General features: G+C 60.3%; 6 protein-coding genes across 11 annotated transcripts; 4 read left to right on the top strand and 2 right to left on the bottom strand.

The window, feature by feature from the left end:
• Positions 1-8,740: 8,740 nt before the first annotated feature.
• Positions 8,741-11,707, top strand: MRPL22 (mitochondrial ribosomal protein L22; the record flags this gene model as incomplete). Its single annotated transcript, XM_084243116.1, has 4 exons — positions 8,741-8,761; positions 9,833-9,910; positions 10,973-11,042; positions 11,482-11,707. 4 exons carry the CDS (start codon positions 8,741-8,743, stop codon positions 11,691-11,693), a joined length of 381 nt encoding a protein of 126 aa, XP_084099242.1. The 3' UTR covers positions 11,694-11,707.
• Positions 11,708-26,776: 15,069 nt separating this feature from the next.
• On the top strand, positions 26,777-43,826 carry SELENBP1 (selenium binding protein 1; the record flags this gene model as incomplete). Its single annotated transcript, XM_084242493.1, has 12 exons — positions 26,777-26,863; positions 39,153-39,444; positions 39,593-39,705; positions 39,915-40,100; positions 40,676-40,796; positions 41,840-42,022; positions 42,232-42,410; positions 42,500-42,578; positions 42,663-42,784; positions 43,018-43,110; positions 43,195-43,313; positions 43,500-43,826. 12 exons carry the CDS (start codon positions 26,777-26,779, stop codon positions 43,660-43,662), a joined length of 1,737 nt encoding a protein of 578 aa, XP_084098619.1. The 3' UTR covers positions 43,663-43,826.
• An 8,300-nt stretch (positions 43,827-52,126) lies between these two features.
• Positions 52,127-55,538, top strand: RFX5 (regulatory factor X5; the record flags this gene model as incomplete). 2 transcript variants are annotated; one of them, XM_084243277.1, is made up of 9 exons in its annotated part: positions 52,127-52,248; positions 52,444-52,477; positions 52,840-52,922; positions 53,165-53,284; positions 53,429-53,548; positions 53,681-53,762; positions 53,962-54,163; positions 54,378-54,478; positions 54,552-55,538. In XM_084243277.1, 9 exons carry the CDS (start codon positions 52,133-52,135, stop codon positions 55,536-55,538), a joined length of 1,845 nt encoding a protein of 614 aa, XP_084099403.1. The 2 variants fall into 2 exon arrangements, with proteins under 2 accessions (XP_084099403.1, XP_084099402.1); XM_084243276.1 differs by lacking the exon at positions 53,165-53,284 and having other exon boundaries at positions 52,133-52,248.
• Positions 55,539-69,242: 13,704 nt separating this feature from the next.
• On the top strand, positions 69,243-86,225 carry PI4KB (phosphatidylinositol 4-kinase beta; the record flags this gene model as incomplete). 4 transcript variants are annotated; one of them, XM_084243689.1, is made up of 12 exons in its annotated part: positions 69,258-70,145; positions 74,271-74,315; positions 76,464-76,691; positions 78,142-78,369; positions 79,596-79,705; positions 80,522-80,626; positions 80,815-80,938; positions 81,919-82,184; positions 84,248-84,380; positions 84,582-84,702; positions 85,177-85,239; positions 85,535-86,225. In XM_084243689.1, 12 exons carry the CDS (start codon positions 69,258-69,260, stop codon positions 85,714-85,716), a joined length of 2,493 nt encoding a protein of 830 aa, XP_084099815.1. In that variant the 3' UTR covers positions 85,717-86,225. The 4 variants fall into 4 exon arrangements, with proteins under 4 accessions (XP_084099818.1, XP_084099815.1, XP_084099816.1 ...); XM_084243692.1 differs by lacking the exon at positions 74,271-74,315 and having other exon boundaries at positions 69,243-70,145; XM_084243690.1 differs by lacking the exon at positions 85,177-85,239.
• Positions 86,226-86,891: 666 nt separating this feature from the next.
• ZNF687 (zinc finger protein 687) lies at positions 86,892-91,498 on the bottom strand (the record flags this gene model as incomplete). Its single annotated transcript, XM_084243983.1, has 8 exons — positions 86,892-87,417; positions 87,537-87,678; positions 87,832-87,944; positions 88,029-88,367; positions 88,484-88,646; positions 88,727-88,903; positions 89,143-89,321; positions 89,435-91,498. The coding sequence occupies 8 exons, from the start codon at positions 91,496-91,498 to the stop codon at positions 86,926-86,928; spliced, it is 3,669 nt and encodes a 1,222-aa protein (XP_084100109.1). The 3' UTR covers positions 86,892-86,925.
• A 13,879-nt stretch (positions 91,499-105,377) lies between these two features.
• Positions 105,378-112,684, bottom strand: PSMD4 (proteasome 26S subunit ubiquitin receptor, non-ATPase 4). 2 transcript variants are annotated; one of them, XM_084242981.1, is made up of 10 exons: positions 112,643-112,684; positions 109,393-109,533; positions 108,180-108,294; positions 107,828-107,914; positions 107,552-107,620; positions 107,199-107,414; positions 106,432-106,549; positions 106,177-106,308; positions 106,035-106,102; positions 105,378-105,580 (listed from the first exon to the last, which is right to left on the bottom strand). In XM_084242981.1, exons 1-10 carry the CDS (start codon positions 112,666-112,668, stop codon positions 105,410-105,412), a joined length of 1,143 nt encoding a protein of 380 aa, XP_084099107.1. In that variant the 5' UTR covers positions 112,669-112,684; the 3' UTR covers positions 105,378-105,409. The 2 variants fall into 2 exon arrangements, with proteins under 2 accessions (XP_084099107.1, XP_084099108.1); XM_084242982.1 differs by having other exon boundaries at positions 106,441-106,549.
• Between the last annotated feature and the right edge of the window lie 4,514 nt (positions 112,685-117,198).

Here is a 117,198-nt window from a genome sequence, read left to right as displayed (position 1 = left end):
AACGCGCCGGGAGGGGAGGAGGGTCCTCTGGGCCCCGGGCTTCGCGAGGAGCGGCCTGACCGGCGCCCGCTCCGCAGGGACTGGCCTGGCGGGCGCGGGGAAGGGGCTCTTCTTCCTCCCCAACCTGCTGAGGCTCCCGGAGACGGCTTGCCTTGGGCCTCGGCACCCTGGCTGCGGCCGGCGGCCCCTGAAGACCCGCCCCGCCGCCCAGAGGCCCGCGGGGACGGGGTGGTGGAGCCCTGCCCCGCGGGCCTGACCCCCGCCCGCCCCCGGGCGTGCCCGTGGGAGCCTCTACCCCTCCAGAGGCTCCCCCATCTAGGAAGGAAGGTGACCTCCCTCCCACCCCGGCGGCGCGTCGGCAGGAGGACCTGAGGGTCGGGGATGGCGGCGGCCCTGGTGCTCGCCAGCCCGGGGCGGGGGCTGTCCCTTCTCGGGGCGCAGCCTGGAGAGCAGCCACGGCCGGGGCGCTGGCATTGTGCAGCCCCCGAAAGGGGCCCGATCGCCAGTCTCCTCTAGCACAAGCGGTGCTCTCGGGACACCAAGGAATCCGCGAAAATGCACTTGTTTTCGGCCTTTATTAAGTCACTCACTCGGGCATCCGCCTGAGCGCCCTTTCAGCGCGCGCGGCGCGTCGGCCGTCTCCATGACAACCGCGGCGGGCGGCGGCGGCCCGCGCATGCGTGCTGGGGAGCCGGCGGCGGCCCGCGCGGGCTTCCGTAGGGCCGAGGGAAGATGGCGGCGGCCGCGCGGGAGCGGGCAGGTGAGGTGCGGGGCCGCGCGGGGGCAGCTCCGGGGCGGGCGGGGCGCGGAGGTGCGAGTCGGCTCTGACGGCGGCTTTGGCGTTGCAGGTGCGCTGTGGAGGCTGACCCTGAGCGGGAGGCTGGCCTGGGGGTGAGTCTCGCCGGCGTCGGCCGGTCCCTGCGCGCCCGGTGCGGCGCGCGCCTGCGGGGTCGGCCTCGTCGCCCCGCCCCGCGCCCGGGGTCCCCGCGGCCCCCTCCGAGCCCGCCCCGACCGTCCGCGCGCGGGGCCTCCTGGCTTTCTGCTGCCTCTTCGGGTCTGGCTCTCGTGAGCGGGGCTGCGGCGGGGACCCCCGTCCGCGCCCCACCGGCTCCCGCGGCTCGAGGGCCCTGCGGTGCCGCGGCCCGACGGGGGCGGGAGCCCCGGCCAGGCGACTCCCGGTGCGGGGCGTGCCGGAGCGTCCCACGGTGCGCCCAGAGCCTTCTTGGCCGCACGACAGAAGCGCTCTGCAAGGTCGGGGAAGGCAGCCCAGGTCGGACTTGCAAGAAGGGGTCCCCGCGCTCTTCTCTGCAGCCTTCTGGGCCCTCCGCGGCCTTCAGCTGTTTCTGTTTAGCGACTGATAATCTGATCGTAAACGTTCTGGTTGGTGCATTTGCTGATCCCTGTTTTGCTTTAGTTCACAGGTTTGGGAGACAGATTAAGTTGGATGTGAATCCACCATTTAGTTATGTGATTTGGGGGAAAGTTTTTTAGCGTTTCTACGCTTCAGTTCCCTTATATGACATGAGCGTGATATTAGTAACTTCATGGACTTTTTGTGATCAAATTAGATTACCTGGCAATGTTCAGGACAGCGCGAGACATATTGTAATCCACCTTGGGTCCTAACTGCCATTACTGTTTTATTGCTACCTGCTATTGTTCAATTCCTGTTATCTTCAGCTCTGTCCTAGGTTCTAGATCGGGGTGGGGGGGATAAAGATGTGGGTTGTAGAAGAAAATGGAATCTGTCTACGCTTTGCTTTCTTACATTATCTTCCGTCACTCCATCCCAGCCATGCAGATTTTTTCTGAAATGCTGTGCACTTACTTCTTGACTTTTTCATGTCGTGTCCCTATGTCCTAAGACAGAATTTCTATTTATTATTCCAACCACTGAGCAGCTATTTCCCCTTCAGGAGGTTTTCTCAGCTATAGCACTAAAGTGAAAAATTGTTCTTTCCTCCTTTCAGCATGTCTGCCTTGGAACAGTGGCTTCCTGTCTTGTGCCCTTCACTACCCTGTTTCCCCCACAAGGTGGACACAGTTCTTGTTTCTCTTTGTAGCTCCAGCATGGGGTCTTGCACAAAGTGACTATTTTGCTAACATTTGCTTTTTTAAAATGTCTTGCACTACTGTGGGGGTGGGCTGCAGGTGCACTGGTGGTGGATGTAATAAAAGAGGGCTCAATGATGCTAGATAACCTAACATTCTTTCTCGTTCTGCAGTTATATAATTTTATGAATCCCTATTCTGGACTTTCTGATGGGGAAGTGATCAGTGGAAACTTTATAGGAAAGGTATAAATAATGCTCATGATAACCATGTAAAATCCTAGAGATCTTCTCATTCACTGATTAAAAATATAACTGCATGCAGGTGCTAGAAAAGCAGTAGAAATGAATGATCTGGGGTAAAAAGGGATCTGTTTGGATGGCAGGACCTGGACCTGGACCACGTTAACAGAGTGCATTCCTCCCAAAGCACCACACTGGGGAAAGGAAAAATGCTTCTTAACAAATACAGTTGTCCTGTCAGCTGTTTGGGGCCTACCGACAGCTTCCAGCTTTTTTTTTTTTTTTAATTTTTTTTTTTAATAGAGGCATGTTTTATTTATTTATTTATTTGTTTGTTTGTTTGTTTTGTTTATACATGCACTGGGTACAGTCAGAAGCGCGGGAGGGTGAGAGAATTCACCAGAGCCAGAGCGGGGAGCAGAGCAGGCAGAAGGACCGAAGTACACTGCTGAGGGGAGCAGCGGGCGGCAGGAGAGGTCTGCGCGCCATGTGGGACCCTCCTCCGGTGGCCGGGGAGCAGCCGGGGATCGAACCGGCGCCGCAGATGCCGCGGGCAGCTTCGCAACCCAGCGCTCAACCACTGCGCCACCGGGGAGGCCCCAGCTTCCAGCTTTTGAATTCCAAGTCTCCTACTTCACTGACAGGGATGCACTGGACAAGTTTTGTGTCTTACTGAAGGCTGCACACTTAGTATACATAGCAAATCTAGGATCTAAGCCCAAAAAAGCACTTTAAACAGTGCTCTGTGAGACTGCAGGGAGCAGGGAGGGGGACAGAGTTATGGTTCAGGGAGTTTTGGCAGTAGGGTGCTTTGAAAGGAGGTGGCTTTAAAGTTTCTGTGTAAAGAGTGAAGAGTACATTTAGGTGGTTTAGAAATTGAAGGACTAGCATAAAGGTCTGAAGGCACCAGTGACTAAGCTCTCCAGAGATAGAAATTCTCCACAAGAAAAACCAACTTGGCAATGTCACAAGTTAGCAGGTTGGTGGAAATCTGACAGCTGGATGGTGCATTTGCGCGAGTAAACCCTGGACTGCGGGAGTGGGGCTGGATGCCAGGCCTGATGCCGCGCTGAGAGCAGTGAGCCCCAGAGAAGTACATGTGCGCCTCGCTCACATGCAGGATGTGGGGAAACAAACTATGCCTCTTCACCCTCCTCCCATAAAAAAAAAAAAGTAAAAACTGAGCTGATAAATGTAGAGCACAGATTGGCAGGAGGCAGAGCATACAGACGGAGGAAAAGGATCAAAGGTACAAATTTCCAGTTATAAGGCACGGGCATGTGATGTCGAGAAGGGGAGCTATAGTTCATACTGAAAGTTGCTGAGAGGGTAATTTTAAAAGTTTTCATTGTGAGGAAAAGATTGTAACTGTGTGGTAATGGAGCATTTTGCAGTGTGTACAGACACCAGCTGTGTCTACACTTGAAGCTAGTGATGCCATCTAGACCTGCATCTTTAAAAGTCATCTTTTTGGGGCCTCCCCGGTGGCGCAGCGGTTGAGCGCTGGGTTGCGAAGCTGTTCGCGGCCTCTGCAGCGCCGGTTCGATCCCGGCCGCTCCCCGGCCACCAGAGGAGGGTCCCACATGGCGCGCAGACCTCTCCTGCCGCCCGCTGCTCCCCTCAGCAGTGTACTTCGGTCCTTCTGCCTGCTCTGCTCCCCGCTCTGGCTCTGGTGAATTCTCTCACCCTCCCGCGCTTCTGACTGTACCCAGTGCATGTATAAACAAAACAAACAAACAAATAAATAAATAAATAAATAAAACATGCCTCTATTTAAAAAAAAAAAAAATCTTTAAAAAAAAAAAAAAGTCATCTTTTTGGAGTCACTTATCCCCAGCCCTGCTGCCTTACCATGTTACCTGACTGCCCTGTATCCTGTAATGCGTCCCACAGGTCCATCTGCACGCCTGCTGTATGCCAGCTGCTATCCCAGCCCTTGGACCGGGGCGGGGGTAGGGAGGGTGGGGTGAGGGGGTGTGTATGTGTGGAAACCTCTGGTTTATAGTCTGTCTGTCAGCACAGGACCTCTCCAGGGCAGGGGAGCAGGGAGCGGGGACTTTCTGAGGCAGAAGGACCAAAAGTTTCTCTGTTGCCGAGACCTGGCCTTGTTTGTGTTTGGTTTGCTTGTTTGGGCCTGTCTTCTTACTGTCACTTTAGCTAGTGTGACTTCCCACTGGGGAGCTCCCCTGCCCCAGCCCCAGGAGACTTTGGGCAATGGCTGGAGATGGTCTTAGTTGTCACAACGCGGGCGTGGGGTGGGGGGCCTGGCAGCTCGGGGGACACGCTCTGAGCAGGGCGGGAGCTGCATGCAGGCGGCGGCTGCGGGCCACGGGTCCCGGAGGGCACTTTGTTGGCTAAACTCCCAGTTTCCTTATTTGATTGCCCTTGACTTTTGCCACGTGAAATTACATCCAGTTGTGAGAACACACATATCATTTCAGCCCTTTATTTTAGATTTTAATCGTGGCTAGAAGTAGGATGTTCTTTCATTCGGCCTCAAGTGTGGGGGGGACTTAATGTCCGACAGCACCTCCAGCTTAGCGCACGGCTGTCTGGGCCTGACGCGGCTCGTCTGGGTGGGGCCCAGGCCAGTCCTGCCACCTGGGACTCGGGTGCCATGTGATAACGTTCAACATGGACCATCGAACACTAAATGGGAAATATTCTCTTTCAGATTATGACTTGGGGGAGTTTCAGATCCTCACTCTGACCCGAATGAGCTCTTGGTCCCAGAGTGTGGCGCTGTCTGCTGTGGCCACGTTTAAGCCTGGCTTAGTCTGCAAGGGGTGTGGGGGCAGACACGGCGAGCTCCCAGAGGGGACCCCTGCCCCGTGGCCCAGGTGCCAGCACCACCTGACAAGCTCTGGGGGTGCCCACCTGGTCTGGAGAGTAGCTCACCCGCCTCACCCCACCCAGGACACAGACAGCAGAAGCCAGGGGTGTGGGTTCCCCGTGAAGGAGACGAGGGTGAGGATTCAGAATTTCCAAAGGATAAAAGTTGGTCCTGGGTGCCTTTTAGTGCCTTTTAAAAAAGAAAAAGATTTGACATATTTTGATTGTGTCCAGCACTGAGATGAACTGGCGCTCGAGGTCGACTCAACACACCATGTTTGTGGGAGGAAAATTTGCAGAAGGGGGTTGTGCTGGTGATGACCAGGCCACCTTTCCTAATCCCACCAACTCCACCTGCTTGAGATTACTCTCTCTAGAGACTCTTCAAAGGCTTTGTCTCTCTCGCTCGCTCTTGCTCTCTCTCTCACACATGCACACACGAGATACGTATGTACATAAAGGTCTCATAAAAGCCTCAAGTTGTGAGGGTTTTTTTTTTTTAAGATTTATTCATTTATTCACACAAGAACCGGGGTACAGGGCCTCCCCGGTGGCGCAGCAGTTGAGCACTGGGTTGCAAGGCTGCCCGCAGCCTCTGCAGTGCCAGTTCGATCCCCGGCCAGGGTCCCACAAAAAAAAAAAACTGGGGTACAGGCCAGATCCGCGGGAGGGTGAGAGAATTCACCAGAGACAGTGGGGAACAGAACAGGCAGACTGATGAAAAACACTGCTGAGGGGAGCAGCGGGCAAGACAGGAGAGGTCTGCTGTGCCATGTGGATCGGCTCCCTGGCTGGAATAGAACCCACGCTGCAGTGGCTGCTGATAGCTTGATAGCGCTGCGTCTTTGATCTCTGCGCCACCAGCGAGGCCCCAAGTTTTGAATTCCTTTTATGTACACTTTGACCCCTGGATGGCTTCCTTTATGCTTCAGGGTTCTTCCAACAAATGGCCGGTAGAGGGCGCACAAGAGCTTTGAATTTACTACACTTTCTGCATGAAGTGCCCCATTTGGAACGATAATTCAGTTTAATTTGATGATAGTAGTTTAGTGTTTGCTTGATAATTCATTTTATGAATCACTTAAGCCTTGAAAGTGTTGTAGGTGTAGGGCCTCCCCGGTGGCGCAGCGGTTGAGCGCTGGGTTGCGAAGCTATCCGAAGCTATCCGCAGCCTCTGCAGTTCCCCGGCCACTGGAGGAGGGTCCCACATGGCACACAGACCTCCCCTGCCGTGCCCACTGCTCCCCTCAGCAGTGTATTTTGTCAGTCTGCCTGTTCTGCTCCCCGCTCTGGCTCTGGTGAATTCTCTCACCCTCCCGCGCTTCTGACTGTACCCAGTGCTTGTATAAATAAATAAATAAATAAATAAATAAATCTTTTAAAAAGAAAAGAAAGTGTTGTAGGTGTAGATGCTGTAATAACAACTTTGTTGTGATTAGTTCATGGTGTGTTTAATTTTGCAAGCACTGTCATGTGACACCCCCCTCTCCCCGCCCCAGTGTGCATTGAGGGCTTCAGGGGTGCAGGGCACTCTGCTGGGTCTAGGGTGTGCAGAAAACGTGGACCTCGCCCCAGTCCTTGGACAGGTCAGAGGAGCAGCCCCCTGGCGAGGAGCCGCCTCACAGTTCTGTATCCTGGGAGCTGAGCTGTTGGAGGGCAGGAGGGCAAGTGCAGGTCTGCAGAGACCCCGGAAGGGCCTGTCCACTACCTCTTCTCCTGGGTAAGGCCCAGTAGTGGTAGAGGCACTCACGCCAGCTCCGTAGTGCGTAGACAGTCATGGCTGCAAATACGGAGAGGGTGGGCGAGGGGGCGGCGAGCTTACGACAACAGGCCTACGACGACAGGGTTTGTTTCTCGGGAGAACAAACTGCCCAGAGGGTCTGACTGACCTTCCTGCCAGCCATCGCGGGTGCCAGGTGCCGGGGGCAGCGCATTCGTTACTCCCCCACAGCCACTGAACGGAGTTGGCATTTCCCTGCGGGCCGGCAGTGTGGCCTCTCTGCGGGAAGCCCGCGCTGCCTCTTCACCCATTCATCTCTTGGGGCGACACATCGGTGCCCTTTGTCTAGCTGCTCCGCGGGGCTGGGGCCCTGGGGTCAGGTCAGGGACCCACTGAGTCTCCCGTGAGCCTGTTTCGGGCCTGGGCTGGCTGGGGGCGGTGAGGCGGGGTGCCGGCCGGTTCGGGCGAGGCCAGCAGTGCCCAGTCTGCTCATCGCCTGACTTACTCGAGGAACCGCCGGCCCTCTGGTCAACCGAGAGCTCACCCTCTGCGGCAGCTCCTGGAAAGCAGTCTCTGGCCGAAAACGCCCAGCGTGCTTTCTCTCACCTGCCTCCAGAGGCCCGGCAGGGTGGCACGGCGCCGCGCACACCCTCAGCGCGGCCAAGTGAGCCTGGTGTCTGTGTCTGCAGGCTCCTTCCGCCCCCCGGCACCGCGCCGCACCTGCTCTTCCACACCGGCTCCTCCCTTGACATTTCCCGAAGGTGGGAGAAGAAGAATAAAATCGTTTACCCTCCGCAGCTGCCCGGAGAACCTCGGAGGCCGGCGGTAAGTTGTGGGGGGCGGCTCTGACCCCGTCGTAAGAACAGGGAAGGGGCCTGGCGCAGACTGCGCGTTGGGCCTGTCTCCGCGCCAGCGCCAGGAGCCCCCTTGTTGAACGGCGCCTCTGCTTGGCCCCCTGGGCGGGGCCTCAGCCCTAAACTCAGCTCGAGGCGCCCCGCTTCCTGCTCCGGGAGGCTCGTGGGTGTTCCGGGTGTCCACGCGACAGATGGGGACCCCAGCCCGTGTGGAAGTCACACAGAGGTTTCTCCAGCGCTTTCTCTTTGAGCCGACACGTGGTGCTGCTCTGTGATGCGCGCACCTCCACCCTCCGTCTCGAGTGTGATCGTGAGAGTCCCCCGGGAGTATTTTGCCCTTCCTGGTGCTGCGTGGCCAGTGGGGCGGGGGGGAGGGGGGGGCAGACGTTGCCCCACCTGGTGAATGTTGGTCTTTCAGTGTCAGAGAGGACGGCTGGTCGCTTTCCCTTTTCTTGCCGACTCTTGCTTCCTTTCCCCGTGCCCTTGCCGGCGTGACAGGGTGTTTCTCAAAATTTGAAGATGATCCTGTGTGACTCAAGTGTGAAGATGGGCTGCTGCGGGGACCCGGCACTGAGCTTTCTGTGGGAGGGTTTTTTTGAGCTTGTTGATTTTTTTTTTTAAAGATTTATCTATGCGCACAGGAGCCGGGGTGCGGGCCCGAGGCGCGGCGCAAGCAGGGAGCCGCAGCCCGTGGTGCTTGGCGTGGGAGGACAGCGCCGTGCGGGTCCTTGCACTGCCCCCGCGTACAGATGCTGCAGACGCTGGCCCAGACGAGGCCTTGGTCGCTCCCCTCTCGCGCCCAGCGAGCGTCTGCTAGCGTGAGGCTCCGGAGAGACAGCCACGGCGGGACGAGCAACTCCGCACGGGCCTGCCGCGCGGGCCTGCTCTTACCTTCCATGGCCGCACTTTGATTAGGCGTGAAGAGAAAAACCCTGCATTTACTGTCATCACCTTCACGCGGATACAATGGCTAATGATTTTCCCCTGTCGATAAGGAAATCTACCACTGCCGGAGACAGATCAAGTACAGCAAGGACAAGATGTGGTATTTGGCAAAGCTGGTAAGTCCCGAGGACCAGCTCTGGGGCCAGGGCTTCCGGGCGAGGCTGGGCCCTTCCCCGGGCATGAAAAATCAAAATAACCTGTCCTGGTTATTTCCAAAGAGGGAGGGATGTGGCGCGTGTTTAGGGAGTTCCTTGGCAGCTACCAGTGGGTGCGTGTTTCAGTTTGACCTTTGTCCTGAGACGCTGGTCACACTGCCCGCGCGGGGCGCAGCAGGGAATCCGGCCGTGCCAGGCACGCCAGGTGGCTCGCTGCTCTGTAGACGAGGGTTCACCTGATCTAGAGCCATTGCCCCCCGCTCTGTCCCCCCAACACTTGCTTTTTAAGTTGTTTTCCCTGGAACACGAAACTCATGTCCGAGAGGAAGGCGGCAAAGGGACGCTCCCTCGGGTGGTGCGGGTGCCCGAGGAGGCCCCTTCTCCCGGGCGGCCCTGCCGACACCTGGGTGTGTGCTGTGTTCGCATTAGATTTTGACTTCAGGGCCCTGGTGGTGCAGGGGGTTGAGCACAGCGCTGTGAGGCTGTCCGTGGCCTTTGGGACGCGAGTTCAATCCCTGGCCGGGGAGCAACCCACATAGCGCAGCAGAGTCTCCCGCCTCGCCCGCTGCTCCCCTCAGCAGTGTGTTTCGGTCCATCTGCCTGTTCTGCTTCCCACTCTCTCTGGTGAATCCTCTCACTCCCCTCCGCCCCCCAACTCTGGTCTGTACCCCACTTTTTTTTTGTGGGATCCTTGCCGGCGGCCGGGGAACGAACCGGCGCTGCAGAGACTGCGGGCAGCCTCGCAGCCCAGCACTCAACCGCTGCGCCACCAGGGGAGGCCCTGTACCCCACTTCTTTAAAAAAAAAAAAAAAAGATTTTGACTTAAGAGGGGACTGTCCGTTTTCAGACTTGCTTGTCTTTTGCCCCTGTAGTTAGCTATTTTAATTTTTAATTGAAAATGTCCTCCAGCTTCATGAGGGATGGTTGACATATAACTAGTCAGCTGTTGTAACAGTCACTCGGATGATGTGAAAAAGGAACATCGTGTAAACTTTTTCCTCTCCCCTCTCATCCGCCGCCCTTCTCTGCAGATCCGAGGGATGTCCATTGACCAGGCCTTGGCGCAGCTGGAATTTAGTGACAAAAAAGGGGCCCAAATAATTAAAGAGGTAAACTGAGCTCTGGGGGCGGGTGCAGAGCTGCCTTCTAGAACGTGGGCTCGCCCCCGCGGTCCCCGAGTCCTGTGCCTCACGGGTGCGTGTGCCTTCGGCGGGGCTTCCCCAGATGCAGTTATTTGTGCCGGGTTTCTTGTTTACTGTCTGTCTGGAAAGTGATAAACCTGAGTTTCAGGGGGCGGGTGTGTGCCATGTGTTTGCTGTCAGCCTACACATGCGGACACGGGCTGCCGCGGGTTGAGTAGACAGCGCAGTGGGCTCAGCCTCGGGCCCGCGGCACCTAGTCCTTCCTGTGACACTTCTGTGTGACCTTGGACAGGGGCCCTCACCTGGCTGCTCCCGCTTTTCTCATCCGAGAGCCAGGTGGGGCTGGCAGAAAAGGCCTATGAGGACCCCGCAGCTCTGAGTGTCCTGATGGTGCCCGAGCTGGCAGGTCCCTGTCTCAGCGACCTCTGGGGACAGCAGCGTCGTCCGGTGTCTAGTCAGTCCCGCCGAGAGGCTGGGTCAGCTCAGGACGCTGCCCCCGCGAGCCGCCATGCTTCCCCCCCCATCCTCTCTCTGGAAGCAAGGGCTCTGGTGTCTGCTGGTCCCGATCTCCGGCGTCCTGTTCTGGAAAACGCGTTCTGGAGGAAGGGACTTCAAAGTATCTGCGGAGCTTAATAATTCTTAGAGGAAATTCTCAAGTGCAGTTTTTCTCCGTCTGATGTTTGGGTCCAGAGTTGAAGAATCCTCAGCCATCTCCCTCTTGAGTTTCCCGAGCTTTGGACAAGTCTCCGACTCGGGGACACGGTGTCCGGTCAAGGGCACTGCTGTCTCCCTGCACGTCACACTTCCGTGGGAATAGCCCCGCGCTGCACCCCCCGGCCACGCCGCCCCAGGGACAGCTCCCACGTCCTCCTCTTTCGTTTCTTGTCATAAATTTGACATTCGCTTTTTAAAACTGAGTAAAACAGGGGCGTGTGATTAGCCGGCTCGCGAGCAAGGTCACAGGGGTGAGAAACGTGGCCCGTTGCAGCGCAGGGCCGCATGTGAACGCCTTTCTTTTCCCCGTTTGAGATTCTCTTAGAGGCGCAGGACATGGCGGTGCGAGACCACAACGTGGAGTTCAGATCCAACTTGTACGTAGGTAAGAGCGCGTTTCCTCTCTGCGTCGGCGCGGGGTCCGTTATTCGTGGCCGAGCTAAGCAAGAACAGGACTGAGTTTGGAAAATTTGTACTTTGTGTGACTGACTGAAAGGTGGAGGGGCCCAGAGGTGCACTTAAAGACCCTCCGTCTGTGAGGGGCCGGGAGGGCCTGGTCCCGCGGGCCAGACATGGCAGGCAGCAGTGGGGGTCAGGCTATCCAAGAGGGACAGGGAACGTTTTGGGGGACAGGTTTATGGTTTTAAGACCATGAACTAAGTGTAAGGGTCTTAAAATCGTGCTGTGGGCCTCCCTGGGAGGCCTCTGTGCCGGCCCTGCATGGGCCCCGTGAGCGCCTGTGGCCTCAGTGTCTAGGGAGAAAGGGCAGCTCCCTGGGGGCCGCTGTCCTGAGACCTGTCCCCTGACTCGCTCTCTCCCTGCAGCGGAGTCCACCTCCGGGCGCGGCCAGTACCTGAAGCGCATCCGCTACCACGGCAGGGGCCGCTTCGGGATCATGGAGAAGGTTTACTGCCATTACTTCGTGAAGCTGGTGGAGGGCCCCCCGCCCCCGCCGGAGGCCCCCAAGACGGCGGCCGCCCGCGCCCAAGAGTACGTGCAGGAGCTCCGCCGGCGGACGGTCATCCACTCTCTGTGACGGCCAGGCCGGCTGCGGCGGCGCCCTGCTTCCTGAGGCCAACGCGAGTTAAGGATGGATGCCTTGTGTGACCCGTCGTGGCGTTTCTGAGCCGACGCACAAGTGCTGGCTTCGCGGAAATGACATCCAAGGCTCTGCCCGTGGTGCCAGCCTCTGGGTGTGGTCTGAGGCCTTGGCCCCTGGGAGGGGGCCGGCTCAAGTCCCTTCTGAAGGGACCGTGGCCTTCCAGCCAGTGACCTGCAGGGGAGCGGACAGTGCTGCCTGCGCAGGGATGGGCACTCACCTGTCCTGACCCACCTGCTTCCTCGTGGCCCTGGGAGGGTGGAGGTGAACCAGCTGCCCTGGGAGTGTTTCAGGGTCTGCGCTTCCAGCTCCCCTCAGTCCCCGCGGGCCCGGGGCGATGGCTGTCGTCCTGCTTTCGCTGTAACTTAGATTTTATTAGGGGCACTCACCTAAAAGTCCAGGACCGCTTTAACTTTGGAAGTTTTCTTCTATTCAATAAAGCCTGTTCTTGTCTGCTTCCAGCAGTGCTCTTGCTGCTTTGTTCTGAGCCAGTTCAGTTCCCTGGAGCCCATCTGGGCGCTGTGTCTGCGCCCCGGCAGCAGGGGGCACGCTTTCCCCCTGCAGCAGCCGTCTGGGGCCTTCTACCTGAGCAGGTGTGCTGGCAGGTGTGCTCCCGCTGCCGGAAGCAGCTGGCCATGCCCGCTGGTTCATGCTCACTTCGCCTGGCCTGTGGGTCTGACTCAGGCAGGCTTGTGGGGAGCTATTTCCTGACATCTGTTTGGGCAGCAGTTCAAGTGACCTGCAAGGAGGCCCCCTGGAAATCCCCCCAGGCCACGGAGTTCGGGGCATCTTCTGAGGTGGTTCCTACTGCAGAGCTGCGCACCGCCTGTGAAGTGGCTGCAGACACCCTGAGAGCACCTGCGTTGATTTGCCGCTTTTCAACAGGATGAGGCTCCTTCCCTAGGAACCTTCTGGGTGTCCAGGCAGCCTCACGCCTCTAGGTTAATGAGGCCTGAATCCCGTGACCAGGCCCCTGAGGTCAGCGTGGGGCAGCCCCTCTTGGTTCATTGTTCCGCAGCCCTGACACCCCCGGGCACACCTCCCAGTCAGGAGGCCCACCAGGCCCGCCCCAGCCCTGCCATCCAGACCACCTTGCCCGGGGCCGCCAGCCACTCTCAGAATCACCCCGGAATTTGTGCGTGGGAGTGGGGGTGCTCAGAAAGGGCAGAGCTGGGGAGGAGCAGACCTGCTAGCCCAGCCCAGCCCGAACCCCCAGGCAGCCCCCACGCTCCTCCCCCAAGGCCGTCTGCGGGCTTGGCCTGGTGATATTGAATTAAAATATTTTATTAAATCTTGACTAATGTCAATAAATTTTTTAATTCTTAAATTAAAAAAAAATATTTTCCCCATCAAAATTGTGTCTACTTGCCATTGGCTCGGAGAACTGGCAGTCTGGGGCAGACCTCCCGGGCGGCTCCCTCCCCTCCTCCCGGAGCACCCCCCACCCCTCCCCGCGAATCCCTGTGCCCTTTGTGACCTTGCCGCGGGCTCGCCGGGCTTTACCCCCAGCCATGGGGAGATGCCTTTCGCTTTCTGGGTGCCCAGCACATGACAGGTTTTCTAAAGTGGTTCTGTTTTCTTTTTTCCAACCTAACAAAAGTCACCTGGTAGGAGTGGGCCAGGTGCTGAGCAGCCGGCAGAGGAGGAGGAAGCAGCCCCTGGGAGCAGGGAGGGGGAAGTCCAGGGTGGAGCCCGGGGAACCCCCAGCGCCCTGTTTCCCCCCAAGCAAGTAATTGAATCTGAGGACGTGGAACCCTCAGGCACAGAGCACCCGCTGTAGCTGAAAACTGGGTGTCCAGCCTCCTCCCCAGGCCCAGCCCTGCCGGGGACCTCACTCCCCTTGCCAGAGCGCAGCTCCCTCTGGGACAGCCAGAAACACCCGCTGTTATTTTTTGAACCATTTCCCGTCGGCTGTGTCCCTCGGGGCCACCGTCCTCTCCAGAAGGAGGACACACCCTCGGGGTGGGGTAGCCCCTGCACCCCGCCCACCTCACCCTGTCCCTTCATCTGGCTGTTGCCGGGAGCTGCCTGGAATCTGAGGGGCGCCCTCAGCACCCTCCTTCCCGCCACTGCAACAAAGACGTGACTTAGTGAATGACAGAGTCACTGTCAAGGCCACCCCCTGATGAACCACTTCAGGAAACCTCCAGCTGCCCGGGCCCAACCTGCCACCTCCCTGACCTGCGACAGAACGCCCTGAGCTCACGCTCGCACCGCGTCCCGTCTGGTGAAGCGCACAGCCCCTTAGCCGGCCGCGGTCTCTCTGCTCCCCTTTCTTCCTGTTCTTTCCAGTCCACGGGCGGGGGGGGGGGGGGGCATATAAAATAGCCAGTGACTGTCGCACCCACATTCCCGGACAGCGCTCAGGATGACAACACGAGTCCCAGGAGTGCAGCTCCCGCGCAGCAGAGAGGACAGGTGGGCCTGCCGCCACCGGGCAGCCTGCAGGGAGGGCTGCTCCCGGTGCACAACGAGCTCACTGAGAGTTGACCCGGTCAGCCTGGTGGGCCCCCCTCCCCCCCACACACACACACACACTTCTCTGGAGAGTGCTCGGTGCCCTCCTCCTCTAGGGAAGGTGAGTCAGACCCAGGAGGCGCCCCAGCTACCAGATGACCTCGGGGAGGCAAAACCACATGGGGGAACGGCTGTGGGAGCCCCCTGACCCGGGCAGCCTGTGTGGGCAACTGCTCTTGGCTCCTTTAAAACCTAAAACTGGGGCCTCCCCTGGTGGCGCAGCGGTTGAGTGCTGGGCTGCGAAGCTGCCCGCAGCCTCTGCAGCGCTGGTTTGATCCCCGGCCCCCAGCAAGGGTCCCACACGGAGCACAGACCTCTCCTGCCGTGCCCGCAGCTCCCCTCAGCAGTGTATTTTGTCAGTCTGCCTGTTCTGTTCCCCCCTCTGGCTCTGACTGTACCCAGTGCTTGTATAAATAAATAATTTTTTTTATAGAGGCATTTTTTTTTATTTATTTGTTTTGTTTATACATGCACTGGGTACAGTCAGAAGCGCAGGAGGGTGAGAGAATTCGCCAGAGCAGGGAGCAGAGCAGGCAGAAGGACCGAAGGACACTGCTGAGGGGAGCAGCGGGCGGCAGGAGAGGTCTGCGCGCCATGTGGGACCCTCCTCCGGTGGCCGGGGAGCAGCCGGGGATTGAACCGGCGCCACAGAGGCTGCGGGCCGCTTCACAACCCAGCGCTCAACCACTGCGCCACTGGGGAGGCCCTAAATAAATATTTAAAAAATAAAATAAAACCTAAAACTGGAGGCTTGTGGGGGTCAGTGGGGTCACCAGACCCCCCAGAACACTTGTGCCACAGGATCCAGGCCCTGCTGTGATCACCATGGGCAAGAGGAGGCGCCAGCCCCAGTGCTCCCCGCCCAACCCCTCCACCCCCCCCCAACCCTCCCCCACCCCCTCCACGCACGTGGTGGGTTACCTAGACGAACATGCCTTGGGTGAGCCTTGAGGTGATGGTGCTAAGTGAAGTCAGAAGTGAGGTCTCATCCATTTGTGGAGTAGAAATAACCAGAGAACAATCTGGCAAAACACAATAAAAATAACTTAGACTTTGGGGAGGATGTGGTGGTGTGAGGAGGGAGGGGTGGGGTGAGAAGGCGGGGCCCGCAGGGATGAGATAACAGTACAGGGGGGATGGGGGGAGGGATAGGGGGGGTCCAGGCTGGGGGATCCTGCTGGGGATCTGGGCAGAGGCTCTGGGCTGGGGATCCTGGAGGGGTCCAGGGCTGGGGGGGTGGGGTCGGGTGGTCCAGGCTGGGTTCTGGACGGTGGTTGGAGGGGAGCAGGGCAGGGGCCCAAGGTGGGGTCCAGGTGAGCGCAGTCTGGTCTCCCAGGTCGGGTGTCACCAGGGAACTTATGGAGCAGAGTCCCAGGGGGTGACTGTGCATCCCCCACCTTCTTAAGGCACCCCTCTTGTCTTTCTTTAGTTTAATCTCTGTTTCTGGGGCGCTGTTTGCCAGCCCCTCAGGGTGTCCCCGCGGGCCCCTAGCTCCCCGCTCAGCACCACCCGCCCTCCACCCCAAGACGTGGCCACCTTGTGTCGGGTGAATCTTCTCACCCCACCCCACCCCACCAACCTCTGGCCTGCACCCCAGCTCCCATGTGCATAAATAAATAAATCTTTTTAAAAAATAATTCCCCAGAAACTTCCCTTAGCCCCAGCCAAACCAGTCACCTCCCCGCGGAGGCCACTACTCCGACTCTCAGTGACGCGGGCTGCCTGTCCGTCCCGGAACCCCTGACAAGCAAATGCCCCAGCCCTCTTGCACCAGCTGCTTCTGCTCCTGGGGTGTCTGAGGTTTATCCCCGCACTTGTGTTTAAGAGTAGAGTCTTTTTATTTCCTCCGTGGTGATCGATTGTATAAATTAGCGTGCACATTTACAAATTTTGTATATTTTTATAAATTTTTTTAAAGGTTGGGCCTCTCCGGTGGCGCAGCGGCTTCGCGCTGGGTTGCAAAGCTGCCCGCAGCCTCTGCAGCGCCGGTTCAATCCCTGGCTGCTCCCCGGCCACCAGAGCAGGGTCCCGCATGGCGCGCAGACCTCTCCTGCCGCCCGCTGCTCCCCTCAGCAGTGTACTTCGGTCCTTCTGCCTGCTCTGCTCCCCACTCTGGCTCTGGTGAATTCTCTCACCCTCCTGCGCTTCTGACTGTACCCAGTGCTTGTATAAACAAATAAATAAATCTTTAAAAAAAAAATTTTTTTTAAAGGTTGATTTACTTTTATACAAGAACTGGGGTACAGGTCAGAGATGCGGGGGGTGAGAGGATCCACCAGAGACAGAGCAGGGAACAGAACAGGCAGACTGACCGAAATACACTGCTGAGGGGAGCAGCGGGTGAGACAGGAGAGGTCTGCTGCGCCCTGTGGGTTGCTCCCTGGCTGGCCAGGAATCGAACCGGCGCTGCAGAGGCTGCAGACAGCTTCACAGCACTGCGCTCAACCCGCTGCGCCACTAGGGAGGCCCAATTTTGTATTTTTATTGTAATAAACTGTAACATGAAATTTACCATTTTAACCTCTTTTGAGCGTACAGATCAGTGGATTCTGCACTGATGCATTCACAGTGCTCCGAGCTGTCACCTCTGTCATTTCCAGACGCTTCCACCCTTCCCCACAGAAAGTCAGTGTCTGTTAGGCAAGCAGCTCCCCCCCACCCCTCCCCAGCCCTGGCAGCCTCTATTCCCATCTCTGTCTCCACGATCCACTGCCCGGGTGCCTCACACCAGTGGCATCACGCGTGGGTGGCTCTTTCACCAGCGTGTTTTCAGGATCATTCGCCAACACGTCACCCTTGCCCTGTGGACTCTGAGCGCCAGCCGCTGTGGGCGCTCGTATCTAGGTTATCCTCCGCCGCAGACCCTGGGCTGCTTCTGCCTGTGGGTCACTGAATAAGCACATTTTCAATTTCAGTAGGTGCTGGCAGGTGAGTTTCCAAAAGATTCTCTTATGGGCTAAATTGTACCCGCCCGCCCTCACCTCCACCCAACTCTTGAGTTTAGCTCTAACATGCAACAGGACAGTATTAGGAGACAGGACTTTACGGAGGTGATAAAGGTTAAATAAGGCCATGGAGCAGGGCGGGGGTGGGGCCCAACCCTGCAGAGATCTACCTACCAGAGATCTCTGCACACAGCGGGAGTGCTGGGTAAAGACAGAGCAAGAAGGCAGCGTCCAAGCCCCAAAGAAAGGGGTCACCAGACACCAACCTTGCTGGCCCCTCGCCTGGGGCTCTCAGCTGCCAGAACTGTGAGAAAAGAATGTCTATGGTTTGAGTCAATGAGTCAGTGGTATTTTGTTATGCAGCCACATAGGTGACTGCAGATTATATCAAACCTTTCCGCGTAAAACTGGTGTAGAGCTGTATAATTAGAATCTGTCTATTTTCCACGCACCCTAAAAGCCACTGGATATTATCATTCTTTTTTTTTTTAAGATTTATTTATGCATACAAGAGCTGGGGTACAAGCCAGAGATGCGGGGGGTGAGAGGACTCATCAGAGACAGAGTGGGGAACAGAACAGGCAGATTGATTGAAGTACACTGCTGAGGGGAGCAGCGGGCGAGACAGGAGAGGTCTTCTGCGCCCTGGCTGGCCAGGGATGTTGGTTGCTCCCTGGCCAGGCATCAAACTCCTGCTGCAGAGGCTGTGGATTGCGTCACAGTGCGTTGCTTACCCACTTATGCCACTAGAGAGGCCCTATCTTTTTTTGAGCCTTGCCAATCTGATGGTGAAAATATCTTTGTTCATTAAACTTCCATTGGGACGGTGAAGAGTGTCATATTTAAATCTCTTCTGTGAATTGCTTCTTCATAGTTTTTCCCTTTGTGTCAATTTGGATCTTTGTTCTCTGAGTTATGTTTTTGTATATGGTATGACATAGTGCATCTAACTTAATTTTCTTCTAGATCAATACACAATTATTCTAACATCATCAAGAATTAAACATCCTTTTCCTTTGTCTACTTTCAAATAATATGTCCTTAAATATACTTAAAATATTTCTAGCCTCTGTTCTATAGTTAATTTGTAATGTGTTTCAACATGAAGACAATAACCCCAAAAATAACCCCCAAGAAAGTTTTTAGAATTTTCTAGGTATTTCCATGCACTATTCTACCATGTGAACTTTAAAATGATTTCTTCCAATTCTTCAAATCCATTGAGATTCTTTTATTTTTTTAAGATTTATTTATTTATTTATACAAGAACTAGAGTACAGACCAGATGCGCGGGATTCACCAGAGACAGAGCGGGGAACAGAACAGGCAGACTGATGAAATACACTGCTGAGGGGAGCAGCGGGCACGACAGGAGAGGTCCGCAGCGCCGTGTGGGACACTCTCCAGCTGGCCGGGATCAAACCGGTGCTGCAGAGGCTGCAGACAGCTTCACAGCACCGTGCTCAACCGCCTGCGCCACCAGGGGAGGCCCCATTGAGATTCTTAGTGGAAAATAATTACTTATTAATTTGAGAAGAGGCATCTTTATATTAAATATTTCCATCTACAACATGGTTTCCCTTTCCCTAGAGACGGTTCTTCATCTTGAGGGCTCATCTTCCCCTCCTGGACTATAAATGAGTCTCCTCTTGATGTCTTTGTCAGCATAATTCCCGTTACAGCGAAGTAGAGGGGGGACCTCGATGGCCGTGTCAGCTGCTGTGTTATTCCAACTAAGGCCCCCAAAATGGGAGTATAAACAGAAGAGGGAACTGCAATGCTTTCCCCAAAACCCCGCAACAAACTTTTATCTGCTGAAGTACTCAAATCAGGAACTAGGTAGGAAAGGCCACTGTCACCACAAATAGCCACCTTTGTTTGGAAGATTATCTGATTTTTTTGGAATCTACAGCAGAAAAAATAAGACAGTAAGAAGAGTGGCGCAAATATTTGGGAAAAAATCATTTCTTCTTGCAGACATGTCTGGACACTCAGCCTGCGTGACCCCAGCCTGGGCTCCTCCTACACCCACGAGCTCAGAGCCCAGGTGCCCAGAAGAAAAACAAAGTGTTTACACACCCATTTCTGTTCCCTCTGCTCCTCATATGTTCCGCCTTGAAGTGTTTACTGAACTGCATGACCCCAAGTTCTAAAAGGGGTGGAAGAGATTTCATGCTCAACCCTACCTCCTCCTAGGTCCGTGACCCCTGTCTGGTCTCAGATGGTCGAATTTCCCCCTAAACCCTTCTATTTCAGACAGTTCAGAGATGAGAAGGGCAATTATAAAATGATTTCTGCTGAGTATGCTCTTAGCATACTCTTACACTGGCATTGCTGAGTGAGAAGGGCAGATTTGATAGCCCTGGGCAGGGAGAGTACCAGAAAGTTTACACAGTGACTGAGAATAAATAGATTAAAAAGACATCCCGCCGAGTGGGAGGGAATACGCACATATACACAGCTGACGACGAGTGATGAGAAGTTGACACTCAAGATACATAGAAACTTAATTAAACGATAAGAAAATGCCTAACAACCCAATTGGCAGGTTGGTAGCCAATCTGAGCAGACAGTTCGCGAGAGAGGGACTCCAGTAGGCCGACGGGTGAGTGGGAAATGGGCCCTGTCGTCGCTTTCAGTAAGGGAGAGGCAGGCCAAGCCCACCGAGACCCGGGTGCCCTCCGCAGCTGGGAGAAGGGCTGACCCGGGAGCTTGGCAGCGACTCAGCGCGCTGTTGTTGGGGAGGTAAACTGGTGTTGTCGCTGTGGAAAGTGATCTGGATTCACCTTAAGAAAACTGAAAATGGAAATTCCAGAGACCTAGCGACCCTGCTATTGTGAACACGAAACTGTCAACTCAAAATAGTGTGCTCCAGGCCTCCCTGGGGGGGCAGGGGTTAAGTCTCAGCAGCCACTACAGCACAAGTTCAGCCCTGGCCAGGGAGCTACCCACTGGCGCAGCAGACCTCTCCTGTCTCCCCGCTGCTCCCCTCAGCAGTGGATTTCAGTAGATCCGCCTGTTCTGCTCCCCACCCTGTCTCAGGCCTGCACCCCAGCTCTTGTATGCATAAATGAATAAAATGTTTGAAAACAATTTAAAAAGTATCAACAGTGAAACCAAGTAGCAGTATCAGCTGTGGAGAAGACATGGGTCACAGAGGCATAACAGAGCTGACAGGCCCTGATGGTGTGGAGCTGACGCAGGCCTGATAAGGCAACTTGATGGCACCTGATGACACTGAGGAACCCCTGTGCAAGGTGGCGGGGCTACGCCTGACTTAGACACGGGTGTGGGGAAGCAGGTGTCTGGCCAGAGCAGCCAGCCCTGGCCGTCCACCCGCAGGGAGGGGAGTCAGTGGAATACATTCTGTTACCACAAAGGAATCTGAGTAATGCAGAGTGACCAGCTTGCTCCCAGGCCTGGGCCGCTCCGAGGGGGGCACGGACATTCCACCCCGTTCAGTTTAAAGGCACCAAGGACACTGGCACGTGGGCTCAGGACCTTGAGATGGTGACCCCTGAGCTTTGTGAAGTGTCCCCTGTTCAGGCCTGCTTGGGCCCAAACAGGAGTTTCAGACAGTCTATAAACAGTAACTGTTGTTACAAAACACACGCACGGGGTTAAACGCGCGGATTTCACTCCTCTGCATAAGAGGTTCCCTTTCTATGCTGTGATCTTGCCGGCTGTTTTTATCCACTGGCACACAGACTTAGTTGCTTCCTTTCTTCGTGGAATCAAGGGGTGCACACAGGTCCCTTTTACACCCCAGGCTAGCGGCCCCTCCTCTTTCCTGGTCCTGATGACTCACTGGGCCTGCAGCAGCCTCGCCACCCCGCTCTTGTTCTGGGAATGGCAGCCCACAGGAATTTTAAAGACTGGGAAGGGGACCCAGTGAGAGGAGAGGCCGGCTGGGGCAGAAGGCGCTCCGGGAGCGGAGTGAGGGGTGCGCGAGGGGTGGGAGTACAGGACTGGCTCTGGACGCACAGGCCGCTGTCAGGGCTTCCACGGAGGCCACACAGCTGCCTGCGCCCCTCCTGCCTCATGGCCTTTCTCCTTCGGCTGCCAATCGAGTTCCTCCGCAGGGAAGTCGGGGCAGCAGAGCCACCTTCTAGGCGCTTCCTCATGGCAGTGGAGGGGATCCTGGTTGGACTCCGGGGCGCAGGCCCAGCCTCTCTCCTGGTGAGGGACTGACTGGCTACTGTCTTCACGCCACCAAATAACACTGCAGTGGGCATGTTGTTGTTGTTGTTGTTGTTTAACACCTTTATGCGCTTGTTCAGGTATTTCCAAAAAACCGAATTTGGGTCTAACTTCACGCTTTTGAGAGGCTGCTGCCCGCGATGGTCTCCGGAAAGTGGCCCTTCGTTGCGCACTTCCCTTGAGATAGCCCAGCGCCCTTCCCAGCCCAGCGCGCCTTGTAACTCGCACCTTGGACTAGGCCACAGAGGGCAGGCAGCGCAGGCTGTTGGCCAGTGAGCTGCATGAGAGGACCCGGGGAGCTGAAATCACAAGTATGCACACCACAAAATCGGCAAATGCTCACACTTACAAATGCACACGCAGCAAAGAAAGGAAGGAAATCTGAGTAGAAAGGACAGTCTTCGTCTTAACTTCTTTTTTTTTTTAAGATTTATTTATGCATACAAGAACTGGGGTACAGGCCAGAGGTTGGGGGGGTGAGAAGTTTCCCCAGAGACAGAGTGGGGAGCAGAACAGGCGGATCTACTGAAATAGAAGAGCCTCTTGAGGGTCTGCTGCACCATGTGGGTAGCTCCCTGGCCGGGGAATGAACTCGTGCTGCAGAGGCTGCGGACAGCTTCACCGCGCTGAGACTTAACCGCTTGTGCCACCAGGGAGGCCCGTGACTAGGCTTCTTACGCTGAGACAATGACATAGACTTGCACGAGACCCCGAGGCCCCTCTACCCAGTCTCTCCCAGTGGTAATCTGGCAAAACTGGCAAATACCACAACCAGGGCACAAACACCCTCAGTCCAGAGACGAGGGGTTTCCGTCCATCCCCGCCAGGGCCCCCTCTGTGCACCTACCCCCAAGCCACCCTCACCCCCCCACCCCCTCCGCTCTCCGTTTCTATAGTTTCATCATTTCAAAAATGTCACCTAAGTGACTCATCAAGCATGTAGCCTTTTGTATTGCATTTTTTTTTAAGATTTATTTTATTTATTTATGCATCCAAGAGCCGGGGTGTATGTAGGTCAGAGGTGCAGGGGTGAGAGGATCCACCAGAGAGAGTGGGGAGCAGAACAGGTGGATGCACTGAAATACACGGCTGCATTTTTTCCTTCACTTCGCGGGCTCTCTGGAGCTGCTGTGTGTAAGGGCAGGCGGCATCTGTGTTGACCTGTGATGGACGTGGGTCACCGCAGCTCCAGGCACAGGCCCAGTGACTCAGCATTTGGATAGATTGTGAAACGCTCACCCACAATAAGTCTAGTTAACATCCGTCACCACAGCTACAGCACTTTCTTGTGATGGGAACTTTCAATATTTGCTCTTAGCGACTCTCAAGCGTGCAGCCCCGCGCCAGCAGCGCCAGCCCTTCCCTGCGCCTCCCACTCCCGGGCGTCGATTCGTAGCTGGAAGTTCGTGCCCTGTGATCCGCTGCACCCATCTCGCTCACCCCCTGCCTAGGCAGCCACCAAGTAGTTTTTCTTACGAGTGTGGTTTGTTTATTTTTCTTTGCAGAATCCACACACGAGTAGGCTCGGCATGGGGCATCTGTCTTTCTCATTTCACTCCGCTCGACATCCTCAGGGGCCCTTCACGTCGTCACAACACAATTGTCACAACATGTTGTCACAACAGATGCTCTTCTTTTTATGGCTGAGTAATGCCCCACCCTGTGTGTGTGCATGTGTGTGCCTGCGTGTGCATGTGTGTGTGCGCACAGATGTAACATCTCTATCCACCCATCCGTGACCCTCGTTCCGGCTCTCAGGTGCTGTGCGTAGTGCTGCAGTGAGCGTGGGGTGCATGTTCCCCTTTGAGTTAGTGTCTCGCCTCCCTCAGAGAAAATACCTAGGCCCAGCTCACCTGCAAGTGCTATTTCTGATTTTTTGAGGGCCCAGCAGACTGTCTCCACAGTGGCCACCAATTCACCTTCCCACCAACAGTGCCCCCAGGCCCCCTGGCCGCCACCCCCTCCCCCACGCGCTTGTCTACTTGACAGCAGCCGCTGGAAACTTTCTGTGGAACAGAACACTTATCCTCGTCTTGATTTCCATTTCCCTGGTGATCGGGGCAGCTAAGCATCCTTCTGTCCCTTGCTCACCATCCGTCTGTCTTCTTTAGAAAAAATGTCTTTTCATCGCCTCTGCCCACTTTTAATTGGATCATTTGATTTCTTTTGGCTACTGGGCTGTATGTGCTCTTTATACACTTTAGAGATTAGCGTCAGCAGGTACGTGGCCCACCAGCACTGGCTCCCATGAGGTCGGTTCCTTTTCATCTGGGTGCTGGCTTCCTTCGCGGCACGAGAGTTCACGTCTTTTATTGCCGAGGAGACGATGCCAGAGTGTGCGTGCCGGCGGCTCGGCCATCCGCACGTTGAAGGACGTCGGGTTGGTTCTCCCCCGGTTGGGGTGATCATGCACAAAGCTGCTGGGAACCCCCCCTTTGCAGGTCCGTGTGTGCTGTTCTCATGTTTGCCACTGATCTGAGGTCGGCCCGGCGTTTACGGCCTTCTCTGTTACTTCTCATCCGCTCGCCTTAATAATAACCCACCTTCAGCGAGTGTTTACTACACGCTGGACCTGTTCTAGTGCTTTATGAGGATTACGTGATTCCCACAATAAACATTTGAGGTCTGAACTATTATTATCATCCTCTGCGGCAGATGTGGAAACCAACAGAGGGGGGCACAGCCACGTGTTCTGTTCTCGCTGGGACCCGCTGGTTCCCAAGCTCGGCCTCCAGACACCCTCAGCATAGCCAGCGCGTCCCATGCTTGGGCTTCTTTCCCTGGGGCTCTAAACTCCCCCCACACACACACACACAGGATCTGAGCTCTTGGGTGTGTTGTTCAGTCTTCTGTTAACCTTAACCCCTGATAGAAAACATCCCTGGGCCCCCTCCCCTGTGCCTGCTGTGTCAAGGACCCTGTTTTCTCTAAATCATCAGGCATCGTCACCCCGGGTAACACGGTACCCCTCTTTCCTGCCTATTCATTGGCTGGATTAAATTTAAAGCCCCAGAAGCCAGGGAGCTGGGTCAGGCTCCGGTTCCAATGACCAGCTAGGGTCTCTTCTTTTTTTTTTTAATTTTTATTTATTTATATAAGCACTGGGTACAGTCAGAAGCGCAGGAGGGTGAGAGAATTCACCAGAGCCAGAGCAGGGAGCAGAACAGGCAGAAGGACTGAAGTCCACTGCTGAGGGGAGCATCGGGCACAGCAGGAGAGGTCTGCGCGCTATGTGGGACCCTCACCCGGTGACTGGGGATCGAACCGGCATGGCAGAAGCTGCAGGCAGCTTTGCAGCCCAGCACTCAACCGCTGCACCACCAGGGGAGGCCCCATCTTCTTTGTGGGTGGAAGCAAGTCACCTCAGGGTGCTGAGTCTCCAAATCAGTGGAGCCCAGAGTGAGGAGACTGTGAGCGGGAGAACTCAGCAGCCTGCCCCACCGCTGCCTCTGCCGCATCAGGCTGAGAATGTGTGGTTGTGGGGAAAACGACTCAGACCAGCAGGCCAGCCTCAGGAGGCTTTGCCTTAGTGAATGTTCTGTCAGGTCGACTGCTTCTGAGGGATGGTCCCGTGACGAGGCCCACAGCCCCCGCCAGTGGTTAAGAGCATAGACTCTGGAGCCAAACTCCGGATCCAAGGCCAGGCCCCGCCAGTCACTTCTCTGCTCCTGACTTACATTTATTTATTTATTTGTTTGTTTGTTTGTTTGTTTATTTATTTATTTTAAAAGATTGATTTATTTATGCATACAAGAGCTGGGGTACAGGCCAGAGATGCGGGGGATGAGAGGATTCACCAGAGACAGAGTGGGGAGCAGAACAGGCAGATTGACCAAAGTACACTGCTGAGGGGTGCAGCAGGTGAGACAGGAGAGGTCTGCTGCGCCATGTGGGTTTCTCTCTGGCCAGCCGGGGATCGAACTCGTGCTGCAGAGGCTGGGGATTGCTTCATAGTGCAGTGCTTAACCCCTTGCGCCACCAGGGAGGCCCCATGACTTACGTTTATGACATTTCCTTGTCTCACAGAGGCCGGGAGCAGGGACGTGCTTGTCTGTAAGATGGAGACGATGGCTTCACGGAGCTCAGTGTGGTGGCCTGAAGGCCAGTGAGTTACTAGCTGCCGGCTTTCTGCCTGCCAGAGGTCACCATGGCGGCCGCAGTGGTTGCCGCAGAGGGACGCGATCAGGCAAAAGAAGTCCCAGCTTGAAAACATGTAAGTGGCTCCTAGAAAGAACAAATTCCTGCCCCTCCCTCTTGGAAGAGATCGGCCCTGAGCGCCTTTCGCTGGATGTGGGCCCATGGGCAACTCTTGCTGGCCAAGTGGACCTGCCAGGAGAGGGGCAGGCCACCCCGGAAGGCCGTGGGCAGCTGGCGCTCCTTCTGCCCCGGCCACCTTTTTCATGGGGTGTGTAGGGAGGAGCCCGGCCAGCACCCACAGGGCAAGTTCCCTCGCCTGCATGGTCATTGAGAGCAGCCTAAAGAGAGCCAGGACTCAGCACAGGCCGTCCGGTTCTGGGTTTCCAGTTGTAATATCTTAATAACAGGTGTCTTCTTCTGGATGTGGTGTGTGGTGGAGAGCCAGACACCTGTAATCCAAGCTAGAATTTTTTTCTTTCTTCTCAGAATGTTTCATGCATAGCTTCTCCCGGAGCCACTGGAATGGGCTGAGGAAGGAGAGGCTACTTGGCAAGACAGGGGAAGCTGGAGGCCACGCCAGGGCGTGTTGTGACTCCTTCTGCCTTTGAGATATTCTCAGGTTCCACCCAGTTGTACCTGACAATGAGGAGCTCTTGGGTCTGTGAGACCCTGGGCCAGCGAGGTGGACTGGATAAGCCTCCCCAGGATAGAGCTACGAGGGGGCTGGGGTCACCAAGCCTCCTGGGGTCCCAGGGCCCAGTGTTTGATTTCTGGTGGCCCCAAGAGGCTGTCTATTGAGACAAAAACTCTTCCTTGCTGAAGAGGGCGGAGCCTTAGCACTGAGGTCCACCTGGGAACACTTCTGGGTCCCACCTTCCTCACAGTCACCCCAGTCTGCCAAGCACCATGCGTCGGATCCTCTGAGTGGTCAAGCCCCGTGACAGTCATGTTTGAACAGTAACCAGGAGCAGCCAGAGTCTCTTTTGCCTGAGACCTCACTCCCAGAATGCTGTCCCTGCCCCCCAAATTCCCAGTGCAGCGCTGGCCTGGGAACTTCTGGAACATGGCTGCCTCCCCACGTGCTTGCCTGCCCCTGCACCCACCGGAGCCTTCTCCCGGGGCCCTGCCCCTTCATGTCAGGGTCCTCCTCAGGCACGCCCAGCTGTCCTGGCTGAATCTCACGCTTAATCCTGGCCTCACGCAACCAAGCACATAGCAGCCATGGCCAGGTGCCGTGTGGGCCGGGGCGAAGCCTGGATCCGAACCTGGGCTCTGCCGCTGCGGGACTGCGTGGGTTACATCCCTTTCGTAAGCTGTGACTGCCTTGTCCATAAGACAGGCCTAGGCTGACTGGCTCACAGGGCGGGAGCCAGGGCTGAGTAAGGCAGAGCGTGAGGGCCGAGCAGTCCCGGCTCGCAGTGAGCTACCCTGACAGCTTGCAGGGCTCCTTTTTCTTCATGCGCCTGGAACAGGAGGAAGGACAGAGCCGGCACTTCTGGAGTGATGGCTGCTGCTGCTGTTTCCAACATGGCCATTGTTTCTGGAACTGCAGCTCAGAGGTGAACTCCCAGGCAAGGCCACACACAGACTAACTTGCACGCAGGCCCAGGCCACACTCGCCAGCTCTGCATGGGTGTACCCCTCTCCCTCCTCGGCTCCCCAGTGCTGGGGTTTGAACTTCCACAGTTTTACCTATCCTAGGGCAACAGCTATTGTATTCCTATTTCCATGTGGCAATTATGCGTGTATGTCAAACCTCCAGAGTGATACTGTGAAAACTGAGAGTCACCCCAGAGCATCAAGGCCTCAAGCGGGAAGGGCTGCTCTCACACTGCGGCCTGATAAAGGGAGCTTTGCTGTGATAAACCCTACTTTACAAACATACAACCACAGATATAATTAAAAGTATTAGTGTATAAATTACTCTAATTAATTTAACTTATATGGCTTCACTAATTTTATTTGAGTTTTAATTAAATGGGGGCATACTGGGGCCTCCCCGGTGGTGCAGCGGTTGATCGCTGGGTTGAGAAGCTGCCCGCAGCCTCTTCAGTGCTGGTTCAATCCCCGGCCGCCAGGCGAGGGTCCCACATGGCGCGCAGACCTCTCCTGCCGTGCCTGCTGCTCCCCTCAGAATATATTTCGTCAGTCTGCCTGCTCTGCTCCCCGCTCTGGCTCTGGTGAATTCTCTCTCCCTCCCGCGCTTCTCACTGTACCCAGTGCTTGTATAAATAAATAAATAAATCTTAAAAAAAAAAATTATTTAAATAAATAAATAAATAAATGAACGGCGGCACACTGTTTCTGCCTTTCCTCCTCCAACTACAGTTCTTTGATGCCTTTCCGGGTCCGTGTCCCACGCTGCGTGCAGCACTGCAGCGCCCCGTGTTGCGGTCTGGGCTCAGCCCGTTGGTGCTGGCAGCTCTTCACCCCTGGAACCATGCCACGGGAGCCCCTGTTCCTACACGTGTGTCCTTGTCCAGCTCCACAGAGGCAGCTGTCTGCTTAGAATGTTGCAAGGTGTTGCTAACTTGCCTTCTTAAAATGCTTTACCATTTTATACTGTTTAATTTTTTTTAGATTTATTTATTTTTGAGTAGAAGAACTGGGGTGTAGGCCAGAGGTGCAGGGGTGAAAGGATTTACCAGAGACAGAGTGGGAAGCAGAACAGGCGGATCTGCTAAAATACACTGCTCAGGGGGGCAGCAGGGAGACAGGAGGGGTCTGCTGAGCCATGTGGGTTGCTCCCTGGCGGAGATCGAACTCGTGCTGCAGAGGCTGCTGGCAGCTTCACAGTGCTGTGTTTAACCCCTTGTGCCACCAGGGAGGTCCAGTTTAAGCCTTTTTAAATGTTGGTTTCTGAGTGGCCTTTTGACCAGCTGAGACTGGCCATCCCACAACATTCCCTCCCCAGACACCACTTTTCAGCCTTTCTGCACTTGGTTGCGGCCCTGGGGACGCCCGAGTGGGCCTGGCAGGCTGCACACAGTGCATGGGAGACAGGGCCAGGAGGGAGACTCTTTCCCAGCCTCCCTCTGATTCCCGAAGAACTGAGGACAAGTTCCCCAAAGCCTGGGACCGCAACACCGGGTGCCGCAGGCAGCGTGGGGCACGGACCCGGGAAGGCATCAAAGAACTGTAGTTGAAGGGAGGGGAAAGGCAGAAGCAGTGTGCCCCCATTTATTTATTTGTTTGTTTGTTTGTATGTTTGCTTGTTTATTTATTTTGGGGACACGGGGAAAGGGTCCCCTGCTCTCTTCCCAGACAGCACCTTGGTGCCGAGATGAGAAAGCCAGCCCCTGGGCTCCTGGGGGGCGGGATTTGTTCCTGCCAGTCCTGCGCTTTAGTAGAGAAACTGACTCAGGTGCCTGACGGCTGGGAGCAAAAGTTCCTTCGAGGGCCTCCCTGGTGTCGCAGGCAGTTGAGCACCGCACTGTGAAGCTGTCCACAGCCTGCAGTGCGGGTTCGATCCCGGCCAGCCAGCGAGAATCCCACATGGCGCGGCAGACCTCTCCTGTCTCACCTGCTGTTCCCCTTAGCAGTGTGTTTCGTCAGTCTGCCTGTTCTGTTCCCCGCTCTATTTCTAGTGAATCCTCTTACCCTCCCGCGCATCTGGCCTGTACCCGGTTCTTGTATTAAAAAAAAAAAAAAAAGTCAAATAAACATTTAAAAAAAAAAAGGTCCTTCGAACCTCAAATAGAAAAGCATTTATTTTCCTTTGGATATTCAATTTACAGAATTGTAACGCATCCAAAATGGAGACTTGATTAAGGGTTTTGATGGCTTAATTTGGGCCATTAACCAAGACTGATGTAATTCTTTCTTCCCAGGGCTCTTGACCGAGAGAGGAAAGCCTCTGAAAAGGCAGAGGCGATCACATAAAAGCCATTTTATGGCCTTTGTCTCAGCTCCTCTGGAGCCAGGCCTGGCCCAGGAGAAAGGTGGGGGCGTGGGTGTGGTCATCACAAACTTTCACTTGTGTCCCTGCAGCCAGCGCTGCTGTTTCCTCTTCTCCACCACATAATTGGTTTCCAAACCCACTTCACAATTTTTTCCTTGAAGATTGGATGTGTGGTGACAAGATATATATTTTCTGTTCCATCAAACCCTTCTTCATTAAAACATAAAACCAGACTTCAGGGCTCCTCCCTCTCTCACCTGTAGATTAAAGAGATTTAAGAGATTTCTTGAAAGAGACAATAGAAAAGCACAAGCCCTCTTTAGATCTCCATTCAGATAAATACTCCATAAAACAAAATGTGTAAGGGCAGGGACGGGAGCATCACTGAGCATTTGATCACAGCAAAGACTTTTGTGTGCCTACGTGTGACTGTGGTTTAAAATAAAAGATTCTCATCTTGAAGGGATGCACACTGAAATACTAACAAAAGAAATAGTATAACGTCTAGGGTTTGCCTTTTTAAAAATCCAGGATTGAGCAAGGCTGGGCCGGGAACTGGTTTTTATTGAAGGCGGCTGTGGTGCCTGCCAGTCTATGAAGCTTCTCTCTCTACTTTTGTATGTATTGAAACTTCCCACTGAGAGAAGGAGAAACTCTTTCACTTTCTATTATCTTCTTCTCTCTTAAAAGACAGATATGGGCCTCCCCTGGGGGCGCAGCGGTTGAGCGCTGGGCTGCAAAGCTGCCCGTAGCCTCTGTAGCACTGGTTCGATCCCGGGCCACTGGGTGAGGGTCCCACATGGCGCACAGACCTCTCCTGCTGTGCCCACTGCTCCCCTCAGCAGTGTATTTCATCAGTCTGCCTGTTCTGTTCCCCGCTCTGGCTCTGGTGAATTATCTCACCCTCCTGCACTTCTGACTGGACTGTACCCAGTGCTTGTATAAATAAATAAATAAATCTTAAAAAGAAAAAGACACATTAAAAAAAAAAAAAGACAGATACAGTCAAAAAATGGGCAGAGGGCCTCCCCGGTGGCGCAGCGGTTGAGCGCTGGGTTGCGAAGCTGCCTGCGGCCTCTGCGGCGCCGGTTCGATCCCCAGCTGCTCCCCGGCCACCAGAGGAGGGTCCCACATGGCGCGCAGACCTCTCCTGCCGCCCGCTGCTCCCCTCAGCAGTGTCCTTCGGTCCTTCTGCCTGCTCTGCTCCCCGCTCTGGCTCTGGTGAATTCTCTCGCCCTCCCGCGCTTCTGACTGTACCCAGTGCTTGTATAAACAAAAAACAAACAAACAAATAAATAAATAAAAACATGCAAAAAAATTAAAAAAAAAAATGGGCAGAAAGCTAAGAGACATTTCTCCAGGGAAGACATGCAGATGGGCCGCAGGCGCATGAGCAAATGTGTACCACCGCTCGTCAGGGAAAGGCGAATCATAACCGCAGTGAGACCCCACCTCGCCCCTGTGAGGACGGCCCTTGTGGAAAGACTAGAAACAGCAGATGCTGGTGAGGACATGGAGATAAAGGAGCCTCTTATACTGCCTCTTATACTTATACCCAGTGCAGAATGGCCCAGCCCCTAGGGGCAGCCTGTGGGGGTCCTCCATACACTGAAAATGGATCTACCATAGAACCCAGAGAGTCCACTCCTAGGTTTATTGCAGCACTATTCACAATAACCAAGGGATGGAAACAACCTAAACGCCTCCAAAACAGATGAGTGCATAAAGGAGGGGTCTGCATACACAGTGGAATACCACTCAGTGATCAAAAAAGATAAATTCAGGGCCTCCCCAGTGGCGCAGTGGTTGAGCGCTGGGTTGCGAAGCTGCTCGCAGCCTTTGCAGCGCTGGTTCAATCCCCAGTCACCAGCAAGGGTCCCACATGGCGCACAGACCTCTCCTGCCTCCCGCTGCTCCCCTCAGCAGTGTATTTCGTCAGTCTGCCTGTTCTGCTCCCTGCTCTGGCTCTGGTGAATCCTCTCACCCTCCCGCGCTTCTGACTGTACCCAGTGCTTGTGTAAATGAATAAATAAATCTTTAAAAAAAAAAAAAAAGATAAATTCAGACCTCCCTAGTGGCCTAGGGATTCAGTCTCAGGCTATTGCCGTGTGAACCGAGTTCAATCCCCAGCCAAAGAGCTGACCCACAGGGCGCAGCAGATCTCTCCTGTCTCCCCACTGCTCCCCCCACCAGTGTGTTTCAGTGGATCTGCCTGCTCTGCTCCCCACTCTGTCTCTGGTGACTCCTCTCACCCCCTCCCCCCCACCTCTGGCCAACATGCTAGTTCTTCTATGAATAAATAAATCTTTTTTTAAAAGATTTATTTATTTTATTATTTTTTAAAAAGATTTATTTATGCATATAAGAGCTGGGGTACAGGCCAGTGATGCAGGGGAGTGAGAGGATTCACCGGGGGCAGAGTGGGGAGCAGAATAGGCAGACTGACTGAAATCCACTGCTGAGGGGAGCAGCGGGCGAGACAGGAGAGGTCTGCTTCGCCATGCGGGTTTCTCTCTGGAGGGCCAGGGATCAAAATTGTGCTGCAGAGGCTGCGGATTGCTTCATAGTGCCCTGTTTAACCCCTTGTGCAACCAAGAAGTCCCCTTTATTATTATTTTTTTAAGATTTGGAGTCTCCCTGGTGGCCCAAGGGGTTGAGCACCGCACTATGAGGCGATCCACAGCCACTGCAACACAAGTTCGATCCCCCGCCAGCCAGGGAGCAGCCCACATGGCGCAGCAGACCTCTCCTGTCTCGCTCGCTGCTCCCCTCAGCAGTGTGTTTCATCGGTCTGCCTGTTCCATTCCCCGCTCTGCCTCTGGTGAATCCTCTCACCCTCCCGCGCATCTGGCTTATACTCTGGTTCTTGTATAAATAAATAAATAAATCTTTAAAATAAATAAATAAATACATCTTAAAATTAAAAAGATAAACTCATGCCTTTCGCGGCAGCAAGGACAGAGCTGAAGGGATGACACTCAGCGAAATAGTCAGAAGAGAAAGAAAAATCAACCATCTCACTGGCACGTAGAATGTGGAGAAACCAAACAAGGGGCTGCAGGAGGACAGCACTTGCAGGCTGACCGCAGCCCGGGCACCCAGCGGGGAGGGACGGGTGAGGGGACAGAACGGGGCGGGAGGAGCACGAGGGATGGGAGATGGGCCAGGTGGTGGGGGACAGCCACGGGGACCGCTCCTGAGGGGAGAAATCAAGTGCCGTCCAGAAATGAACAATGATGGATGAAAATTAATTAAAATTTTTTAAATAATAAAATAAAATAATAAGATCAATGCTGGGCCTCCCCAGTGGCGCAGCGCTTGAGCGCTGGGTTGTGAAGCTGCCCGCGGCCTCTGCAGCGCCAGTTCGATCCCCGGCTGATCCCCGGCCACTGGAGGAGGGTCCCACATGGCGCGCAGACCTCTCCTGCCGCCCGCTGCTCCCCTCAGCAGTGTCCTTCGGTCCTTCTGCCTGCTCTGCTCCCCGCTCTGGCTCTGGTGAATTCTCTCACCCTCCCGCGCTTCTGACTGTACCCAGTGCTTGTGTGAATAAATAAATAAATCTTTAAAAATAAAATAAAATAAAATAATAAGATCAATGCTATGCCTAACGGAGAAATACTCTGAGCCATTTTCTTCAAAACCAGGGACAAGGTGTCACGTTAATGCTGTTACCTTCCAGTTGTGTAAATAGTGAAAAGGGATAATTTTAATGTATTCTTCACTCTAGGGGGTTGTTGGGAGAATTAAGTGAATTAAGGAAGAACTTGCTCAGAAAAAAAAGGGGGTGGGTCCAGAGTAATTTCAAAGGCACCAGTTGCTTTCTAAACACTTTCTTCCCTTGTGCTGAGCCGTGGCCAGCGCATCCGAGTCAGAGGCCCCGCCTATGGCCGTGGCCCTGGTGCCTCAGCCTCTTCTTAAGTCATGGGAGGGTGACCCGGGCTGTGGCAAAACGGAAACACCTCCTCTCCTCTCTGTGGCGGCCATCGCAGGCAGCAGCCAGTCGTGCTGCCCACCGAGCTGTCTGACCGGAGAAGGCTGGGGTACCCCCGCAGCGGCGGCTGAGGGGGGCGGTCCCTGGTGTGGGGAAATCAGCCGCCAGCCCCAGACCCCACGGGAGGCTATTTCTCAGTCGCCCGGGGTGGAGAGGAAACCCCCAATGCCTCTGGCTCGTGCCCTCATCTGCTTCTCTTGCCCAAGCTCTGGAAGAGGCCCCTGGGCAGCAGGCCCCGAACTCGAACTCGGAGCAGGGAGCGGGTGGTGCCGGGAGAGCGCGGGGGATTAGCAAGGCCTGTCTGCTTGATTCGAGGTGGAGGGCATGGCGTGGGGCCAGCCACACCTGGCAACAGGTTCTGGGGGAACTCCCTCCCCGGAGGGGGTGTAGTTGGTCTCTTGAAAGGAGAGGCAGGAGCGGGACAGGGCTCAGAAACTCTGCTTAGCTGGTCAAAACTGCAACCTGTCCGGCCAGTCCACCTCAGGCCTCCACAGGCCGCCTCTGCCTCCGGCGTGTTCCTCACATTCTGTGTCGTGGGGTGTTCAGTGCGCACCTGCCTGTGTCCACGGCGGCCTCCCGGGGCCGCCCTCACGCGCCCACCCCCCGCAGTGCTCGGGGCTGGGTCATTCCTCATCACCGGTTCTGGGCCCCCCGTGGTCACCGGCCCCCGGGCCTCATGTCTGTGAGGGCTGCGACCCCCCTCTGCCCACCAGACTGCCGCCCGGGGCCGTGTTGGCGGAGGCAGGAGGCAGGCGCTCGGGAGCCTGTGAGCAGGGGGTGGCGGGCGAGGCTGGCGTGAGGGGCCCCGGGACGGCCGGGCCCTCCCGGGAGCAGCAGTGACCCCCCCCCCCCCCCCCCGCTCCTCCTTGTCCTTGATGTCCCCATCAGCGCCTGCAGGAGAGCAGCTTACGGAGGCCGAGGCCGCAGCCGTGGGAGGACCAGGGCAAAGGGCAGCGGGGCAGCGGGGCAGAGGTCAGGGCTCGTGTCGTGTCGGTGGGCCCGCCGGCGCGGCTCCGGGGCTTCCTGGTGCGGGCTTTGTTTTGTTTGGTTTTGTTTGGCTTTGCTGTGTTGGGAGGAAGAACATCATGTTCCTAATTTTCCTTTTTTTTTTTTTAAATACACGAAATCATGCGCGGGCCGCTGCAGCTCCCCTTCCCTGGCTTGGTCCTGGCCTCATGGTCTGCCTTTCTTGGATCCGGCTGGCTGCGGGGGAGAGAAAGGAGAAACCTGGTGCCCTGCCCCACCCTCACCCCCACCCCACCGCTGGGTCCCCGGCAGCTGCCCCGCCCCCAGACTCTGAGGATCCGCTTCTGGCGGGGCTGGAGTTCAGGGGCTGTTACATAACCCGGGGCGGGTGGCCCGGCCACCTCCCTGACGCTGGGCTGGGGTTTGCAGCCGTGGGAGGCACCCGAGCCGCACTCACCCTGCCAACTTGCCTTACCCCTCCTGCGGCTCTGCCTATGGGGGTGCTGGGCCTGGGGCCCGCGCTCCGCCCCCGCCCCCCCCCAGTGCTGGGGCCGCAGAGGCTGGACAGGCCCTTCACGTAGCCACCAGGCTCAGGGAGCCAGAGCCTGCGCCCCTGCCTGTGCACCCAGGAGTCCCTCCCCACCCCCACCCCACCCACCCACGCCCAGGCCCAAGCCCATCTGTGCTGTAAGAGGCAGACAGGGGTCCTGGGTGGGCCCCGCCAGCCTGACCCCCGCCCATACTGCTCCACCCTGTCTGCAGTGAGGCCTCCCCAGCCCCACAGGCTCTGCAGGGGGAGCTCCAGAGGAAGTGACAGGAGAGGCAGGCCGGGTGGCCCCAGCGCCTCGAGGCCCCCAGCCACAGGCAGACCCTCCCCAGTGCCAGACTCAGACCCAGCGAGGCTGCAGCTTGGGTGGAGTTCAGACTCAGAGCTGCCCTGGAGAGCGGGGTGGGGCTCCCTCTGTCCTAGATCTCCGTGGGGTTCCTCACCAGGCGGTGGAGACCCCTGGGGAAGAGCCCGGGGTGATGGGCAGAGTGAGTGGTGGAGGCAGGAGGCCGGCTCAGGTCGAACTGCAGCCCTGGGCCCCGTGTGGGCTCCAGCCAGGCTGAGGGCACAGCCGTGAGGCCAAGACACGAGCAGAGCCACGAGGGGCTGAGTGACGCGGGGGCAGAGAGGGGGGCCCAGAAGGATCTTCCCTCCCCCATCGGGACAGAGCTCAGCCAGCACCCGCAGCCCCCTTTGCTCTCCCTCCCCGCCTTGGCTGCAGACCCCATGCTGGAAGCCCAAGGCTGCGGCTGCCGCAAGGTCAGGCCTTGCCCCTCTCACCACCCAGCAAAAACTTCCTTGTGGGGGCCTCCCTGGTGGCGCAGGCAGTTGAGCGCCGAGCTGTGGAGCTGTCCGCAGCCTCCGCAGCCTCTGCAGTGCCGATTCCATCCCCGCCGGCCTCGGAGCAACCCACATGGCGAGCAGACCCCTCCTGTCTCGCCGCTGCTCCCCTCAGCAGTGGATTTCTGTCAGTCTGCCTGTTCTGCTCCCCGCTCTGTCTCCGGTGAATCCTCTCACCCTCCCGCACCTCTGGCCTGTACCCCGGCTCTTGTATGCATAAATAAATCTTAAAAAGAAAACAACTTCCCTGTGGAGACTCTCCCCGCACACGCGAAGGTGGTCCCCCAGGTGCAGCGGCAGCAGCTTCCTAGAAGGCGCTGGCTATGAGGGAGGAGGGGCCCCTCGGCTTCTAGGGAGCAGCCTGGGTGGGTTCCCAGCCTCTGTCTCGCCCTGAACTCTGCAGGAGAGCAGCGGCGGATCAGGCCCCAGCCCCCTGCAGCCCTCCCCCCAGCCGCTGCCATTCCTGCCCAGGCAGCCCGTGTGTCCTTGCCCCGCTGAGGGCACAGGCCAGCAGTCCTGGGAAGCCCCCCCTCCCCCCTACAGGACTCCCTCCCAGAGAGCTGGAGCCCCTGAGCTTCATGACTTGCCACAGGGCAGCCGGAACAGCGAGGCCGGCCTGGGCTGCCCCCAGTCCTGCCGTCCCTACCCCCAGGATCCGTTGAGGCACCAGGCCAGGATGAGGGGCAGGTGTTCCGGCCCCTCCTGTAGTCTGTGACAGGCGATGGGGCACTTGCCAGCTTTCAGTTCAAAGCTCACGGGGAGGCTCCGCCAGCAGCCCCAGGGAGCGGGGGGCAGTTCCTGCGTGGGCTGCATCTTGGAGCGGGGTGTCTGAAGCAAGAGCTCACTCTCAGCAGAGCTGGGCCTGCAAGTGGAGGCAGGAGTGACTGGGCCCGCGGCCCCAGGCACCCCAAATGCCAAGACACAGGTCCAAGTTCAGGAACGTGGACGCACAGGGCTCGCTCTCGCGCTCTCTCTCACACACACACACACACACACACTCACCCACAGGCATTCGTGGGCACACACTCACAGACAAGTCCAGGCACAGGCACACTCACAGCAGACTCCCCACGGACCCAGCCCGTGCTCGTGCAGGCTGCCCTGAAGGGAGCCTGTGCAGCCACGCAGGGCGCGGGAGCAGGTGCGTGCACAGCCATGCACGCGCACACTGGCGGGCACAGTACACGCCCGCACCGGGCACAAGCTCCGCCCTACATGCTCTGTAACTTGAACTCCAGCCTCCAGGCCACTTAGGAGCATCTTGGCCGGCAGCCCTGACACCCTGGGCTGCAGCCAGGCCCTCCCCCGGGCCCGCCCCACCACCCAATTGGCCCTATAAATTCCCTCCCTTTGCCCCTCCTGGACACAGCCTGCCCTGACACCACGCAGTTTTCCGCCTCTACTCACCCCTGGCGGCCTCGGGACCAGGCCCAGCAGCTACCGCGGCAGCATGGGTAAGGAGGGGCTGCGGGCAGCTGCACTGCCCACCCAGGCCACCCCACAGGGAGAGGCAGGAAGCCTGGGGGAGCCTGTGAGGGAGCTCTGGCCTTGGCTCCGTGGCCCCCCCTCCTGTCACCTGCACTGCCCAGCACAGTCAGCTTCTGGAGGTGCCTGGGAAGGAAGGTAGAGGGGCAGCTGGGGTGAGTGACCCCAGGCTCCCACCCAGCTGCCAGCTGGGACCTGGTGCCAGGGAGCCTTCCTGCAGCCAAGCCGGGCCTGGGAGAGCACTGGGGTGCTCTGCGTCCCTGCCTGGGGCTCCGGGAGACAGGCCCCCCTGACCCTAGCCCTGGGCTGAATCCTTACTCCAGTAGGAGCCTGGCCCTGGGGGGCCCTTGTCACCCCCTCGGTCCCCCATATCACCCTCCACAGTGGAGGGGAGCCAGGGAGCCTGCGCCTCTCACCAGGGCCTGCCCTAGTGCCCCCGCCCTCTTGGCCCTGAAACCCCCCCCACTGCTCCCTCCCGGAAATGATGGCCCCCCTGATGCGCGCCGGTCCAGTCAGGAGTCAGGCCCCTTGTCTCCGGCTCCTTCCCGCTGCAGGATGCCCAACTGCCAGATTCCACGTTCGCCTCAGCCCCAGGGCCACTGGGGGTCTGGCTTCAGATGCTTAAGAATGGTGGGGGAGGGCGGGGGGTTATCCCCAGAAAGAAGACACGAGCAGAAATGCTATGCCAGGGTGCCGGTGGCCCAGATGCCCAAGGGCAACACCTCCTCCCGCTTGGCTGCCCGTCTCCTTGGCTTCCCAGTTTCCCGGTGTGTCCTGATGGCTTGGAATTCCTTCCCCTTCTGGACCCAGCCACTTCCTTCTCCTCCCCCTCGCGCCAGTGCCAAACCCCAAACAGCACCTCCTGTGCCAGGGCCAGGCTCCTAATTCCTCGGGACCTGCCTCTCCACCCCCCCCAGCCCTGTCTCAGCGCTGAGCGCTGCCCCCCCCCCCTTCACGCGCCCTCCCCTGGCAAACACCCTCCTGAATACTTTGTCTCACTTGGCACGATGTCCCCTGGAGAAAGGGGCGGGTCTTATGTTACCCCCTGCTGGGCCTCCAGCAGGTTTCTGGGCTTGAAAGCACGTTCCCAGGTCTCACCCTCCGGAGTCCCTTGGCTGCTGCTGGGGGGCCGGCTCCCCGGGCCTGGGTCAAGCACCAGCGGAATCCCTGGCTGCTCCTGGCTCCCCGCTGGGGCCCCGTCTCTCTGGCCAGCGGCCAGCTGGCCCTGACCCGGCTCCGGCAGGGCCCAGTCCCGTGAGCCGCGCTCCGGGCTCTCGTCCAGCTGCAGCCCTGGCGCGGTCAGGCCCCGCCAGGGCCGCCTGGTCTGCAGCCACCTTGCCTCCCGGAGGCCCTAGCCCTGCGGACCAGGGGGAGCAGCCTCCCCTCCAGACCAGCGCTGATGGGTGGGCCCCGAGATCTCCAGACATGGGCCAAATACCTCACTCTCCAGATAAAGGAAGTGGGGTCCACCCAGCCACAGAATCCATCCTGAGGACACGCGGCTGGTATCAGCCCTGCCTCCTGGCCCTGCAGCCCCCCGCCCCTCCCCCGACCCTTGGTTATCACCGGCTCCGGCCAGTGGCCTGGGAGAGTGAGTGCTCCGCCCCGGGTCTGGGGCCTCTCAGCTAAGGGGGTCCAAGAGCCCAGCTCCCTGGGGCTTCGGACCAGGGCTCAGGGGCTCCCACCAGGCTCGCTCCCAGGCACAGCCGCGCTTTCTGCCTCTGGCAAAACCCCTCCGCCGGCCGTGTCTCCTCACAGATAACGGGGAAGCGGGCTGGAGGGGCCAGAGAGGATAATTTGCCCACGCTCCCCTGGCCTCTCCCGACTGGGGTTGGGACCCGGGCTGATGTCACACCCCGGCCCCCAGCCTCTGCTGCAGCCCCTCCCTCGCGACGCCCCCCTGCTGGAGCGCGTGCCGCCTCCAGGCCACGTCTCTGCAGCTGGCGCCTTTATCAGGACTTTCAGGGGCAGGAAAATGGGTGGTCCCGATGGGGCCACAGGAGACCGCCTTGCCCTGGAGCGGCGAGGGGCGGCCCAGCTTTTGCTGAGAGTAGGAAAGGTGCCGGGGTGCGGTCTGGCAGACAGCCCCACTGTTCCCACAGCTACAAAATGTGGCAAGTGTGGACCCGGCTACCCCACCCCGATGGACGCCATGAAAGGTAAGCGCCCCAGCGGCAGCACCCGGGAAGGAGCCCCGCGACCGACCACCCCACCGACCACATGGGGTAGGGTGGCTCGGTACCAGCCTCCAGCCTCCACCCACCGCCCCGTCCTGCCCCGGCTCCTTGGCTCGCGCTCCCCCTCCAGGGCCCCGGGAGGAGATCGTCTACCTGCCCTGCATTTACCGAAACACGGCCACTGAGGCCCCAGACTATCTGGCCACGGTGGATGTGGACCCCAAGTCTCCCCAGTATTGCCAGGTGAGGCGGGCCTCAGGCGACCCCCCCTCTGACCCCGGCTGTGTGCCCTTCCCAGCCCTGCTCTCCTTCCCCGCCCCCCCACCGGTGTGCCTGTGCGGACTGTTCCTTGCCCAGGGGTACCCCCAAGTGCGAGGGGAGTCCGGGCTGCGCTGCCCATCGAGGCGGCCCCAGGGGGCCTTGTGCCAGCGCGACCGCCCGCCCCGTCCTAGGTCATCCACCGGCTGCCCATGCCCAACGTCAAGGACGAGCTGCACCACTCAGGGTGGAACACCTGCAGCAGCTGCTTCGGGGACAGCTCCAAGACGCGCAACAAGCTGGTGCTGCCCAGCCTCATCTCCTCCCGCATCTACGTGGTGGACGTGGGCTCCGAGCCCCGGGCCCCCAAGCTGCACAAGGCAGGCTGCACAATTAGGGCGATGCCCCCCCCTCACCCCATCCTCTGGCTGGGGTCGGGGCTCAGGGCTAGAGGCGGTTAGGTGGGTGCTAGGGGAGAGCGAGAAGCAGCGCGGGCCGGCACCGCACTGAGCACTTGTGCGCCAGGGCTGGGTCCTTGCCAGGGCTGGGCCAAGGCTGCTCCGTGCACCTCTGAGCTGGGGAGAGCCAGCGCTCTCGCCACAAACCCAGGGCTTCCTGCCGGGCAGGGCAGGTGCCTAATCCTCTTAACACTTGGAGAGCCCTGCCTGCCGCTGGCACCCAGCCTGACAGCAGCCGGCTCTCTTGGGCTGGGAGTGCCTTCCAGACAGGTCCACCCAGGTCAGTCAGTGCTTCCTGCTGGGGAGCATGCGGCTCTCCACAGGCCCTTGCCACGCTGCAGAGGCTCCGAGGCTGAATCTCTGCCATATTCCCACAGGGAAACTGCCCACGTTTAGCAGGAAAGAAGACAGGCTCAGCGGCTAGAAGGAGGGAGTGGGGGGAAGAGCTCAGGGCCTGCGCTGAGGAGCATTCCCTCCCCTGCCCTGTGCCCCTCCAGGTCATCGAGGCCCAGGACGTGCACGCCAAGAGCGGCCTGGGCTATCTCCACACCAGCCACTGCCTGGCCAGCGGGGAGGTGATGATCAGCGCCCTGGGAGACCCCAAGGGCAACAGCAAAGGTATCCCGCTCCCAGCCACCGCTGTGGGGGCAGCTTCCATGCTGGGGGAAGCAATGGAACGACCTTCCAGAGAGAATGGGGGTGGAGTCTCCTCCCAGATGGAAACTATAGCCAAGGACCTAGATTGTTTCAATTATTTCCCTGAAGATGAGCCTTCAGGGTGAAGTCACTTGAAAGTGATCCCCAGAGCAGTCTGCGGGGGGGGGGTGCGAGCACAGGGCCCAGGAACACACGCGTTACACCGGCCTCGTGAGCGCACGCACACACCCCGTCTTTGCTTCTGCCCCCTCCTCTGTGGAGTGGTCGGCGCTGACACGTAGGTGTGCCACGGACAACCTCAGAGGAAGGTGCCACTTGATCCCTGTTTCACACATGAGAACAGGCCCAGGCTGGCTGAGCCTCTCACCCGAAGGTGCAGGCCTGGACTCAGACCAGCCACCTGGCTCCGCTTCTCTGTGGCCTTGGCTGCTTCCCCGCAGCGCCCACTCCGGGGCTTGGGTGGGGTCAGCTAAGACCCTCCGCTTATGGTAGCTGCCGGGCACCTCTGACCTGCTTTCCCAGGAGGCAGGGGGAGCTTGACGTTCTGAGGTTTAACCACACTTGGGAGTTGACCTCTTTGTGCTGGCAAAGACATACCAAGGTGTCCTCTCACACTTGGCAAGCGGAAAACACGCTGGGCACTCATGTTGAGTTGTACACACAGTTTCTCTGCGCTCTGAGGAGTCCTAGTGAGCAGGACAGCACTTGGACTCTGGGAGGAATCCTGCACCGAAAGGGCAGGTTGGCAAGAGAAGCTGTGGGCGCCCCGGGAGAGCTCTTGGCTCACGGGGAGACGTTTTGCCTGCAGAGGGCTGAGGTGATGGGTGGAGGCACCTGCCAGAGTAAGTCAGCACCTGGGTGTGACCTTTGAACACCTGAATTTAAGCACAGGGCGGGGAGGAGCACCAGGCAGCGGGCTCCAGCCTCCCGGACACGCCTGAGGGGGAGCTGGCAGGTCGCTCTGCACCACTGCTGCCTGCTACCTGGCTCCCCTCCCTGCCCAGGGGGTTTTGTGCTGCTGGATGGAGAGACCTTTGAGGTGAAGGGGACGTGGGAGCAGCCCGGGGGTGCCGCGCCCATGGGCTACGACTTCTGGTACCAGCCCCGCCACAACGTCATGATCAGCACGGAGTGGGCGGCCCCCAACGTCATAATAGACGGCTTCAACCCCGCCGACGTGGAAGCAGGTGAAAAGGCCACCGGGGCCACCCTGGCTTTGCTCCTTCTCACTCCCCTGACACAGACCCGCAGACACTTGGGGTGAGGAGGTCGGCTGAGCTGAGAGCGCTGACTTGCTCCGACCCACCTTTCAGCCTCCCACCCCGGGCCATGCCCCGCTCCTGCCCTCCCACCCCAACCCCTGAACCTGAGCCGCCTTCCCGCCCCACCCCTGCAGGGAAGTATGGGAGCCACCTGCACGTGTGGGACTGGCAGCGCCACGAGATCCTGCAGACGCTGCCCCTGCAGGATGGGCTCATCCCCCTGGAGATCCGTTTCCTCCACAACCCAGCCGCCTCCCAGGGCTTCGTGGGCTGCGCCCTAAGCTCCAACATTCAACGCTTCTACAAGAATGAGGTGACTGCTGGGCCTGCCGCCAGCCCCTCTCCCCAGCGTTTGACCAGGCTCCTTCCGCCTCCTAACCCCTGCTCCACCGCCTGGTGCAGGGAGGTACGTGGTCCGTGGAGAAGGTGATCCAGGTGCCCCCCAAGAAGGTGAAGGGCTGGATGCTGCCTGAAATGCCAAGTGAGTGCCCGGGAAGAGGTGAGAAGTCGAAGGGGTGAGTCCTGGCCCGGGAACAAGTGTCCTGAACTGCTCCGAACCCCACAGGCCTGATCACCGACATCCTGCTGTCCCTGGACGACCGCTTCCTCTACTTCAGCAACTGGCTGCACGGCGACCTGCGCCAATACGACATCTCCGACCCGCAGCGGCCTCGACTGGCCGGGCAGGTGCGCTGGGGCAGTGGGAAGGGGGAGGCCAGAGTCTGGGGAGGAGGGAGAAGTATGAAGTGACTGGGGGTAGAAGGGAGGTGCAGGAAAAACAAGGATGGGGGTGATGGGTGGTGCAGGGGGAGCATGAAGAGGGCTCCTGGCCAAGGCCAACCGCTCTTCCCGCAATGCCCTCACCTCCCACTGTGCTCCGCCCACCCGCCCCACTCCCCGCTCTGCACCGCCACATCCAGCTGTTTATCGGGGGCAGCATTACTAAGGGAGGCCCCGTGCAAGTGCTGGAGGACCAGGAGCTGAAGTGCCAGCCAGAACCCCTGGTGGTCAAGGTGAGGACCCCGGGATCCATGCGGGAGAGGTGGGGGGCCGAGCAGTCTGGACGCCTCCTGGCTCTGACCCCTGGCTTTCCCAAGGGAAAACGGGTGGCCGGAGGCCCCCAGATGATCCAGCTCAGCCTGGACGGCAAGCGGCTCTACGTCACCACGTCACTGTACAGCGCCTGGGACAAGCAGTTTTACCCGGATCTCATCAGGTGAGGAGCAAACTGCCCGGGCATCCTCCCAGAGGGACATTTGGCTTTCTGATGACTCCTTGGGCACCCCGCCTGCCCCCCCACCACACAGACCCTGCTCCCTGCCTAGAAACCCATCCTGCGCTCCCATCCTGAGGAGGAGCCACCACCAGGATGTCCCTCTCACCCCCTCCCTACCCCTACCAGGGAAGGTTCGGTGATGCTGCAGGTCGATGTGGATACTGTGAATGGAGGACTGAAGTTGAACCCCAACTTCCTGGTGGACTTCGGGAAGGAGCCCATGGGCCCAGCCCTGGCCCACGAGCTCCGCTACCCTGGGGGCGACTGCAGCTCGGACATCTGGCTCTGAAGGGCCCCCGTGGCCCCGCTCCAGGCCCGAGCCCCGACCCCAAGCCCTCACTCCTGCAGAGACCCGGTTTGTGCTTCCCGCTCAGCAGCTTGTCTAAAAAGCCCAGCTGAGGTAGTTGAAACGCATTTAGCAGTCTCCATCACCAGCCACTGTCGCGTGTCGCTCTGTGCCGTCTGTACGTGAGCTCTTGGAAATCACTTCACCAAAAAATAAACCAATGAACCTATCCCTCGGGCCAGCTTGTCCTGGGGGGGGCACCCCTGTACCCCTTCTGCTGACCCCAGTCTCCTGCACAGGAATGTCCTAAAGACATGCTAACCCTCCGAGGTGGGCTGGAGTGACTAGTTCACGCCTGTGGTCACAGCACGCTGCTGCTGTGACCCTGGACGCGGAGTCGGTGGTGCCGGCAGCGCAGAGGCTGGGCGGAGGGCGTGACATGTCCAGCCTTGTTTTAAAGCCCCACTGGTGAACCTAAGTTCTCGCCTGCCGGCCCCAGAATGCAGTGCCCTCTCACCCGGGAGACAGCTGGGCCCTGGCGCGGAAGTGTCCCCTGCAGGGGAGGCGCGGGGGGCGCCCCGCGTGCCCCCCCACCTGGCAGACAGACTCGTGACCGCACCCGAGGGCTGGGGACGTCCCAGTCCAGCCCAGACGGGTGCCGCCTGCCTCACGCTCAGAACGTGCCCAGATCAGAGACTCTCCTTCCTCTGCGCCAGCTCTGTAGTTCTCTATGAAAAGGATGAGATGGAACCAAAAAGACAGCAGCCAAGCAGTCACTCTATGAACTCCTTTATTCTCTGCCTAAGGTAACACTGAGCAACGTTCAGGTGTGACCCTTCCTTTTCCTCAGCCTTCTGCGAAGTTGTGTTTGTTGTGATCACTGGAGAGTCTCAGAGCCCCACTAGGACTCGGCCGCCCCAGAACGTGTCTCCTTCCCTTGGAGGTCTTTGCACACGAGGCCTGAGTCCCTCCTGCCGCCTCACTGCCCGGCGGCCACAGCCTCAGGGAGCCTCCTTCCCTGTCCTCCCCGGCCAGGCCTCTGCACTTAACCTCATCATGAAAACACAACCCATCGGCTTGCAGCTCCCTGTTGAGCCCAGCGCCCGCTGGACTACTAAAGCACGTAGGCTTTAATGCAGCCCTGAATATAAAGGAATGGGGTGAATTGGGAGCTATAGGGAGCCTTGGGATTTGCTGGGTCTTACCGGAAGTTTCTCTCCTAGGTTTCTTCCTTGTCCTTTTCAATAATCAAATTTCTTTGGAAAAAGAATGGATTTTATAGCGCTACATCGTTTCCATATATTTCTAAAAGCTTAAAATTCCATTTAACAAGATGAACCTCAAGCCCTGCTCATGTCAGGTAGCCAGGAATCTATTGGAGACTCGGAGGGTTTTGTATTCATGCCAAAGAACTAGTATTTGAGCACACCAGAAACTCAGCTGCAAACAGAAATACTCATTAGAAAATGGAGGAGAGACATCTCACCGAAGAAGATATACGGGTAGGAGACAGGACAAGAGCTGGTCAGCATCACCAGCCGGCAGGGAAGTGCACACTAAACCGTGTGGCCTCACCACACACCTACCAGAAAGGCCAAGCCAGAAACCACGGCAGCTCAGTCTCTTGGCAAGGCCGCGGAGGGGCCACCGTGCCGACGTCGCTGGTGGAAATTCAAAGTGGCGTGGCCGCTTCCGGAAAACAGGTTGGCAGTCCCTTTCAAAGACCAAACACACAATCATCGTAGGACCCTGTCACTGAACTCTTGGGCATTTATTTAACTCAGAGAATTGGAAGTGTACATTCACACACGGATCTGTACACAATCATTCATTGTAGCTTCACACGTAGTAGCCACCGATTGGAAACTACCCACATGTCTTTCAGCGACTAAGGGGTCATCAGTTGTGCTGCACCCACAGAATGGGCCACTGCTCAGCACTAGACAGGAGCCAGCTCGATTCTGCGGCCAACCAGGCCACCCACGCGGGGCCTGCAGACAGCAGCCTCCCTGCTTGCGAGTGCAGCCTGCCGCTTGCATGGGTTGGTCTAAGGCACCTCAGAGACAACCTTTCTCTGTCCTTCATGTCTGACATCATGCTCTCCCGATGTCAGGCTCTAGACAGGTATGTGGGGTGCCTCTGGGGAGCCCCAGGCACAGTGGCCAGGGTCCACACCGGCCAAGCCATCATGTCCTTCTGCACCACACTGCAGAGCCAGGAGCATATCCCTGAGGCACCAGGCAGGGCCGAGCTCAAGTTCTCTGCCCACCAGAAAAGCTGTATTTGTAAGAAGCGGCGCTTCACCAACTTTAACACTGATGAGTCAGAAGACATGGTAGCTGGGCAGCAGCTCATCCCAGCAGCAGCGGGGTCAAGCTCGCACCGAGCCGCGGGCTGTGGACAAGTGGTGGGCCCTGCACTGAAGAGAGCAAAGGAGCGGCCCCCTCGCTAGTCATGAAATAAAGCCACACTCGTTTTCCAAAGGAATGAAAAAGGAACGAGCTATCGACACAAGTAAGAGCCCGGGTAGCCCAAGAGAACCACACCGAGGGAAGAAGCCAGTCTCAGAGATCGCCGTCTCGCCCAGTTTCAGCCCGTCGGCAGCCCTTGCGATTCTCACAGTGACTCCAAGAGGCGCCTCAGCAATAACCATCTGGAGACTTTGACAACGGAGAAGTTTGTTACTTCCGAGACCCGGAGGTTGTGCACCACTGTGGGTACAGCAAGCGTGGGGTGGGAGCTCGGGTCGGGAGGCCTGTTGGGGCTGAGGGTCTCCAAGGTGCATCCTTTATTGGTGAATTTAAAACAAAAGAGTGGAAGGAAAAGACAACACAGATGGCGCAAATGGGTGGTGAGTTAAAGAGTGGAGGAGACGGAGCTGAGGCCAGATTGACCGGCTGTGGAGAATTCTTAAGTCAGGATAACAGGCGTGTGCGTGGGCCTCCTTCCCCTTTTGCATGGTTGAGATTTTCTCATAATAAAAACCTAGAAAATGCTCCTCACTTTTATTCTGATCCTGGCCTCCTCTCACTATGTCTGACCCCACATCACTGAAACAGGCACCGCAAAACCAGGAGAGGCCTCCCTCTCACGGACGGCCCGGCCCCAGCAGTGACACAGCCTTCCCTGACCCTGCAGTCCCCTCCCTGAGAAGGCCCCTCTGTCGTGTGTTCTCGAAGACCCGCTGCAGCGCCCAGGCGGATGCTGAGAACGTAAGGCCCAGGTGGCAGGTGCCAAGTCTGGCCCATAAATCTCTGGTCATTTCCTTGGTTTAATATGTGTTTTGATACAAGCACTCAGAGGATAAAAACCAGGCATTGTTGGGCCCGGAGCTGGCTGCACGCTTTCCTGGGTGTTCCCAGGGGTCGTCTGAGGAATCGTCATCCCGATGAGTGATTGCTGCAGACATGCAGCCCTGTTGCTTCTACAGTTCCCCACTTCCCAAAGCCCTGAATTCAATTTTGAATATTTTGGAAATTTTGAGCTCTTAAATCCCCAAAGGATGTACTGACAACTCCACGTGGATGCGCGGCTCTAAATCACAATGGTATTAAGGGAATTTGTCTGGAAGACCCTGACTGAGAAGCAGCGCGGCCCTGAGGTCCCATGTGAACAGGCCCCGGCGGCCACTGCTTTGCGCCAGCCAGTGCCTATAATTTGCCCGCGCTCTGCGGATGGGCCTGCTGTCAGTGTACCCTGGGCGGCCGAATGTTGACTTGGAGATTCTTCTCTTCGACCTCAGGAGCCCTGAGCAAAATGAGCAGTGAAAAGGGCACACTCGTGTGAATATGCTCTTGTTCTCATTCTGTGCATTAGTGATGCTTGGGTGCGTGCCACGCAGCATGGAAATCAGCCTTCACAGCTTCCACAGTGTTCCAGAAGACACTCACAAACCAATGAGTGTAACAGACAACATTCCAATGGACACATGTGAAGAAGCGGTGTGGAGATCGGGCTGTTAGGAACCGGGTCAGTCCCTCAAATTCAAGTGTGGGAAACAAACGGACGCAGTCAATATTCCTGACTTAAGCCTGAGCACCTGTCAAAACAATGCTTGGGAAACATTTTATTAAAATTGAGCTAAAGTGTAAGGAAAAAAGTTAACAAAACTAATTATAGAACTAAAAAAAATCTTAAAAGGACAGGTTTATTAGGAAAAAGAGAAAGGAAAACAGAGAGACGCCTGCATCGTCACAGGTGGGCAGGGAAGAGGCTGCAGAGTGCAAGTTACTGAGCATTAGACATCAAATATGCTGTATGATACTGCCAGCTAGAACAGTGTGATCAGTGTAGGACTAGACAACCAGAATCAACACAAGACAATAAGACCTAACTAGAAATAGACCTAACTATAAAAGGGAACTTGACATGTGAAACCATAAAAGGAAAAAAAAGGAAACAGCCATAAGAAGGAAATTATAAATATTTGGAAATGACTGGCCACCTGCAAAACATACTAATTAAATGATGGAAGACTTGACTGACCAAGCCTGCCAGAGGATCGTCTGCCCTTAAGCTAATGGGAATCATTCGATCACTTTTCATTAATTTTTTACCATGTACGTATAAGTGACTTATCACTCAGGATTGCCTGTCATGAAATACTTATAAATTGCGTCGCACTGTATGTTTTCCTCTGCGCTCTGGCCCTTCACTGTTTCTGAAGTGCACCCCCGGGGAGGCAGGCGCTGCGGCTGATGTTTCCCTTCCCTATGACCTTTCCCTGAATAAAGATCCACAACTCAGCCCACTGTCAAGAGCTTCTGCGTTGTGGCCAGCTTTGCTGATGCGAGTGATGACGCTATAAACCTCCTCCTGTGTCTCTGAGGTTTACAAGGCTGAGGTAGGCGCAAGATGGCAGAGTCAGAAGATAGTCACACACCCAATATTACCAAGTAAACCAAACTGTCTTCCAAAGTGGTTGTACCAGAGACACCCCCGGTATTGGGGGAGGGCGCCGGCGGGCCCACGACCACGTCGTCTCTCATTGTTGCAAGACTGAAATTCTTGCCAAACAGGTGGCTATGAAACTGTGATTTTCATTTGCATCTTCTTGGTTCCTTCAGAGCATGAACAATTTTTCATCTTCATGAGCCATTCCTGCTTCTTCTAGAAGTGCCTACTCACTTCCTCTACCCATTTTTCTATTACCTGTCACTTACCTGTTTATTTGTAAAAAGGTTCGGATAAATTCCAGGCAGTGGGCCTCCCTGGTGGCGCAGCGGTTTGAGCACAGCGCTGTGAAGCTGTCCACAGCCTCTGCAGCGCGGGTTCAATTCCTGGCCGGTCAGGGAGCTACCCACATGGTAGGAGTAGACCTTTCCTGCCTCTCCGACTGCTCCCCTCAGCAATGTCTTTGGTCAGTCTGCCTGTTCTGCTCCCCACTCTGTCTCTGGGGAATTCTCTCACCCTCCTGCACCTCTGGCCTTATACCCTAGTTCTTGTATTAATAAATAAATCTTAAAAAAAAAAATCCAGGTAATAATCCTTTGTCAGTTACACGTCTTGAAAATGCCTTCCCCCCAATTTGCAGTTTGACTTTGTATTCTTTTCATGGTGTTTTTTAAAAATATATTTAAGTTTTTAGAGCCTCCCTGGTGGCACAAGGGGTTAAGAACAGCACTGTGAAGTTGTCCACAGCCTCTGCAGCATGAGTTCGATCCCCAGCTGGCTAGGGAGCTGACCCACATGGCGAAGCAGACCTCTCCTATCTCCCTGCTGCTCCCCTCAGCAGTGTATTTCAGTCAGTCTGCCTGTTCTGTTCCCTGCTCTGTCTCTGGTGGATCCTCTCACCCCCTACATCTCTGTCCTATACCCCAGCTCTTGTATGCATAAATAAATAAAGCTTGAAAAAATATATAGTTTTTTTTTAAAGATTTATTTATTTACACAAGCATTGGGTACAGTCAGAAGCACGGGAGGGTGAGAGAATTCACCAGAGCCAGAGCAGGGAACAGGACGGGCAGACTGACGAAATACACTGCTGAGGGGAGCAGCGGGTGGCAGGAGAGGTCTGCGCACCATGTGGGACCCTCCTCCGGTGATGGAACCGGCGCTGCAGAGGCTGTGGGCAGCTTCACAACCCAGCACTCAACCGCTGCGCTACCGGGGAGGCCCTATATTTAAGTTTTTAATATTCATGTGTCTAAATACATCAGCATTTTTCTTCATGGTTTGCATCTTTGTGTTTAGGAAATTTACTTCTAAAATTGTAGGGTGTGTATATATGATGTTTACATCTTTGTCTAATAGCATCTAAGAGCACAGTGTGAATCCAGAGGCCTAGGTTCCTGGCTCCACTTAGTAACTGTAATGGTGCCGCTTATTAACCTCTCAGTGATTCTGACTCCCCACCTGTAAAATGGGGATGGTCACAGCACCTAGCGACAGAGTTGCTATGAGAGAGGCGAGGACCTTGGCACGTATCGAGGTCTCATCAATGTTTGCTGTGATGACAACTCTTCTCAGAGCAAGGACCATCATGCCCTATTCAGCTCTGCATCCCCAGCTGTTGGCACAACACCTGGCATAAATAAGGAACAGGTCCCCCCCAACTACTCAACTCCACCGCCTTCCGCAAGTGCTGCCAGCACCTCTCCCTTACAGAGCCGAGGTACCTTTTCTCCCTTTGCTAAAACTTCCAATTATTCCTGCCATCTGCAAAATCCTAAATCGCATCATTCATCACAAACTCTGTCCAGTCAAGAGCTCTCTGTCCCCTCCACGCGGACTGTCCGAGGCGTCTCCCCTCCAGTCCAAGGCACCCCTGCACCCGGCGTGCGCGCGCGGCCGGCCCTGGGGTCGAGGGCAGCTCAGGGGAATGGGCTTTGCCGGCCTTGGATTTTGATTCCAGAACTTTCTGTGCATGTTAAAAGCGGGCACGTCTGTTTCCCTGTCTGTAAAATGCCGACAGCGCCGCCGGGGGCAGCTGTGACGCCAGACAGGTGTGGGTGTGGGGCGGTGGGCGCCCGGGGCGGCAGGTGGGCTCCGGCCGCCCCCCTCTGCGGCCGCCCCCCTCTGCGGCCGCCCCCCTCGCCAGCGGGCACAGGGCCCAGCTCTGCCCGCGGCCGCAGCGCGCGCCGGGGCGCGGGGTGGGGGTTCGCGCCGGGGCGCCGCGGGCGGGGCGGGGGGCGCAGCAGCCCGGCTCCAGCCCGCGGGCTCTGGCGGGCGCTCCCCGCGGCTCGGGCTCCGTCGCTTCCCTCTGATCCGTAATTTTTACCTAACATCGCGAAGCTGCCTGGGGTTGGGGCTCCAGCAACGCTCACGAAGCTCTGCACCCGTAAAAAGTTGGGGTGGGCACCCAGCACCCCCGGGGAGGGCGCCCGGGCGGAGGGCGCGCCGGCCTGAGAGCGCGCGCGCGTCGTGGGGTGCGGGGGGCCCCGCGGCCTCGTCCTCGGGGGTCGCGCGAGCGCCCCCACCCCGCGCCCGCGCGCGGCCAGGCGGGCCCGGGGCCTCCCCGCAGCTCGGCGCCCCAGGCCAGCCGCGGCCCGCGGCCCCTTTAAGAGCAGCGCCCGCCCGGCCGCCGACCGGCCCCGCGCCGAGCCCGGCCCGGACTTCCCGGGCCCGCGCGGGCCAACTTTGGGGCGCCCTCCCGCCGGCCAATCAGGCGCTGTTGCCAGGCAGCTTTGGCGGCCGCCGGGGCGAGCCGGGCGCCTTCGGGCCGGGCGGCGGCGGCGGCCAATCAGCGCCCGGGCCGCGCGGGTATCCGGGCAGATCGCGGCCGCCGCAGCCAGTCAGAAAAAAGAAAATAGAGCAACGCACGCGCCGCGGGCCCGGGCCGCGGGCTGGGCCGGAGCGGAGGCGGCGCGAGGTAGTTTCTCTTCCTCCCGCACCTTTGTGGCGCCGGCGGCGGAGGGCGCCCGCGCGGAGGTGGGGGCGGCGGGGCGCGGGCCGGGCCGGGGGCTGCCGCCGGCCCTTCCGGGGCGCTCCGGCCGCCGGGCGCGGGCCGCGGGCCGGACCCCGCTCCCCGCCGCCCGGGGCCGCGCCGGCCGAGCCCCCGCGGGGCCGCGGCGGGGCCGGGGCGGCGGGGCCGGGCGCGGGCGGCGGGGCCGGCGCGGGGCCGGGGCGGCGGGCGGCGCGGCGGGGCCGCGGCCCGGGCCTGGCGGGCGGGGCGGGCCGGGCCGCGCGGGGAACCCGCCGCCCGGCCGGGAAGTTCGCGCGGCGCCGGGCCCGGGCGGGGCGGCCGGGGTCAGGGGTCAGGGGTCGCGGCCGGCGCGCTCCCCGCCCGGGTGCCGGCCCCGCGGCTCGGCGCGGTTAGGGGCCGCGGGGGGGGCGGGGGGCGGCGCGCGGCGAGGGCCTCCGGCCGGCCCGGACCCCAGAAGCGATGGGGTGACTCCCGGTGCCTGGAGCCGGCGGCTGCGGAGGGAAAGGCCACGCGAGGACATCGCGGCGTCCTCTGGCTCGGCGGGCGCCGGCCGGGCCGCGGCGGGAGGGAGTTACACCTCGGGCCTCTCCTCGCAGCCCTCATGCCGGGATGGCAGAAGATGAACCCGATGCCAAGAGCCCGAAGGCCGGGGGGCGGCCCCCCCCAGGTGGTGCCGAGGCGGGGGAACCCACCACGCTCCTCCAGAAGCTGCGAGGTAGCATCTCGTAAGTAGCGCGCATCACCTCCAAATCCTGCCCCGGCCTGGCCTAGGGCCCTGCAGCCCTCAACTTCCTCTGCGGGCCAGCTGCGCCCCGCCCCGCCCCGCCCCGCCCCCAGGTGGCTCCCGAGCCTTTGAGCCCTCTTCTCCCCCAGCCGCCTGACGGGGTCTCGTGAGCCTAACCTCTCCTCTTCCCCCGCAGCAAGGCCGTGCAGAACAAAGTAGAGGGAATCCTGGTGAGTATTCTGGGGGCAAAGGCAACAGAGAGAGAACTAGGGGTGAAGATAGCAGGGTCTGAGTCAGTGAGGTGGATGTGGGCCCTGGGGTGCTGCCGCCCCGCAGGGGGACCTCGATGCACTGGAGCGTCTCCCTTCTCCTCGCGTGACCTCTTGGGTGACGTCTGATAGAAACCAAGAGCACTGATCCCCTCTGCTCCCCTCTTCCTGTGGGGTCCTCAGAGGCGGTGGGCACGCAGCCTTGAATCGTTTCAGTCGCCTCTTTCAGCCTCAAGATCTCTGGGTCAGCTTCATTTCTCACTTTGAATGAGGGGGTCCACCGCGGGCCCTTTTTAACTCTGCTGCCTCTTCCTCGCCCTCAGCAAGATGTGCAGAAGTTCTCAGACAGCGACAAGCTGTATCTCTACCTGCAGCTCCCCTCAGGGCCCAGCACTGGGGACAAAAGGTAGGTTTGCTGCCAGGGTTTTAGCTGTCAGGGCTTCTGCTACTCAAAGCCAGGTTCACAGGGAAGGGGCAGTGAGTGGGGGTCCTCACCGCTGCCCTGGCCGCAGGCGACAGGCCATCCCACCGCAGCCCCGGGAGGGTGGCTGCTTTGAGCCCACGGCTGGCACTGCCGCAGGGTGGCCTGGAGAGAGCCAGGAGGACGCTGGGCCTCGGTCACACTGGGCCCTTTTTCTTGCCTTGCAGTTCGGAGCCCAGCACGCTCAGCAACGAGGAGTACATGCACGCCTGCAGGTGGATCCGCAACCACCTGGAGGAGCACACCGACACCTGCCTGCCCAAGCAGAGCGTTTACGATGCCTACCGGTGGGTAGGCTGGGGCTGGCGGGCGCTCCCTGCCTCCAGGAGCCGTGCTGCTCCAGGGGCTCCCCAAACAGGTCTCCAGGGGCCCAGGGGGCCACCCATGGCCGCCAACTCTGAGCAGCTCCCCACTCTCCCCACTTCACACAGGAAGTACTGTGAGAGCCTCGCCTGTTGTCGCCCCCTCAGCACAGCCAACTTTGGCAAAATCATCAGAGAGATCTTCCCTGACATCAAGGCCCGAAGGCTCGGTGGCCGGGGCCAGTCCAAGTATCCTTGACTGGGGAGGCTAGGGCGGGGGGCTGAGGAGGCCGACTTGGTGTGTGGACAGCAGGCGTTGAGCCGCCTGGCTTCCCAGTGGGCTCGGAGACCCCGTGTTGGCTGCCCCTTAACCCAAAGCAGATACTGCTATAGTGGCATTCGAAGGAAGACCTTGGTGTCCATGCCTCCCTTGCCCGGACTTGACCTGAAGGGCTCTGACAGTGTAAGTGACCACTTCCGGTTGCCAGTTGCTCCTCACAGTGGCGGGAGGGCTGGGGGCTCTTGGGAGGTTGTTGAGCACAGCCTCTGGGTACAGGGCGGTCCTTCTGCCGGCCGCTCCCACCCATCCCAGTCTCAGCGGTGGTCAAGGGCGGCAGGGGTTCTTTGGTTTGCCGGGTGATGGGCCATGTTCTTCACTCCAGCCAGAAATGGGCCCTGAGGTCACCCCAGCGCCCCGGGACGAGGTGGTGGAGGCGGCCTGCGCCCTGACCTGCGACTGGGCCGAGCGGATCCTGAAGCGCTCCTTCAGCTCCATCGTGGAGGTGGCGCGCTTCCTGCTGCAGCAGCACCTCATCTCCGCCCGGTCCACACACGCCAACGTGCTCAAGGCCGTGGGGCTTGCTGGTGGGTGCCTCCGCCCGAGAAACCCAAGAAACCCTCACCCTTCCACCTCACAGGCCCTCCCACAGGCCAGAATGGAGACGCCTTCTGTCCTTGGAGACTCCTAGGACGTGCCCCGCATTGCTCTTTCCCCACCTTTGTCGGCGCAGGCAGCGCCACCCCCTCCTCTGCGCCCTCCTCCTCGCCCTCACTGACACTTTTCCCGGCCTCTCTGCAGAAGAGGATGAGCACGGCCCCCGGGAGCGCGTGTCCAAGGCCAGGAACGGAGTGGAGAGCCTAGAGGGCGCGGCCCACCGCAGGCCAGAGAGACCCACTCAGGTGAGGGCTGCTGCCGCGGTTGCTCTTCCCACCAGCGCCCCATCTCCGCTTACCAGTCCTCTCTATCTTCTAGTCTCCCAAGGAGCTGGAGCCCCGGGCAGGGGCCGGCCCCCCAGCACGCGGAGAGCGGAAGAAGAGCCCGGCTGAGAGCCCAGCACCCGCGGCCAGCAACCCTCAGGTCACCGCCCTGGTGGCCCGGCTGCCGCCGCTCCTGCCCCGGGCCCCTCGCTCACTCGTGCCCCCCATCCGAGTCTCCCCGCCCATCCTGGCCCCCAAGCTGTCTTCAGGCACCCTGAAAGTCGCTGCACTGCCTCTGCCCACGAGGGCTGGGGGCCCCCAGGCGCCCATGCCCATCATCAACATGATCTTGCCAGCTGTTTCTGCTTTGCCGGGGCCGGGGCACGGGCGGGTTCCCCCTGGGGGGCTCACTCAGCCACAGGGCACGGAGAACAGGGAGGTGGGCCTAGGTGCTGACCCAGGACCCCACGATAAGGGGGTCAAGCGGACAGCTGAAGTGCTTGTGAGCGAGGCCAGCGGGCAGGACCCGCCAGTTAAAGCAGCAAAGCAGGAGACAGAGGATGCAGGAAGTGAGACCAAAAGGAAAAGGGGACGACCCCGGAAAAAGTCCGGTGGAAGCAAGGAAAGAAATTCTACCCCCGACAAGCCGGCGGCTGTCATGGACTCTGCCCAGTCCTCAAGGTTCCCACGGCAGACGTGGGCCTCAGGGGGGGCTGGTGACGCGGCCGGAGGCACAGAGAGTCCAGGGCCCGCGCGGGGGGCTGAGGAGGGCATGGTGCTGGCCCTGGGACAGGAGGATGGTGCTGCTTCCAGAGGCGGAAGGGGCCCCAGCTCCCGCCATGCCAAAGAAACAGAAGATAAAATGCCTGTTGTGTCCCTAAAAGTCAGTGTCATCAAGGGCTGTAGAAGCCAAAAGGAGGCTCTTCATTTGGGAAAGGGAGAGGCAGACATGGCAGCACAGGGTAATAAGGACTCAAAGGGGCACGCACTTCAGACCTCCCCACCCCGCGAGCGGAAAGACCTCAAAGCAACACCTCCGTGAGGGTGCGTGGGGAGCGCGTCTGTCGTGTGTTAACTACGCGTCTGCCTTGTCCAGGCCCCTCCACACCTGCTTTACTTGGCTCTTCACTGCGGGGTTCCTTCTGCATAGATAGCTGGGGCGCCCCAGCTTCCCCAGTGCCTGCTTCCTGCTTCTGACCTTTCTAGCTCACTCCCTTTGGCTTTAGTCACCTTGCAGTGACCTTCTTACCTGCGTCCCTGTGCTGTCCTGTGGAAGACAGGGATGGAGTAAGTGTGATGAATGTACAGGTTAGGAGTGTTTTGGTTTCGAATCATAGAAAGCCTAGCTCGGACTGGCTAAGAAAAAGACCGGCTCATGGAGCCGGACAGTCTAGAGGTAGTGCTGGCGCGGCTGAGGCTGACCTCAGCCTCGTGGCTGCGCCTCTGGAGACCTGACTGACTGCTGACCCCTGCTCCTCTCTCTGTGGGAGCACCTGCAGCCTGGGCCTGCCCTCCTAGGATTACGAGTTTCCCCGTGTGCGTCCAAGCAGAAAGAGGGCAGCATTGTGCCAGAAGTTCTACCAGAGGCCCCAGATCCGCTCCGGTGAGGCCGGCCCGGGTCACATGGCCAGCCCTAGCCAGTCACCATCAGGAGGACGGCATATGCTGATTTGCTTGGTCTGCATCACCGAGTGCACCTTTGGGAAGAAGGGTGGCATCAACCTCCTCAGAAGTCCTGCAGTCCCCAGGTGGCAGCAGGGAGGCAGTGGGCAGCTGGACTGAGGTCCCTACCGCGGCTTCCGCTCCCCTCTCAGCCTCACGCTTCCCCGTGGCTGCAACCTCTTCCCACCTGTTTTAGCCTCAGAAGGAACGGGGTCATTCCTTTAGGGGCTATTGCTTCAGTCTCACATGACAGCCCACGTTTCTTTGCCCACACCGCAGAGGGGGAGCCCAGCCCTCGCTCTGTTTCTGAATCTGTTTCCTCTGCCTCTTGCTCCCCGACCCCTAGCGGCTCACTGAATTCCTCCTGCCTCCACCGGGTGTCAGGACTGAGCCGCGCCACGGGTCCCCTAGGTGTGTGGGTGCACGGGAGGGGGAGGTAGCCTTGTATGGGAAGTGGGCCTGGGCCCTCCAGGTGTGTCCCCGGAAACAGCCAAGCAGCCGCTGTCCGTGGAGGGCCTGCCCGCCACCCGCACAGCAGCCTGTCTGGGAGTCTTGGTTCTTCCTAAGAGAGGCAGGTTTCCCTTCAAGGAGACTTTGTTCACTTGTTCATCGATTTCCACCATGGCAGATTTTTTTAAAGTATAATATGTAATATTTGATATCTATAAAGACTATATTTAACATGGATAAGTTATGAAGTGTGATAATGAAATGAGTTCCTTTGACCCACCTCCTACTTACCCATTAAAACATCAGAAATGACGTTGTTGGCGTGTTCCTCCTGCGCCCTCTGCCCAGTGTGACGCGGCCTTAGCTGGGGGTGTGTTACGTGCCGGCCTCTATCTGTGTCCCTGGAAACGGCTCTGTTCAGTTTTGCTTTCTATTACAAAACGTTACTCTCTACTCAGCCCTGCAATTTGCTTTTTTCCCACTGAACACCTTTTCCTGTGGGCTTCTCCACGGTGCACGGGGAGCTGTGGCTCCTGCGTGGTCCCACCAGGCGCGTGAATCACAAGCCCCCACTATGTTGGCGGACACGGTTTTCCAGGTTTTGCTGCTAACCATGATGCTGCTCCGAATGTTCTAGTGTCAGTGCCTTTGCTCCTAATGAGGTTTCTACCACGCTTTCTAGGATGCATCTTTCGGTCAGTATACCCTCTGCACCTTACTCTCCGGGAGCGCGCGTGGAGTTTGACGTGAACCATCCTTTGAAAGTTTGGTGAAACGCCTGTTATCCCCTCTGACCTGGTGTTCCTTTGTGGGAAACACAAATGTTTGCTTCCATTTCACTAATTATGGATGATACCTGTAGTATCTCCCCTCCTAGGTTGGGTTTACATTTTATGTCCTTTACAACTTAGTTTCGACACATCTGATTTTCAGCCTTCTCCCAATTGTGAGTTTTCAAGGACTCTGTGTCTCTGTATTCCCCAAGTCAGTTACTTTTAAGTTTTTAAATTACCTTTATGACTTTTTTGACTCATGTACTATTTAGAGAAGTGTTATAACAGGAGAGGTCTGTGCGCCATGTGGGACCTTCACTGGTGGCCAGGGATCAAACGGGCACTGCAGAGGCTGTGGGCTCAACAGCTGCGCCACCAGGGGAGGCCCCAAATCTGCAATTTGTTGGGGTTTTATGTTACATCTGTAGCTTATCTCAGATGTCTAAATCTGTTTTTTGGGTTCTGCTGACCCCTGCCTGCGGCAGCTTGTTTCTCTGTATACTTCATGGGTTTAGATTTTGCGCCCATATTTTGCTGAACTTAACCCGTGGAATCCAGAGGGCCCGAGTGGGGGGCACTTCCCTCTAGTGCAGATTTGCATCTGCTTCCGGCAGGAGCCATGGGGTGCTCTGACCTAGTGCAGTTAGCCCAGTTAGCCCCCCCCCCCCCCCCCCCCGCCAAGAGTCCAAGTTCAATTCAGTGGTCCTAAGCATCTTCCCCTGCTCTGCTTGGGTCCAGGGCTTAGCTGCTCTCCAGGACAAACCTGCTTTTTCCTAGTACTTGTCGTTCATCCTTCGCTCGGTTTCAGTTCTGTTTCCTTTCCTTTAGTGATTCCCCTTTCTGATGAGCCCAGCAATAGGCTGAGAAATGTTTGCTGTGATTTGTCTCAAATCTAGTTGTATTTTAATGGGCAAGCCCTTTTCATATCCACGTTGCCAGAAGTGGGAGTCCATCACTGTGGTTTTGATGTGGTCCCTCTTGTTTTTTAAGCGCAAGGCGCTGGCTAGGAGCCGGCTGACACAGACTGTAATGCATCAGGGCAGTGCCTTGTTAGTGACAAGCACAGACAACTAGCACAGCATGGGCACCAAGAGGAATAGCAGGTGGGGCGGGGTGTGTGTGTGTGTGTGTGTGTGTGTGTGAATGCCCAGGGGAGGGGGTCAGAGTTGACTGGGCGAGTCTGCACCATGAAGCCAGGACAGCGCAACATGAGACACAGGAGAAGGATGGACTCGCGGTGCTCGTTTCATCGCAGAAGAGCTGCAGATAAAAGTGCTTTGGGCTGAGTAATTTGGGAAGGTTTCCTGGGAAAGGCAGGCTTAAGTCCCACCCGTAAGGTAAGCAGAGGGTGGCTAGGAAGGCATTCCAGGGACAGCAGAGGCTCGGGGATGCGGGGTGGAAGTAGAGAGAGAGGACCGCGCCCCGAGAAACACCTGCGAGGCAGGCGCAGCGTGATAAACAGCAGCGCCAGGCAGTGAGGACACAGCCCTTATGTCATCTGCAGATTGAGTGAGCGAGTGGAAGAAAGCTCTGGAGTTTGCCCTTGTGACGGGGCACTGGAGTCAAAGGGAGCCGTCCGCCTTGGTCACCATCCGTTTGCCCGAAACCAGGCTGCTGATGCACCAGGGCCTCAGGGATGAAGACGCCGCTGGCCGTGGGTGGAAATGCCCAGGAAGCCTGTCCTCACGGGCTGGGTGTGGGAACAGGTACCTTTCCGGGGAGGCTAGCCATGGGCTGATTCTGAGATTTGCGTGAATATTACTAAAAGGCCTCTTTTTAAAATGTTCCCTGTTTAAAAAGTCTCACAAGAAACAAGTTACTGTGCTGTAGCTCAAGCTCCAGGTTACTAGAGGAAAGGCCGAGCTGGGACTTGAGGCACTGAGCACTGACGGCTGCTCTTCCGTATTCCCTCCGGCTCCACTTCCCCTCCTCCCTTCCCTCCCCCACACTATATTCTTTTTAATTTTCTTTCCTGTAAGTGAAGTTAAAAATAATTTATAATATACTAAAATTTGAAATCTTGCTATTAATCCAAGAAAAACTCATCTAGTTTGTGATCCTAAATAAATGAATTTGTTTATTCCTATGGTTCAAAATCAACTTTCTTTAGAAATCAACGCAAATGCCACACTCATGCACGTACTGCACAGGAGGTTAGTGTCCCTAAAACCCTTCTGCATCCGGCTGAGTCATTCCCAGCCACTGAGCTGTCATCTGTGGTGGAACAGCCAGGAAAGCTGCTCAGGCCATGCGGTCCAGCTTGGTAAAGTTAAAATTTGAACCTAATTTATATTTTCTCCAGTAAACAAATATCCCCTCATGAACATTTTTTTTTTTTAGAGGCATGTTTTCTTTCTTTCTTTCTTTCTTTATTTGTTTGTTTTTTTGTTTATACAAGCACTGGGTACAGTCAGAAGCGCGGGAGGGTGAGAGAATTCACCAGAGCCAGAGCGGGGAGCAGAGCAGGCAGAAGGGCCGAAGGACACTGCTGAGGGGAGCAGCGGGCGGCAGGAGAGGTCTGCGCGCCATGTGGGACCCTCCGCCGGTGGCCGGGGAGCAGCTGGGGATCGAACCGGCGTCGCAGAGGCCGCGGGCAGCTTCGCAACCCAGCGCTCAACCGCTGCGCCACCGGGGAGGCCCCCCCTCATGAACATTTAAGAAATACTGCGCCGTATATGTGTGTGAGGCTTGGCTTCATCGCATCACGGGCGGCAGCACGATGACCCGGATGAAGGCGCAGGCCTTGCCAAGGAACCATTATTGCAGCATGAGTTCAATCCCCAGCCAGGGAGCTACCCACAGGGCACAACAGACCTCTCCTGTCTCCCCGCTGCTCCCCTCAGCAGCGTATTTCATCAGCCTGCCTGTTCCGTTACCAGCTCTGTCTCTGGTGAGTCCTCTCACCCTCCCGTGCATCTGGCCTGTACCCCGGTTCTTGTATAAATACAATAAATAAATCTTCAAAAAAAATTTTTTTTTCAAAAAAAAAAAAAAAAAAGAAGAAGACAGGAGCTCAGTTTCCATAAAATGACACAAAGGGGTAACCTCTCTTGCACAGGATGGTAATGAGTAAGTAAGGTAGTGACACACAGTGGGGTTGGAGCAGTAACTGCTACCTTTTTCCTTGGGGGGAAAAAGCCAAAAATATCTAGGAGTGGGGGTAAGGGGGGGAATCACTCTTTAATTTCTTTAACCACAGGGATGTTTAAAATGTAACATGCTGGGCCTCCCCGGTGGTGGCGAAGCTGCCCGCGGCCTCTGCGGCGCCGGTTCGATCCCCGGCTGCTCCCCGGCCACCGGAGGAGGGTCCCCCATGGCGCGCAGACCTCTCCTGCCGCCCGCTGCTCCCCTCAGCAGTGTCCTTCGGTCCTTCTGCCTGCTCTGCTCCCCGCTCTGGCTCTGGTGAATTCTCTCACCCTCCTGCGCTTCTGACTGTGCCCAGTGCTTGTGTGAATAGATAAACAAATCTTAAAAAAGAAGAAGAAGAAAAAAAGAAACAGGGTAACAAGCAACACCACCACACTCCAGAAGGAGGCGGACAGCAGGAAAAGACGCAGAGAAATGCACACCCATGAGCCCTTCGAGTGATAAACCCGGGCTCCTCTCCCTGGTCTCCCGTGACTAGCAAAGGGCTCAGAACTGCGGTACCTGTTCAAAAAAAAAACCCACTGAAGGTGTAAACAGAGACGTTGCTGAAATCTTGCTTTTTCTGGTCACTGGAAAATCAGAAACTCCCTAGCACAAAAAAGCGGGGCTGCCACATCTCTGCCGGGTCTCAGAACCAGTCCCGCCGCCCCCGGGCCGCCCGCGGGGTGTCTGGGCGGCGTTTCATACTCGAGGGGCGGCCGAGGGGCGACGGGCGGACGCTCCCCGGCGCCCCCTTCCCGCGCCCCCCTTCCCGCCGCGCTGCCACTTCAGTCCGTTCCCGCGTCTCCTCGATTTCCGCCCTCGCAGCCTCCAGACGGCGCCGCCGGGCCGGGTCCCGCCGGGCCTCTCCGCCCCGGCCCGGGAGCTCCGGGAGCTCCGCCCGCCGCCGCGCGCACTCACCGCACGGCCGGGCCGCCCCGCCGCCCCGCGCACTCACCGCACGGCCGGGCCGCCCCGCCGCCCCGCGCACTCACCGCACGGCCGGGCCGCCCCGCCGCCCCGCGCACTCACCGCACGGCCGGGCCGCCCCGCCGCCCCGCGTCCTCCTCCGCGGCCCGCAGGCTCTGTCCGCGGCGGCCCGCGCGCCCGGCGCTCCCAGAGGCGCTCCCAGAGGCGCTCCCAGAGGCGAAGCTTCCAGAGGCGCTTCCAGAGGCGCTTCCAGAGGCGCTTCCAGAGGCGAAGCTTCCAGAGGCGAAGCTTCCAGAGGCGCTTCCAGAGGCGCTTCCAGAGGCGAAGCTTCCAGAGGCGCTTCCAGAGGCGAAGCTTCCAGAGGCGCTTCCAGAGGCGCTTCCAGAGGCGAAGCTTCCAGAGGCGAAGCTTCCAGAGGCGAAGCTTCCAGAGGCGAAGCTTCCAGAGGCGCTCCCAGAGGCGCTTCCAGAGGCGCTCCCAGAGGCGCTCCCAGAGGCGCTTCCAGAGGCGAAGCTTCCAGAGGCGAAGCTTCCAGAGGCGAAGCTTCCAGAGGCGAAGCTTCCAGAGGCGCTTCCAGAGGCGCTCCCAGAGGCGCTCCCAGAGGCGCTTCCGGCCGAACCCGGGCCGCGGCTCTTCCGGCGGCTCCCTGCGCCCCCCCCCGCCCGGCGCCCCCAGGGACCGGCCCCGCGCGCCCGCTCCGGGGGCTCGCGTTCGCAGGCGCGGAACTGCGGGTGCGGAGCCGACGGTCTCCCACGCCGCTCGGCCTCTGACCGGCCGGGGGGCCAAGGTCGGGCCACACAGCCGCCCCGAGGCGCCCAGCGAGGAGCCCTGCACAGCGGCTCGCGCAGCCGGGGGTCCCGCGAGGCGCCCCCACGCGCGGCGGCGGCCGGCGTCCCGCGGCTTCGTGCTCAACCCCGGCCGGCCTGGGCCGCGAGGGGCTCGGTCCCGGCGCCCCGCGGCCCTCGCGCCCCCGCCCGCGCCCTCGCCGGCCCGGCCCGGCCCGACCGGCGGTGACCTCGGGGCCGGGCCGCGACCTCGAGGAGCGCCGCCGACGCCGCGGGGATGCGGGGGGGCCGCGTCTCCCACCCGCGCAGGGGCGCGCGGCTGGCGTCGTCCGCAGGCGGAGTCGGCGCGGGGCGGCCCCGCCAGCCCGGCCCCGCCCCGGCCCGGCCCCGGCCGTCCCCGCCGGCCCGTTCCCGCCCCGGCCCCGCCCCCGCCGGCCCGTCCCGCCCCGGCCCCGCCCCCGCCGGCCCGTTCCCGCCCCGCCCACGCCCACGCCGGCCCGTTCCCGCCCCGGCCCCGCCCCCGCCGGCCCGTCCCGCCCCGGCCCCGCCCCCTCCCCCACCCCGTCCCGCCCCCGCCGCCCCCGCCGGCTGGAGCCCGAGGGCCGAGGCGCGGGCGGGGGCCCGGCTGGGGGACGCCGGGCGCTCGCGCCCTCGACGGGCTCAGTCACGCAGCTGCACGCCCGAGGGCCGCGTCTCGGGCCTCCTCTGGCCGGCACCCGCGTCCGCCGGCCGCGCACGGCCCAGGGGCGCCCCGCACCCTCGGGCAGCACCTCCCCGGGCGCCCGCGGAGGGCGGAGCCGGGCGGCCCCCGCGAAGGTTGGCCGCCCCGCCCCCCGTAGCGGCCCCGCCCCCGCCTCGCCCCGCCCCCGCCTATTTCTGAGCAGGCGCGGCGCGGGCAGCTCCGGCGCGGACCGCGACGGGCTCGGCCGGGGCCTGGGCGCCGGGACGCCGAGCGCGCACCGGGAGGCGAGGCTGCGCTCCGAGGGCGCCGGCACCCGCCGGGCGTCCCCCCGCGTCTCGGCCGTGCCGAGGGCCAGAGGCGACCGCGCGGCGCGGGCGAACTTGACGCCGAGCGAAGGCCCCGCAGGCGGCGCCGAGGGCAGCCCCGCAGCAGGGCCTGGTGCCGCCGCCGCGGCCGCTGTCAGGGAAGCGCCGGCGGCCCATGGAGCCCGGGAGCGGCCGCTGCTGCTGAGGCGGCGGCGTCGGACCCGCCCGGCCGCCCGCACCGCCCCCGAGGGGCCCCGGAGGTAGGCGGCCCGGCCCCGGGAGCGCCCCTCGCCCGGCGCGGGGTCCCCGCTCCCGCCCCGCCCCGCGCAGCCGCCCGCCCCACCCCCACCCGGGCTCGACCACGAAACTGCCCTCGGGTGGCAGCTGCACCCCGACTTTCCCGGCCCCCCCTCTCGGGCCCGGGGTCCTCCTGCGCTTTTTGGCTTCCTCTTCTGCTTGGCTCCGCCCTCCGCCGGGGATTCCCTCCCGCTCCCGCGCGCCCCATCCCGGCTGCTCCTGCGGGCCGGGCCCTCGGCGGCGCCCCCTCGGCGGCCCGGCGCCCCCGCGGGCTCCGCCTGTGTCCCCCTCCTGCGCCGCCCCCGGCCCGGCGTCGCCCGCCGCCTCCCCGCGCCCGCGCCCGCGCCGCCTGATTCCATGACCTCAGCGCCGCCCGGGGCTCCCCGCCTCGGCGCCCCGGCCCCGGCCCGCGCCCCGGCCGGGAGCGCCTGGTGACCCGTAACTTTGTTTAGTCACTTTTCCCCTCCTCAGCCCCGGGGCTTTGTTCCCGGAGAGAGCGCGGCGGCCGGCGCCCCCCGGCCGGCCGGGCGTCCCTGGACTTCCCGGGGCCTTCCCGGCCCTCGGGGCGCTCGGCGCGCGCCCCCCGCGGCCCGCACCCCTGCCTGCCCCCCTTTCCGTCGCACGCCGCTTGAGGATCACTAGCCCTTGCAGAGTGTGCCGGGGGAGGGCCCAGATGCCGCCCGGGCGTCCCTGCACGGTGTCTGGGGGATGAGGCGCTGTGAGGAAGCCCCGGCCGGCCCCCTTTGGCCGCTCGGGAGGGGCGCGCAGGCCCGAAGTTCTGCTCGGGATTATTCAACTTTGGGTTTTTCTTAAAGGGATCTCAGCGTTTTCCCGCCTCTGTCCAGGTTTAAGAGGAAGGCGCTTGCCGCTGGCTTTTTAGGGCAGCTTTGGTGGGGTCCGCTAGCGCCTAGGCCTGGGGTGGGCGTGGGGGTAACTGGGAAGGACAAGGGGGGCGCAGCGGGAAGGGCTGGTACAGGCAGAACCCCCCCCTTCCGACTCCTGTCACTCCCTCCCTTGACCTCTGGAGCGACCTTTCGGGGACACGGCCTGCTCCGAGGGGGCATCAGGGGGGAGTGGGCCAGTAGCAGGATGTGGGGTGGGGGCACAGTTGCCTTTGGTTTATTTGTGTACAAAACATTGTGGGCTGCTGAGATGAAAAGTGTTGATTAGTACTGATTTAGTTGTCCTAAGAAATTCCCTTCATTGTGGTCTCTCTGTTGGGTCTTTGTGGCCTACAGCCATGCCAATAGGTGATCTCAAGAAACTTCTAGGCCCACTTCTTTCTCTGTCTTGCCCCGCCCCCCAGTTAGGTTGCTGGCCCTGGGCTGTTGCTCTTGTACTTGCAGCGTGGTTCCAGATGCTGTCCACCCAAAGTATGTTTGGGGGGGAGCCCCTTACGACCTGGCTGGGAGAGACAGCTTGGAATGAGTTGGGACTTGGGAAGCTGGTTCCTCCCTCGTGGGCCACGTCTCTTTCTTGGCCTGTGACGGCGAAGAAGACACGTGAACTGCCACTCATTTTCTGACTCTAGGCCTTTTTGAAAATGATCACGCTGCCTTGTCCCGCTCTCCACGTCTTCCTCCTCGTTAGCCAGAGTGCACGCCTCATAGTCCCCCTTTTTAGGGGAAGCTTCACTCCTGGGAAGCACCCCTGAAGGGAAATCATGTTTCTACTACTTCCCTGCTTCCTTCTCAGAGCTGTCCGCACCGCATGAGAACATGTTGCGGGAAAGCACCCAAAGCAGTGAGTTGGGAATCTTGGATTCAGGGAAGGAGTTTGGGAGGAACCTTTCAGTACTTCGCACAAGGAGAGCGCCTCCATCTAGTGTGTTTGGGGTTGGCTGAGGGGATAAACCGGCTGAGAGGTGGCCAGCACGGGTTGCCCTTCAGAATGAGCAGAGTTCTCAGAGCGGACTGGAGCCGTCTGGCTGGAATCTGCTCATCCTGGTTCCCTGGCCCGGTGGAGTTCACAGCCTGATTCAAGGTTGACTTGCCTTCCCTGAGACCGCTGCCCTCCCTCCTGCCAGTCATTCGAGCTGCCCTCTCCCCGTGCCCCCCCCCCCCCGCTCCCCCCCCTTCTCCCAGGCTTGGGCAAGCTTTGTCTGGTTCCTGATGGGCTTGAGCTTCCTTGTCTGCTTGACCCTGGGCTTCTCCACAGAAAAAGTGCTGCTCACTCCACCAGCGCCATCGAGGCTGGGGGGAGACGGCCTGGGACCTTACAGAGAGGCTTGAGTTGGACCGCGTGACACGCGGGGAACAGGTGTCGATGGTGAGGAGTCTCTTCCGGAAAGCGCCTTCTTAAATGAACACGTGTGTATGAACCCTGTATGTCCTCTGTGCTCGGCTCTGCTCTTCCCTGATAATCAGACAGGGGTTCCCACATAAGCGGTGGCACCCAGTCAGTTGTCTACACTGCCGGCTCCTACCACCTACTTTGCTAGCAGCCGGCTGGGCAGCTATGCTAGGAGAGGCTTCCGTTCCCTCCAGTCTCACTGCAAGGCCAATGTGAGCTCCCAGAGCGAGAGGTAGACCGTTGTTTGAAAATCTTTGGGAAAAACAGGAGTCCTCTGATACTAAAGGCTTGGATTTTCTTCTCTTTTTCTATGACTTAAAAGGAGATAGGGACCTATTCCTTTGTTTGCTTTCTATTTTTTTTTTTTTTAAGATTTTATTTATTTTTGCACAGAAGAGTTGGGGTGTAGGCAGAGGTACAGGGAGGTGAGACAATCCACCAGAGACAGAGCGGGGAGCAGAACAGGCAGATCTACTGAAATACACTGCTGAGGGGAGCAATGGGGAGACCGGAGAGGTCTGCTGTGCCCTGTGGGTCAGCTCCCTGGACGGGGATCGAACTCAGGTCATCGCGGTGATAGTGTTGAGACTTAACCCCAGGCCACCAGGAAGGCCCTCTTTTGCTTTCTTTAGACTAGTTTATCAAAACTGTATTTTTTTTGCATTTGAAAATCAGTGAATTCATGTTGAGGACCATATCTGGATTTAGGTTTTAAAGAATCCTGTTATTTACTTTTTTGAGATTTATTTATTTATGCATACAAGAATTGGTGTGTAGACCAGAGATGCAGAGGGGAGAGGATTCACCAGAGACAGAGCGGGGAGCAGAACAGGCAGACTGACTGAAACACACTGCTGAGGGGAGCAGCGTGGAGACAGGAGAGGTCTGCTGCGCCATGTGGGCAGCTCCCTGGCTGGGGATGGAACTCGTGCAGCAGTGGCTGCTGATAGCTTCATAGCGCGTCTAACCCCTGCGCTACCAGGGAGGCTCCTTTCCTATTTGTTACTGTCTAAATTGGCAAGACCTCCCTGTCACCCCCATGCCTTGAGTCAGATGCAGGTAGGCCCTGACGCTGGGGAGGGGGCAGGGTTTACGCTCCAGTTTGGTGATTTCTGTGGGAGAACTGGTCTGTAGGAGAGAGGCCTGGCTCTCCTGCGCCCTTTGACGTCTCGCTTGGGAGACTCTGCAAATGATCTTGTAGGGGTTTTGGTGACCGGGAAGTATCTGGAGTGGAGGGGAAGGGAAAGATGTGCCGGGCATGGAGCGGCTGAGAAAGAAGAGGCGGTTCTGGGCGGCGGCTGAGGCTGCGGCGAGAGTTGCTGAGCGGCCTGAGCAGGCAGTGCTCGCAGGAGAAGGAGGGTGGCCGCGTTGCGCAGAGGCCCTGTGGAGGTGACGGTGGCAGCTTCCTTCTTCCTCCTGTGCAGCCCAGAGTTGCAAGTAGGGACAGAGCACATAGAAGGCACAGAGGGCACTGCCTCACTGGGGAGACCAGCCGGGAGTGTTTCCACCTTTTTACTGATGCGGGAAATTAAACTCAGGGATGAACGTCTTTCTTGACAGATTTGGGAGAAAGACAAACTGAAGTGGCCTTTTTCGGTGATCTCTGAGAACCGGCGGGGAGCTGGGCTATCTCGGATCAGGCAGCTCAAAGCCAGCGTGCCCTTCCACCATTCCAGAGGTGGGAGAGGAGGCCCTGGAAGGGAGGGGGCCGTGGAAAACGGGGCTTCCCAGGCTGGTCAGAGAATCTGCATCTTGGGCCTCCTTCCACCTCCCCAGAGTGCAGGTACTCAGGTTCAGGGAGACAAAGTGGAAATAGTCAGAAGTTGGAAATTGCCCGCCTTCCAGCTCTGCCGCAGCCCTGCCTTCCTCTCCCTTGTGCTCGCCGAGCCTGGACGCACGCTGTTTGCGCTTTGGGGACGAGCCTCTGGTGTGAACAGTGCGCCTCTCCTAGGCCTTGCTTTGAAATGCCCTCCTATTCTGCACGGTTGCTCCTGACCTGGACTTGGTAAGGCTCTCAAATAGTTCTAGCAGGCCCGTGGCTTTTGTTAGCAGTGTTCTCTCATGAAATTTCCTTCTGAGAATCCCTCCAGAGAGCGATTCTTAATTACATGGCTCCTGTTCCTCCCTGTTCTTCTGCATTCTAGACCCATGAGTTCTAGCCTTCGTGCCTTCTCCCAATCCCCCAGTTCCTGGGGTGCGTGTATGATAAGGGGAGCGGTGCTGGTGGCGGAGAGGCTGCTGTAGATGCTCAAGTTCTCAAACATGAGGTACTGATTATAATTTGCTCCCCCTGTGGACAGTTGTGCACGCGCGCAACTCACCACGCTTCAGACGATTAGGACTCAGCTGCGTTTGGCGAGCACTAGGATGTGCGAGACCCTCTCGTGCACGTGACGTCACACAGTGTGTGGCAACAGTGAGAAGTAGGTTTTTTTTTAAAAAAGATTTATCTATGCATACAAGAACTGGGGTACAGGCTAGATGTGCAGGAGGGTGAGAGGATCCACCAGAGACAGAGCAGGGAACAGAACAGGCAGACTGACTGAAATTCGCTGCTGAGGGGAGCAGCGGGGAGACAGGAGAGGTCTGCTGTACCATGTGGGTAGTTCCCTGGTTGGGAATTGAACTCGTGCTGCAGAGGCTGCGGACAGCTTCATAGGCTGTGTCTTAACCCCTTGCGCTCCCAGGGAGGCCCGAGAAGTAGGTGTGTTTTCAAACCCGCTTTGCAGTCGAGGAACCTGAAATGCAGAAGGCGCATGACTTGCATAAGTTGACACGGCTTGTAATGGCAGAGCCAGGGTTTTGCAGCCCAGCCACCGCATCTCCATGCCCAGGACCCGCCATTAGACGTTGGGCGCTATGGGGCTGGGCGCGGCATCCTGGAGACCCGCACCCCTTCAGCGGGGATGCCAGCACCTGCTTAGCTCTTCTCTCCTAAACGCAGCCTGACATGGCGTTGCAGCCCTTTACTCCTGGGACCTCTGAGTCTACCAGGGATGAAAGTAACCTGTAGGAGACTTTAATACTAAATCAGGCGAGAGGCTCAGAACCTGTGTGTGGAGTGCAATGTGGTAGGAAATACCGTTTAAAGAGGAGAAGAAAAGGCTGTTGTTGGGCATTGAAAGGGAGACGAGCGGGGAGCGCACAGGTAGAAAAGCACTTGCAGAATCAGAATCGCGTCCCTGTCTACCTGAGGAATCTGTGCACGTGCAGAATGGCGCTGTGCGAGGACACGCGGGCGTGGACGAAACGGAGCGGGTGCTGTGGGGAGGAAGCGTCATGGGGTGGGAGGGGAGCTGCCTGGGAGGGAGGGCCCTCCTCATCTGAGCTTGAAGGCGTCTGGGAAGACAAAGAGGAGGTGTCCGGGCAGAGGGGACGTCTGAGGATGCCCCACTAACAGCGTCTCCCTCTCTGTCCCTTCCCCCCTCCAGTTCGCAAGCACGAAGTCTGGCTGTGGCCATGGGAGACACGGCGGTGGAGCCTGCCTCCCTGACGCCCACTTCTGAGCCCTCTCCTGGCCCACCAGGGAACAATGGGGGCTCCTTGCTCAGCGTCATCTCGGAGGGGGTCGGGGAGCTGTCGGTGATCGACCCTGAGGTGGCGCAGAAAGCCTGCCAGGAGGTGCTGCAGAAAGTCAAGCTGCTGCACGGGGGCGCCCCGCTGGGGCTGCTCAACGGGGAGGGCGCGGACAGTGAGATCCGGTGCCTGGACGACCCACCTGCCCAGATACGGGAGGAGGAAGACGAGGTGGGGGCCGCGGTGGCCTCGGGCGCAGCCAAGGGAGCAAGAAGGCGGCGGCAGAACAACTCGGCCAAGCAGTCTTGGCTGCTGAGGCTGTTCGAGTCCAAACTGTTCGACATCTCCATGGCCATTTCGTACCTGTACAACTCCAAGGAGCCCGGCGTGCAGGCCTACATCGGCAACCGGCTCTTCTGCTTTCGGAATGAGGACGTGGACTTCTACCTGCCTCAGTTGCTTAACATGTACATCCACATGGACGAGGACGTGGGCGACGCCATCAAGCCCTACATCGTCCACCGGTGCCGCCAGAGCATCAACTTCTCCCTCCAGTGCGCCCTGTTGCTCGGGGCCTACTCTTCAGACATGCACATTTCCACGCAGCGACACTCCCGTGGGACCAAGCTCCGGAAGCTGATCCTCTCGGATGAGCTGAAGCCCGCTCACCGGAAGAGGGAGCTGCCCTCCCTGACCCCGGCGCCGGACACAGGGCTGTCTCCCTCCAAAAGGACTCACCAGCGCTCTAAGTCGGACGCTACCGCCAGCATCAGCCTCAGCAGCAACCTGAAGCGCACAGCCAGCAACCCGAAAGTGGAGCACGAGGACGAGGTAACCCTTCTGGGGGGCCCGGCGACGGGGTCCCCTCACGGGCTTCTCCCTCCTTCTCTTCCCTTCCCTCTTCCATTTCACCGCGACTCAGCAGGGAGGTCAGAGTGGAAAAGACCTCAGGGCCCCCTGCCCGAGCTGCCTCCCTCACAGAGGAAGGACTTGAGACGCAGATACAGTGACTTGCCCCAGGCCGCATGGCTGGGGTGTCCTTACTAAGCTGCGGGGCCATCTCAGCTGCTGGTGGGGGGCCCGGGCGGAGCCCCCCACCTTGCCCTGAGAACAAGGCAGCTGAGAACCTCTCTGGGCAGGAGCCTGGGAGGGAAAGGGACTGTGCTTGGGGATTTTGTGTGCTTGGGGAGGGGGAGATGTTAAATAGAAACCCCAACTTTATTCCCAGCCATGCCTCCTCATGCCCTCCCCGCTGCCCCCCCCCAGCTCCCCAGAGCCCCCACTCTTGTGGACCCAGCTCAGGTTCACTCCCTGTGGCCCCGGCACCCGCCCCCTGGCCTGCCTTTGCAGGGGGGGGGCGGTGGCTTGGGGCCTTGCTGGGTGACTTTCCCACCCCCAAGCACAAAGGGAAGTGGGAGGGAGCCTGGCTGGGGTAGTCCCGGCCTCACCTTGAAGGCCCCAGGAGGGGCTTCTCGGATTGGATTGTGCTCAGGGAGCAGGGACCGGATAGCAGGGGAGGCTGCCTGCGGCACAAGCAAGTGTCTGTGACCTGGCGCCCCAGCCCCGCTCCCATCCTGGCTGCCAGCCCAGCCTAGAAAGAGGCGAGGAAAGAGCAAGGAATTTGCACTTGTTGGAAAATGTGTGTAGTCGCGAGGCCGGCCTCTGCCTCTGAGGAGCACGTAACCCTCCCACGTTCCTGATGCACTGGGACTTTCAAGAAGGAGGTCAGAGTGCCCGGGAAGGGAAGAGGCCCAGGGAAGGACGCTCCAGAGCCTGCTCCCTGGAGGTTCAGTGGAACGTCATGGTAACTTACGTGCGGCTAACAGCGCTCACATTTATTGCGTCTTGCTCTGTGCCAGGCATCTCGTCAGGGGCTCCCGCTGGCCCAGGAGACAGGATTCTTTTGCACTGAGGAAACAGGCCCGATGGTTTGCCCAGGTACCTTAACTGGTGAATGTCTGACCGTGCCTCAGGCCCGCAGCTGATGCTCCTGGTGGCTCGGCCGCGCTGTCTTCCCTTTGCTCTCGGCATCTGCTCCCTGGGGCCCTCAGCTCTCAGGGATCATTCGGGGGAAGCGGCAGGGCCCTCCTGTTGCAGAGCCAGAGCAGGCCATTTCATTGGTGGTTGAGTTGGGCAGAGAAGCCCGGGGTCCGTGCCGAGCAAGGAGAGTCATGTGGATCTGGGGGACCAAGGTCATAAGGGTTTGGGGAGCGCCTCTTGGGGTCAAGCAACAGTGGGCATGGCTGGAAGTGAATCCCGTGGCAGCTCTTGTCAGACTTGGCTTCTCTCTGAGAGTCTGGCTCCTCTCGGTGAGGATGTCGCCGCCACCATCCTCGTCTTAGGATCAGGAGCTCTGCCGCCTCGGGGTGACCCTCCTCTTGCACTCAGCTCCTGCCAGGATGGATTGGGGGTGACACTGTGAGGAGGTGCTCTGTGAGCGCTTGTCCTCGGGGGCAGCTTCTCCAGCTGCTGTTCTTCCTAACCTGGCTCCTTTGTCTGGGTCACTAGATCCAGGAGAGGAAGGAGATCTCTGGCCAGGCCCGCCTCGGCCATCCGACGCGGCAGAATGAGACTCCTGAGTCCACCCGGGCTCGGGAAACGTGAGAGCAGAAGCGAGAGGGAGTAAGTGGGCCTGGCACTGGCGCTTCGGCACAGGGGTCTCCCCCAGTCCCTGCGGCATCTTGAGGTCATCCGTCCGGGGTCTTGTCTGCAGAGGCCAAGAGAGCTGGCTCCTCTGCCGGTCTTGCAACATTTATTCATTCAGCAGATGGGGTTGTGCTTGGGCGGTGAGGCGGCCGGGAGAAGGCTCCCGCCATCCCCGGAGCTTTCAAGGTGTTGCAGCAACCCCGTTATCTTGGCGGCTCTTTATTTGTGACTCTTGATCTTGCTTCCCGACAGCACTGATGTAGTAGTCCTGATGGGTTGTGGTGGGGTTCGTGACCCTTGAAAAGTTGTTTCCTGCACATAAAGAGGTAGTGCAGGCTACTGAAACTGCTCACACAGTCAGCTGAGATGAGCGCGGACTCTGGAAGGAGCGTTTCCGGGGAGACCCTGCTCCCCGTCTCTGGCTCTCCTGGGGGCTCTTAGCTTGAGCCTGTGCTCCTCCCCCGTTGTGGAGCTGGGGGATGAGAAGGGCCCAGGCGCCTCTGTGGGGCTCTCCTCCTTGCAGCCTGCGGGATCCCATCCGGGGTTCTTTTCGGCAGAGCAGAGGGCTCTAGCCCCCCATTCTCCCGTCTCCCCCCACACAGTCCGCCCCTTCGGTTTTTAACAGCTCTGCCTGCGCAGCTTTCCTTCCCATTTGTAACCAGACAGCAGCGACTTCGGCACAGGGTGGGGTGCGGGGAGCAGCCTGGGTGCCACCTGTGCCCCACACGTTGGCATGCACGGCAGACCAGCTGCAACCTTTGCACAGAGAAATTGCTGTGCTGGGTGCCCTGGGCCTTCCAGCCCAATGGGGCGTGATGTCAGCCACTTGGCTGGGACTGACTCAGTGGGAATGACTGGAGCCCACAGAGCAGGGCGGAGCAGGCCCTCTCTCCCTCCCTCCCTCCCTCCCTCCCCCCAGGCTCTTCTGAGTCAGGCAGGACCTGTCCGCAGGAGCAAGGGCTTGGGCCTTGTTCTCCTGCAGCCCGCCCCTCCCCAGCAGAGCTCGAGGGTTCTGGCTCATCCCTCCACCCAGGGCAGAAGAGCTGTTGCCTGGGGAGAGTGTTTGGCATGACTTCTCCCCCAGAGTGCCCTCTCCCCAGATTTCCCTGGAAAGACCTCCAGCTGGAGTCACATTTAAACACAGACTCCAACTAAGTTGAGGCTTGAAATGCTGATGAGGGGTGGGGGTGCCTCCCTGGTGGCGCAGGGGTTAAGCCTCAGCACTGTGAAGCTGTCCACAGCCACTGCAGCCTGAGTTCGATCCCCGGCCAGGGGATCCCGCATGGCAGCAGACCTCTCCTGTCTCCCTGCTGCTCCCCTCTCTGTCTCTGGTGAGTCCTCTTGCCCCCCCCCCCACCTCTGGCCTGCACCCCAGTTCTTGTATGCATTAATAAATAAAATCTTTAGAAAAAAAAGAAATGCTGATGGCGATGTGGACACTGGGCCACTGCCCTCTGCCCTGGGAGCTCCAGGACTTTGTCTCTGAGCCAGGCCCCACCCCTCCTGCGGGTTCCTGCCTGGTCTAGTCCCTTCTCCTACCCTGGGAGGCCTTGGGGGGTGAACCCGGGAGGGGCCTTGTGCAGGAGCTGTGGGACCTGGCGCAAGCGAGCCAGCCCTCCCCCGCGCCTGCTCAGACGCCAGAGAGGCTCCTGGTGAGGCTCGGGTCACTCTGTGCTGAACTCGGACAGCTGCTGCCCGACTGTTCCATCTCTTCAGATGGGCCAGCGAGGGCCCCGCTCCCCAGCGTAGTCGGAGGACAGCATCTGTTGAGCTTCGGGAATAGTGGTGGGCGCCCGCGGGGCCCTGGACGGCCACAGGCCCCTCCCGCGGGGGGATTTCTCCTGGGGTCTGGGCCGGTCACGCAGATTCAGGCTTCCCTGGTGGGATGGGCTGGTCGGAGCTGGGCCCGGCTGGACCCCGCAAGTTGCCGGCCACTGGGTTTCCCGGTCTGGGGTCTTGCAGCTGTCACATTCAGGGGGGTCTCCTCAGAGAAGGGTTTGCTTGAAGGTGTGCGCGAGGAGAGGCGAGGAGAGACGGCAGGGCCGCCTGGCAGGGCGCTTTCCCCCTCACGGACCCAGCTTTGCCGGGACTGGCGGGGAGAGAGTGAGCGCGAGGTCCGCGTCCCCTCAGCCCTCTGGCCTGGAGCCCTGAGCCGCGGAGCGGGCCGGCACCCGGGAGCACCTTCTTTCCCGAGAGCAGAAAGGTGGAGCGACACGGAGGAGCAGCCATCCAGATTCCGCTAAATTCTCTGCCTTTGTCTCTCTCCCTCCCTCCCTGCCCTCCTCTGCCCGCCCCTCTGGCCTTTCCCAGGAGCTCTCCTCCAGCACCGAGAGTGTTGATAATGCGTTCAGTTCCGTAAGTGGGGCCAGGCTGGGACGGGGTGGCAGGCTCCCCCAAGGCCGCATTTCCTCTCCGTCCCCAGGCCCCCAGGCCCCCAGGCCCCCGGGTCCCGGGTCAAGGCTGGAGTTAGCAGGTGCCTTTTCCTCCTGGGAGGCCACCCTGCCCCTCCCAGGCCTGGGGGAGTCCCCTGCCCTTTGTCGCCAAGGCCAGGGCCCGCCCCAGCTCAGCTGATCCTCCCGGAGACGCTGGCGCCCCCGCCCCCCTGCCAGGTCTCGAGCAGAAGGTGGGGGCGGTAGGACTGATCCCTGGACTGGAGCCCGAGCTGCTGGGCAGAAACGCCAGGCCCCTCCTCCGCCGGCACCGTCCTGGGCGCCCGCAGCTCTGCTCAGCGTCTCCCAGGCCGGCCCTGCGGGGGCGCCCGCGGGAGCAGAGCAGGTTGGGCCTGAAGGACAGTCTCGCCTCCCCGCAGGGCTGCTGCTTCACTTCAGCCGCGCTTCTTCCCGGCCTGGTTTCCCTTCCCCGCTCACAGCCCGATGGGGTCCTCTCTTGTTCCCGCTGAACTAGCCAGGACCCTCGGTCCGAAAGGCCCAGACCTTGTTGCTGGACAGAGACGTGAGAGGAAATGCTGGACCCTCTGGGCATTCCGATGATTTTTCACCTTTTTTTTTTTTCCTGTCTCCGCAATCAGTTTCCTCTGTTCTGTGCTGATCCCCTCCCGGTCGTGCCGCCCTCCCCTCCCACGGGGCAGACCTCTCTGAGGCCAGGGTCACGTCCCCAACACGCTTGCCTAATTGGGGGGCCCGGCCCACATGCTGGTTGGAGGAAGGGAAGAACCTGCCTTTCTAGTGTGAGGCGGCCCTGCGTTGATTGGGGGTGCAGGGCCTCGGGACAGTGACCATTGGCCACCTGAGAGGAAGGCTCGGGGATCACCCTGAATGAAGAAAGGGGTCTCCAGATTTCTTCTTCCTTCCTTTTTCTCCACCAGGCCCCTGGGATATTTCCAGGGAGCACAGGAGCCTGGTTCTGTTGTCTTCTGTTATCTCTTTCCAACCCTGCTCCCCAGAGCACTCCTGACTGACTCAGACACCCTGAGTCGTCGTGAGGGAGCCCTGAGCCAGCCCCCGTGGGGTGGCGGTGAGAGGTGAGCTGTTCCTCTGACCCTGGCTCTGGTGCACGTGCAGAGGTAGGCCTGGTTCTGCCCAGCTTCCAAAAGAAGCTCTTTTTTGCAGTGTGAGGGCATGAGGGTAGGAATTCTCAATCAGGAAGCTAAGCAAGACACACGAAGGGAGAGGGAGAGCTGGTGAGTGAACTCCTGCTCCTGTCAGAAGGAGGAGGTGCTGCTCTGACCGCGGGCGGCGGGCCGGGTGGGCCTCTGGGCCAGGGCCCCTCCTGGGGAGAGCCCTGCTCCTCTGGCTGAGGCCCTCTCCTGCCACACCCCTCACCCAGACTGCCTCGCTCTTCCTGGGAGTGCCCAGAAGGGTGCTGGCGGGAGCCCAGCCCCGGGAGGTGGGAGAGAGGGTGCAGGGAGGAAGCACAGCGAGAGGCAGGCCTCCAGGGCCGCTGTCCAGGCCAAGAGCAGCTGTTGCCTTCTCCGCCCGCGCCCCTGCCTCCCTCCTCCATCCGCTTCTGCCCGTTGATGACTCCATAGTGTCCGGTCGGCCGTCCTCTCCCCCCTGCATGTGTGCTGCCCCTCGTGGGGTCTGGGCCATGGGCGTTGGGGGGGCCATGAAAACAATGAAAGTCATTTGAAAAGTGAGTCATCCTGGGGGGGGGATGTTAGCTCAGAGCCCCCTCCTCAGCCTGGTGGGCCTCAGAGACCCCGCCTGAGGACCCACGTGGGGAGAGGGACACTGTCCTTGTGAAGGGCCCTCAGGGCGAGCGGCCATCCCTCTGGCATCCAGAGAGCCTCCCTGGGGGGTGTTCCTCACCCTCCTCGCACCCTGGGCCGTTCCTGAGGAACTCCCGTGCTGGAGGGAGGGCGCCGCGCTCTGGACTCCCAGCCCCTCACCCTGGTCAGCCTGGAGGGACCGTGCTGGTGCTGTCCCCGGCCCAGCGCGGGTGGGCGGGCGGGCGGGCAGGGCCTGCGGGCAGGAGAGGCTGAGCGGGTCAGCCGCCCTCTCCTATGGTTTCTTCACCGTCTTTTGCTTCACACCAACCCTACAGCCTGTCAGACTGGCGCCCGAGCGAGAGTTCATCAAGTCCCTGATGGCGATCGGCAAGCGGCTGGCTACGCTCCCCACCAAGGAGCAGAAAACGCAGCGGCTCATCTCCGAGCTCTCCCTGCTCAACCACAAGCTGCCTGCCCGAGTCTGGCTGCCCACCGCCGGCTTTGACCACCACGTGGTCCGCGTGCCCCACACCCAGGCTGTTGTCCTCAATTCCAAGGACAAGGTAGGTGGTCTCTGTCCCAGAACCTGACCTGACCCTGCTCTGCGGTCGTGGGGCTGGTGCCCGTGCCCAGAGCTGCCCCACGGCGTCCTGACGCAAGGCAGGGTTCATGTGCGCATGTTCGCCTTGACTTTCCTGCCCTGGGGCTGCGAGCCCTCTTGTCCCCTTTTTTTTTTCCCCTTAAATTTATTTATTTTTATTTTTTTAAAGATTTACTTATTTATGCATACAAGAACTGGGGTGCAGGCCAGAGATGCAGGGGGCAAGAGGATTCCCCAGAGACAGAGTGGGGAACAGAACAGAAGGATCTACTGAAATCCACTGCTGAGGGGAGCAGCGGGGAGACAGGAGAGGTCTGCTGCGCCATGTGGGTAGCTCCCTGGCCGGGGATCAGACTCGGGTCATCATGATGCTATCTGGAGACTCACCCCGTGGACCGCCAAGGAGGCCCCTGAGAGCAGGGGAATCTGTTTCTAGGATCTTTTCTGATCGGCGTGGACAGGGCTGAGAGAAGGATGCTGCATGTGTCTGGGGGTGGGAGAGGCGGTAGTTCCATGACTTCGTTCCAGAAGTGTTGGAGGCGGAGAGCCCTCCTCGGGACAGTGTCCAGCTTTCCCCCAATTTTTTTTTTTTAAGATTTATTTATTTATACAAGCGCTGGGTACAGTCAGAAGCGCGGGAGGGTGAGAGAATTCACCAGAGCCAGAGCGGGGAGCAGAGCAGGCAGAAGGACCGAAGGACACTGCTGAGGGGAGCAGCGGGCGGCAGGAGAGGTCTGCGCGCCATGCGGGACCCTCCTCCGGTGGCCGGGGAGCGGCCGGGGATCGAACCGGCGCTGCAGAGGCTGCGGGCATCCTCGCAACCCAGCGCTCAACTGCTGCGCCACCGGGGAGGCCCTGTTTTGGTCTCTTTAAGATAAGCCCACAGAACCTTCTAGGCCTCTCTCACAGGCTGTAATTGAGAAGTGTATGAGTGTGTCACACACACATTCTGAAGCTCAGCCAGCGCATTTTTTTTTTTTTTTTTTTTTATACAAGCACTGGGTACAGTCAGAAGCGCGGGAGGGTGAGAGAATTCACCAGAGCCAGAGCGGGGAGCAGAGCAGGCAGAAGGACCGAAAGACACTGCTGAGGGGAGCAGCGGGCGGCAGGAGAGGTCTGCGCGCCATGCGGGACCCTCCTCCGGTGGCCGGGGAGCAGCCGGGGATCGAACCGGTGCTGCAGAGGCTGCGGGCAGCTTCGCAACCCAGCACTCAACCGCTGCGCCACCGGGGAGGCCTTCAGCCAGCGCATTTTGAAGCCTCCTGCACTCAGGCAGACACTTCTCTGACAGGCTCCTGGCGTCGAGTCTGAGGGCGAGGGTCCGGTGGGCCCTGTGAGCTCCAGTCCAGTGTGGACTTGGGCGCGGTGGTAGAGGTAGACTGCAAGTACTATTCTCACTCCCTCCCCACCAGGCTCCCTACCTGATCTATGTTGAAGTCCTTGAATGTGAAAACTTCGACACCACCAGTGTCCCCGCCCGCATCCCTGAGAATCGGATCCGGAGCACCCGGTCCGTGGAGAACCTGCCTGAGTGCGGCATCACGCATGAGCAGCGGGCGGGCAGCTTCAGCATCGTGCCCAACTACGACAACGACGATGAGGCCTGGTCAGTGGATGACATCGGCGAGCTGCAGGTGGAGGTGAGCGTGCCAAGCAGGTGGCCGGAGCTGGCCGAGGCCGATGCCCCGGTGCAGGTGTGGGTAGTGGGGTGCAGGCAGGAACAGTCTGCTCAGCTGGCGTCTGGTTCAGGTGATGCGTAGGGGAAAGGTAAGAGGAGCTCCCGGCCCAGGGAGGCGGCACAGTCTGGTGAAAAACCCTTCCTGCACACTGCTGTACGAAGTGTCTCAGGCAGACAGGGAGCGGGAAGTTGCCCACCAAGAGATGCTCACTGAGGCCCTTCTTTGTGCCAGCCTGCGTCCTGGTGCCAGCGGGCGAGATCGGCCCCTGCCTGCAGGGGTGAAGGCCTAAAGGAGGGAGCGAGGCTGGTCACAGGCAGACGTGGTCTGTGAGAGGAGGGGGCAGTGGGAGCATTTGAGGGTGGGGTTACCACTTCAGATTTGGGGTGGGGCATACCTGAAAGTGGGGAGGAATTAGGTGGACGGAGTATTCCAGGTGGAAGAACAAAAACCAGACCGTGAGAGAGAATTTGGGGCTCTTTAGCACCTGGAAGAAATTTTGCTTGGCTGTGATGTGTGGTGTGAGGTGAAGAGTGGCACCGAGGGGCTTCCGAGGGGCTCGTATGCGGGAAGGCTTTGGACTTTGTTGTGGGCTGGTGGGAAGCGGAACAGGGTTTTTATGCAGGGCTGAGATTTCACTTTGTGAAAAAACAATATTTGTTCTGGAGCTTTTAAAAGTCCAACTGTGGAGGCTGGATGCAGACATTTAAGGAAAAACGAGTCATGAGATAGTGAAGCCACATGTGGAAGCTCCGGGCCCACAGGAGAGGGTAGGATTGAGAAATGGTGAGCGCCCCACTCTGAGCGGCTCCATCCTGCACCCTATGGGAGGGCGCTGGGCAGCTCTCGGGATAAGGCTCTGCAAGCTTCAGTGCTCGGGAATCTTCTGGAGAACCTGTTAAAAATTCAGACTTCAGATCACTTTTCAGCCACTCTGGTTCCACGTGTGGTGGGACGCGGGACTATTTCAGCAGTGAGCCAGCTCGTTCCGGGGCAGGTAGCGGCCAGTGAGAAACTCCCTGTGCCCAGGGGCTGGGGCCCAAGTGGGCAGGATGGCATGTGGCCAGGGAAGCTTGTGGAGTAAAGTGTGGAAGGCAGGGGTGAGGCTGGCACGGGAGGTGATCTGTGGAGGAGGTGAAAGAAGCAAGACCTGTGCTCTGCGCGGCTCACCTGCAACCCCGCTCCCCCAGCTCCCCGAGGTGCACGCCAACAGCTGCGACAACATCTCCCAGTTCTCCGTGGACAGCATCACCAGCCAGGAGAGCAAGGAGCCCGTGTTCATCGCAGCAGGTGACATCCGGTACGGCCAGGCCACCGAGCCGCTCCGCTCGCTGTCTGTTCCCCTTAGGCACTGCCCGCCTGTCCCCACCGGCCTGCGTCCTTCTGCTCCCTTTCTCCTTACTCTGCCCGCGTCCTGAGGCCCCCAGACTTGAAGTAGCAAAGGTGCAGCCTGAGAAATGACTGGGCTGCTACAGAAGGACAGTAAATGTTAGAAGGCCTCCGGGGATGAATGCACCCGACGGGGAGTTAGAGCAGGTGTCTGTTGGGGTCTGAGGACCGCCGTTTCCAGGGTGCGAGAGCGGGGGGCTCTCCAGAGCCACACCTGTCCTGAGTCAGAATCTTGGTAAAGGAAGGGGGTGGGCAGGAGAGCCCACGTTTAAACACATCTGCAGGGCCTCCCTGGTGGCGCAGGGTTGAGCGCTGGGTTGCGAAGCTGCCCGCAGCCTCTGCCCCGCCGCTTCCGTCCCCGGCCGCCGGCGAGGGTCCCGCTTGGCGCGCAGACCCCTCCTGCCGCCCGCTGCTCCCCTCAGCAGTGTCCTTCGGGCCTTCTGCCTGCTCTGCTCCCCGCTCTGGCTCTGGTGAATTCTCTCACCCTCCCGCGCTTCTGACTGTACCCAGTGCTTGTATAAATAAATAAATAAAATCTTTTAAAAATAAAAATTAAAAAAAAAAACCACATCTGCAAACCAGCAGGTTAGCAGAAAGCATCCGTGGTGCTTCCTCCCGTGAGTCTCGGCCCGGGTTGTCTCTGTGCCCGGAACCAAGGAACATTGCATTGGAGTGGGGAGGCTCTGGGGTAGCCCCTCCAGGCACTGATCCCGTCTCTTCCCACTAGCCGGCGCCTGTCGGAGCAGCTGGCTCACACCCCCACCGCCTTCAAGCGAGACCCCGAAGACCCCTCTGCTGTCGCTCTCAAAGAGCCCTGGCAGGAGAAAGTGCGGTGAGTTGGTGGGGGTGGGCTCTGCTCCCTGTCAAAGCTCACCCGGACATCCGCAGTATCCAGCCTCCCTCAAGTTCGTCAGACCCCCAGGCCGGCTGAGTCGTTGCCTGGCAGGGAGAGTGGCTTGGACTCTTGGCGGGAGCTTGTCCACGTCCTTCCCCTGGACACCCTGGCCTCTCTCTCCTCAGGCGGATCAGAGAGGGCTCCCCCTACGGCCATCTCCCCAATTGGCGGCTCCTGTCAGTCATTGTCAAGTGCGGAGATGACCTCAGGCAGGAGCTGCTGGCCTTCCAGGTGTTGAAGCAACTGCAGGTAAGAGGAGGGAGAGAAGGAGGGAGAACCGGGCCTCCCTGGTGGCGCAGGGGTTAAGTCTCAGAGCTGTCAAGCTGTTTGCGCCCTGAGTTCGCTCCCCAGCCAGGGAGCTATCCACATGGTGCCGCAGACCTTTCCTGTCTCCCCGCTGCTCCCCTCAGCAATGGATTTCAATAGATCCACCTGTTCTGCTCCCCACTCTCTCTGGTGAGTCCTCTCACCCCCAGCACCTCTGGCCTGTGCCCCAGCTCTTGTATGAATTAATAAATAAATGAAAAAAAGAAAGAAAGGAAGGAAGAGGGAGCCCCACACAGGCGTCTCTGCAGGGAGCCCAACCTGGAGACAGCTGGTGCCCAGGGGTAAAGTAGATGCAAAAGGCGGCTCCCGGGACGTGGGGCTCTGCAGCGGCCCCTAGCGGCCGGCGGTAGCCTGCGCCTGCCCTGCGCTTAGCAGAGGCCGTGGGGCCTGGCTCTGCCCTTTAGAGCAAAGCTCCCCCTGGCCTTGGACCTGTGGGTTGCCATGGGCTGAGGTGTGGGCCCCTCGCCCCGGCGTGGTCGCCTGCAAGAATCTGATCTCTTTGACCCAGTTCTGCGTGGAGAATATTTTCATATTCTAGACAGGCTTTCTCAGAAACTAAATCCTTTTAGTTTACCCTCTGCTCTTGGAACTTGTTTAGTGGCCCCTGCCCTCCCTGATGGGAGGTGCCCATGAGCTTCCCCGGGTGCTTTTCTTCCTGTTTCTTGCCTTATTTTTATATTTTCCCCACATGCCTTTGTAGCGCGCATCCCTGTGTCTCGTGGGCCCTGGGCTTCCTTCCGGATTTCCCTGGTCCTCGGCGGGGTCACTGGGTTTCACTCACTTGATGGCCTAGAGTCACAGCCACCAAGGAGAGGCACCACTTAGGGCTGGGGGCAGAGGGGCGCCTTGGCCTCCTGCCTGGGTCTGGAGAAGGACCAGCGCCCCGCGCTCTGTCTCCACAGTCCATCTGGGAGCAGGAGCGCGTGCCCCTGTGGATCAAGCCATACAAGATTCTGGTGATCTCGGCCGACAGCGGCATGATTGAGCCAGTGGTGAATGCCGTGTCCATCCACCAGGTGAAGAAGCAGTCACAGCTGTCCCTGCTCGATTACTTCCTGCAGGAGCACGGCAGTTACACCACTGAGGCTTTCCTCAGTGCCCAGCGCAACTTCGTGCAAAGTTGTGCCGGCTACTGCTTGGTCTGCTACCTGCTGCAAGTCAAGGACAGGTAGGTGAACGCTGCCCCTCGTGTGTCGCTCTCACGCGTCCCCACCTTCCGTGGTCAAGGTGTAAAGACGAAACAGCGTGTTTTAAACGGAGACCGGCGCGGTCAGGGGGCGTTAGTCCGGGAGGTGGCTTGCAAAGGGGCCCAGAAGGGCAGGGTTCACGGAACGACCAGGGTTTCGGTGAGCAGGGCAGGGCCTTGAAGGCCAGGAAGAGGGGGGCCAGGAGAGAGCGTGGGGGGCAGATGCTGCAGGCAGAGGCAGTGCTTCGTGTGTTTAAAGCTTGGTCTGTGCTCGAGGCCAGGCCAGGAAGGCCTTCATCAGGGGGCCGGGGAGTTTTATTTCGCAGGCGGAAGAGCGACATGATCAGTCTCTGGTTAACGAGCGCATCCCATGGTGCTTCGGGTGAGGTTGGGTGTCACCGGCCCTTTAGTAACAAGGCAAGAGGCAGCAAGGCCTGGCCCGGTGGTGGCGGTGAGCGGGGCAGAGGAGCGAGGTAATGGGGAGACGCAGTGGAGACAGGCCAGGCTCCCGGCCGAGCTCTCCTTACTGCAGCCCGTGATGTCCAGATGGCGGCCCCGCGTGTCGTTTTGCTCAGTCATTTCTTCCCGTATCGTCTGACCTTTGTGAGGCCCAAGCCTGCGTGCCGCCGGTGCCGATGTGCCGTACAGCCCGCTGAACCGCGGGCCCTGCTTTCTGAGATTGCCCCGGACGGCGCTCAGGGTCGGCCCGCATGCCCGTGGGTCGTGGGGGCACAGCCAGAGCTCGCAGGGCAGCTGAGTGGATTCTGGCGCCTGCTGCATGCTCATCACGGCCTGGTGTTCCCAGGCTGAGACCAGATGAAAACCCCGTCGGACGGATGTTTCCTCCTGAGGGAGCCAAGTCAGGGAGCTTTCAGAGCTGCGCTCGCCCACCCCAGCAGCCCTCAGACGGAGCCGTCGAGGCTGAGGGCCAGAGAGGGCCACTGAGGACGTTGGCCGCCCCCTGGGGACTGTTCCTGAAGTCGGATTGGAGAGCTGGGCCCGGAATAGGGGGCAGGGAAGCAGGCGCTGGTCAGGCTCCGGGCTGAACTGTGGGTGGTGAGCATGTGTGGGAGATTAGGGTCTGGGGCGAAGGCAGCTGATGAGCCTCTCCTGTTCATTCAAAAAAGATGGGCCCTGAGCGGAATCAGCCACTGTGACGAAGGGCCCTGGGGCTGGGCCCGGACCAGAAGTGGGTTTGGGGTCACTTCAGTGTCTCAGAACAGTCAGAGCATCCCCAGCGGTGGAGAGAAACTGCCCCTCCCGACCTTGGGCTTGCAGCAAATCAGCGACTTCTCGGGGGGGGGGGGGGGATCCTTGTCCTCTGCTGGGGCATCGGACCCTCCCGGGCACTCGAGGTTGTGCCTGCGCGCCCTTCCAGAGGGAGGACTCTGGAGCTCTGGTCGCCCTCTGTCCCCTTTCTTTGGTCAGCCAGAACCCAGACCAGGTGCCCTCAGGCTGGAACTCTTGGCCTAAAAAGCTTACAGAGGCTTGGCCAGGCTTGGCCGCGCTGCATGGGCCGGGCCTCACACGCTTGCCGCGTTGGCGGGTCCTCCTGCACTCGGCCTGGGGTGGGACTCACAGAGGCCCCGGGTTTGTCTCCGCGAGCCCCTGGCGGAGCTCAGCTTGCCCTCGAGGCCCCCAGCCGCTTCACAAGTAGCCCTCCCGTCCTGCTTGCCCTGGGGGGAGGGCCGCCCCCCTGACCGGCCTGGCGGGAACTGTAAGAAGCGCGGGTGTGTCCTGAGCAGAGGCCCCCCTGAGCCAGGTGCGCGGCCTCGGGCTGCGCTGGGCCTGGCTTCTGGCTTCTCTACTAGGCTGGGGCCGGTTGGCGAGTTCTCGGGAAATGAGGGATCTGAACCCATTTTCACTGAGCTGCTCATAGCAGCAGCTTCAGGCGCCGTGGCCCTGACCACCCAGCGCCGCTTTCCTTCGTCATTTCCTTTCTCCCCACCGCGGGGTGGCGCGGGCCCAGGGCCCAGGGAACTGCCCCGCCACCGTGGCCCGGCGCCCCAGGCTCACCGCCGCCGCTTCTCCCCGCCCCGCCGCAGGCACAACGGGAACATCCTCCTGGACGCAGATGGCCACATCATCCACATCGACTTCGGCTTCATCCTGTCCAGCTCCCCCCGGAACCTGGGCTTTGAGACGTCCGCCTTTAAGCTGACCACAGAGTTTGTGGACGTGAGTGGGGGGGCGCGGGGGCTCCCCCAGAGGAGGGGCGAGCGGAACAAACGGCAGGGCCAGCGTAAGGCTGGGTGTCGGGTGTCGGGGGCTCCCGCCTGCCGGAGAGTGGGCGAGTCGGGGCCCGGCGCAGCTGCCCCAGGGAGGACGGCGTCCCGCGGGCTCCGGGCCGCGGCCCACGTGCAGCTCCCCTCCCGCCAGGTGATGGGCGGCCTGGACGGGGACATGTTCAACTACTACAAGATGCTGATGCTGCAGGGGCTGATCGCCGCGCGCAAGCACATGGACAAGGTGGTGCAGATCGTGGAGATCATGCAGCAAGGTGGGGCTGGGGCGAGGCCGGGCCTCGGGATCCCCGCTTTCCTGGGCCCTGGGCGTGGAGCTTCCAGAAACCTGATTCCTGAAACCTGGAGCCTGGGGGCAGGGTTCCCAGGGTCCCTCTCGGATCCAGTGTTTCCCCGACCCGACCCGGCAGAGCCACGCCTTGGGGTGGGGTGGGGGGCAGAAGCGGCAGACGCCACCTCCTGGGCACTCAGGGCCATCCCTGTGTCCCCTCCCGTCTGGCTCCGAGCTTGTCTCCTTCCTTTGACCTCTTGGCCAGGCCAGGCTTCCGGTCACCACTTTCCTCCCTATTGGCCTTGACCTCCGACCCCGCTGTCCTCCGCCCTTCCTCCCGTCTCACCTGTGCCTCCAGGCTGCCGTCCCGGACCCTCCGGTCCTCTGGGCCCTGCCCCACCCCCAGGGCTCAGCTGCCACGCCCGAGCTGCCAGTCTCCCCTCCCCGCCCCGCCCCGCAGGTTGCCGGCGTTGCTCGGGAGCGTCCCCGTCTGGCCCCGTGATGACGGTGGCCCAGGTCGTCTGTGAGTGTCAGGCGTAGCGTAGGCAGAGACCTGCGACCAGATAAGTGCCCGGCTCAGGGCCCAGGCTCAGGGCCCAGGCCCCGGCCACCCTCCCTCCGAGGAGCAGGCGTGCGGGGCGCAGGTGGGCTCAGGACAGGGCCTCCCGCCGCCAACGCGGCCCCCTCCCCCCGCAGACGCCGTGCGGGGCAGGGCTCTCTGAGGGGCAGGGGAGGGGCACTTCAGACACCCCAGCGGTCTGCTCGGCTGCTACCCAGCCCCCTCCTGGCTCCCCGTGACCCTCTGCCCGCGTCCCCAGGCTCGCAGCTGCCCTGCTTCCACGGCTCCAGCACCATCCGCAACCTCAAGGAGCGCTTCCACATGAGCATGACGGAGGAGCAGCTGCAGCTGCTGGTGGAGCAGATGGTGGACGGCAGCATGCGCTCCATCACCACCAAGCTCTACGATGGCTTCCAGTACCTCACCAACGGCATCATGTGACCCTCCCGGCCCCCGGAGCGCCGGGGGGGGGGGGGGGGGGTGTTCAGGGCTCTCCCCAGGAGAGCCCCGCCAGAGAAGCCCCAAACCAGGAGCCCCCGCCCAACCGTCCACCCAAGGGGCATGGAAGGCGAGAACGACAAGGATCATGTGGTAACTGCAGAGCTGGCCGGGGAGCGGGAGGCGCGGCCCCGACAGTATTCCCACCCGACGGCCCCGGAGACGCGAGGGGCCGCGGCGCTTCCTGCAGGCGTCCGTCGTCCGCTCCGGGCCCCGGGAAGGGGCAGGAGGTTCTCGGTACTTAGGACTCGACCCTGTGCTCGGCCACGCTGCTGCCTGTCGCCTCCTGTGGGCGCGCTCCGGTGCAGGCGCTCGCCGCGGGTGCGGGTGCCGGTCCCGGGGCGAGGGAGCCCCGGTCTCGAGGGCCTCTGCCCAGCCTCGGGGAGTCCGCGCCCCCCCCACCGGGGAAACAGCCCTCAGTTTTTTAATTTTTGTTTGAAATAAAGTCCTTAGTTAGCCACCCGCGTCCCTGCCGAGTTGCCTTTTTCCGGTGACGGGGGAACAGCCGTGTCCAGGAGCTACAGGGGCCCCGACGGCCGAGGCGGGGGACAGTCGTGCTCCCCTACCTGCCCGGTCAGCCGCCGCCTCCCGACTGGTTGTCACCCCGCCCCGTCCAGGCCGCCCTGGCCGAGCTGCACGGAAAGAAGAGCCTGACGCGGGATCAAACCACGAGCAGTTTAATGGGCGGTTCCCGTCCGGCGCCCCCAGTTAGTATCGTCGCTACGAGAACGCAGGATTCCTGAGAGCCGAGCCTCCTCCCCGGAACCCCCTTGACAGGACTCATCCCTACCAGCCCCCCTGGAATTCTGGGGGAAAAATAAAGACAAGTGAAAGGCACTGCAGGGCGGGGGCTTGAGTGCCGGGGGGCCCGGGGGTGCTCGGGCAGGGCAGGGCGGAGGAGCGGCAGGGCGGCCGGGGCCCGTCTCCGCCGGGCAGCAGCAGGAGGGTCGTTAGTGTCGGGCTCAGAAAGGAGGGGGGCAGGTCCGTCCTACAGGATCCGGGGCCGCACCCAAAGGGGGGGCAACTGCAAAGAACTACGATCCTCAAGCTCGGCCGGGCCGGGGCGGCGCGGACCAGAACACGGGTTGGAACGAAACGCCCCAGCGCGGGGGGCCAGGTGGGGGTGGGGGGAGCCCAGTCCGGCCCGGGGGCCTAGTTGTCCCCGCTGCCCCCCTGCCGCGCCCTGATGAAGGCCATGCCGTGCGTGCGGAAGTGGGTCTTGAGGTTGAGGGGGCTGTCGCAGCTCTTGCCGCAGACCTTGCAGGTGAGGGCGCCGCCGGCAGCGGGCAGAGGCGAGTCTCCGCCCTCCGGGTCAGACCTCGGCGGCGGCAGCGGCACAGCCTCCTCCTCGGCGTCCCCCAGGCCCGGGGCGCCGGTGCCCCCCACGCCCCGTCTCTTCTTGTGGCTGATGAAGCGGTGCCGGCTCAGGGAGCCCGGGGAGGCGAAGCACAGGCCGCAGTCGAGGCACTGCTGGGTGCCGCCCTCCACCCGCAGCCCCGCCACGAGGCTCGGCTCCGCCGAGCCGCTGCTCCGCCGGCAGCGCAGGGGCCCGGGGCCGCCCCGGGGGGACTTGGCGGGCGGCGTCGTGCTGTCGGGCTCCTCGCTGCAGGAGTCGGACGACTGGCGGCGTTTCCGTCCCGGCCCCTGGAGGAGGACAGCGGGCAGGCGCCCCTCGCCGTCACCCCCGGGACCCGGGCACCCCACGCGGCCCCGCAGCTTCCCGCTCCCACAGCCCCGGCCCCGCAGGCCTGGCCGCCGCCTACCTGGGCTCTGGCTCCGGAACCCTGTGTCAAGGCGACGCCCCGGCCGGGCGACTGGGCGCCGAGGGGCAGGCCGTGCCGGACCTGGACGTGCTTCTCCAGGATCAGGCGGCTGCTGAAGGTGCGCTTCCCCTCCGTGCAGTACCTGGGGCGAGGGGCGCAGTGGGCGCCAGGGGCCACCCGCGGCCGAGGCCCTGGCTCGGGGACGGGGCTACCGAACCGAGGGAGGCCTCCACCTTCAGTGCGCTCAGACCGGAGGCGGGCGGGGGCGGCGGGGGCGGGCCCGCCCGGGGGTTACCTGCAGGGGTAAACTCGCTTGATACCCTCGTGATTGACCCTGACGTGGCGCCGCAGGCTGGGGGCCGAGCAGAAGGAGCGCTCGCACAGGCGACACGGGAACTTCTTCACGGACTAGGAGAGCAGGGGAGGGGGGTCTCAGAGCAGGCCGGGCGCCCCCCGCCGCCCCGGCCCGCCTGCCCCCCTGGGGCCGCTCACCTTGCCGTGCTCCTTCTTCATGTGAGCCACGTACTCGTCGCGCTCGGGGAACCAGGAGTGGCACAGGCCACAGGTCCAGCCTCCAGGGCCCCCACCCCCGCCCTTGAGGCCCTTGTTCCCGAGTTCCCGCCGGGGCCGGGGCCGTTTGGCTGGGCGCGGGGGCTCGGGGGAGCTGGGCAGCTCTTCCTCTTCTGTAGACGAAGACGACTCTTCAGTAGGGGGAGCTGCCCCTCCCCGGGAGACAGTCAGCTCCTCGGGCTCAGTCTTGGGGGTCAGCAGGGCACCCCCAGTCCCTTTCCCAGCAGTTTCCTCCCCTGCACGCCCAGACTGATGGGTGTTCTGTGAGGGAGACAAGCGGGGTGGCTGCTGGGGGCACAGCCTGGCTTTGCTGGAGGCCAAGGTCCTCCCTGCGCCCACTTCCTGGGGGTCGTGCCTCTGTCCCTCAACTCCCGTACCTTAAGGTGGTCCAGCATGGTCCTTTTTTGGGCGAAAAGCAGAGGACAAGACGGGCACTTAAAGACGCTGACGCGCTGGGGCAGCAAGTGCTGGTCGAAGTGTGAGGAGAGCAGGGGCTTGTGGGTGAAGACCGTGTCACACATGGCGCACTTGAAGATCATCCTGGCGGGCGGAGAGGACAGTGCAGACGCTCCCCCGGGCAGGCCCGCCCCAGTCCCCCACCTCACGCACCCCCCCCTCACTTGGCCTGCTGCGTGTGGAAGCTGGGGTGCTGGGTGTAGAGGTGGGCGTGGGCGCTGGGGGCAGACTTGAAGGCCATGGGGCAGATGGGGCACTTGTGGAAAACCTCGCAGTGCGACGTCTGGATGTGGGACTTGATGGAGTTCACGCCCCCGAACACCACTGCACAGCTGGGACACCTGGGGAGCGGGGGGAGGCACCGGTGAGGCGAGGGCACCTCCACACCCCCCCCCACCCCCGCCCCACGTCACTCTCGGGCAGGGCGGACGCCGAGGAAGCTCGGGTGAACGCGGCCGGGCGGAGGAGAGGCACCCGAGGAGGCCCGAGTGCCCCCGGCCGCCGCGCCCCTCCTGCCGGCACGCCCGCAGGCCCCGCGAGAAGGGGGCCCCGCTCCCGAGCGGAGGCGAGGCGGAGGCACCTGTAGCCCACGCGGCGGGAGAAGTGCAGGCAGGCCTCGCGGAGGTGCGCCTGGAAGTTGGCTTGCAGGAAGTTGCCGCCGCACTCGGGGCAGACGTGGGGCGGTCGGTTCTTGTGCATGCGCTGGTGCGCCCCGAAGCTGCAGCGGTTGGGGAGCATCATGGGGCACGTCGGGCACACCTGCCGGGGGAGGGCGCGAGCCAGTCAGCGAGGAGCAGCCTGTGCCCCCACTCCGCCCCTGCCCGGCTCCCCTCCCCGCCCCCGCCCCGGCGGGGCCGGCCCGGGCGACTCACCGTGCTGGAGGCGCCCGCGGCCGAGGGCCCGAGCTGCTGGAAGTGGGCGGCCATGCCGGCCTTGTCCCGGCACTGCTCCTTGCACTCCAGGCAGCGGAAGCACGTGAAGGCGGAGCCGGCGGGGGCGGCGGGCGGCTCGGCCGACAGCGGCAACACGGGGGCCTCGGCGGCGACCACGGTGATGGCGGAGGCGACGCCCCCGTCGCTCCTGCCCAGGGCCGGCAGGGCGGGCGGGCCCAGGGCCGGCGGGACGGCCAGCAGGGGCGTGATGTCCGGCTGCCCCACCATCTGGTCCAGGGCCACGGGCCGCATGACGAGGTGCGAGCACTGCATGACGAGCCCCTTGTCCTTGTGCTCGCGCGCGTGCAGCAGCAGGCTGCACTTGTTGAAGAAGACCAGGCGGCGCGCGCAGTGGTTGCAGGTGACCTCGATGCGCATGCTGCGGCGGTCGTAGTGGCGCGCCAGGCTCTTCTCCAGCGAGAAGGCGTCGCCGCACTCCAGGCAGCGGTAGCCCGTGGGCGGCAGGGCCAGGCCGGCCTCGGCCGGCGGGCTCAGGTTGGGCCTGTAGGCGGGCAGCAGGTTCTTGGTGTTGAGGATCTTGTTGAAGGCCTCCACCAGGCTGGACTGCGTCCGCGAGATCACCGTGCCGCCCGCGGCGCCAGGGCCGGCGGCCGCCTTCGAAGGCTGCACCATCACCACGGAGGCCCCGTTCACCTTCTGTCCCCCGGGCCCCAGCCCCACCCGGCCCTCGGCTTTGGGCAGGGCTTGGGGCACGAGACCCAGCACGTTCTTGGCCATCGTCTTGGGACTGGCGGCGGCGCCCCCGGGCAGAACCACGGCTTTGCGGGCCACGCTGGCCGCCATCAGCATGGCCGTGCTCGCGTTCTGGATGGTGGCCACGGGCAGCACGGTGCCCTTCAGCCGCGTGCCGTCCCCCAGCTGGACGCTCACCACCTTCGGCCCCTCGGGGGCCGGGGTCGCCGGGGACAGCTTCAGGAGACCAGCCTCGGCCACCAGGGCGCCCTCAGGCACAGGCGCGGAGGGGTCTGGGTCCGAGGGGACCCGGGTCACCGTCCTCGTGATGCTCCCGCAGGACGTCTTCACGGTCTTGATCCGCACCTTGAGCGGCCGCGAGGCGCAGGCCGGGGAGTCGTTGCTGTCCTCGTCCGCGGCCTCGGCGCCGCTGGAGGGGCTCCGGGGACTTCCCGGGGGAGACCTGTCCGCCGGCCCCTCGTCCTCCTCTTCCTCCTTGAGGGGCTGACAGCCAGGCGCTTCGGGAGAGGCAGGAGGGCTCTGGTGCCCCGGAGACTGCTTGATGAAGGGCGGCCCGGCCACCCCGGAGGGCGAGGCGCTGGCAGGGACGCCCGTGGCGTCAGGGCTGGAGCCCCGCGCGGGAAGTGGGCTGCAGCTCTCCTGCTTCAAGGCCCCAGGCGGCAGCAGGGCCGGGCCGTTCTCCTGCGCCAGCTCGAAGGGAGAGGGGAAGGGAGGTGGGGTCATGGCACCCTCGCGGGGAGGGGAGGGCGCGGCGGGAGGCAGGGGGTCCGGGTGTTCTCCTGGCTCAGGCCCAAAATGAGCGAAGAGGTCCAAGGGAGCTTTGCCGTCCACGTTTTTTTCTTTCCAGGTACCCGCACCGGGAGGAGCTGGCGAGCGAGGCGTTCCTGGAAGGGTTGGCTCAGGGCCCCCAAAACCATTCTGCATCAGGCGAGGCCCCCCGGGTCCATCCTTGGCGAGCCCCCCGGGCCGGGCTCCCTCCCCACCCGAGTTCCCGGCCAGGGCCTCGGGCTGCTCGGGACACACGGTGTTCTTGACAATGACGCTGACCGCCGAGATGTCCGGAGGCGGCAGGCCATGGTCGGGGGCCTGGGCGGGAACCCCAGGGCCGTCCCCGGCAGCTGCGGCTGTTGCTTCTCCAGCTTCGCCCCCGGCACTGGACTCTGACTTCCCTGAGCCCCCGGGCCCCTCGTTCTCTTCCGGCCCAGAGTGGATGGCTTCGTTCGCGTCGATGTCAGGGATGTCAAAGGCGGCAAGGAGGTCATCGAAATCAGGGGTCTTCATGTCCCCCATGGCAGCAGGTCCCAGACCTGAGGAAACACAAGAGGAGAAACTGAGACCCCGGTCGTGGGAAGCCCGGCCCACCTCGCTCGGGTTTCTCGCGCTGACCCTGCCTCGCCCGCCCTCCACCGCGGAGCCGTCCTGGAGCGCCGGGGCGGGGGATGCTTGTGGGCCCAGCCCTGAGACCGCGAGGGAGGGAGGGAGGGAGGGAGGGAGGGAGGGCGTGCACACCGGGGGAGGCACCAAGATCCAGAGAAGGGAGAGGAAACGCCTTCTGGGAAACACGGACAGGAGGGGACGGGACGGCCAGGTGACAAGGGCAGGTCCGTGGACATCTCAGAGAAAACCAGCTCTGTCCCTCCTGCGCCGGCCACAGAATCAACCGCTTTATCGCCACGACTCCCGAGGAGGCGGCGGGCACGACGCTCTAGCTTCGAGGGCTCATTTGTGGCAACATGGGATCCACTCACAGTCATGCGAGAGCTCGCGGGGTCCACTGAGACCTGCAAGGCCATGTGCACAAAGGGGCGGTGGCGTAAGCCGAGCCCTGAGAACTGACCCCAGCCCCACCTTTGTCAACGGCCTTCCGTGCGCGCCAGCCGCTCCTCGCCCCACGGCCGCTGCTCGGAGGGAAGAGGGAGACGCATCTACACATCCCAGGCTCCCGCTGAGCGGGACATGGAGCCGCACGTGTGAGCGTGAGAACCCGGAAAACGAGGCCACGCCAGGTCAGGGGCAGCGGGGAAGGAGCCGGCACTGAAACCCAGGGCTGGGCCCACACGCGAGAGTCGGGGATCACGCAACTCTGGGTGCTTGGGGGTCATCACCGGCGCCTAGAAATCCAGCTGGCTTGACAAGAAGTGGACGCGGAAATCACCCAAGAGACCCAGAGGAACAGAAGAGAACAGAGAGAGACAAAGGGAAGGGACGGAGGGGAAAACCATGACGGCAGCCCGGTCGCCAGGGCCCCAGCCGAGGCCTCTCCTGTCACCAACACCTGCTGCGCTCGCGCTCACCTTCCCTCCCCAGAGCACCCGGCCCCTCCTCCTCCTCCTCCAGGCCTGGCTCTCTTGGGGCTCAAGCTCCAGGGTGCTGGCTCCTCCAGCACAGCTGCTCCCCGCGCCTCACCCCAGTTTACCCCCAACTCAAGCTCCCCTTTAATTTCCCGTGGGCAGCGCCAGCCCAGGAAGTCTCACCCAAGCCCACCCTGGCCCAGCACCAAGAAGAAAACGCCCCAAGGCTGACGGGCCGCCCCAACGAGGCCAGCTCAGAGTTTGAGACCCAGGCCGCTCCCGACCAGCCTCTCCTGCACGTGCCCCCGCAGGAAGCGGCGCCTGAGGAAGTCTCGTCCTCACGCACCCCCGACCCTCCGGAGCCAGCACTGCCCGACCAGCGCTCTCGCCTCCCCCGGCCCCCAGACCGGGGCTGCAGAGTCCCCGCAGGTGGCAGCTGGCCTGGCTGGGACCGAGGTGGGGGGGCGGGAGCGGTACCCGCTGGAGCCGGAGCACGCAGGGGCGCCCTCCCCTCCCCTCCCCCCCAGTTCTGCAGGCGCCGGGTGGAAACAAAGCCCTCGGCCCGCGCCTCTGCCCTGCGGGACCGCCCGGGGCCCTGCGCCCGCCTCTCCAGCCCCACGGGGCGGGCCGGGGCCGCCTGCCGTGGGCGCGAGGGCGGGCTGCGGGCGCGTCGGCGGAGACGGGGACCTGCAAACCCGCCCCCGCGGGCCGGGGCGCACGGGCGCCTCGGAGGTCACGGCCGGCCGGCGTGGACGGTCACGGGCAGCCGCGCTCGCGGCCTAAGAGGCTTCCCGGCCCGCGGCCGCAGCGCCCGGGCCTCCGCGCCAGCCCGCGCCGCGCTCCTTCCCGCAGCCGGAGGAGGGGCCGGGCGGGAAGGGCGGCCGGGGCCGGGGCCGGGCGCGGGGCAGGGGCCGGGGCCGCGGAGCCGAGTCCCGCCGTCCGCCGCGGGCAGCAGCGCCGCGGGAGGCGCCGGAGCGCGCGGGCGCCGCGCGGGGAAACTGAGGCGCGCGGGCGGGACGGGCCCCGGCGGGACCCCGGCGGCCGCGCGGCCCCCGGCCCGACCGCGGGGCCCGGCGGCCCCGCGACCCCGCCCGCGGCCCCCCGAGGCGGGGCGCCCCGAGGCCGCGCGCCGGCTCCCCGCCCCCACCCCGCGCGGACACCATTTTGGGTCGCGACATCCCGCAGCCGCCCGCGCCCCGGCCGCGCTCCGGGCCGCGGGCGGGGGCGCCGGCTCGGGAGGCCCCGGCGCCGCCGCGTTTACCGGCCGGGGGCGGCGCTGGCGACGGGCCGGGTCCGCCCGGCGCCCGGGAAGGCGGCGCGGGGCCCGGCGCCCCAGGGGGCGGCGCGGCGCGGGGACTTGGCCAAGTGGGGGAGGGGCGGGGCGCCTACCCGCCCCCCGGGGGCGGGGCCGGGGCGGCGCGGGCTCGGCGCGCTTACTGTTCCGCTCCCGTGCGGGCCGGGCCCGGCGGTCTCTCCCGGCTCCAGCCGCCGCCGCCGCCGCCCTCCCCGCGGCCGCCGCTACTTCCTGCTTCTCCCCGGTCCAGCCACCCCCTCCCTCGGCTCCCTCCGCGCTCCCGGTCCGGGCGGCCCGCTCTCGCACTCGCCATTGGCGGGCGGCCCCGTCGCTCAGGGCTGCGCCCCGCCCCGCCGCGCACTGGGTTGGCCTTAAATACTGCCGCTCGGGGCCGGCCGCCCGGCCCTCCGAAGCGATTGGCGCCCGCCCCTGCCGCTTAGCGAGGAGCCAATCCAACGCCCCGCCTTCCCGCTGGGGGCGGCGACCGACCCGGCGCGTCCCCGCCCCCCGCTCCCCATTGGCCGGCGTCCTGCAAGCCCGCAGTTCACTTATGCAAATGCACAGAACTCTCAGTTTTCATCTGGTGGGCTCCGGGAGCGCCTCGGCGACCGAGGGAAGCCCCGGATGTGCGCGGCCCTTCGCGCTGCTGCTTCAAACTACGGCCCGTCAGCCGCGCCGGGCGAAAGCCGCAGGACGGGAAGGCACCCAAACATTACGTCATCCGGCCGACCCTCCCCTCGCGCTTCCCCGCGGGCGAGGGCGCCAGCACACGGGCCGGCGCGCCCCCGGCCAGGGGCTCCCGGGCCACGGGGTTACCCAGAGCCCCCCGCGGGCGGGCCGGGAGCCCGGGCGGGGCCTGGTGTGTGGGGCAGCCCGGACCTGCCGCCCGGACGGCCCGGCGGACCGGAAGTGGGGGCAGGTGACGTTCGCAGTGCTGGCGTGGCCCGCGCCCTCGCCGAGGGAGCCTTAAGGCGGCGCGGCGCCAGGCCGCCCCACGCGGGCCGGGGCCGGGAGACAGGCCCACGCCCGTTTCCCACTTAAGAGCGCTCCCTTCCCCGCCCCCCGCGCGGGGGGGCGTGGCGTCGCAGCCGAAATTTCCCGCGCTTTGTCGCCCCGCCCCCTGGAGGCGGGGCAGGGGCCTGCGGTCGCCCCGCTCCGCGAGCCCGGGGCCCGCGCGCGGCTCTGTCGGGGCTTCTGCCCGCGCCCGCCGGGCCCCCGCGCCCCGGCCTCCTGCCGCGCGGCGGGCGCTAGCGCCGGGGGGGCGGGGCCGCCGCGTCCAGGGGGAGGTCGCCCGCCTCCTCCGGCCGGCGCGGGGCGATGGCGGCCGCCCGAGCGGGGTCCCGGAGCTCGCGGTGGCGGGCGGGGCCCTGGCGAGCCCGCGGGCGCCCGGGTGGTGCGCGGGGGGCGCCGCCCCGGCCGGTCCGCGCCTGCCGCGGGGCCGCCATGCGGGCGCTCGGAGCTCCGCGGCGGGCGGCCCAGGAGGGGCGGGCGGCGGCGGGGAGAGCGGGGCGGCCGTCCGCCGCGGCGGGGACCCCCAGAGCGCCGCGGCGCCCCCCGGGCCGGTGCGAGGCGACAGCAGGAGCCGGGAAGAGGGGCGGCCGGGCGGGGCGGCCAGGCGCCTGTCGGGCCCGTCTCGGCGGCCGCGCCCCTGCTGTGGCCCGCGGGCCCGGGCCCCGAGGCGCACCGGCGTCCGCGCTGGAGGCCGCGCCGGGACGGCGCGAGCGCCGCTGCGGCTTCTGCGCAATATTTCTGTGACCCTGAAACTAAGAATAAAGTCTCTTTTGCGATGTATGTATTCATGCATATTCATGCATGCAGGAGCCGGGGTGCAGGCCAGCGATGCGGGGGCGGGAGGACGCCCAGAGACGGCGGGGGGCGCAGCGGGGAGACGGCAGAGGCCTGCCGCGCCCTGTGGGTGGTGCCCAGGACAGCCCCACAGGCTGGGACTTCACCCCTCGCGCCACCGGGGAGGCCCGTAAAGTCTTTTTTTTTTAATGCGAGAAAACAGCACAGAGGGAGGCCGGAGCGCGTGGGAGGCTGCGGTTGGAGACACAGTGGACAGTGATGGCCGTTCTGCCGCGGTGGAACTTCAGTCAAAGCCATGGTTGGGGAGCGAGCCGGCCGTGCGGCTGCTGGGGCAAGAACATTCTGGGAAAGGGAACAAATAGGCGGTCCTGAGGCGGGAGGGTGGCCCCGAGAGCAGGGAGGTGCGAGGAGGGCTGGGTTGGGAGCAGCTCTGGCAGGCACTGCAAGTTCTTTGGCGTTTTCTCAGGGTGGGGTAGGAAGGAGACAAATTGGGGGGGGGGGAATCCTGACTTACCCTTTAAAAGGGTCAGATGGGAGATATGAAAAAAAACTCAAAAACTTAGGGCCTGATGAAGGAGGAGGAGGTTGGCCTTTCCTGAGCTGGGAAGATGGCAGGAGGAGCAGAATCCAGGGAAGGATCAGGCTGGGTCACGCCTGGGGGCGACGCGGGGACAGCCGGCTGGTATTTAAGATCTGGCTGGGGGAGGGGCCTCCCTGCGGGGTGCGGGGGTTAAGTCTTAGCCCTATGAAGCTGTCCACAGCCACTGGGGCCTGAGTTTGATCCCCAACCAAGGAGCTGACCCACATGGCGCAGCAGACCCCTCCTGTCTGCCCACTGCTCCCCTCAGCAGTGGATTTCAGTGGATCCACCTGTTCTGCTCCCCACTCTGTCTCAGGGGAGTCCTCTCATCCCTGAACCTCTGGCCGGCACCTCAGCTCCTGTATGGAGAAATAAATAAATCTTTTTTTAAAAAATAAAGGAAAATCTGGCTCATGTGGACAATTCAGGGACTGGGCCATTGGGAACCCCAGTGTTTAAAGTTGAGGAAGGTGACAGGACCCAGTAAAGGAAACAACAGCAACAAAAGAGGAACCAGGAAAGTGTCCTTGAGCCAGGTAAAGTGCTCTGAGGAGGAATGAAGAGGGTCAAGCTGTCCGATGTCAAGGCCCAATCAGATGAGTCCTGGGGACTGATCAATGGATGAAAGGGGAGTCACGGGTGAGCAGGAGGCTGGACTTGGTGGACTGACTGGGTAAAAGCGCTCATGTAAGGGCTCAAGGAACTGGGGGGGGGGGGCAGGGAGGAAGACAGTGACTAGACCATACATTTGAAGGACGAAGGATAAAATGGGGCAGGAACTGGGAAAAAGCCTGGTCTGGAAAGGACCTTTTCCAAGAGGAAGCTGGTCATGAGGGGGGGGGGGGGACGACGACGACGACACACTGACGACATAGCAAAGAGGGAAAGAGAAGGTCCTGCAGCGGTGGGGCGGGGGGCTCGGAGCAGGACGGCGGGCGTTCCCCGCTCAGGTCACTTGGAGCGGCCCAGGGGCTGCGCACCCAGAGTAACAGGAGGGCAGCAAAGGTCTCTCCGTTGCCTGTTGTCTAACTGCGGGACTCGTGCCCCCAGCCTGAGGCTGACGGAGGAGCTGAAAGGTCAGCAGCGGGGAGACCCAGGCTTTCTGGAGAAGGGAAAGCAGCGGCAGAGAAGGTCAAGGCCTGGCAATGAGGTGAAGGCCGAAAGCGAGAACTGGGGTAGGAGTGCGCAGGGTGGTGGTCGAGCCAGAGGGTTCGGGGGTAACCAGCAGCTCCTGAGGGCCCAGCTGCCTGCGCACGTGAGGACAGCGTCTCCCTGGAGCACTGGTTCTGCGCTCTGAGAATTGTTCCTGGAAGCCCCGAGAGCCCCTCCCTGCAGCCCCTCCGGTAACTTTGTAAGCATCTCAGTCAAGGAATTAAAAAGAGGGCTGTTGGGTTTTCTTCCTTGCCCTGGAGCCTGATCAACGGGCGTGTCTGCCACTGGTGGCATATATTGGGGCCTGGAACTTCCAATTTCCCTGATTCCCCAGTAACTTCCTTGTTACAGGGTAGGTGGGGCTGCGCCAACAAAAAAGGGGAAACGCTCCTGCAGTGTATTTCAGCTTGTTCCCATCTGAAGAAAGGTGAGCCACGGAGGCCACCCTCTGTGTGCGCACAGCGCGGCTCGGCTCCCTCAGCTCCGTCCCTGTCCACAGCGCTCATCCAGGAGGCTTCAGAAATGAAGTCGTCATCCCCTGGAAACCCCTGTTCAATCCACACCCTCTCTCTGGGTGACCTCACCACCTCACGGGTGGATCACTTGCCCAGGTCAGCCAGCTGAGTTACAGAGCTGCCGGGAAACCCCACAGACACCTCCATGGCCCGAGAGAACCACATTCTCTGATTTCCACCAACCTGCCCTTGTTTCTGGATTCGCAGCTCAGAAAGTCACCTCCATCAGCCCCTCCCTCAGACACAGAAATCTAGGAGTCGTCCTACACGCGCCGCCTCCTGACATCTCTCAAATCCCCCCTGACCCCAAAGCTCACAGCCCCAACCCTTGTTCCAGGCACCTTACATCTAGCTTGGTTGTTCACAAGGCTCAACTTTGCTCCCCCAATTAAGAATGTTTTTTCTATAGGACAAAGCCAATAGAACAAGTTTTGTTTCTACAAAATAAAATTAATCATATTTGGAAGTTAAAACGCTTCGACCTCGGGCCTCCCCGGTGGCGACTGGGCTGCGAAGCTGCCTATAGCCTCTGCAGTGGCGGTTCGATCCCCCGCTGCCGGTGAGGGTCCAGCGTGGCACACAGACCTCTCCTGTCTCCCCGCTGCTCCCCTCAGTAGTGTACTTCGGTCCTTCTGCCTGCTCTGCTCCCCACTCTGGCTCTGGTGAATTCTCTCACCCTCCCGCGCTTCTGACTGTGCCCAGTGCTTGTATACATAAATAAATAAATCTTCAAAAAAAAAAAAAAAAACCTCGATGCTTCCTGGGCCTCTGTCACCTCGCACCTGGCCACTCCCCCCACCCTGTCCTGGGCCAGGTGCTCAGCAGGTCCCCAAGCACATGCCGCTGCCTGGTTCCCCTCTCCCTAGCCCCACTCTCCCTTTCCTTGTTTGCCTGTTCTTCTAAGGCTGTGACCTGTCCCGCCTCTGCGCCTGCCAAGACGCTGGAGCGTGCATCTAGCCATTTCTTTTCTCCCACTGGGTGGGGGCATCCTGGAAGCCTGGGATTAAGTGTCATCACCTTTGTACTACCCACATCTACCCACGTCTTCCCATGTGGCTGGCCCAGCCACAGCTAGAATGAATGTCGGTTAAATAAGTGAAAACATAGGGGGCCTCCCTGGTGGCGCAGGGGTTAAAGTCTCAGCACTATGAAGCTGTCCACAGCCGCTGGGGCCTGAGTTCGATCCTGGGCCAGGGAGCTCCCCACATGGTGCGGCAGACCTTTCCTGTCTCCCCGCAGCTCCCCTCAGCAGTGTGTGTCAGCGGATCCGCCTGTTCTGCTCCCCACTCTGTCTCTGGTGAGTCCTCTCACCCCCCACACCTCTGGCCTGTACCCCAGTTCTTGTATGCATAAATAAAATAAATCTTTAAAAAAAAAAAAACAAATGTGAGGAGACAGCTCCTCCCACTGACCGCTGGTCACTGCTGGGTGTGGGTGGAGACAGCAGGGCTCGTGTTTGCTTTGGAGAATCCGACATAAAGATGCGGACCCCAGAGCCCCACCCCCAAAGGCCTGGCCAGTCATCCTAGCGAGAAGCCTACAGTTGGTTTTTTTTTTTTTTTTCAAGATTTATTTATTTATTTATACAAGCACTGGGCACAGTCAGAAGCGCGGGAGGGTGAGAGAATTCACCAGAGCCAGAGCGGGGAGCAGAGCAGGCAGAAGGACCGAAGGACACTGCTGAGGGGAGCAGCGGGCGGCAGGAGAGGTCTGCGCGCCATGGGGGACCCTCCTCCGGTGGCCGGGGAGCAGCCGGGGATCGAACCGGCACCGCAGAGGCGGCGCCCAACCGCTGCGCCACCGGGGAGGCCCGAGAACCCTACAGTTGAGAGCTCCCCACCAAGCCCCAAAATACTGTCGCCCACACACCCCAAGAGTGAGGCGAAGCTCCGCCCGGGAAGGTGTCCGCCCGCGGCCCGGGGACGCACCCGGAAGCCAGCAAGCAGGAGAGGGCCCTGGCCCGCGGCCAAGGTCACGAGGCCCCTCGCGAGCCGCGTTCTCGCTCACGAGAAACTCGGTCCCCAAAATCAAGGCGGCGGGAAACGCTGGGAGCCGCGTGAGAGACGCGGGGCGCCTCCTCCTCGCGCGAGGGCCCCAAGCCAGGCGGGCCGCAGCAGCCTGGGGGGCGCCTGCGCGGGGCCTCAGGCCAGGGGCCCCCACACGCCTCCTTGCCCGGCTCCCGGGCGGGGGGGCTCCACCCCGCTGTGCCCGCGCCCCGCGTTCTGTTTGCCTCTGGGGCCCGCCCCGCGGGGCCGCCCGGACGGGGGAGGGGGCCGGGGCGGCAGGAGCCCGCGTGGCGGGGGCCGCACGACGGGGCTCGGCTCCTCCTGGGGTCTCGGCCGGCGCGCGGGGGGGCCCGGCCAGGCCCCGCGGGCGCAGGCGCCATTTTCCCGCGGCCGCGCGTGACCCGGCGGGACGGGCCGCCCGGCCGCAGCCGCGGTCTCCGGGCCTTCCGGGCCAGCCCCGGGGCCAGGCGCCGCCGCGGCTCTGGCTGGCTCCCCGGGCGCGGCGCCGAGCCCCCCCGCGCTGCCCCCGCGGCTCCCGGCCCGGCCCGCCAGGCCCCTCGACGGGCCGCTGCCCCCGCGGCCTGGGAAGCGGCCGCCCGCGCCGCTCGGGGCTCGGGCGGTTTCCTCTGAGGCACAAGCGCCTCCTCAGGCGGCCGCGGTCACGCCGTCGGGGGCGGCCGGGCCCAGGCGCGCGGGTGCGGGGCGACCCGGGCTGCTCTGCGGCGCCGGAGCCCGGCGGGCGGGGGCGGGGACGGGCCGGGGGCGGCGGGGCCGGCCGCGCGGGGCGAGCGCAGAGGCCGGGCCCGAGAGCGCCGGCCCGAAGGTGAGGACCCCCCGCCCCCCGCGTACCTGGCGCGTCCCGGGAAAAGCTGGAGCAGCCTCGAGGCCTCCGGGCTCCCCGTCGCCGGCGCTCGGGCCACGGAGAACCTGCTCGCGCCCGACCTGCCGCCCGGCGGGGGGCGGCCCGGGTTCTCCGGTCAGGCCCCCGCGGCCAAGCCGCCCGTCGTCCCGCAGCGCCCCCCGAGCGCCGCCGCCCTGGCCCTGCCGCCAGGCTCGGGGTGCGCGCGCCCCGGCCCCGGCCCCTCCGCGTGAACCGCACCGCGGCCGCAGGGGACGCCGCAGAGGCGGGGGCGCAAAGCCGCCCAGCCCCGGAACCCTGCGCGGTCTCCACCGCCGCGCTCCGTTTTGTTCTTAAGGATTTACTTATCTTGGGCCTCCCCGGGGGCGCAGCGGTTGAGCGCTGGGTTGAGAAGCTGCCCGCGGCCTCTGTGGCGCCGGTTCGATCCCCGGCTGCTCCCCGGCCACCAGAGGAGGGTCCCACGTGGCGCGCAGACCTCTCCTGCCGCCCGCTGCTCCCCTCAGCAGTGTCCTTCGGTCCTTCTGCCTGCTCTGCTCCCCGCTCTGGCTCTGGTGGATTCTCTCACCCTCCCGCGCTCCTGACTGTACCCAGTGCTTGTATAAAGAAATGTTAAAAAAAAATTTACTTATTTTTCACACAAGAGCTGGGGTACAGGCCAGAGGTGCAGGGGTGAGAGGATTCACTAGAGCCAGAGCGGGGAGCAGAACAGGCAGACAGACCGAAGACACTGCCGAGGGGAGCAGCGGGCGGCAGGAGAGGTCTGCGCGCCACGTGGGACCCTCCCTGGCCAGCCGGGATCAAACCTGCGCTGTAGAGGCTGCGGACAGCTTTACAGTGCTGCACTCAACCACCGGCACCACCAAGGAGGACACCCCCTTTTTCTAAAAAGGTCTATTTATGCATACAGGAGGTGGGGTACACGCCAGAGGTGGGGGGTGGGTGAGCGGATTCACCAGAGACAGAGTGGGGAGCACAACAGGCAGACTGAGATACACTGCTGAGGGGAGCCCTGGGGAGACAGGAGAGGTCTGCTGCGCCATGTGGGCAGTGGCTGCAGACAGCTTCATAGGTTGCGTCTTAACCCCTTGCGCCACCGGGGAGGCCCAAAATGAAAACAATTTTTAAAAACACAAAGAGAGAGAAGACAAGACCAAATGAGAGATGTAATTTTAAAAAAGGGAAGCTCAGATGCGTGCGGTCGTAAATCATGAAGTTTCAATATTTTCCATTCTACTCATGGGGTGCAAGTGGGAACCAGAAAGCAACAAAACAATTGGAGTCTCTGAACTTAAAAAATTAAAAGTTCTTAGTCCTTGAAAGCAGAGGCAGGAGAATTGGGAAATTCCTGTGGGGGGATAATGACCCAGAAGAAACAGCTTAACAGGCCCCCAAGGCTCATACCGCCCTCCCCGCCCCCCCCCACAGCGAGGCAGGGCTGCTGCTGGCAGCGCCAGCAGGAGCTTCCAATCAACACTGCCCGCCTCACTTTACGGAAGAACAGTCAGGATCATCAGAGGAGTGAAGGAAACCCCAGATGTTAAAGACAGAAGCCAAATGACACAGAACCTGGAGGGTAACAGATAATGAAAGGAACAGAAGAAAAGGTCTAATGAACAAAAATAACCTGCAACATCCTCAGGAAAATAAGAGAGGGGCCTCCCTGGCGGTGCAGGGGTTATTCCCAGCACTGTCAAGCTACCGCCAGCCTCCGCAGCATGAGTTCCATCCCCAGTCAGGGAGAGTCCCACAGGGCGCAGCAGACCTCTCCTGACTCCCCGCTGCTCCCCTCAGCAGTGTGTTTCAGTCAGTCTGTCTGTTCTGCTCCCCACTCTGTCTCTGGTGACTCCTCTCACCCCCCCACCCCCACCCCCCGCATCTCTGGCCTGCGCCCCAGCTCTTGTGTGCATAAATAAACAAATCTTTAAAAAAAGTGAAAAGTCAGAATTAGGGAGAACACATTTGCAAATATATGTAACCAGTAGTGATTTAGTATCAAGAAGTTAAAGCCAACCCCAAACAATTCAAGACAACCCCAAAAATGGACACAATGGATGCTGAGACATTTCACAAAAATGGAAACTCCAGACCTCAAAATACACAGGGTGACCCATCTCCGCAGCGATCGCCTGAGGTCACGAGCCATCACCTCGGCCTCGGGGGCGGCAGACACGCCCGCCCTGGCGAGGATGTGCCGCGGGTTCCCACTTGGCGGAGGGCACACTCCTACCTTGGGGAGCACTGCAGGGCGCCCCCCAACCCCCCGCGACACACACAGGGCCGATGGCAAATGGGCGCAGGGCCCGGCCCCTGCTGACCGGCCGGTGTCCCTCCGTTGGCCGCCCGGCCTCCTCCAGCAGCGCCTGCTCTTCCCGGCTGCTCCCGGCTGCTCCCGCGCAGGGCGCCCCGCGCGGAGGCGCTGGAGACGCGCCCGAAGGGCAGCGCTGGGGACCGCGCCAGGCCCGTCGGGCGCCAGCAGATCCCCGGCCGGCCGGGGCAGATTCGCGCCTCCGACCCTGCGAGCCTCCCTCGGGGCAGGATCCGCTCGCTGGAAGCGCCCGCCAGCCGGGAGGGGGGCTCCTGGAGTGGCGCGAAGCCTGGACGCGGGCCCCCGCCCCCACCCCGCGGTCCCGCGCGGGCTCTGGCCTGTCCCCGGCCGCAGCGCGCAGCCTCCCAGGGGCCGGGCTCAGGCAGGACGCTGGGCCTCAGCGCGGGCTCTTCCCAGCTGCGGCCCATCAGGGCGCGAACAGGCCTTGGTCTGAGAGGACACAAGCCGGCACCACCCAGTCCCGCAGCTCACAAACCCTGAGCGCCCCGGGGGGTGCAAACACCGTGTGGGCCTGTCCCCAGAGACTCCGGGCAAGTGGGCCTCCCGCCCGGGCAAGGGGCTCGGTCTCAGCGCTGAAGCTGTCGCAGCCTCTGCAGCACGAGTTCGATGCCCCGCCAGGGAGTTACCTTCATGGCACAGCAGACCTCTCCTGTCTCCCCGCTGCTCCCCTCAGCAGGCCACTTCAGTAGATCTGCCTGTTCCGCTCCCCACTCTCTCTGGTGCGTCCTCTCACACCCCACACCTCTGCCCTACACCCCAGTTCTTGTACCCTTAAAAAAATCTTCAGGAAAAAAAAAACCGGGCCTCTCCGGTGGCGAAGTGGTTGAGCGCTGGGTTGTGAAGCTGCCCGTAGCCTCTGCAGCGCCAGTTGGATCACCAGCCGTGGGGCAAGGGTCCCACATGGCGCACAGACCTCTCCTGCCGCGCCTGCTGCTCCCCTCAGCAGTGAATTTTGTCAGTCTGCCTGCTGTTCCCCGCTCTGGCTCTGGTGAATCCTCTCACCCTCCCACACCTGACTGTACCCAGCGCTTGTATAAATAAATAAATCTTTAAAAGAAAAGAAAACCCCGGAAGCAACAGGGACAGGGCAGCCCACGACCAGCATGCACAGCGCCCAGGAACTTGGCTGCGCCCAGACACCCAGATCTGTTAAAAAAGCACCCCCAGAAGGCTCAGTGTAAGGCTGTTTTTTATCGAGTTTGAAAACAAGGACGAGACATGTGATCAGGAATCTGTGCCTGGGCGAGGAGACAGGCAACAGGTCACCGCAGAGCACACGCGGCCCACACGGGGCTCTGGGTACCCAAGGGTGCCCGCGTGAGGAGGGCCTTCCAGTCTCCCCTGGACAGTGGTTTCAGCGTGTCCCTCCGCTTCGTGATGTACATCCAGGTCACGTGCTTCTTGTGTCCAACATTAGGTCTTGGAAGATGCAAAGGGCCCCACATGCACCCTCTGACCTCGCGGTCGAGGCAGACTTCCCCCTTGGGGTCAGCCTGCCTGTGGTCTCCCCACGGGAAACCTCTTTTTATATTTCATAGAGGAATGTTTTTTACTTATTTGTTTGTTTATACAAGCACTGGGTACAGTCAGAAGCGCGGGAGGGTGAGAGAATTCACCAGAGCCAGAGCGGGGAGCAGAGCAGGCAGAAGGACCGAAGGACACTGCTGAGGGGAGCAGCGGGCGGCAGGAGAGGTCTGCGCGCCATGTGGGACCCTCCTCCGGGGGCCGGGTAGCAGCCGGGGATCGAACTGGCGCTGCAGAGGCTGCGGGCAGCTTCGCAACCCAGCGCTCAACCGCTGCGCCACCGGGGAGGCCCTCCGTGGGAGACCTCTTATCTCCTCCCCTCTATTTCCTGCCAGGGCTGCCCAGGCTGACCTACTCCCCTGTGAGGACACTCTGCTCTGGTAACTGCACACCCCCTTTTCTCCCCAGGCAGCTGCCCCCTCACAGAGCTCAAATGTCACCCCCAAGGCCTGTCAGGGGCTGTGCAAGTCTGGTGCCTTCTCCAGAGTTTACAGCCTTGTTCAAACCTCTCTCTGGTGTAAATCAGAAGGGTGTGGTCATACTTGTCCACCCCAAAGTCTGAGGCCAGCACAGTGTCCCCTCACCTCACGGCCTAGGGCCTACAGCAAAGGGGTGGCCTGCAAACTGCCCCGGCCAGCGATGGGAGCGGCCGTCAAGGTCAGGACTTGGCCGGCAGCAGAGCAGAGATGGACGGGGAGGCTCCCTTGGCACCGCCGCTCTCCTGGGCAAGGTGACCACACGGAGCAGAAGAGAAAAGTCACCAAGCTTTATTCAGGCTTAAGGGTCTGACCCTACACCCGCCCACCCTGTGCACCCCAGAGCTGGCTCGACCACAGAGCCCTCCAGTCTCACTTCTTGTCCTCCTCCTTCTTGTCCTTCTTGCCTTCCTTGGTGGCCTGGGAGGCCAGGGAGCCCATGGCATTTCGAATGGCCTCATTGTTGGGATCCACGCCCGGAAGGTTCTCCAGGACACTCTGAAGGAACTCGGGGTCCTGCATCACATCATAGTCATCCTCCTCCTGAAAGAGGCCAGCGTCAGTGGGGCGGGGGGCGGCCGCAGGTTGGAGGCCAAGGTCATGAGCTCGCTGCCGCCTGAGGCCCCTCCACATGACTGAGTGGGTGTGGGGGCACCTCTGGCCCGGGGGGGGGGGGGGCTACTGGAAACAGCGCAGCCGCGGTGGTACGAACGCAGCCGTTGTTGCTGGCCAGAGACAGAAGCCTGCGGACGCTGCTGCCTGAGCTCAGGATGAAGACAGATGCCGTCACCCCCCAGGCCCGGGACCAGACACCGCACCTTTTACCCCGAAAGATGCCCCAGGGGACTGTCCAGCCCCTGCCCTGCAGCGAGGCCGGCGCACAAAGGTGTGCATCTGTGCTGGTCCCGCAGATGCTCAAGGAGCTCATCGTGACAACCCTGAGGAGGGGCCTGGGCTAGAGGCTGAGGAGCAAGGGGAGCACAGACTGGGGGGTCACCTTGGCTGGCTCGGACGTGTCCATGGCGGAACTGGCATCGGCGTCGGCTGACTCTGCCTGGCCAAACTCTGAGGAAGAGAGGGCATCTGCTCAGACCCACGCCCTGCCCCGGCGGCCTGCGCGCATGCCCCACCCGGCGCACCTACGCCCTGCAAGGACATCTGCATGGCGTAAGCGATCTGCTCCTCTTCCGTCATGCTGCTGAGGTCGGGGAGCCCGGCGCGGCCAAACTCCTGCTGGCTGATGGTCATCTTCAGCAGTGCGTCGTCCGAGTCTACAGGGAGGAGAGCCGCAGGGTAGTGGGGTGCCCTGTTCCACACTGGCCCATCGCCTCCACCGTTCCACCACCGACACAGGCTGCGCCCCACACACTGGGGCCCGGAACTTGAGACTCCACCTCTTTCACCTTCAGTCCCGGGGGTAGGGATGCCCGCCTCGGCCGCGGAGGCTGCTGCTGCCCGCCGCGCTTCTTCCTCCTGCCGCTGCCTTTGCTCTTCCATGGAAACGCGGAGAGCCTGGCGAGGGGGCCAGGTCAGGCTCCAGCCTCCTGGCCACCAGGCACCAGGGGCTGGGGAGTGGCTGGGGGGTAGTTGGGGGGGGGGGTCCGTTTCTTTTCTTTTTTTTTTTTTTTTCAAAGATTGATTGATTGACTTATACAAGCACTGGGTACAGTGGGAAGCGCGGGAGGGTGAGAGAATTCACCAGAGCCAGAGCGGGGAGCAGAGCAGGCAGAAGGACCGAAATACACTGCTGAGGGGAGCAGCGGGCGGCAGGAGAGGTCTGTGCGCCATGCAGGACCCTCCTCTGGTGGCCGGGGAGCAGCTGGGGATCGAATCGGCGCCGCAGAGGCTAAGGACAGCTTTGCAGCCCAGCGCTCAACCGCTGCGCCACTGGGGAGACCCTCCGTTTCTGGTTTATACCTATGGGGAAGCAGCAGGCAGAGGCCATGCAGGAGAAAGGAGGGCCTGAGAGGAGCCTGGGGGTTCACCAGAGGCAAGGAGCGTGGCCCTGGCACACCCAGAGACTGGCCAGAACTACGGGGAGGCGAAGAGGAGAGCCTGGGAAAACGAGCAAGGGTGCTGAGGCCTGTCTGGACCAGAGAGCCGAGGGACACATCAGTCAGCAGAGGAGGCCCAAGAAGGCCCCAGCGCAACACTCGCTCACCAGGGCCAGCTCCGGGTCCGCGCTGGGGTCCACTCCAAACTCAAAGTCACTGGCGCCAAGACCCAACATGGCACCGCCTTCGCCAGCCAGAATGGGAGAGCTGATGAGGGCATCGGCCAGGCTGGGCCCAGGGGGCACCGTCACCAGGTGCGAGCCCGTCCCATCCTTGCCATTCAGCGTGTTCACAAAGGCCGTCAGCTTCTCCGTGTTCACCTCCTGCGGGCAGGACACAGCAGGGGCGCCTTCCATGTGCCCCTCTCTGCACCCCAGTTCCCGCCTGCAGCTGATCTCCCACAGCGCAGCCTCCCCCCCGAGGGCTGCCCGTGGAGCCGCGCCTCCCCACCCTCACTCACCTCCTCTCCGAAGTTGATAATGTCCACGTTCACCTTCTCCTTCTTGAGGCGCTTCGCCAGCTTCACCAGCTGGTGAGGGGAAATGAGGCCGTCTGTCCGTGTGCCGAGGGGGGCGACACACCACACCAGGCACACGAGGTCAGCTGGCCCCACAGCGCCCCCACAAAGAGCCGATCCGGCCTGGCTCCAGCGATGAGCCCAGCGCCTCTGCCCGGCTCTCGCACGCGGGGCCCCCTCCCCGCACCCCACCCACCCTGAGCGCAGCTGTGGACTCACGTCCTTCTCGTTGTCCTCCACGGGGCTGCCCACGAAGGCCACGATGCGCATCTTGTGGTTCTTGCCCTGCCGGTGCTTCAGGGCCAGCTGGTGGCGGAGGGGGACCCTCAGGCGGCAGCCAGCGCCCAGCTTGCTCCGCTCCGTTTCCCTTCCCACGCTCCTGCCACCCCAGCCCACCTGCGCGCGCAGGGTCTAGGCCCCTCCCTCCCCTGGGCCTCACTGGGGATGTCTCCCCTGAGTCCCTACCAAGTGTGGGGCTCACCCCCTGCTGCTCTCCCTCAGCTCAAGGCCACGGGGAGAAGCGAGCGAGGTGGACAGAACCTCGGAGCGCGGGGACAAAAAGCGGACTCACATGGGCCACGCGGATGCCAGTGCAGAAGGTGATCTTGCCCTTGGGCTGGACAGTGTGCAGCTTGGACAGGATGCGGCCGGTGTCGGGGGTGAGTGTGGTCAGCACCTCGCAGTCACTGGGGCATGGGGAAAGGAGGGGTGACATGGGTCAGGACAAGTGCCGGACTGCGCCGACGCGGGGTGTTCTGGAGCTCCCCCAACAGCTACAATCTCGGCTTTTCCTGAGCAGCCGCTGCTCACAGAGCGCGCCGTAAGTTCTCACCCCGAGGAAAACAGTAACTGCAAGGTGCTGGCTGTGAGCTGAATTTAGTGGGGCGACACATGCATGTGTCAGGCCACGCCGCCAGCGCACGCACCGTGACCGATCAGTGACATCACAACAAAACCGGAAAAACCACTGGCCGCTGCGCAGAACCCGCGCCCAGGAAATGAGCTGACTTTCTAGGGGACCTGCCCCTCCCCAGCGGCCCCACCTCTGGTGCACAGGTCCTGAGCCTGCTCGACAGGAGGTGGATGCACCAAGATTCTCCCCACACGCCTCACTTCTAGGTCCACTTTGTAACTGACATGGACACGGACGGCCCCCAAGAGCACAGGGTTCACCTGCACGCAGACCTCAGGGCGCGGCAACCGAGGCGCAGTGAACACAGTGGCCTCGCGCGCTCCCTCTTCCTTAAGGTTTCAACATCTCTCTCCCTCCGCACGCTCACTCTGCCCTACGAGCACAGCGCGCAGCAATGCGGGGAGCGCACAAGCATGTTCACTCTCAGGCCCCTGCAGGCCGCCCACTGACAGCTGCCTGGGAGGAGCTAGGCCTGGGGGAGGCAGAACTTGCAGGCAGATTTGCCACCGAGTGGGAGCAGCGCGGGTGGCCCACTGGACGGGGGAGGTGACTCATTGGAGCTTTGTCCTAAAACAAATCGCTCCTGGTAACAAGCTGGGCACCGTGCACTGGGGCTGTGAACCAAACTGGCTGTAAAGTACACTGAGGTCCGCCCTGGAGATTCAACTTCCTAACCGTAGCCGGCCAGGTTGATCTCAAAACCAAGTTGCGGCTTTTAGTCACACTGAGGAGTGAAGGACGCTGTCTAGGACCGTGACAGGCAAAAGCAGCCTTCTAGAACCTATAAAGGGTGACCACCAGGACACCACAGAGGGTCAGTAGGGGGAAGCCACCCACCCACCGACCAAGCCCTGCCCTGTGCCCCACATACTTGGCCAGTGTGATGAGGCCCACGTTGTTCTCAGGGTTACTGCGGGTCTTGGAGTGACAAACTATGTTGACGGCATCCTGCTGGGCCTGCAGCCGGGTGGGCAGGAAGTCCCCATTGCGCATGTACTCACTGTTGTCCACACTGGGGGAGGGGAGGAGAGGGAGATGCACTGTAGGGCCTCCCAGACCCGGGGCTCCCTCCCGCCAACCGCTCTCCTGCCAGGGCACTGGGATGATGGAAGTGGTGCCAGTCTTTGTGGAAGACAGAATCACCCATGTGTATATATACACGTTTTAAAAAATTTAAATACATAGGTAACCAGGCCTGCCCCGGACTTACCTACTCAAAATGACCAGAGTTAAAATAGAAAATCTTTAATCTCTACCACGGATTCTGACCAGCACCGAAGGCTACAATCTGCTGATGGCCCGCGGCCACCTCCACAAGCTGCATGTAAGCATCACTATGAACGAATGAACGTTCTTAGTCCGCCGTTAAATCGAAGAGTATTCCAAAGGTAGGAAAGGTGATAACTCGAAGATACTTCTAGGGGGCCTCCCTGGGGGCGCAAAGGGTTAAGACGCAGCACTATGAAGCTCTGGGCAGCCACTGCAGCATGAGTTCCATCCCCAGCCAGGGAGCTACCCACATGGCGCAGCAGTGTGTAGCTCCCTGTCTCCCTGCTGCTCCCCTCAGCAGTGTTTCAGAAGATTTGCTTGTTCTGCTCCCCACTCTGTCTCTGGTGAAACCGCTCACCCCCTGCTACTCTGGTCTACACCCCAGCTCTTGTATGCATAAATAAATAAATCTTTAAAAGATAACACATATGCCTGGACTTCCCTGGCTGGGAATCCGACTCAGCAGATTAAGTCGAGTCAAATACCTGGCATTTATAATAAGCCCCTCCAGGGAATTCAGATACACAGTAAAGCTAAGACGTACAGGAAAGAAAGGAGGGGCCTTGCCTGCACTATTCCCGTAGGCCACGTGTGCGACTCCAGATCTAACCTTTCCCCCACACAAGGCAGGTCAATAGTTTTTTTTTTTTTAAGATTTATTTATGTATTTATACAAGCACTGGGTACAGTCAGAAGCACGGGAGGGTGAGAGAATTCACCAGAGCCAGAGCAGGGAGAAGAACAGGCAGACTGACGAAGTACACTGCTGAGGGGAGCAGCAGGCGGCATAAGAGGTCTACGCGCCATGTGGGACCCTCGCCTGGCAGCAGGGATCGAACCAGCGCTGCAGAGGCTGAGGGCAGCTTCACAGCCCAGCGCTCAACTGCTGAGCCACTGGGGAAGCCCAGAGATCAATATTCTTAAATGCAATTTGTACACAGCTTTGTCTCCACCTCCTCCCCCTTATTAAAGGGTACTGGGAAGAACTCCTTATTCAGCCAGATAGTTGTGGTTTCTACCTGGTGCCATCTTGTTTATGCCCAGCCCGTACCACCTTTGTCTAAGTCCTTTCAAACACCCTTCAAATTCTTTTTTGGGGATTTCTCAAGTGCGCACACACACATGCACACACACACACACACACCTATAAAGCAAGTGAATACTAATATTTTAAATGTGACAATCTCAAAAACCTGCAGTACCAAAAAAGACAGGTTTGTGGATTCCAAGTCCTGACCTATTTCTACTCTAACATGCTCTGTCCCAGGTTACAGACTTAGTAAATAAAAATACCGGCCTGGGCACCCCTGTGGCCTACGGGTTAAGTCTGAGTGCTGTCACAGCTACTGCCTGAGTTTGATCCCTGGCCAGGGAGATGACCCACATGGCGCAGCAGACCTCTTCTGTCTCCAGGCTGCTCCCCTCAGCAGTGTATTTCAGTAGATTCGCCTGTCTGCTCCCAGCTCTGTCTCTGGTGAATCCTCTCACTCCCCACACCTGTGGCCTGTGCCCCAGTTCTGGTATGCATAAATAAATAAATAAATCTTTAAAAAAAAAACACTGGAAACAAACACTGGCAAGAATGTGGAGAGAATGTGTGGCTCCTCCAGCACTGACGGGAACGTACCCTGGTGCCGCCTCTACAGAAAACGGTTCAGAGTCCTCAAAAAAAAAAAAAAAAGTAAATATAATGTGACCCAGCAATTCCACTGCTACGTATTTACCCAAAGAATATGAAAACACTAACATGAAAAGATTTATGCCCTCCCGTGTTCACAGCAGCATTATTCCTAACAGGCAGATCAAGGAGCCAAACTAAATGTCCATTGACAAATGACCCGGTGAAGAGATTATGAAATACACACACAAAGGAACACTGCCCAGCTATTCAAGAAGATGAAATAGTGCCTCTGGGGACAAAGTGGATGGATCTTAAGTTGATTACGGTAAATAAAATAAGTCAGAAAATGAAATACAGTTACTGGACTGTTCCCCTGATTTGCAGGATACAAATAACCAAAGAAAACTGGAAAACTGGAAAAACAACAGAAACCATTCTTGGAATCTGTGAAACACAAACTGACTACCCGAGGGGACAGGAGGGGAGGTGATGAGGTACTGGCACTGGCTTTTATTATTTCCCCAAACACACATTTTAAAAGGACCGACTTATTAGGAAAAGGAGAAAGGAAGAGCGCGGCGGCTGCAGAGCCACAGGCCGGCGGCGCTGGCTTTGGGCGGCGGGCGAGCGAGGCAGGTGCGCAGAGGCGGTGGGAAGCTGCCCTCCCCACAACTGTAGGGTGATGCAAATGATGGCGAAGTAGTGAAATGTGGGCGAGCGAGCGAGCCGGGCTAGGTCGCGCGATATGAGCCTGAGTCCTAGCGCCTTGGATTAAAATCTTGGCTCCATATGAGCTGTGCGGCTCCGAGTAAGTCCCCCGAGATGCCGCGCGCGGCGGCCTCCCCGCACAGGGCAGGCCGGGCCCTCGCGGCGCCGCGGGCTGAAGCGACCGGGGAGAGGACGAGCCATGGGGGCCAACTCCCGGCCGAGGGGGGACGACCCGGAGGGGGTGGGCCCGGCAGAGGCGGGCGCGAGCACGACGGGCCGGGGAGCCCGACGTCCGAACACAGGCGTCCGGAGGCGCCGCCGCTGGAAGGGGCCGGGCCGCGGGTCGCGGGTCGCGGGCGCCGGCCTGCCCCGCCCCCGCGATGACTCAGGGAGTTGACCGGGCGGGCTCCCCCCGGGCCCGAGCCCGCTCGCCGGCGCCCGCCAGCCCCAGGCCCGCTCGCCCCCACGCCCCGCGCGCCCCCGCCCCGCCCCGCCCGCCACGGGCCCCCGGGTAGCCGCTCACCAGACCATAGTGCTCTCCAGCACCATCTTGCCACCTTCCTCCCTCCCGGCCGCCTCTTCGCGACAACTAACAACGGCGCTTCCGATTGGCCCGGCGCCCCTCACCAATCCCGAGCCTCGCGCGGCCACTGGTCCCGCCCACTTCCGCCCCGCTGCCTGCTGGGAGCTGTAGGCGCCGCCCAAAGTAAAGAGCTGCTGCTCTGAGGTCCCGCCCACTTCCACCCCGCTGCCTGCTGGGAGCTGTAGGCGCCGCCCAAAGTAAAGAGCTGCTGCTCTGAGGTCCCGCCCACTTCCACCCCGCTGCCTGCTGGGAGCTGTAGGCGCCGCCCAAAGTAAAGGGAAGCTGCTCTGAGGTCCCGCCCATTTCCGCCCCGTTGCCTGCTGGGAGCTGTAGGCGCCGCCCAAAGTAAAGGGCTGCTCTGTGGGCGGTGTTGGGGGCGTGGGGGGCGTGGGGGGCGCGATGGCCCGCGGCCGCCGACCCCCGCTTGCGCTGCTGCTGTGTCGGGGCAGCTGGGAAGGAGCGGTTGAGTCTCCTGGGGATGCTCTACCGCCGTCTGTCAGAGTGGCGGGCTCGCTGATGACGTTCCAGCTCGCTCTGTTCCCCGTCGCACTTTGTCGCTCTAACTACGAAGCCCTTGGCCCCCTGAATTGCGTTTTTCTCTCTGTATCTCGCTCTCCCACTTAATTAAGAGCCGAAAAGGTGTCTCAATCTGCAGTTCCCTCGCCTGGCCCATGGTGGGAAACCCAGAGCAGGGTTGAGGAGTTATTTTAGCTAATCCACCAAAGAACCGCAGACAAATCAGTAAACCATTCTGGTTTGCTTATCAAGAAAAACATTCAAAAATTTGGATTACACTTAAGTAAAACTGGCGGCCCTAGGTCTGCAGGGAAGGGGAGAGAGGAGCGAGGCTACACAGCACCATATGGAGTCGAGGGAGAGGAATGTCCTAAGTGTTACGGAGATGTTGGTAAAGTTTTAATGCATGTGTTCAAAAGTATCCATTACAACTTGTGTAGGAGTAAAATTTCTGTCTCACTAAAGGGAAAACAATCTGTCTATAACCAAAACAGGAAAGGGGGGGATGGTAAGAATGCATAGAAAAACAATCAGTGACAACGTCAAACATAAACAAAACATTTTAAAAACAATAATTATGTTTTTAAAAAAACAGGTACACAGTATAGAGACACCAAACGAAGTGACAATAAAAGGTAAAAATAAAGGGGGAGGGACAAATAGTGCAGCAGGTAGGGGTATTAAGAGGAAGCACATGTAGCTGTATTAATATTGTGCAAAATAGAAACCAATACAAATTGTTGAAATCAGGTCAAATATTCCATAAATTAATTTCACAATAATTCTTAAAATTGATGAAATTTCACCACCAGCAAAAAACAAAACAAAACAAAACAAAAAACAACTCTGGGCTCATCAGGAACTGCACCTCCAAAAACAAGTTGAACACCCCACATAACTATATGTTAGTATTCTAGTCAAAGCAGAAGTAAACACACATTCAGCCCAAACAGGAACAAGGAACTGAGTGGACACTGTTCCGGGAAAGCAAGGTCTAGGATGCCTGTGTAAGGAGGCGTCAACTTCTCAGCTTTAGAAATCAGTGGGGATATTGCAGAGGATACAAAATATATCAACATTTCAAAAAAGTGACAAGTGGGTCCTATATGATTGACTTGATTTAATCTGGAGGACAGAAAACTAATATTCTTCAAATAGTGAAGACATCCCTATAGAACTGTCAGGAGCTTTTCACTTGAGGGAGCTACAACAACACACACAGAAGATGACATCTGATAGAATCACATTTTAGTAAAGCAAGAGCAACTATAATGGAAAAAGGGAAGCAAAAACACATTTACCTGTGGGTCAGGCACTATTTGGAGCCTTTGGAAGGAAACGCAACAAAATCCTGCCACTGTGGTGCTTACACTCTGTGGGGGAAGGCAGACAAGAAGTCAAGAAGTGATGTGCTTTCTGTTGTACACAAATTCTATTTACAGAAGATACTGGGGAAGCCTTGCCTCTGAACAGAGGTCTGAAGGGGATCTGGAGGAAAGAGCAATTGCAAATTCCTCAGATAAGAGCATGTTTAAGAACCAGGGGGTCACAGAGCCTGGAGTTCAGGGACAGAAACGAGGCCAAATAGACAACAGGAGTGAAGAAGCCAGGTCGTGTACACCCTCATGACCATTTTAATTATAGAGCGGCTGCTTTGGGAACAGACTGGGGAAAAGAACAGGAAGGGCCATGAGGAGACTGCCTCAGGGGCCGAATAGGATGGTGGTTTATTTTTGGACCGAAGAAGAGGCGAAAATGGTTACATCTGCCTGGATTTTGAGTTAACCTTTATCCACAGTTTTGTTACTCACAGGGAAGTCTGGTCTGCAAATACATACCACCTTCCTGTCGCTTTGATTACAGCCAGTAAACTTCAGATGCTGCTGACAAGTCAAGTGAGATGAGGGCTGATACACTTAGCAACATGCAGGACACCCCTGATCTTAAGAGATGTTTTGGCCAGGTGGTGGGGGAAAAAACTTGGAAGATCAAGAAACTCATTTGTAAGACAGTTTGCTGATTTTGAACACTGATGGGCTATCTACTATTAAGGAATCTAGCGTTTTATTTTAGGCACAACAATGGTGTTAGTTATAAAGAGTCTTATCTCTTCAGTTATATGTTGAAGTATTTATGGATGAAAGGCTGTGATGTCTGGGATTTATTGTTACTTAATCCTCTCGAAGTATAGAAAGTGGGGGTTGACTAGAATGTATAGATGAGGGCCTCCCCTGGTGGCACAGCGGTTGAGCGCTGGGATGTGAGGCTGCCCACCGCCTCTGCAGCCCCGGTTCAATCCCGGCCACAGGCGAGGGTCCCACATGGCGCGCAGACCTCTCCTGCCACACCCGCTGCTCCCCTCAGGAGTGTATTTCGTCAGTGTGCCTGTTCTGTTCCCCGCTCTGGCTCTGGTGAATTCTCTCAGCCTCCCTGCTTCTGACTGTACCCAGTGTTTGTATAAATAAATCTTTTAAAAAATTTAAAAAAAAAGAAAGTATAGGTGAGACGGATTGCTCTTATTTATGTTAATAACTTTTTAAAAATTTATTTATTTATACAAGAGCTGGGGTACAGGCCAGAGGCGTGGGAGGGTGAGAGAATTCATCCGAGACAGAGCGGGGAGCAGAACAGGCAGATGGACCCAAGACACTGCTGAGGGGAGCAGCGGGGGAGGCAGGAGAGGTCTGTTGCGCCATGTGGGTTTCTCCCTGGCCGGCCAGGAATCGAAACTGCGCTGCAGAGGCTGCAGACAGCTTTACAGCATGGTGCTCAATCCACTGTGCCACTGGGGAGGCCCTATGTTAACTATTGAAGCCGCTACAAGGCAGTTAGCTCCACTACTCAACTTTTGTTCTAGACTTTCCACAATAAAATATAAAAAAAGAGAGAGTGAGAGAAAGAGAGAGAGAGAGAGAGAGAAGGGAGAGAAGCTAGAAAGATTAAGCAGAGGAAAGACTTAAAAAAATTTTTAAAAATTTGCCTATATATATTTTTAAAGATTTATTTATTTATACAAGCACAGGGTACAGTCAGAAGCGGGGGAGGGTGAGAGAATTCACCAGAGCCAGAGTGGGGAACAGAACAGGCAGACTGAGGAAGTACACTGCTGAGGGGAGCAGTGGGCAGCAGGAGAGGCCTGCGCACCATGTGGGGCCCTCGCCCACGTGGCCGGGGATGGAACTGGCGCTGCAGAGGCCGGGGCAGCTTCGCAACCCAGCGCTCAACTGCTGCACCACCAGGGAGGCCCCTATATATTTTTTTAAGATTTATTTATTTATGCATACAAGAACTGAGGTACAGGCCAGAGGTGTGGTGTGTGTGTGAGAGGATTCACCAGAGACAGAGTGGGGAGCAGAACAGGCGGAGTGACTGAAATCCACTGCTGAGGGGAGCAGCAGGGAGACAGGAGAGGTCTGCTGCACCATGTGGGTTGCCCCCTGGCCACCGGGGATAAAACTCAAGCCGCAGTGACTGCAGACAGCTTCATAGGTTGTGTCTTAACCCCTTGCGCCACCAGGGAGGCCCTGCCTGTTTTCTTTCACTTTTTTCTTCCAAGATGTCTTGTACATATACATTAGAATAATTGCAAAAGAAAAAAAACATACAGGGCCTCCACGGTGGTGCAGCGGTTGAGCGCTGGGTTGCGAAGCTGCCCGCAGCCTCTGCAGTGCCGGTTCGATCCCCAGCTGCTCCCCAGCCACTGGAGGAGGGTCCCACATGGCGCGCAGACCTCTCCTGCCGCCCGCTGCTCCCCTCAGCAGTGTACTTCCGTCCTTCTGCCTGTTCTGCTCCACGCTCTGGCTCTGGTGAATTCTCTTACCCTCCCGTGCTTCTGACTGTACCCAGTGCTTGTATAAATACAAAATAATAAATCTTTAAAAAAAAAAAAGAAAAAAACATACAGCAGATGACAGAGCTGCTTTTTGTGTCCTTGAAACACTAAAGAAATAAGTTTAACCTGGAATCTATTTTAACTGGTG

The sequence above is a fragment of the Talpa europaea genome (genome assembly GCF_964194135.1).
Source record: "Talpa europaea genome assembly, chromosome: 9".
NCBI classification, from domain to species: Eukaryota; Metazoa; Chordata; class Mammalia; order Eulipotyphla; family Talpidae; genus Talpa; species Talpa europaea.
This window is presented reverse-complemented; position numbering and strand designations above follow the sequence as displayed.

Excerpts from the sequence above, each read along its gene's own strand:
- PSMD4 (XM_084242981.1), bottom strand. The coding sequence starts at position 112,668 with ATGGTGCTGGAGAGCACTATGGTCTG. Across the intron at positions 106,550-107,198 it reads CGGACCCGGAGCTGGCCCTG|GCTCTCCGCGTTTCCATGGA; the intron begins GTGAGCGAGTGT and ends CCCCCTCGCCAG. Across the intron at positions 105,581-106,034 it reads ACACGTCCGAGCCAGCCAAG|GAGGAGGATGACTATGATGT; the intron begins GTGACCCCCCAG and ends GGCCTCTTTCAG.